Consider the following 144,179-nt stretch of genomic DNA (forward strand, 5'->3'; position numbering starts at 1 on the left):
TGTCGCTGTAGCCGTGATTGACTATTACACGTCTACAAATCATATGATGTGGGTTAAAGCCCAACGGGTGATACTTGTCTTCCGACAAATTTTGAAATCCTTCACTTAGGTGTCAAAATATAAAAAATAGTTCCGTCTATTCCAAGTTTACCTTATTGAAATATGGTTTCAACATAATGTAGGCGTTAATAACTGACAACGACGTAGTTCTTTTCTGAAAAAAAATGGATCGATTAAACATTGAAGTGACGTCACAGATGTGTTTAATTGTATTGATCAACAAACTAAACGCATGCTGTCTGTGCCTAGGTCGACATTCATTGAATATTACCAAGTTGTATTTGCAATAAACTAAAGTGAGGAGCAAAAGAAACTATTCCTCTAAGTTGATTTTATTACACAGTTGATTTTCAATGGAAAATATCTTACTTCAGCGATATCATATCAAAAGACTTAACTGCACCGGCGCTGAGGCAGCACTCAAATCATACTTTTGCATGGTACTATTTTTAAAAATATAATTTGATTTAAAACTTAAAAAAACAACAACAAAAACAAACAATTTGCATAATATACAACTGCTGGTGTGTATTTTATACATTTTATCTATGTAAATCAACGAATTTTCTATTTGCACTAACTTATAACATTTCAAACATGGAAGGGGTCATGTGATTGCAAATTCATTTCTTACCCAGTCTTCATTGAACCAATTTATTTTTATACAAAATTACCCAGCCGCAGATTACATTTTTACAAACTTTTGCAGGAAGGAGGGCGGTTAAATAGATATAATCAAATTTAACAGTTCTTTCAATTTTCAATTATATAAAAAAATATTCGGTATGCTGTCTTTTGCCCCGCAGTTTAACACCCGGAGTTTAAAATCCATGAAGTTACTCAATCCAAGCTCGGCCCGCAGACAGGAAGATGTTTTAATGTGCAGCGTTCAGGGTCATAACCATCACTGAATAAACAACGTGATTAAGCCAATCAACAATGTTTATCCATCATTCCTTAATTAGACTAACTTTAAAACAACATCTGGACAAATCTACTAATTTTCTAAGGCTCTCCTGCATTTCTTTCTGTACACACAACTCAAGACATGCCACTCAGTGTGTGCCATCCATCACGTGGCCGTCTAGCCACGAGTCATCTGGTTCTAGCTTCTGATTGGTAGAATCAGAGTATATAGCAAGACATCACTTCGCGACAGTACAATCGATCTGAGCTTTGCAAACTAACAACTCACGATGAAGGGAGGAAATACTATGAAGAATCTCGATAAGAAATTCCTGTACTGTGCCATCATGGGAGACGGGATGGTCGGAAAGACCAGCATCTCCGAGAGCTATGCTGAGAAATCCTTCAAGGAGAATTATGAAGCCACAGTGTTTGACAACTATGTCGTTCCCCTGCAAGTTGCCGGAGAGGAGTTTGTCATCAGCATGTTCGACAACTCAGCCGAGGTATGTAGCAAGTTAGATTTTAGCGTAACGGGATGAGACCCCCGATTTACTAAATGTTTATTGATTTTATAGATTTCCATCTATTTCCTGTTTGAATTATGCTTTTCTTAATGCAAAAAATGTGTTTGTGATTAATTACCCTTTCATAGAACTGATATTTTCTTCTTTCTATATCCATAGTTAGATCTAACAGTTTCTATTAATCATTTTGATTGTCTATTTTTTCTGCATTGTTTATGAACAATTTTAAGATTTACATTTTTTCTGCATTTTTCTTCATTACAAAGTAGTTATGGTTCCTTCTTTCCCTTTCCAGAAACGTTTTGAGAGTCTAAGAGCATTCTCCTATCAGGAAAGTGAAGTCCTGGTCCTCTGTTTCTCCACCTGTGACCGGGAAACGTTGGCCAGCATCAATGACGTGTGGATGCCTGAACTGAAGAGACACTCCAAACACACCAAACAGAAGAGACCGGTCATCCTCGTGGGCACCAAGATAGACCTCCGAGTCGGGAATGAAGACAGCGAGGTTTCCACGGACGAGGGTTTCCAGTTGGCCAAGGACATTGGTGCTGACTGCTATGTGGAGTGCTCGGCTCGCGACCACAAGGGTTTGAAGGAGGTTTTTCAGCATGTCGTCTTCTCCGCTCTCAAGTTCAGGAAAAAGAACACAAACATTATCAAGAAGATATTCAGACGCAAAAGTGGCTCATTTTCAAATAATTAACGGTTCGTGAGTCAACACTAGATGAATTCAGTTTCCATTCAATGCAAGGTGACAAAGGGACAGAATTGAAATTGAATGAATTGCAATTCCCCAAACTGTGATACTGCTTGCAGCTGATACCCTTAGTGCTATAAGAAGTGTTTAACTTCCGAGCTCGTGCCTTTATAAATTTTATCTGTGATTTATTTCAGCTGAGATAAACCGAGAAATGACTTTGGTTTACCTCATGTTTCCCTATGCATCGAATGTATGCTTCGATCTGTCTTTATTGAACATACTTCTGTGGCAAAAGATCCTTATTTGTTGTGTTTTCCATTGTGATTTGTTCTTGTTGAGGTTTGAATAAATGTGGTGACTGTCAATTTCACGTTTGTCATGAGTTTTTGACTTGTACCATATGTTCCCGTGTTTCTTTAGAACAATTGATTTGCCTGTGCATGTGTGTGTGACGTATGCTGCCGGTGGGGCAATATATGCCCACCTTCTCGCGAACATCTGGTATCATCACTATTTGATAGTGGTTCATAAACACATGCATCAACACATACGAGGGTTGATTAAGTTCTGGGACACACATAGAACTAGACCAAGAACTTGGAGAAAAATGGCGTAAAACAAAACAACACCGATGAAGATTTGAGTGCAACATTTGGGAAGGATGCCCCCTTCTTATGTCAGCGTAACGAGGCAAGCAGCAGAGTTTAAGCGTGGCAAGGAATCCTTGAAGATGACCCCAACACATGACGACCTTATATAAATATAGCATTTATCCATTCTATAATTCACATTGTGAGGTTGTTCCCGGTATTGGACAGCTAACATTTATATATGGGATGACTATGACTCCGAATTCTTCATAGGCACTTAGAAGCTAGTAAACGATAAAGGCATGAAACTTGTATGGATAACGCCTCTTTTACTGTCTCTAACGTCGTTAGACAAATGGTGGTCGATAGCATAAACAACCATCCACGTTGTCAGGGTGCAATGACACGCAATCAGCCCGGTCACACATACTAACATCCCGATTCTCATTAGTCGGCTAAGGCGCCGCAATTCGCTGTGCAGAGTTACATCCCCTGGGTGCACCAGAAACCAGCAATATTCAAGCTATATGACAGCGGTCTGTAATTAATCGAGTCTGGACCAGACAATCCAGTGATTAATATCATGAGCATCGATCCACGCAATTGGGACCGATGACATGCATCAACCTAGTCAGCGAGCCTGACCACCCGATCCCGTTAGTCGCCTTTTACGGCAAGCATAGTCTCCTTTTACGGCAAGCATTGGTTACTGAAGACCTATTCTACCCCGGATCTTCGCGGGCCCTTGCTTTTCTGAGAGTCACTTTTCGTAAGCAGATAACCCATGAAATTCATTTTGTTTTTAAAAGAGCTAAAAATGTTTAGGGTAAATATGTATCCGGTATATATTAAGCGTAGTATAGAGCTTTATCACGCACTGGCCTGCAATGCTGTACATCGTATCTTATCCAAGCTGTATCACTGAGCGTGAGTGATTACCCGAACAGCTCTATTGCGCACTACCTTTGCAATGTATCGTATGTTATTCAGGCAGCAATCGAGAAAGGTTCCAGGAATTCAAGTCAAGCCTGTCACGCGCACTCAATCGTTCGACTTCACACTGCTTTTGCAACATTTTATTCAACACGATTAAATACCGGGCTTCTATAAAGTATGACTTTGTTCAATAAACAACATATGTAAAACAGCTGGTTTGATTTGAGAAATTTGTAATGAGTTGTCGTCATAATCACATGTATGGCGCTTGCTGTGCATAGTTGAGCACAGTATTGTTTCAAATAGTTCACTGTATGTAATGTATGATTCATACCGTTTCATGCGGCAGTTTACGGTTCTGCATGGTTTTTTGCCTTGACATTTTTTTTAACTTCCGGCAGAGATTATACACCCGTATATGTTCTTTGCTTCTGGATACATAGGAAATCAACAGGTTGGTCTGTAGTTGGCAATTATTTTCCAAAAAGATAATATGGTTGCATGATATCTTCACGATGTTTGGTTGAACATAGTAACATTCTTCTAAACATACTTCAAATCTAAACCGGAAGCAATCATAACACAAACCCAGTTAACCAAACGTAACCGTACACAAGAGTGAGTGAGTGAGTTGGGTTTAACGCCGTTTTGAATAGTATTCCGTGTTAGTAGATTGATGTGGGAGGAAAGTCCGAAGTAATGTAGGTCTTAAAAGGTCACCACTTTGGTGAAACCAACGAGCACGGGTTTTGTGCTGACAACAAAACCGAGATTCAAACACACTGTCATAGGTTTCTGGCGTGCCCAAGAGACACAACTCTGCATAGCGAATTGCAGAGCCTTCGGCGACTGGGCCAACCGTGCCCCCGTACGCAACTGTAAGAAACTATCATACAACAAAGATGTTTTAGATGAGATATGTATTGCAGAACATTCCATGCAGAAACAGTGGCAATATAACACTATCACAAACGACAAAATACATGCACAATAAACGACAATTAAAAAACACAGGAACTTTCAACATACAAAGGAGGTACATTATAACAAATTTTTTCAAGACAAGTGTATTATAATGATATGGAAACAATATGAGAATGGAGCAAAACTATGGTAATGTTGTACATAAAGGAATTTGTTTGTAATTATTGATATGATAAGAGACCTTGGAAGTTGTTTCTGGATAACTGTTGGTAAAATTATTAAGAACTGTTCCTTTTAACAGAGTCAACCATTTTTTTTATCATGACTGAGGATTATTTGTGATTCTCTTTCTTGGTTGTATCACGTAAGACAGGGCGTAATGTTGTTCATCTTCTGAGACATCACGTTTCATAGAGACGTTGTTCCAATGGGGTTGGTGTTTTTGTATATCTACCAATTTTCAATTTTTAGTTTGTGATTACTTAAACGAAGTTTTGAGAAAAATGACCCATGACCTTTGTTTTTACAATATGTAAGATAAATATTTATTACGTCACAGGGTAAGTGATGTGTCAGTCGGACAGTGGCCAATATAGTTCCAACTGAAATCTGTTTCTAAGACAGTGGCGAAGCAATATATACGCAAAACAGCAATTGTATTTACTTGCCTCTCGCGGCAATCCATCGGTCTGTCCGCTAGAGTAACTGCCCTTTGTCAAAGGAAAGCTACTCTAGCCCTAACTTCTTTGATAAGTTGGAGTACTAAGAAAGGAATATATGGACAACTTCTTTTTTACAATTAAGAGCGACATTTCAGTGCAGGTTCTAACACCGTTATCAAAGTGATATACAGAGTGTGGTTGACATGTATATACACAAGTAGGAGGCAATGTTTATACAGTAGAGTAGATATTGTTATGCTGGAGTAGAGAAGCCTGTTATGTATACACAAGGGTAGTGTATATAAGTATATAAACTTGTCAACCACACTCTGTATATCACTTGCTTGATACTGGTCGTCGGAGTACAACTGTGTACAATTTGTATTGCCTGTTCAGTGTGTGTCATCTTCTCGCTTATTTCACCTGTTATCGCCTTACTGAAAACTGTTTCCAAAATTTCACGCACAATGAATCTGACTCACATATTTCTAACAGTTTGTATTGTCTTCCCTTTCAAGTGTTACATGTCTGACACATAAAACCATATGTCATCGTCTGAAATTAACGTCACCTATTTCTGATGATCCCCGGGACTTGATATCTTAAAGGTTATACTGTACATGACACATATAGCACGAAAACGGTGCATTCACCAGGTGACTGTGTACGGTATTACTCATGAACGGGTAAACAGTTTCAATCGGATTTCAATACAGACATCTTGGTAAAACATAGTAATATCTGGTTAACTCGAACCTATATACTTGTATTCTACTTGTATGTACCATTCGGAAACACACGACGGTAATAATCTCTGTATCATAAAATGTTATTCTTACTATATTCTTACGATGTCTTCGATATATGGAGATAAAAAATAGTTTTGCTTCGTGGCCATATTTGCATATCGGATCGTGGGACGAAGTGTAACGGATTGGTGTATTACATTGATTACACTGATAATTATATGACAACTACATATGTCGCCTAAAGCATTGTACTTCAATATTGCCCTAAGCTAAATTAAGGAATGCCAATGAGTATAAAAAATATTTAGGTTCATAAAGATTTGTTGTTTTTATGGGATTTTTTGGTGGTGTTGGATAGTTGGCTTATTTCCCCCATAAGTAATACATTCTGATTTCTCTTTTAAAATATCTAACATTATACATGACAAAAACATAATACGTTTAATGTTGAAATGTTGATATTGCGCAAATATAACCTTTTGACACGGACATCCAATTATACGGCCACGACTAGAACGAGTGCGTCTGGTCAGACGAAGCCCAGGCGATGCTGCCTCGTCGTTATACATGTCAGCATTGCCTGGGTGTGAGTCGGTCAGTGGATGAGCGGGTGAGTGATTGCAGTAAAATGTCCGCTAGCCCGTTGTGCACAGTTGCGTCCCTCGGGCGCGTCAGGAACCTGTGATCGGGGGTAAGATCCAGTTCGCCCTGATTATGTTTCAAGGTTTCATCAAAAGGGGTAAACATCTTAGACCTGCATCACTTTGGGATTTCCTCCCACATGAAGCTGACAGGCCGTGATATAACGGAAATACTGTTCAAAGCTCTCTTCAGATATACACCTGGAGACACAAACAACATCAGAGAATGCACCCTTCCGCCTTCCACTGACGGAAGAGTGTTATAAGGTCAAAGTCCCCATCATCAGCGACAGTAAATACTAGGGGTGTCGAAATATCGATATATTGCTATTAGTAAGCACTTAAAGTCAATAAATCGATTGTTTCTGATTAATAATATCGATTTCAGTTAGAAATATCGATAGTTTCGATTGTATTTACCATATCATACGATTGAGTCACGCTTACAGTAAAAAAACTAAATTCTTAAATTATTAGGGTAAAGAAAAACCAAATAGTAATACTTCAACTTTTCTTTTTATTTGTTGTTATGGTTATCACATTCAAAGGAAACTTCAGTTCCAAGGTTTAATCCAACTAAAAAATCTAAAATGATACACTGAAAACTATCTAAATTTATTGCAACAGTGGCTTTCAATATCAATAGTTATCGCATTAGAGATTTCCAGACCAATAGTCACCCCTAGTTAATATACTCACACGCAAAAGAAACGCAAGTGTTTTTAAGCAAATAGGTAACAAACACGGAACCATAAATTGATACGAGTTTTAGCATGTTGTGAAGCCTGATGGTGTTATCAATATTTTGGGTTGCATTTTGGAAGCCCCGAGTAAAAACGCAACATAAAAAACGAATCGCCAAAAACGCACCATTTCAATGAATATGTTGGTATCATGCACCCATTTCTCGCGAAATCGAAAATGCACGAACTGTCACGAACTGTAGTGGGTATAAAACTGTGGCCGATTCTTGGCCCTACCACTCCTTGGTCAACAATGCCACGCCTAACTCAAATTCAGAGAAACCAGGCTATCGGACGTTTGGAAGCTGGAGAGTCTGTCCAAGATGTTGCCCGTCATTTCAACGTTAACATAACCACAATTTATCGTCTCCTGCATCGATACAATGCTACACAGACCACAGATGACTTTCCTCGGAGCGCTCGTCCTTGGGTCACCACACCTCGACAAGATCGGCAGATTACCCGTCAACACCAGCGACATCCGTTCCTATCTGGAAGTGAAACGTTCGACAGACCATAGGCACACATAATCGACACATTAGCCGGGACACTGTGATCCGACGTCTCCTTTCCAACAACCGCAGATGTCGCCTACCAGCACGTCGTCCTGTTCTCCAACCACGGCATCGACAAGCACGACTTCAGTGGGCACATGGTCATCACAATTGGCGTCATCGTGAGTGGAGGCGTGTCATCTTCTCTGATGAAAGTCGCTTTTGGGTCTCCCATGCAGACGGAAGAGTCAGAATTTGGCGGCGTCGAGGTGATCGTTTCGCTGACAGAAACGTTGTGGAAAGGGATCCATGGGTCGGACCTAGCGTCATGATATGGGCAGGGATTGGACTTAAAGCGAGACTTGGACCCAAGAGTGCTCTCTAATGTTGGTCAAGGTCGGGGACACGGCGTCACTGCTCAGCGGTATATCGACCAAGTGATCAGACCCCACGTTGTTCCATTTTTTGCAAAACATCAACAACACATTTTCCAGCAGGACAACGCTCGTTCCCATGTTGCCAGAACTACCATGGCCTTTCTGCAACAACACAACATCCGTGTTCTACCGTGGCCAGCCCTCAACCATGATCTGAACCCCATCGAACACTTGTTGGATGAGGTTAAAAGGCGTCTGCACAATGTGCGCCCAGTCCCTACAACTGCCGATGAACTACGCACAGCTGCTCTGGATGTGTGCAGGAGGATCCCTACGGCCTTCACAAATCGTCTGATCCACTCAATGTACAGGAGATGTGTGGCAGTGACCAATACTAATGGTGGTCACACCAGGTATTGACTGACATTTTGGGTATTGACCCGAAACTGTGTAAGCCCTTAACATTTGAAAAAAAAACAATCATGTCATTTGCCTTTTAAGCCATTAAACTGTCTTCAGTCAAATTTTTGTCAATCTTGCCCTATTAGTATTTCTTGTCTTTACTGTTGAAAATAAATAACATGTACACTGCATACTCGACTTGCGTTTCTTTTGCGTGTGAGTATACATGCGACTACTAGCCCGCGTTGGTGGGGAACCTTTTATCTTACATTCTAATACTCTGGTTGGAGTGTGAAGCCCATTTTAAACTTAACGGGGGGCAGTGTCATTTAACCGTCACTCATTCCTGCAACAGTTTGTGAAAATTAATCTGTGGCTGGGTAAGTTGATGTAAAATTAAACTGGTTCAATGAAGACTGGGATAAAAAATGAATTTGCTTACACATGAATCCTACCATGTTTGAAATGAAACTTTGCACCGAAAAAAGCAACTTTATTAATTTTCATACTTTGAGTGCTGACTCAGAGACAGTACAATTTTAGGATATAATATCGTTGGGTTAAGATATTTTTAACAAAATCAAACATATGATAAAATCAACTGATAGGTATAAGCTCCTCGGTTTATATGACGAGGATAGAAGAATTATCAGACCAGATGGTTGGTTGGTTGGTTTGTTGTTAAACGCCGCACTCAGCGATATTCCAGATATATGACGACGGTCTGTAAATAATCGAGTCTGGAGCAGACAATCCACTGATTGATTTCATGCGCATAAATCCACGCAATTGGGATCGATGTCATGCATCAACCAAGTTAGCGAGCCTGACCACCCGATTCCGTTAGTCGCCTTTTACGACAAGCATAGTCGCCTTTTACTGCAAGTATGAGTTGCTGTAGACCTATTCTACCCTGGATCTTTAAGGGTCCAGACAAGATGGCCTGGATCCTTGATCCAAGGGGTCCATCTTCGTGGCCAAGTGGCTCGTGCGTCTGCCAGGAGAGCGGAATGTCGGTGGTTCGATCCCCGCCCGCGTCATACTCAAAAGATTTTAAGAGATGATACCTATTGTTTCCCTGTCTGGCGATTATTACCCTGCCTGGCGATTGTTACCCTGCCTGGCGATTGTTACCCTGCCTGGCGCTCGGCATTAAGAGACTAAAACAAGGACTGGTCGGCTTGTAGTCAGTATACTGTGTCTGAGTGGGGTATTCATGTTAAACTGTGCCATCGTATCTCAGTGGCCTAGCACTATAAAATTGTCATTAGTCCCGAGTTGTAAAACCTTGTGAGAAATATGCATTATGTCGGAAAGTGCACGCTAAATCCCCAACAGTAAGCGAGTAGTATAAGCTGCCACACACTCACGTGCATGCAATAATCTTGAACGCGAATTTAAACCCCATTTCACCTCATGTCACTTTTGTAAACAAACGTACCTATTCTGAAATAAGAAGATACGAATCCAATTTAAGCCTCTCGGTGCACTTTACATACTGTTTAGCATAATTATGTAGATTTCTTCCTACCACGGCGACAGTGACGTGCATGACAATACAGCGCTACACAGCACGTGGAGCCGTACACCCAATGAAAACAAAGGATAAGTACGCAAGTGGAAATATTTTCAATGAAAGTTATACATTTCATGACATATGTTTATCTAAATATGTAGATGACAAACATGTATTATCTTGAATGGACTGTGTAAACAATGTGGCAGAGAGGTACAAGGCTGACCGAAAGGAACTCTGGGTAGTTGGTAGGTGAATGATTCCATAGCTTCATACGACCGAGGCATTTATATTGTAATCCTTGCTTTGATAAACACTGCCTTCTAATCCAATAAAGCTGGCAATTATTATTTTGTAACACTTCCGTATAAAAAAATCACGACTTTTTCTTCAGTTTGCCTCAAATGAATGGCTTGGGTTGTCGACTTCGCTGTGCGGAGCTCTGTTGTTTTGGTTTCAGTGAGTGAGTGAGTTGGGTTTAAGGACGCTTTTAACAGTATTCCAGTTATATCGCGGCGTGTCAGCTTAATGTGGGAGGAAAGCCCGAAGTGATGCAGGTCTAAGACGTCTACCACTTCGGTGAAACCCACGAGCACGGGTATGGTGCTGACAAACCTAGAAACATAATCGAGGCGAACATGGATTCGAACCCACAATAATAGGTTTCTGGCGTGCCCAAGGGACAAAATTCTGCACAGCGAATCGCGGCGCCTTAGACGACCGGGGCACCCGTGCCCCCGTTTTGGTTTCAGAATTGAATCGTGCATGAACTAAAGGTGTGACGTCACTCTCGGAAATTATTTCATGCATGTTTTAAAAGCACACGGACCGTCCCTAACCGTCACGTACTGTCCCTTTGACCAACGAACCGTCATGAAAACAACTTAAATTATGTTCTCACCTAGCTTCTTACGAGAATTCTGAGATTCTCAGTTGAGTCTTTTTTTTACAAAATTGTTCATTTATTCTGGATTTGTCCCAAACATGGCCGGTTTGCAGAGAGTTGACTTTGTTACAGAGAGACGTACGCCCCAGTACACGTTCAACATCACCTCTACAGCAGGAACACGATTGGTGGCGCCAACAAAAGTGGCAATATTGACACATGCTTTCATCACAAATCGAGGAAATATATTTATTTCTTTTGGCACATTTTTTGTAACCTACGTTCCTTTACGTTTATTTAAATAAAAATGCTCAGCCACGAAGTTTGCACGATATTAATGAATAAAAAAGTGTGAAAAACTTAAGAAATCCACATCAATTGTCATCCGCACATACATTATCTTAATTAGTTACAATTAATCACATAATTAGTTCACCTGTAAGTTGCAGTCTGGTTATTTAACATTTGCTGATTTAGAGCTTGATTATATACTGAAAAACAAAAGTTCCTGTGACATTGAATAAGGTTTAATGCAAAGTTATGTTTTTTTATCAAATCTGAAACAATTTCGGTTTGCAACATATAAAAGACTCCTGTAAGTGTTCAAATGGTTTAATTTGCCATACTGACTTCAGAAAATGCGTGTTTTCATATATAAAAAACATGAATATGCCAAAATGTCGATTTACAAATCAATAGCGTGGGTGTCCACCTCTGGCTGCGATGCAAGCAACACATTTTCGTCTCATGGAATGGACCAGGCGTTGCACAAAGTCCCGTGGGATATCTGTCCATATTTGCTGGAGCATGTTTCAAAGTTCAGGGAGTGTCTGTGTAACACGTGGTTGACGTCGATGGCGCCGATCCATCTCATCCTACATGTGCTCGATTGGTGAGAGGTCAGGGGTGCGAGCCGGCGAGGGGATGACATTCACGTTGTTTTGTTGAAGAAAATCCTGAACAAGTCGAGCAATATGAAGCCGGGCGTTGTCATGTTGAAAGGTATTGCCTGGGCCAAACGGTAGTACAACAGGGCCGATGATCTCGTCGAGGTAGTGCTGTCCATTGAGATTTCCCTGTACCACTATCAAACGGGTCCTCTGTCTTGCTGTAATCCCACACCATACCATAACGCTGCCGCCCCCGAAACGATCTTCTTCCATGACACAATGAATCCGTCCATCGCTGTGGCTGAGGTGAAAACGAGACTCGTCAGTGAATAGAACTTGTCCCCACTGCATGGCCGTCTGCACCACTGTAGACGTGCTTGGCGGTGCTTTCCTGTCAAAATGCGACGTCTGGCGGGTCTTCTGGCGACAATCCCTGCACATCTGAGGCGACGACGTACGGTTTGTGAAGATATTCGTCGAAGGCCAGGGATACTTCTTGGAGTCACTGTTGCTGGCTGGAATCGATTCCGTAGGTGTGTTGTTCGAACCCAGTTGTCTTGTCGATTATTGGTTACGCGTGGCCTGCCACTCCAGGGATGGTCTCTGACTGCATTCTGTTTGCCAACTCTGCCATAAACACCAAATGGTGTTTCTGTGGACCTTAAATTTTCTTGCAACATCACGTTGACTCGATCCTGCTTCAAGCATACCAATGGCTCGCAGACGCACATTTTCGGACTGTTGACTAATTGCGTAATTTTGTTGATTTTCTGAGTGGTTGTTGTCAGTACGATGCTAAATAATGCATATGGAATCCCGTTAACGCACATGTTTTTATACCCATAACTGGGTAGTGAAATGCATGGGGCTTGCATAAAAGTCAACTTTTGCATGGAATATGTATGCTTTACTGTAGCAGTTGCGTTTTTGTTACTTTATTTAATACATGTACTACAATTTGAAAACCAAACTTTACTTGTTTGAAAAATACACTAAAATATTGGGTCACAGAAACTTTTGTTGTTGTGTATATATTTAATGCGAAAGGGCATACCAAGGTGATTACGTTACAAAATGTGTTAAGTACAGATATCTAAAGTGTTTTGTTTTATATGAAATATAATTTAAAATGTGTTTAATCCAAAAATGAACATCGAACTAATAACATCCAAAATTAGAAGCAGGATTAACATGAAGAAAAATGTGTTTTTGTGGTTAAATATATCATATTGACAGCATGTTTTAGTCACTGACAATAATTATAAGTCTTATTTTCTCATGAAGTGTATGACTTTATACTCTACAAAACAAGCTACCTAAATTACGGATTGATGATTCAAAATCATTTTGGACATTGTTATAAAAGATACCAAAGATTTGGATATTCCCTCACTTGAAGAACTATTTTCACACTTCACATCCTTAAATAATACTACTCTTAGTGAAGACCCTTATGATGTCGCGGATCAGTCCGACATAGACACTGGCGATTGTGATGACATTTTGAACAGTGTAATTACACGTGGGGAAATACATGTATTTCTAAATCTGAAAAACTGTAAGGCTCGCTGCCCTGATCTTATAATTAATGAAAACATCACAACCACTAGGGACATTATGTTAAGTTATTTAACAAAATTTTAGATGGTGGTATATACCCAGAGTCGTGGCTTAATGGTATTATTCTTCCTATATACAAGGATAAAGGGGATTAACACAATCCAGAATATTTTAGAACAATAAGTTTGATGAGCTGTTTTTGAAAGTGATTTACCAGAATTCTTAGCAACAGAATTCAACGTTTTTAGCACATGCTGGATTTCGTAAGACATATTCTAATAATGACCATATATCTACCCTATATTGTTTAGTAGACCTCTTTAAATCTTGAACGAAAGAACTGTTTGTTGTTTCATCAACTTTAAAAAAGCTTTCAATAGTGTCTTGAGGGCTTCATTGTGGACAAAACTATTTGAGCAAGGTATAGGGGGTAAATGTTTACGAATTATCAAGTTAACGTATAAGTGTTACTGTTACGTGTTGGCTTCCATTGTCTATTGCTAATCACCTATCAGCGCCAATCATCTGTTGGCTTCCTTTGTTAGTTTCTACCCTTTGTTATTTTCCACCGTGTGTTGTCTCATTATTTTGTTGCCCTAACATGTACATATATATGCTCTCTGACTCATGGCATTCATTCACCTTATGAAGGAGTAAGCATTTACTCCGAAATGTTGTGTTCTTCATAATAAAGAAGTTGACATCCATATATTCTCTTCTGTATGTGTATCACTTCTAAATGCCTTTCCAAGACCTTAATGTATACAGGTATAAAATTTTGAGTTTCTCCGTACGGGGAATTGACTCAGAATTCTTCCTATGCCTCGTCGGTGTCCGTCAAGTAGAGAATTTATCAGCAGTTTTATTTTCTCTATTTAAAAATGATTTAAAAGCTTCTCAATATCTAAAGATTGTTTAAGACTATCAATTAATTCCGATACACTCAACTCTATGCCAGAACTTTCAATATCACGGTTTGGTCTGTTGCATACCGATGACACGGTCTTATTAGCCACATCAAGTTTAAATCTCCAAAAAGCAATAACGAATCTGTTGGTATCTATAAACTACAAAAAAAAAAATTACATGTACTTGTATTTGGTGGTAATAAAAATGATAGGAGAAAAGATATACACTCTTCAATAAAAAAGAAACGCACAGGTAGTATGTTGTTCATTGAAGCAGACTATACAAAAAAACGGTATATAAATTGGATATATGTTATTGCAAAATGTTGGCGGCTATTATTCGACAAACGGTGCGTCAAAACGCAGTCATTGTCGATTTGCAATGTCTAAAACAGCATAGTTTTCACACTTGTTCAAAAATGTCATGGAGGAAAACAGTAAAGCAAAATACACGTGCAAGTTATGGCATTCGTAACTCGTAGTTGTGGCTATAAAAAGGCAAGCATAAGCAAATAATTTGTCATTCAATTGTCAACATTTTCCAAGTTCGAAAATGCCGAGACTCGGCGCTGCCGATCGGAACATTGCCATAGTACGTATCCAAAGAGGGGAAACACAGTCTTCTGTTGCACGCCACTTCACCGCCTTTGGGACCGATACACACAGTTCAATTCCACTGCAGACCGTCCGAGAACCGTCCGACCAAGAGTTACCATCCCTGCACAGGATCGCCACATTCGACTGTTCCACCTACGTCATCGTAATGCCACAGCTACGGAGACTGTGGGATCATCCCTGGTTTGAGGAGGATATCGGACCAGTCTGTCAGGAACCATCTTCGCGAGGCTGGAATCCGACCCTGAAGACCAGTTATCGTCGCTGTTTTGCAACAGAGATGGAAGACAACGTGTTTATCGTTGTCGAAATGAATGGTGGCAGTAGTGTCGTGGTGTGTGTGTGTGTGTTGGGGGGGGGGGGCATATCTTACACAACGAGATCTCACTTGGTTGTGGTTCAAGATAATTTGACAGCAAATCGCTACATGAAGGAAATTCTTCAACCTCACCTTCTTCCAATCATTGACCGCCAGGGGGAGCTGTTTCAACAAGACAATGCTCCACCGCACACAGCTGTCACGGTAGATTACCTTCATAATGCCAACATCAACGACTTGCCCTGACCGTCGAGATCTCCAGGTCTCAACCCAATTGAACACCTCTGGGATGAACTCGATCGACGTTTACGTCAACGTCAGAACACGCCGCAGACATTCCCACAACTGGCCAACGCCTTACAAGCAGACTGGCGCAGAATTCCGCAGGACAGAATTCGTACACTTATCCAGTCAATGCCGAGGAGATGCAGAGCCGTGATTGCTGACCGGGGTGGTCACACGAGATACTGAGTTAAGCGCCACCTTGTGGCCTTATGTGACATGACAATGAACAGTTTTCAATGCCTTGTACAACGACAACATGTGACTATCGAGCTCCAAAATTTCATATTTGTATTAATGATATTACATCAAATATATCGACTTTATTAGGTACAATAAATTTACTAAAAATCTACCTGTGCGTCTCTTGTTTTTGAAGAGTGTAGTCCCGAATAACATCCCCTACAATATGTTGGATATAAATATCGTGGTATGTTTTGTTATTTAGAAAATCTCATATAAACACGTAGTTGTAATCTTTCCCTACACTGTACGTCTGCAATGATGTATAGCTTTGTGTATAGACTTCACTGTACAAATCCTGGTTTTCCTTTATTCACAACGTGTTGAATCATCCTTGACAGGCTTTTTATGGCTTACGCAGTCTCCTACAGCATCTTCATGGCTTAACATAACAACAATGCCCGTCGCACCCTAACTGATAATGCTGACAAAATTGGAGTTTAGATGTTGCAAATTCAAGTAAGGGTATAACCTATTCCCTTATGAAACCAGAGTTTAAACCTGAAAACTATCTGAAGTCCTTACCATTAAACATAGCAATACAATTACTCCGTTTGCTATCGTTTACCTATTGAAGATGAAATATCTCACTTCTATGATAGAAAATGTTAATTGTGTTGTACAGATGATATTGGGGATGAATTTCATTACATTTTTAAATGTACATATTTTACATAAGAAAGAAAATTGTATATACCGAATTCATATTTATTAAGACCGAATATTTTTACAATTTCAAGCCCCTTTTTTCATGTACAAAATTATCTGTAATGAAGAACCTATGTAAATTATGTTGCCTAATAATGAAAGTTGTACAATCTCCCGGCTAAACTCATATCCGCCATCACTAACTATATGTGTGTATGCCGAAGGTTTCGGCCTGGGCGAAAACAGTTCTGTATTGTTCTGACAAATGGGGTATGATCGGGACTAATCCAGTTTACCACTTGGGTGACAAGCACTTGACTGGCAGAGTAAGTATGGTTTTACGTCGCTATTAGCAATGTTCCAGCAATATCACGGCGAGGGACACCAGAAATTGGCGTCACCCATGTGACGAATCGAACCCGGGTCTTCGGCGCATGGACGAGCCACTAGGCTACCCCACCGCCCCTACAACAAGCATTGGATAGTGGGTGAACTCAACTGTCTGACAAATGGGGTGAGACCGCATTAACCATATTATCGGCAAATAGCAAAGTCGAAAAGGTTTCCAATAATTCCCCATCAAAGATTCAACTGCACTCAGATTTTTTCATCATGTCAATATATTCATTCAAAAATAAAACAAATAATGTTGCGCTGATCGTGCAGCCAACTGTACAATTTAAATACTCGCATAGCCAACTGTATGTATTCACAGCCGATCTAAGTTTGGAATACATAGATTTAAGTGCAATAAACGTTCTTTTTGTTGACCCATTCTTCGTAAGCACATACAATTCAAGAAAATGCTAGACAGAGTCAATCGTTTCGGCAAAATATATTAATACTGCATACATTCTTCCGTTACGCTTCGATAAATATTTCTGGATAATGACTGTAGCATAAATATATTATCGGCCTTGGAATACCCACTTCTGCAACCTTCTTGTTCTTCATGTAATTTGCTGTAAAACAAAGGATAAATTCTTCATGGAGTGTTTCAGTATTTCACTAACAATCCCACCAGGGCCTGGTGCTTTCTGGATCTTGAAATCTAGAAGTGATGATAGGATCTCTTCTTTAGTGACCACTGAATCAAGTTCCTCCATATTTGCCATATCCTGCTCCTCTATTTCATGTTTTACAAATCTTTGAATATCTTCATCTATGTCTTTTTGACTGCTAACTAATATTTCCTGGAAATGTTAAACCCATGTCACTGATTTTATGTTATTATTCTTATTCTCCAAAACGATTGTCAAAACGATCACATTGATAGCCCAGTTAAGAAATTCAGTCCTAAGATTCACTGTCTCGGGAGTTTTATGTATGGTTAAATAGAAAAACATGGGAACTTATGCATAAATCTTTCATATTACCGACATTTGATGATTGTTGCCATATATGGCACAAGTGCAGCAAAAGAACGGGCGTTACTACTTGAAAAACTGATTCTAGATACACTCAGAACTATTTGTGGGTTTGTTCGTGGCACAAGTCACGGCAAACGTTATAAAGAAACAAATCTTACGTCATAAGAAGAAAGAAGGCATTTTCAAGAGTTAAATATCTTTTATAAAATGGTTAACAATCTGGTACCGGATTATTTCCCATCCTTAGTTCTAAACAGAGTGTCGGATGCAAGTGACTATAATTTGAGAAACTGCTCACAGCTGCAAAACATAAGATGTAAAACAAATAATGATGTCAAATCATTTATTTCAGATACAGCTAATATTTGGAACTCACTACCTACTGAATACACTACTGCAAGTAGTTTATGGAGTTTTAAATGTTTTATAAAAAGCTATGATAAGAATGGTATATACTTTGATGTAAATTATGGATCAAGATTCTGTCAGGTTATACATTCCCGTCTCAGGCTTGGCTGCAGCCATATTAACGCCGACAAATTTGCCAGATTTATATCCGACAGCCGGAGATATTGTTGTGGCTATCACACGGAAGATGCAGTTTATTTCTATCTTACCTGTCCCATAAACAGTACATCAGGGCAAAATATGTATTATTTCGTAAAAGGCTACGATTTAAATTCATACTTTAATGGTAATTCACATTTAACGTCTATAACAAATTTTGAAAATCAGTGCTTAGTTATATTCTGTCTTCTTGCCGATTTAGATATTTTGTCTGAGAATTTTTTCAAAAACAATGTTGGCCCAGCCATGTGATACTAGGAAAATGTTGTGTTGGATGTAAATAATAACGTGGCTGTAGTTACGAAAGAAACAATAATTATCAAGTTACTTGAATATAAATTATATAATGTATGCTATTTCTCATGTCACTTTCAATACATTGTAATGTGGATATGTATCATATTTGGGAGAGGCATTCAGATAAGCAACATTTGCTTGTTTGCCAATCCCCTCACTTTATGAAATTAAATATGTTTACATCATGTTAGGTGTATTAGTGGATGCTTTAACAAAACTCTTTCTTCCATAATTCCTTATTGGAATGTCTACTTTCAGATACGTTTTTTACGACACTATATCTTTTTTCCCATCTTTTTCTTTTGTCTTGACAACGGTATAAGGATCTATACGGAAACGTTGCCTTTACAGTATTAAAGAATTTGTTATCCACACATTGTGTTTACCTTGTCATCCGTCAACTTCTAAGTAATGCCTATCAACTTACTTACTTACTTTGGAGATTTAACGTGCGCTTTCCGACTGATGCGTATTTCGCACACGGGCCCGGCCAGGCCATTTAATGTGTTTCCGAAAGGGGCGAAAGTGGTCTGTGCAACCCAAGAGGGGGGTTTTAGGGGTTGCTTATATAGAATTTGGGAATTTTGAGATTTGGAATAGATGCCGATGGGATTGGGGAGGAGAACTAAGGGAGCTGGGTATGGTGGATGTTTGTTTGTTTATGTGATTTTGATTTGGTAGGTTATTGTGTTTATAGATGCGTTTTATTAGTTCCGTTTTTATTAAGAATACGCCTAAGGCCTTGAAGTTTTCTAGTTTATTTTTTGGGTTTAGTATTGCTTCTAGAGTTAGAGCCTTGTTTAGATTGAGGGTGGTTTGTAATGCGGTTCGATGTGTTAGGTAGTGTGTGCAGTGGATGAGTGCGTGTTCTGGGGTTTCTGGTTGTTTGCAGTATGGGCAGTTACCTGTAGTGTGTTTTTTAAAAAAATTTAGGTGGTTATTTAGGTTGGTGTGTCCTGTTTGGAGTTTAGTGATTACTCTGTCGATTTTTTGGGATGGATGGAGAATTTTTGGTTTGGTTAGTGGTTTGCTGAGCACTTTTTTGATTTGGCTATTTGAGTTTAGATATAGGTTATACCATTTATTTGTGATTTTTTGCTTGTTTACACTTTTAATTTCTGATTTTGAGATGGGTAAGTTTAAGCTTATTTCTGGGATTTTGAGGGATAGTTTAGCTGCTTTATCGGCGTTTTCATTACCGTATATTCCTACGTGGGCGGGTATCCACAAGAAGGTTATTTGTTAGCCTGCCTTAGTTAGGTCGTTGGAGCTTTTAAGTATTTGATTTATTAATTTAGGTCGGTTTTTGGTATTTTTGTTTTGGAGGGCTTGCAGTCCACTTAGGGAGTCGGTAAGTATTAGGATTTTTTTTGTGTTTTTTGGATTCTTGATTATGGAGGGCTGAGGCCATGCCCATTAGTTCTGCCGTGAATATTGATTGGTTGTTTGGGAGTCGGAAGGATTGTGTGGTTTTAGTTGGTTGTGTGGTATGGACTCCGAAACCTGTGTGTTTGGAGGTCGGATCTGAGGATCCGTCCGTGTAAATGTGACACCAATTTGGCCAATTTTCGTGTCCGTATGCTAGTGTGGTAGTTTTAGCTATGTTTGGGTCGGTTTGTTTATTTATTTGGCTAGCTAGTGTTGTGTCTATTTTGGGTATTTTAAGTTTAGGGGTGAAGATATTTGATTGTTTGCAGTTTTGTTTAAGATTTTTAATTTGGTGTTCATTTAGGTAGTTTGTTATTCTTTGGGATATTGGGGTAAGTAAGGGGTGTTTACGAGCTAGAGCTTGGTTTTTGCGGCTGATGTTTTGGTTTATTAAGTTTTCGATGAGAGGGTTTGATTGGGACGCAGCCCAGAAATTTAAGCTTAGCTGTTCCCTGCGTAGACTTAGTGGCATTTCTCCTGTTAAGGCCTGAAGTGAGGTGTAGGAGGTGCCATGTTGGGTGCGTGTAATTAGTTTGAGAGCCTGATATTGTATTGAGTCAAGTTTTTTAGATAGAGAGTTGTCTAGGGTGTTGTATATGGCGCAGCCGTAGTCTAGTTTTGATCTAATTAGTGATATGTAGAGAGAGAGGAGGGTATCTTTGGATGCTCCCCAGTTAGAGCCAGTTAGGCATCTTAGGGTGTTTAGGTCTTTACTGCATTTAGTTGTTAGGTTTTGGATGTGAGCATCCCAGGTGAGATGTTCATCGAAAATAAGTCCTAAGAATTTGGCTTGTTTTTGAAATTTGATTGTTTGGTTGTTTAGCTGGAGGATTGGGGAGGCGGGTTTCATGTTTTTTTATGTTTGAATACTATTCCTGTTGTTTTTTTCTGAGTTAAGGGAGAAGCCCCATTTGTCAGCCCATTGTTGTATTTTGTTAAGAGATTTTTGGAGTAAATTTTGGACCATGTTCATGCTTTTAGTGCGGATCCAGATGGCTCCATCATCCGCGAATTTTAATGTGTTTACTTTAGGGGATAGGCCCTCGAATAGATCGTTTATCATTATATTGAAGAGGGTGGGGCTGAGGATACTGCCCTGTGGAGTACCATTTTCTAGGGGACATTGGTCCGATAGAGTTTGGTCTATACCCACGGTTATTTTACGATTGTTTAGGAAGTCCTGGATGTAGTTTATTATCTGACCTTTGAGTCCTATTTTTTTAAGTTTTTGTTGCCTATCAAACAATTCAACCCGCTTATATTACAGGCTGATTCGTAGTCCCCATCACTGACACACAGGAAGTGATAGACGTTGAACGGATGTGGGGATCTGCATCTATGTGGACATGGTGCACTGTTTATTTATATACATTTCGGCTACAAACACAATGCACATGCATCTTTGTATTGTGTTTTAAAGATTCCCATAAAAGGAATATGAAAGGAATATCTCGGACTTTACCCATAGATGGCCATAAACTTCGTGATAGAACAAAATAAACCGCCGTTATTTTCTATTTCGAACCCGAAATTCAGACAAATACGGGTAACAGGAGACGGATGTGTATTTCAGTATCTGGCAGTTGATTGACAGCTATGTACAGATCATGTGTCTCTCTGATCGCTGATTGTCGCTTTGTTAAGGAACATAATCTACGTGATAGGCGGGCAATTCAAGCTAATTACGCTATACAGTGTCAATTACTGACCGGCTTGGTACGTGTGATAAACTGGAGCACAAACCTTTCCGTGTCGTCTTATTTGTTATCTTGGGGCATTTTATGCAAAGGAGAGGTACATCATTTTATGACCACAAGCTGACAACCAAATGCTGGATGAAATGAAATAACCATCGAGGCAGTTTGTGTTTGGTTGTGATGTGGAAATATATTAACTAAAGATTTAGTTATAAGGTTACATTCCCTTTACATTTAGTATAGATCCGATCAACAACACGCATTATTATTCATAATACTTTGAAAATGATGTGAGTGGGGGCGATACCCTGCCTCACCCTACACACTCGAAATAAGCGTTAATGAAAACTGATTCCTGTACATATGGGAACAATAATATGCTATTGTTATATGCTTTTAGACGTTCAGTATGGTACGTATTGTTGGCCCTCGGCTATATGGTGATAAAATAAGGACTGGTCGGTTCGGAGTCAAAATACTTTGTCTAAATATCGGTACGTCGTAGGGCTAGCACTATGAAACCGGCATTAGTCATATATATAGACATTTTAGACATATATATATATAAGGATCAAATAACAATCTTTCCTTTCCTTGCAAACCGGACAGTAACATTGATATCGTCCTGATTAACATGATTAACGATTAACATGGATATTGCACAATAATGAATCATATATGATACATATAGACGTTTCGTAAAGTAAACGTCAGGAAAGTTTGGTTTACAATCTAACCTGGTTTCGCTCTTCACCAATTTCAGTATCGCAAAAGTGGCTAAATCTTTAACAAGAAAGCGGCTATATATGTTATTGCTTCTTACTTCTTTTGTTGCCGTTATGTGACAACCGAGGTGCTGTATTATCTGCTATAGTCATGTTTTGGCAAAGATATTAGCACCAAATTGTAAATACTGTTATTTCTTCGTCTTAAGTTTCATTTTTAACAAGCGCTTTCACTGGAGCCGACGCCGTGACCAGGGTGTCTGACACACATGACTATCCAAAGAAGCTGATTCAATTGTCTGTGTAAACGCGCAAGAATAATAAACATTAATTTGATTTCGTCCTGGCAGCGACATCGCGTGTTATAACATTATAATTAGATCTCATGACTACTTAATCTGTGGGTAATTGCTATGATAGAGTGAGAAAAACAAACAACTCACACCGTGTCACAATCAACTGACCATGACAGCTATCACCCAACCTTGACCCCACCAGCTCACACCTGATTGGTGTGTCTCCGCTTACCTCTTTATAAGGAGGGGCGCAAATCTACCTTCGTACCTACAATACATCTTCCAACGCCAACCTTTGCAGTTTGATCTCACTGAATCAGAAAACAAGCATGAAGCATGATGTAATTGACAAACATGTTTATTGTGCCGTTATGGGGGACAGTCACATCGGAAAGAGTAGCATCTCTCGCAGTTACGAAAGAGGATCCATTGATGCTCAGCATCAACCGACATTGTTTGAGAATTACGTTGTACGCCATAACATGGTTGGGAGGGAATTCCTCATCAGCATGTTTGACACTGCCGCGCAGGTAACTTACAGTTTGAATTGTTTCATGAGTGTGAGAAGGAGACACTTCAAAGAATTTGTCGGTCATATTTTATATGTGTAAGCATGTTGTATATGTTTATCACTTCTAGAAAACGCATAAGTACGAATATAGTGCCGACAAGACAAATTTAGGGAGAATCTCACATTCTAACCCAAGATCAGCGCTGGGCCATCTATTTTTATTATCATGGTGAACTTTATGTACATGATAATTATTACACATGATTAAAACGATTTCTCCCTTCTTGTGCAGAATACCTGATAAAAATGAACTGCTGGGAAAGTATTCATTTATACGGCACCATATCCACTGTCCCACTTTGTATCCATGTGGAGATTAAACCCTATTTTCCCTAACATGCTAAACTGACGGGCATAAGGAAGTGTACACCCACGTGTGATGGACGTTAAACATTCAGCAATGATGTATTTGACACGAAACGCTAGTTTTGGATCTTAGATTTGGAGTGTTGCGGCGACCAAGTAATATTTCGATAAATGTTCCATGTATACTTTCTTTTGAAACTTAACTAGAACTATAACGTCGAGATCAACGGGGTAATATTATCATCTCAATGCCAACTATTTCCGTGACACGGTAACGATTTGAAGGCATCGCTGACATTAATGTTTATTTTTCAGAAAAACTTTGAGAATCTCCGTTCCTTCACATACCGTGAGAGTGAAGTCCTGGTCCTCTGTTTCTCCACCTGTGACCGGGAAACGTTGGTCAGCATCAATGACGTGTGGATGCCTGAACTGAAGAGACACTCCAAACACACCAAACAGAAGAGACCGGTCATCCTCGTGGGCACCAAGATAGACCTCCGAGTCGGGAATGAAGACAGCGAGGTTTCCACGGACGAGGGTTTCCAGTTGGCCAAGGACATTGGTGCTGACTGCTATGTGGAGTGCTCGGCTCGCGACCACAAGGGCTTAAAGGAGGTCTTTCAGCATGTCGTCTTCTCCGCTCTTAAGTTCAGGAAAAAGAAAACCAACATTATCAAGAAGATCTTCAGACGCAGAAGCACGATTTAAATGTACCACTAGCTTATCTCCAGAATACGTAGGAACTGCTTGTCACAATATTCAGCTTCGTTGTGAATATATGCATGCAAAGAAAATCGTCGAAGTAGTGGTTTTGAGATAAGTGCTACCGTAGCGTGCTTGATGACTTGTTTGTATCCAGAGTACCAGGATACGCTTCTTGAAAGTTACTTTTAGGAAAGTATTCATACAGATTCATAGTGACAATTTCCTTACAGATGATTTGTTAATCATAGTAGACTATTTTACTCGACACCGTCCTGACCTCGTCTCACTGGCCAAAGAACATTTCATGGATGTAAAACGCTCCAGACCGTTTTGGAAATACGACTCGAGTAATATTGGCGTATTACTGTCACATGAAATAAGTGCTTCAAAATGCTGGCTCAGCGAGGCCAGTCACTGCTGAGATTTTTATGTGAAGTTTTACAGTTGTGTGCAATAAGAGTTTATTTACATTGTTGAATAAAAAATGGAATTTAAAATAGTTATTTTGGGGCAAGTGTGAGTACCAACTGTGGCTGGATGCCGTATGCGATGATCACGGTGTTTCTACATGGGGCATTGAAAAAGACACAGAAATATTTAACTGTACTAGAGCATATCTATATGATCTTAGCGTTAAGTTAATCGTAACTCCCATACTTTAACATAGGCTTACGATCATCGATCCCTATGTGGATCGGGCCCTGGACTTTATCCCAGGACTGTCTATGTTAAACTAGTTACAACATTCATAGCGATACTTTACCTTTGTGAAATCAATCTAAGACGAATGTTTTAACCGAGTTGCCCTGTGACCGTTTTTAAGGGGTTGAAGTGTGCAAACGTCTTGGCTGGTACATTTGTCGCATCAACGTTGGATCACGAATGCCCTTCAGTGCTTATATCGAATTGCGACACATGCAAACCACAGCACTGCCATAGAAATTCCTACTAAACTATTTTACTTTGCGTAAGTTTCGATGGCTAGTTCACGTTTGCATTGAGACGTTCTTGTTGAAAAAGGTTGGGTACTCTACCGTCAAATGACGAAGGGGTTCGACCCCTGGTGTGTGGCGTGATTAACCCTACGTGTCATTGTGTATGAGTAAAATTGACTCCGACAGAGCAAGAGCTTATTTCCAAATATTGCATTTGACGAGTAACGGACATTTCTCTCAACCATGACGAAAACCTTTGCACATACGTCTTGGAGGGAGTGAGTTGGGTTGAACGCCGCTTTTCACAGTATGTCACGGGAAAAGCCCAAAGTGATGCATGTCTCACGTCTACCACTTTGGTAGGGGTATGGTATGGTGCTGACAAACAAGAAGAATCGGTGCGATCCGGGATTCAAACCCACGGTCATAGGTTTCTTGCGCTCCAAGGTTCGCAACTCTGCACAGCGAATTTCAGCGGCCAACCGTGGCCTCCCTCTAGGAGTTGGAGGGGCTTGAAGGCATGGAATGTTGTAACGACGTTTCCGTGCTACTTCTTGCAACAAGTAGCGCAATACTTAAATAAATCAAACTGCTTTCCCGGAAACCAACAAAGAGTAATCTAGTGATTCCTTGTAATGATTTGAGAAGAAATAAATACTCTTTAATTTGTTCGCATAACAAGGGCAGTAGCTTTCGTGAACTGTTGTTCTGTTTCTTTCAGCCAACTTAATTTGCTTCCGGATAAAAATAGAATGGGGGGAACAATCGATCTTAAGCATATTTGTTTGCAATAACAGGCCCTGCAATTTCAATCTGTATGGCTTCTTAAGGTACACAGTCAAGGAAACAAAGTTCATTCCTCGCTTTACAGCTGATTATCTGACGTAGATGTCACACTGGCATTTTCACAGTTTCTATTTATGACCCGCTAGGAACAAACAAACAAAGTTTAATTTTGGCTCGCCTCTTGTGTTCTAATGTCAAAGCCCGTGCACGGGACGACAACAACCATTAATGACAAACGGTCGTCCTTGGAGAAGTCCGTGACCCACCGACAGTATGTCCATATGTCCCCTCGGGCACAGTCACAATTTACAATGACGTCATTCGACAGCTTGTGGCGTCACAAATCGTTTGAGGCATTTCATCCAACTGTGCCTCAGAAGCACGTGCCATTCCGCCGCTGGCGCCACGCTGCCTGGACAGTACCACGCACCGGATCAGGTATATCAGAAGGTACAGTCTCTTGTTTTTTAATGATAAACTGTATATGGCACATGCAAGGATTGTAGACAATATATATATATATGACATTTCTCATTAAAATATATTTAGAGACTAGCTTGTTAAAAGAGACATTCTCCGGGGTGACTTATTCCAGTCTACAATTTGCTTTCTGCCATTTCAATTAGATGTGCAAAGATCTGTGGATGCACCTCATCTGTCCATGTTCCCATAGCAACACAGTTATGACAAGTACAATCAGCACTAGTTATTACACTACACTGTCGACAGATCCGACAGATGTAACGGAATTCAAAACGTCTGCGCCAGATAATAATCAGTCACGCCTGCCGGAACATTCCACTGGGCGTACACGGCAAAACAGTGATGCAAATATTCCAAAAATATGGATCACGGAAAATCGGTTATGACACCAGGTGTTCGAGAAATAAATAAATAATGGTAATGACATCATTCACTTTTATCATGTCATTTGAATAGGCGTATGGGCATGCATGACACCAGGTGTTCGAGAAATAAATAAATAATGGTAATGACATCATTCACTTTTATCATGTCATTTGAATAGGCGTATGGGCATGCATTCGATTGTATATACTTGTATATCATAGCTATAGCCTAGACACACTCCATGGCAATCGGATGATTAAAATATCATTTTGAAGAGTGCTAGGAAATCTACAATGTGGGAAGGTTACGGTACTTCAGCACACCGTGGAAATACCACTGCAATTGTTTGTTTATGATAATCGCAATAGTTGTAAAATAATTCCAATAGTTTTGCAACATGTTTATTACAACTATTGCATAGTCACGCTGTTACCTCGGGCATTGGTCGACACGAATGCCAGTCGCGACCACACTGAATACTATTTCTTCCTTATTGTATTTCACGATAATTAAATATACAAACAGTTGTATTTGGGGGCAAATATATCACAACAAATACATCCTCTGCTTCTGACCAGAACACAGAAAGTAGGGAAGTCATAAAAAAATGCTGTGTTTACTGTTCTAAATTACAGTCCTTAAAAAGCCTCCATGACCTACATAAATAAAGTAGGAATCTCGGTACACCTAGACTCCTTCAATCAAATGCCTCTCACACAATTATGTTGTGTCGCTAATGACATTGTCAGCTGATTCTCCGTAGTAATTGTAGCGGTAGTTGTAATGTTCCTCAATGAATAGTTTCACAATAATTAAGGTGCAGCATCCATACCATTGCACTGAATGGCGATGACCCAAGGCCACGGAGAAAAGAGGTCACACGAGCACTGAGATGTAGGTCTACGCAGACCCTTGAGCTGGCATCACAGACACTGCCGCGGGGATTCCAGGGAGCTCTACTGGTTCTCGAGGACTCTTCACTGCCAGGCTATCCACGGAGGAAGGAGGACCAAATACTTGACATAGAAATGGTATTTGGGATTTCAAAGTTTAATAAATCATATTTTGAACATGAGAATGTTTATCGATGTTATTAGCCGTTTTCTATTTTCGGTCATATAAAGGACAGTATATCGCATATGCATCGGCTCTTTGTTATCCCCCTTCTTTATTTCTCAACCGTAATAGTCCAAGTTTCAAAATGTAAGTAGCCAAACCAAGGAGAAACCACTTAGCGGAGTGGCATTTCTAGCAGACACGTGTTGTCAATTTTATCTATGTAGTAGCTTTTAGAATACAAAGACAATGTAAATGTTTCATAAACCTTGCGCTTCAGTGTGGTTAACGAGGCATCTTGTTGGCTTACTGTCGAAAAGAACTTTTATCTACTCTCGATTCTGCATGAAATATCCAGGAAAGAAATAAGTTAAAATTGAAAATATAAAAGACAGCGCGATAAACGTGTTTCAACAAGTCGATTATTATTTAGTTAACCATGTTTGACATTAAGACTGACATTCATGTATGACGGTCTGTTTTCGGTACTCCACTCGCCGCTTTTCTCCGTGGGCACAGTTCCCCGAGGCTGGAGGTAACCTTTCTACAACAGAGGGTACACTACTATTCAGAACTGACCACCTGCCTCCGTGGTCTAGTCGATGGAAAGTCTTCCCGTAGGGCGGCGGGTCGGCGGTTCCAACCCCGGCCGCGTCATAGCAAAATACGTTAAAAGATGGTATTTGTTGTTACACTGCCTGACGTCCGACATTAAGGGGCTAAGACAATATCTAGCCGGGTCAATATACTGTATCAGAGTGAGTTGTCTGTGTCAGCATGGGGCATGGTTGTCTCAGTGGGCAAGCACTATACAACCGACATTAGGTCTGACAAGCAGCCACAATAAGAGACACGTGCATGCACGTCGCCACATAAGTGCAATAATCTTGAATGCGACAGTAAACTTCATTTCCCCTCCCCTCATTATTCAAAACTAACGTTCTTTAACCAACTATCGAGTAATGAGGGGCGGTCGGGTAGCCTAGTGGTTGAAGCGTTCGCTCGTCACGCCGAAAACCCGGGTTCGATTCCCGACATGGGTAAAATGTGTGAAGCCCATTTCTGGTGTCCCCCGCCGTGATATTGCTGGAATATTGCTAAAAGCGGCGTAAAACCATACTCACTCACTCACTCGAGTAATGGGGTTCGTGTTTCGTTTGGATCCAAACCGCATTCCGATTACCTGTGCGTTAGCACTGTCATTTGTCTGCGTTTGGCATTGCGACCTGGCATTGTCATGTGTTCCGTTAGCATTGTGATCGAGGGGCAGTTAGTTTTGGTGTGTAGTGTACGCTTTGTACTTGAACTGAAGTACCAGTAAACGCCGACGGTCGAAATTCTCTTGGTTTCTTGGTGGTGAAAGTCTACATCTATAGTTTTATTTAGTACTCAACCCGTTTAGTCCTTACTTTCACCCCCTTAAAGACATCAATACCTTGACTACCCCGATTACCCCAGTTGGCATCCCAGTAGAACGATTTGTCAAGTGCGGCACAACACGTGGCCATCGAGCACGTTTCCGTCTTGGTTTAATGGGCCGTCTCTGTAATAAAAAGCAAAAAACACTTTCGATTTTCAAAAAAGTTATCTGCTGTAAGCACAATCGATTATACGAATCCTCTTCTATCACAAGCAGGTGTTTATGAATCACTATCAACATGCTATTTGTTATTTGCTTTATGCTGTAAAATTAGAAGTGCTAATTATACAAAGAGATAAGTGTTAGAAAAAAAACATTACTCGTTTGAGGATGTCCATCGACAATCAGACTAGATTTTATCATTGAAAAAAAACAAGCATGTAATATTTCAGTTTCATAAGTAAAGTTGTTTGAGAGAAGATGCTTTGAGGAAAAAATATATTTTAAAAACGTATGGGCATGTCGTATAGTATAGGCCAAACCTCAACATCAACCTGATCTGATCGGGGCACACCTCCAGCCTATCAACACAGTGTGATCACCTGATCCTCATCATTAGGTTTTTAAGACAAGCACGGGGTGCAGGGGACCAAAACATTTACAATGCACCTCTCCACAAAGTTATATTAGCGTTACGATTTACGTATGGTTTAGAATTACGTCAATCGTATCCTACGACCGCTTTGAGGAACTGGATCTCAAACAAATAGTCCCAATTAACCCCTAAAGTACATAAGATTGCGTGGCATGTGGTCTGAAGTGAAAACAGCGACTGATATCAAACACAATGTGACCCTGGGCGACATCATCACAGCTGAACGACCACAGAAGACAACATCATCAACAAAGTGAAACACACTGAAAACAGCGGCTCACCCGACTCCGATGATGAATTTAAGACTGAACCACCAATCGAATCTGAACTTCTCACACCATCTGAAACAGCTACGCAACTAGAAGCCATTCGACGGTTCTTTCCGAGTCGCCCTGGTGTATCACCGAAACTGTTTGATAACATTGATGACATTGTGACAACACTCGACCACATCCATCGTTCAAAGAATGGTCAAAGCAAAATCACAGATTTCCCGAAAGAAGGCAAGTGCCTCTTGTGTCTGTGTGTCATTGAAACCTGATTTTACTTATGTTATGTATGATGACTAAACATAGTACATGTGCAGTGCACACTTTGTCATTCATCGAGTAAAGTGATGTCACGTTACTTGACCCAGGGCGTCGGAGAGTCAAAATGCTTTTAACAAACTACGGTTATAACGAAATAAATTTAGTGGTCCATTTGAGTTCGTTATAACCATAATATATTTTATGAAAATATATGACGTCAACGCCAGAGAATAGCCAGTCTCGATTATCCGCCGGAACAGAATCCTTTAGGCGTAAAGGCGTAGTGGTGAAAATTATTTGAATAGATCTCTGAAAATCAGGGATGACACAGGTTTTTACGAAAATGGATGAGCATATCCTGCCATACCGGTAGCACTCGCCACTCGCACAAGTTGCATAAAAAAAGTAAATGTTTATTTGTTGTCCACCGTTGCACAGCAGTACTCCTGTCGTACGTCGGCAGCTCGTGAACAAGCCAGTGTCAGTCCAGAACAGCCACTGCCACGATAGCGTGTACTGATTTTGTTAAAACTAAATACGATATGTTAATTTCGAATTACGCCTACTGTTTACAAGAGCAGAGATGCCGTTTCTAATTAGTAAAGAAAGAACGTGAATAAAACTTGGGCAAGGCATGGGGCTATATGAGATTCTGTAAGCTATTAGGCAACTACCATAAATTGTGTAAATGGGTCACGTCATGCGTTAGCCAAATCGTGACTGAGGTTTTTGCGATTCTCGTCAAGTGATTTTTTTATTAAAGTTGATAATATAGGGTCTTTTATTAACACAGAATAATATCGATTTTGCAATTAAGGATTTCACATTCGTCAGAGAATCAGCTTGCTTGGTGGGTTTTTATTTCTCCTGGACTCAAAGGCAGCTTGAAGTTCCATGACCCGCCTTGGTGGTTTAGTGGGTAGAGCGCCTGTCTGCTGTCTGTCAGTCCGTCAAAGCACTAGACGTTATAAGCAAGCGTCCTCGTGCTTTAACAATAGTAGTTCAGGCAAAACTAGACTTTATTACACTACACATGGAGGTAGAGTAAACTTTATTTCTTAATTAGATAAGCTTGCTGTTGACACTGGCAGATATGAAATATTTATAATGAAATATATTGTGTGTGATGCAGGCTGAAGCTAGTTTTCCGTTGAAGATGAATTGCGCATCTTCAGATATCTTCTGTGTATGTGACTCTTACTCTGAATTGAGGAACATATTTTAGTAAATATCCCACAATGAATAATTATATTTCTATCCCGCAGAGAACTGATATAATCAGAAATGTCTCTGTATTTCTACATCATCTAAAGAGAACAAGAAAAAAGAAACACCAAATTGTAAATCTGATGTAAAATATGCATGCATGCATGCTCATGTGTGTGTATTTTGAGCCAGTGGCCATTTGCTGAATAAAACTGTCTGTCTATCACACACGGTCTTCCATGGGTGTATCCAGCCTAAAAAATAACGTATTGTCTATTGGGTTCTCGTAACCGGTTACAGCGTCTGCCTCTGGGTTTGTCTGGAGTAATTTTGCCAGTGTCTGGAGTTGCCAAGGTACCACGTTGTAAGCAGTGACTAGTAGGCTTTGTTCGATTCGGCCACTAACATGCAATTGACAAAACACTTTCAACATTTATTTAACTAATATATGTCCATATATGTTCAGTCATGTTGATGTTTTAACAGTTATGGATGGATGGATGGATGGGGTGAGGGGCGTGGGGGGTGGAGGGAAAGGGGTGGGGGTGGGGTAAAGGGGGTGGGGGGGGGGGGGGGGGGGGGTGGAGAGGGATAAGGGCTTTAAGGGGGTTTGGGCGCAATTAGCAGAGATGCCGTTTCTAATTAGTAAATAAAGAACTTGAATAAAACTTGGGCAAGGCATGGGGCTTTATGAGATGCAGTAACCTATTACGACCGCTGCCTTTTAATCGTATAACTGGGTCACGTCATACGTTTGCCAAATCCTGACTGAATGCGTTTCTAGTTGCTTTACCATAGGCAACTTGGAACATATCTATTATATTGGTGTGAATATTATTAATTGTCTGAGAATACTCTCTCGAGTATTGCTTACAAACTGATTCATTTATTCAATGTAAATCAGACCCGTGAAGATCTGTGGTAGAATAGGTCTTCAGCAACCCATGCTTGCCATAAAAGGCTACTATGCTTGTCGTAAGAGGCGACTAACGGGATCGGGTGGTCAGGCTCGCTGACTTGGTTGGTGCATGTCATCGATCCCAACTGCGTGGATCCATTGTCATGATATCAATCACTGGACTGGTCCAGACTCGATTATTTACAGACCGCCGTCATATAGCTGGAATATTGCTGAGTGCGGCGTTAAACAAGAAACCAAATAACCAATGTAAATCAAGACCACACGTTTCCAACTTCTGAATGATATCCAAACTGTTCTGCCAGATACGAAGTTCCTTTTGTTGTGATCCAGGTTGTTTAATTTGTCACAATCTCATTAATGATATTGAATTTGACTTGGTTGAAAGGATAAAAGAGTCCTGGTTCAGTATTGTTCCTCATTGGAGATATTCCAAAGCAAATTCAGCAATATTATAATATATAATATTATAATGTATAATATGTAAGAAATACCTTCCCTGGAGCCAACCTACCTAGTTGTTTTACTCGCTTTAGAACTTCTCAACGTCAGGCGCTCTGCCTTAGTGGAAATAAAATCGGTAATGAGATGCATTTTTGATTGGAATGTCCTAATTATGATAACTACTGTAAATGTCCTATCACTGGTTAAGTTTCTTTTTTAATGTCATGTGATTTCAAACCGATACTAGTTAATTAAACTGACAAACTATGTTAAAAAGGGTATGCGCATGCTCCGCCAGAAGGTGTAACTAGTGTACACCTTTCTTTGTATCACTGTTGTGATTTAAGAGGATAACTCTTCTTCTGTAAGCCAGATCACAGATCACTGGAATAACAGATTCGCATTGCAGTACTGTATCTTCATGGATGGCTTTTGGTGTTAAACCTGCGCACCACCCGATTCCTATTTCAGTCACATTCACCCTACCCTGATCACCTGATTCCTATTTCAGTCATATTCAGCCTACCCTGACCCTCCAATTCCTATTTCAGTCACATTCACCCTACCCTGACCACCCGATTCCTATTTCAGTCATATTCACCCTACCCTGACCACCCGATTCCTATTTCAGTCATATTCAGCCTACCCTGACCACCCGATTCCTATTTCAGTCATATTCACCCTACCCTGACCACCCGATTCCTATTTCAGTCATATTCAGCCTACCCTGACCACCCGATTCCTATTTCTGGCACATTCACCCTACCCTGACCACCTGATTCCTATTTCAGTCACATTCACCCTACCCTGACCACCCGATTCCTATTTCAGTCACATTCAGCCTACCCTGACCACCCGATTCCTATTTCATTACAATACATCTAACATGTGATATAAGGTAAACAAACAGTCTACAGAACCATCTGGATTGTCATCACGAATGAACTTTGAGGCAAAAGGTATTTGAGAAAAACATCGACAATTTCAATAAATATATCTATCAGTACTAAACAGAAATTTCGCAGCTGAAATAGTACTTGCACTGCCAAGGTAACAATATACAAATGACAGTGAGCACGTACGACAGCAAGCAAGTGGGGTAAGTGCTACTTTGAACAGTATTCCAGCAATAACACGGCGTATCAGCTTCATGTAGGAGGAAAGCCCAAAGTGATGCAGGTCTCTGACGTCCAATCAATGACTGAATCAGACAAACCCAAAGAACATAATATGATTTATTATAATGAAAGAGCGACATCAATGAAGAACATGACTTGGGTTCAAAAATACATGTTCCAGTTACACATAGATTCAATCATTCTCAAAATAATAATCAGGGTTGACAAGTTATACGGGCACCCTACTGTTAATACCAATGTTTTTCAGAGCAGGTAGAAATACCCAACAATAACATTCTCTTTTTCACAACATTTTTAACTTAGATGTGAAATTTACAAAGTATCAGTAACTATTTAATGGACAGATTTGTACTAACTTATTGTAACACAACATTGGTCTTAAACGAACAGATATCCATATGAATTTTTGATATTTACAAATGTTTTGTACATAATACAAACTAAAGCAAATGGAAACCTCGGGTAAAAACGTCACACTCAATTTTCTCCTCACAGTGCTGGTCCTCAGCTGTATGTAATATCAGGGTGTATATTACCCAGCTGTAATGCATCAAGAATGTATTTCTGAAGAATGAAACTGGTGACTTAATGTAGAATACTGGAAAAGACTGATAATTCATAAATATGGAATTTGCAAAAAATGCATCAAGGAACAATACTTTAGGCTGTGCATTTAAACAATTTGAAGAAGTTGCTGACATAATGGATAGCTTGGACAAAATACTGAGCATCTATCACAGTCTGTTGTAGGGGTGTTGGAGACAGGTTGTTGATCCAGGTTGTGTTCATCAATCCTCCTCTCCTCCCTCCTCGTTCCGGATCACAGGAACACCTACAACAGATGGTTCCAAATATAGTTTTGATTACCCCACATCCAAGATTAACTACATATTAGGGCAGGGCCATCATGTTATGGTGCAAGGAAAATAACTCAAACATCATCTGACTTTGACAGCAAATCATGACATTTGTTTTTGTCCAAACATAGTTTTTGTCAAGTGTGTCACAGTGCACACACAAGGGTAGAAAAGGTCTTCAGCAACCAATGCTTGCCGTAAGAGGCGACTAACGGGATCGAGTGATTGATATTGTCACTGAGTCAGACCACCCAACCCATTAAGTCACCTCTTCTGACCAGCATAGGTTGTTACCAACAAATTCTAACCCGCCCTCCCCACTGGGTCCGAAGAGAGAGTGAGCATACATGGCAGTGTGATGCGATTTGATACACACTAATGTTGATATATACTTAAAAAACATACATGTTAATATTTAGTGACATGTTTGCAAATTGTTTGATGAGCTATTTCTGTTATATTTTAAGTGCAGCCCAACTCTGCAAAATACTCTTTCCCAACATCTGTATCCACATTTGTGAGTGAGTTGGCGTCAACGCCATTGTTATCAGTGTTTCAGTTAATGTGGGAGGTAAGTGATCCTTGAACCTGTTCCACAAAGTGATCTCAGCACCACGACTGTCAGAAGTCAATACCAAAGTATGGGAGTTATGATCATCATGGCACATATGAGGATGCAACTCTGCACCGTAAATTCGGTTGCCCCAAAGATTGGGTCACCTGTGACCCTTCCTATAAAGCAAGGACTACTAACCATCCAGTTTCCTAAGCTTGGGCAGTCTCTTTGATGCTTGGTCTCTCCAGTCTCCCTCAGCAGTATGTTTCTCTTCCAGTGGATTCCCTAAAATGGTAAAGATTCTCAAGTTAGAACTTGACAGTAAGTATGCTAACCTTCTAAGATGGAGAGATGGAGAGATTTATTCAGTAAATGGATGACTGACCCTTTATACAGATTTCTGTTTAAGAAAATGTAGGAGTGGTCAAATGTTTATTACAAAAGCGCATCTAAAGATATTAAGCACCTATGACATTTTTTGTTCAGTTTGCTTCCCACCCCTTTGCATATATAGAACGAAATTCAATAAAAAAAAAAATAGAGAATTTTTTACATTGATATAGATACATGTATGACCAACACAACAGTTTTAACAATTCCATATGTAATTCAAATAATACCCCAATTCTGAGAGGCAATTTAAAGGCTTAATATTCATACAAAACAGCCAAGTTTGAGAACCACAAGCCCAGCGCACTAAGCATCAATGTTGTCGTATATGGCATGATAAGCTCTACTTGGCATTGTTGAGTGAGTATGGTACAATGCCGCTTTTAGCAATATTCCAGCAATATCACAGCAGGGGATACTAGAAATGGCTTCACACATTGTACCCACATGAGAATAGAACCCAGGCCTTTGACGACTGAATGCTCTAACCACTTAGCTACCCTACCGCCCCTAGCACTATTGAAGAACTATTTATCATGTTCAGATATTTCAAAAGCTATACAAAGAAGTAACCAGTTAACATCTTGACTACTTATCAACTTATTCTAACCAGTAAATGTATTAAGTTAGGTATCAGATATATGTAAAGTCCCCAGTCTTGTGGGACATTAGAAATATATTGTAGCAAGGATCAAATTGTACCAGCATTGGTCTAGTTGTCCAGCGTATGTGTTGACCCCTGGGCATATAAAATGTTTTACTCACCAACCATCAAGAGATCCTCGAGACAAGGGAGGTCACCCTGAAATAAATATAATCACTCTGCAATTACATAATCAAACAAAACTAAACAGCAGGACTTAGAAACACCTAGTCTTTTTAACTCCAACAACCCACTGCTCACATATCACAACAGCTGGAACTCCTCAGACCCCAACTATTCCAAAGTTCCCATGTTATTTCTTAAATAAACACTCCTTCATAGGACGTGTTCATAAATCTCCAACATCATCATCATCATCAAAAAGATTAACCAGCTACAAGCTTTAAAGCATTGTTCATTATCTGTTACTGTATCTACATTTGTTGATAAGGGGAAGATAATCTCTTAAAAGTTTTGGTGACGTCCTATGATCTTTTCAGATTCAACTTTGAAAATCATTACCAGGCCCATGAGCAAGTACCAGTTCTGACATTCGGCCTTTCAACCATTGTATGTAATATGATGTTTTCATGTGGTGGTGTTGTATTGACGCAAACAATCAATACAGTTGGTTGGTTGGTTTGTTGTTGAACGCCGCACTCAGCAATATTCCAGCTATATGGCGGCGGTCTGTAAATAAACGAGCCTGGACCAGACAATCCAGTGACTGATATCATGCGCATCGATCCAAGCAATTGGGATCGATGACATGCATCTACCAAGTCAGCGAGCCTGACCACCCGATCCTGTTAGACGTCTCCCACGACAAGCATAGTCACAATCAATACAGATCAATACTGAGATGACTCAGCCATAGGCCATAACTTTCTGTCAGTATGAATTCTGTCAATTCTGGCAGTCTCAGGTGTAAGACAAGCAAATATATTTTATCCTGAATTTGGAAATTACTCGATGTTGATTTGTCAATCAGAGACATCAAATCACAACATCCACCTCTATAACAGCTGATTTGATAGACGCATCACCGCAGAAGCTACTGTTTATACAAAAGTTCTTCTTTCTCAGTCATTGTTAATAGGTATTTCTAAATAATTATATGTACAAATATAGGTCCCAAAATGCAGTGTAGTGGTTACAATTATATACAAAGTATGAGATGCAACACATTTTGTGCAGAAAACATGAGAGAAATACACAAAGAGAAGGTATTTCTAGTTTTGGTGACAATAGTAAGCTTTAAAATTTGGCAATTTTTTAATGTTGACATCATATATTTTGCATCATAATAAGCAGTGTGGCATTATCATGGTGAAGTGCGATGAAGAATAAAACCTTGCAAGGCTTGCTTAGTTTTCTTAAAGGGTGCCCACTGTCCTGTTGACCACAAAGTTACTATGCTAAGTGGTTTCAATGCCTGTCGTATGTTCAAGTGAAGTATTACAGTGTAAAGAAAAGGCTTTACATTTCATAACACCATATTTTGTTCAAAGCCTGTAGTCAGTGATTCCGAAATCGACAACCTAGGTACTCAAAACAATGGACTCAACCCATGCCACTTCAATCAATATATTTACCAAAGATTCTGTGTTTTATAAAGTCAGTTCCAAATAATACCAAAAGAGTGTTTTTCAATCTACAGGTAACTTAGCGTAACATTGAAAACAGTATGTTTATCTAAAAAATAATCAAGATCACAACTGACTGAAAACAGATGATTAATGAACAAGTTTAATTCTCCTGATTGCCTCTGAAAGCACTCACACATTATTCATACTTACCAATTTTCCAAATTCACCCCAATCTTTCACATAATTGTTGGAAAGATACAAAACCTGAAATCAAAAGAAAACAATAACCAGCATTATAGTGAGTGAGTGAGTTGGGTTTAAGGACACTTTTAACAGTATTACAGTTATATCGCGGCATGTCAGCTTAACGTGGGAGGAAACCCAGAAGTGATGCAGGTCTCAGACGTTTACCACGGTGAAACCCACGAGCACAGGTATGGTGCTGACTAACCTAGAAACATTTGGGGAGAAACAGGAATCGAACTAACAATCATAAGTTTCTGGCATGCCAAAGGGACACAACTCTACACAGTGATTTGCAGTTCCCTTCAACCACCTGGACCACCTATTCCCCATTTTATTCAGGAGACATAACTTGGTTCCAGTCATAAGAATCCTCATTCTACGGGACGCAACACTGCACAGCAAATCGCCTCGCCTTAAACGAATGGGCCACCCGTGCCCCCAACCAGTATTTTAAGGACACAACAGATAAATTCACTGTCCCTTAGGTTAACAACTACCTTCAGTATTGGTGGTGATTACATTGACTCATATTAACATTTTTAGCTAAGGGACTCTTGTTATTTATTTATAGGGAAGACAGGGATAGAAATTAGCACTAGCCTGCTAGCCCTGGCCAGGTTTGTTAATGTTAAGTTATCACTACTAGGGCTGGAAGATTTTCTTGGTTAATTTCTGTCTACCCCCAGTCCCTAAAGGGCTACCTTCAGTTGGCCCTTGACTTCAATCCTATATTTAAATCAAGAAGAACTAATTGTTTGGAAGGTGGGGCTTCATTATATTTAACCACACAGTCTGTTAGACCAAGTTAAATGATATGAAAAAGTTGCATGCAGCATAAAAAAATCCTATAATAACAAACTAACATACATACAGCACCAACAGTCATGAATCATGTCGAGATGTATGTCTCATAACGGGTGGATAGAGTGCTTTACAAACCTTCAATTTTTTCAAAACGTTGATGCCCTTGAGTTTCTCAATGAGGTTGTAAGATATCCAGAGCTCTTCAAGCGTGTCTCCCACAGCCTCCTGTTAGTGGGAAATAAGCATCACTTTACTGACATACATGTAGTAGCAGCTGATGGTATCCCAGAAACCCAGGGTTTGATGACTTCATATGACATTGTGAAATGCAAAATTAAATATTGAACAAACTTAATATAAAATTATGCAGAATCAATTTCGTCAAACCAAATACCACATTTATTCAAATTTTGGATTGAGAAAAAAAAGCAGTGAAAAGTCCAGAAGATTGCCAGGGGATCCAAATCCAATCACATTTAATGTTATTCTGATTGAAGGATGCACACCTATTCATTATACAACTCTAAATTAAACATTTCAGAGACAACTCATATTCTGACTGACCCAAAAAATCACCCCCCCCCCCCCCCCCCCCCCTTTATGTGAAATGACATAAAATCTGTGACTTCAGCCACTTCTCAGAAGCCTGAGTCTACTAAACTAGTCCAGTAAGATCAGCTTACCATTTTCCATATACTACATATAAAATCTACTGAAAATACTGTCCCAATACAAGTTAGGGAGAGTAGACATGTTAACAATTTAATGAGATTGAAAGCCATCAATCATACACATACCAAACCTGTCAAGCTTTTGATATTATTTCTCCCAAGTGATAAAATCCTCAGGTTTTCTAAAAGAAAAAGAAGAAAATTGTTGAAAATATGTAAGAGCAATCTGTGCCAACATTTGCAGCAAGACTAACGTACTATCCTATACACACCATACCAGCTCCTCTGACAACAATGTCAGAGAATGCAATGTTTTTCAAGACTTTTCGTGTTATTCATTTATTATTTTACACTGCAGTGACATTGTATATCTCATAGGCATTGTCAACTTACTCAGTCCATTAAGATTTGCAATCTTCTCAATACAATTCGTCGATAGGCTGAGTTTCCTGCAAAACATGAAAGGTCATTGTAAAAAAAACATGTTCATCTTCAACTGAACTAAAAAACATGAATTATTCTGGACTGATGTTGGATTTATGGTGCTAATCCACTGAGATACCATGTCACAGTTTCCCATGGATACCCCACTCAGACACAGCATACAGAGCTCTTTATTCTCTTAATGCTGAGTGCTTGACAGGGTAGCAACAGGTGCCATCTTTTGGTTTAACGCGGCTGGGGATGGAACCACCAACCATCCACACCATGCACTCTATCAGCTAAACCAAGAAGTCAGTCCCTATGTTTTTCAATTTTTCACTCTTCCAGCAGCCTTTATCTACATTATGTACATAGATGGGTTAAGTACACCAGTGGTAAAAGGATTATTCTTATATGCTTCTGACACCTGGGAAAAAGTAAACTTTTTGAGTTACATCATAATGTACTGACATCATGATGCTGTACAAATAACATTGGATCTGTGACCTATTCAAACAGAGAATCATCACGGGGGTATAATATAAGTCTTTGAATATCCTCTGCCACCTTTTCATATATATAACCACTGGGAAGACAAGGCTCATATGACACCTATCAGGACAGTCAGATCAGTGCATCTGCCCCGATTCATAAGTAAAACTCTATTCTGTCACACACACACGCATGCACACGCTTGCTATGAAGGCAACCAACAGGATCGGATGGTCAGGCTTGATAATGTTGTTGATGCATGTCAATGAATTCCAATTGCATGGATTGATGCTCAGGGTGTCAATCACTGGACTGTCTGGTCCAAGCTTGATTGTAGATATTTTGCCGTCATAAAGCTGAGTGAGGCTGTTTAACAACACACAAGACATTCCTTGCCACCTTTAATATACCAGGCCACGGCATAACGGACAGGTAGCTATTGTGAACACTGTTTGCTACTCACTCGCAACAGGAAAGAGTTGACAGGGAGGCATCCATCTTCTCAATGGGAGGTAGCTGTCCATACAGCTTCACCTCCTTTGACTCTGAAGCCTTGCTCTCTGTCTTCTCCTCCTGAAAGAACCAACAGCAAACTTTGATAACCACAAGGATGTGTACCGATAATGAAAACCTAAAATGTCCATTAAAATTTTTGAAAAATTTTTTTTCAGCATTATGACAAAACTGAAAAGAGATCATGCATATACTGTAGAATATAGACTGTAAATCATGAAATTAATGCATCTCCAAAAGAATGCGACCACTGGCTCCTAGCCAAAAAAATGTAACTCAATATGAATGTGACATCTCCTCCTCTGACTGACTGACTGATATAGAAGATTTAACGTGCGCTTTCCGACTGCAGCGTATTTCACACAGGGGCCTGGCCGGACCATTTAGTGTATTCCGAGAAGGGTGAAAGTGGTGTGTGCAACACAAGAGGGGGTTTTTAGGGGGTGCTTATATTGATTTTTTTGAAAATTTTGAAAAAAAAAACCCCTCCTCTCAAGCATAAGTGTATTTATATCTACAGAAAATGTCCTCTGTCAGGGTTTACAGGAGAATCCTCACCTTAATCCAACCTTACATTAATCCAATCACACACCAATTAGCCCTGCTTATAAGCGCTGAGTAGAGTACTTCCACTAAAACAATACATGCGTGCTGGCTCGTGTCTGCCTTTGACGCAGTCGCAAAGAACCAAGACACTGTGTTGGATGGGTGGCGTCTGTCTGGACTTGCAGGTGTGATCAGTGATGACATAAGTGAGTAGAATGCTTGTCTTGACCCTAGCAGTGACAATTCACAGGATGTAATTAGTGTTTGAATGACATTGTTTATATACTTGTAACAAGTGCTGCTCAATAAACAGTGGAGGGGCGGTCTGGTAGCCTAGTGGTTAAAGCGTTCGCTCGTCACGCCGAAGACACGGATTCGAATCCTGACATGGATACAATGTGTGAAGCCCATTTCTGGTGTCCCCCGCCGTGATATTGCTGGAAAATTGCTAAAAGCGGCGTAAAACCAAACTCACTCACTCAGTAAACAGTGGTGTGGAATACATAGTTGTTTGTTTTCAGTGTATGTCTCAGTTGGTATTTCTGCTATCCAAAATGTCAAAACGTGTTGATATAATAGTGATGTTTAATAATGCGAGCAAAGACCACTTGCATTATTCGCATTTAATTCACGCTCGCCTTAATTTCAAGATTTACAGCACATAAAGCAAGACGTGTCACTGCTAGGGTGAGTCACTGGAGAACAAATTTGGAATTTTGGCATATTTCAAAATTAAGTAAGCAACCCGAAAAGCCCCACCTAGGTTGCCTCACCTTTTCGGACATACCCTTTTCGACCAAACACTAAATGGCCTGGCGGGCCCGTGCGCGAAATACGCATACAAATGTATGTCGGAAAGTGCACGTTAAATTCCTAATTTAAGTAAGTAAGTACTGCTAGGGTTTAACAGAGCTTAGATAACATTTCATTTATATAATCTTAACTGTTAATGGAAAGTAATACGTATCAGCTGCATAGTTATTGCAATTGAAATAAATTATCCTTTGAAATGCCTGTATTTACTTAATTAATCAACAGCAAAAAACGTGGAGAGCAAACCTACCTACTAAATAGCAGTGGAAGAAACTGCTAGTCTTCCACTAGTCTTTATAATGATAACAGCAAAACCCTATATAATGGCAAATTTCTACTAGTCCTTATGATACCTTAACTATTGGGCAGTTTAACAAGGACTATAGAACTAGTGCCATTTTCGAACGCTGAGTAGCACCTGAAAAACGTACACTGTTACCAAGGGTTTTTTGTGAACTCTGAAAAATGGTGTTCAGGTGTGACAGAAAAGTGTGGCAGGGAAAATTAAACGTAGTAATGCAGGATAAGTATAAAAATGTAAACAATACTTAGATTTGACTAAAAAAAATTCAAATATTTATCAAATAACTATTAATATATGCACAAGTTACAGCACTAGTCTTGAAATTGTATCTTAATGGAAATTGTACTTGAATTTGGTTACCTGTGACTTGAAACAATGATGCAAATTATGTTACTAGATTATATAGGTATATCCTCGCTTATCCAATGAGCATTGTCAACTAAAATAAAGTACTAATTGCATTAATTTTCATGTATGTTGGTTCATTGTCGACTTAAGAAGGAATTAATTGTGAGTACAATTATTAGCAGACGTGTTTTCCAATATCAGCAAATAGAATTTAGTCACCACAAGAATTTGTCAAGGTAGTCATTTGGCTACCTCTGAATTTTAGACAGTAGACAAACTGAAATTTAGGTCGCATTGGCTACTGTTTTAGTCGCAACTTTGAGGCTTGATGTCAAGTGCTATTATTTGTGTAGCATCAAACAAACGTGGTGTAGAGGTATTCAATATTCTCAAGGCGTACCTTGATATAATAATAATCACACTGCAACATCAAATGTATACAGCTGTTGGTTTGAAAGTTTAAGCAATGAAATGAAAAAGTTTCACTCACCCATTTACCAAGAGCCTCCTTAATTGTTGTGCCTTTAGCCTGAATAATGAAATACACATCCTTACAGATATCTATAATGTTTACATCGTAAGAGAGATCGCAAGGTTGATAATCACTGCATGAATTGCATCCCCTTACAATTAGTTTCAAACTCTTTATGTAACATCAAGTCACTTGTTTGGGACATACTTAGAAATAAGTAAATCAAATGTGATTAAAAACGAAAAATACTCTTTGAGCAACTGTGATATAAAAGAAGGACAAATATTCTAAAGTGACTACATATTTAAGGATAAAAGTGGGAGCTGAGATCCACACGTCCACCTACCGCCATTGCTTTGATATAAATGAAAGTCAATTATTCATAAGTGACCCTATATTTAAGGATAAAATTTAGAGCCAAAGTATACACATCCACCTACCGCCATTGCTGCGAGTCAAGTTGCTACGCAACAATGTCTGCGAGACTACATTTTAGAAGATGGGGCGATAAATGTAATATTTGACTATTATATGTTTCTGCAATATATTTTTTGCGGTTGATAATTCCGTAATTTGGGAAGTCCTGTCGCCAAAATTTTAAATCTTCATTTATATTCACATAACACATTCGCAGCAACTCAACATTCAACAAAATGGCTGCCAAAGTCATAGGAAGTTTGAATGTGATGGCCCAACTTTTAAATAAGCATGTAAGCACATCGTTTATGCTGTAACAATCAGTATATCGTCGACGCATTTTTATACGGGCATTGTTTTATACTGTCAAGTAGATGATTTGGTAATCATGTCTTGAGTCAGGTGTCATTGACTGTATTCTGGTTTCAGATTTTACCAAGTTTTTGTATTCGATGTGCACAGAGAGTCACACAGTTCAACACTCTACTCCGTGTTATAAGGTACAGTCAGTATTGTTTGTAAAGAGAAAAGACACTCTGATTATCTTAAGATGATGAGTAATGTTCTACCAGCTACCATACTAATAAGTTGTTTTTGATCGCAAAAGACAACTGAACAAAAAGGGTCGATTAGGTCATGGACACTTACGAAGTTTACGGGTGGGCAAGGTATCTCATGACTTTAGTTTGTGGACACGTATGAGTGATCCAGGATCCACTTGCACAGAACAATCTTAGCGCTACAATCGCAGTGTAAGATACAATTAAAACTTACAATTGGTCCGGACCACTGTTATGTAGCTAAGATCATTGTAGTCCCTGAATAAACATGACAAAATAGCATGCAAGACTTGTTCTTTTTCACAAGGTTCAAACATTGCCTCTTTATTTTGTTAAACTTAATGATTCGAATCTAGACTTCAACAACATGAAGAACGCACCACAGATTTAACGTCAGATATATTGTTAATTGCGATAGTTAACCACATAACTATCAAGTCGATAGTACCATTCCCTACCGACTCAATGCTGAAAGAAGTGTAAAACAACATACCTTTTCGCTAATCAAGGGAAGGATTAAAAGCGATTTGTAATGTTCGTGCCCTTTTGGATAAATCAAGGGCAGCTAACCTTGGTTTATACTCAAGATGGGAGTGGTTTCCTTTTGTCATGTTTGTATAAGCCCGTAGAGTACAATCTACCTTACCCAGTGTATTAATGTTATAGAATCGCTGAAATGCCACTATATTTCTTTTGGGTCACATTTGTGTCAGTGTCAGTCTTTCGGTTATCATTAAATTAATCTACAAATAAATACAAGTTGAAGAGCAAAATCATACAGGTTTAAAGGGGCACTGATCTAACGCAATTCCCCGGACTGGTTGTTGCCTTTGTTATTGTTTTTTCCCCCGTGAGTACCCGGATGATACGCAACGCAACTGAGCGTGACCAGAGACTGGGCTACCGTCTGCAAGGACAGCTAAATAAACTTTGAGGCTGGAGGCAATATTTGTTTTACGCGTTTTTGCATAAACACTGATTGGTTAACTGTGATCTATAAAGATTTCGACAAAGGGCGCATGTTAATTAATTTCTTCAGCCTAAACAAACAGACAAAAAGAACAGCGGAGCTCATCGGATGTCGTCATTTGGAAATACCCCAGATGGTTATAGTTTAATACTAAAAAAAGTATCCATGCAGTGAAAGCATTTTCGGATTTCGGCTTGCGTCGATAATACGATTACTACTCCCTTGTTGTCATCCACGTTTTCTCGTATAACCCTACACTTGTGTATTTGTCGTCATTCACTTGATGCTCAGTTAATGAATTTATTACAGGTACAATTAGTGGTAGCACCACTTAGATTACCTGACAAAGGTTCCCATTTGGCATTTATTGTGTCTGGGGTAATTATTCAATCTAAATCCAGGTTTGAAGTGAGGTGAAATGTGTGTTATGTAATATGCACGTGGCAGCCCAGCAAGAGATGAATGATCAGTTGATTTACTTTTTTTTGTAAATCAACGGATCGTTCCTAGTCATTAAAGGATTAACAGACAATACGTTGATTGATTAATCACTGTTATCTTGCACAGTGGATATGTCAAGAGTGAGTGTTTACATGTCTAGGTTTACTAAAACAAAGGGAATACACTCATATCATGGCGTGAAGTGCCGATGTAAAAACAAGATACTTTGTTCAAAGGGTTAACTGTTAATACGTTGATTGATTGATCATTGTTATCCATCACTCAATGGATTTTTTAGGAACCGTGGACGTTATGAAAATAGTTGTCACGTGGGCTTTCTCAGCTGACCCTTGAGACTTGACGCCTATATGAAACACCTGAAACAATCCAGGTGATCAGTTGAGAAACAAACACGGGTTATAATATCCCGAAACGATATATATCTTTTAAAATATTTGATTGTTACTGAGACACGTGACATCGAATATTTTTCTTTGTACAGCTGCAGACGAGTGGGATATTGTTCCTTTATGTGGATATTCACGGATACATTCCTCGAACAAGGAAGCTGCCTAAAATTTATACACATAAATTTGGTAGGTTGTAATTATGATATTTGCATTTTGTTTTCCTTCATTTGAACCGATTCGTTCTTGTTTCTCTACGTCTTGGTTGGGAAATTCTTCAATGAGCGATAGATGTTGTTTTCACAGGTCTATTCCTTTGTAACCGTGTATATATTACCGTCAATTTGTAAAATGTGATTCTCTCAGGCAATTTATAAAATGTGTAAATATTTCAGTCATTTTGACTAAAAAATCTGTCCAGATTGATTAAGACGATCAAAAGGGCCTACAAACATCACAACAGATTATTATGTAGGATTAGAAGCCAAACAACATGGAAATGTACTTTTCAACGTAACATTTTCAGTCTCTTGGTGATGACATTAAACATCAAAATTTTTGGAATTCGTTATCATAATAATACAGATGGAAATGTTTTTCAGTCACTTTGTAAAATAACTGAATATTTAGACGTTTAATAAATTTGTTACACATTTGACAGTAACAAATATACACACTATAAAAAAAGCAATGCTCAGGTGAAATATTTACTTTGTGTAGCAAGTCAAAATAGTGTAAACGAAAATCGCAAAATTACCAAGCAAGTGACTTATCAAAACTTCGTCACCATTACCGATGCTACCCACAAAGATACCTACATTTCCTTATTATCTCGAAAACTGTATTTCATTTTGATGATCAGTGTGACCATACGCCCTTATTACTACCCATAAAAGTGACATGCGTTTAGGAATGGCGCAGCGGAGGTCGCGAACTAGTCTAGATTTCTGCTATACATCCGGGTACTCACTGGGAAAAAACAATAACAAAGGCAACAACCAGTCCCGGGGAATTGCGTTAGATCAGTGCCCCTTTAAATCTAAAATAAAGTTGGACAGGGACGAGCAGTTTGAACATTCTGGAACGTAGTACTTCCCAAGGGCTATACAATTCTCTTCCATTTAAGTGTTTATCCTATTGAAGTGAGAGAAAGACAATGATTTTGACAGATTCAGGTATAAAACCCACAGTCATAAGTTTCTGCAGTGCGGAACATTAGTTGACTGGGCCACCTGGGCCCTGCTAGGGCTTTTTTAAGCAAGTGCAATGATAAAGCATCAGTAAAATGTGCGGAATGTGCCACATGTTTCCAGCCTGAGATCCCCATGTAGATGTAGCTCTAGACTAGATAGACTCAGGTACATTCCTGGTAATAACAAATGCCTATACCCTTATGTAATTTTGTTTTTTTTCACTTTCAGAATGCCTCATGTATCATTATCAGTGAAACACTTCAGCTCAGAGGTGAACAACTTCAAGACCAAAATAACAGAGGTGACATATTTATTGCAATATATTTCATTATTTTTTTTATGGTGCCAGGATTTGGGGGCAGAGTGGACAAGGGGTCAAAAGCGCCAGGCTAGTGAGTACCAGGTGCTGAGATCGTATTCCGCTAGTGACTGGGTTGTTATTCAGCCTTGGGACCAACAATATTTTACAGGTCTTTACAGTGTTGTCACTTCCCCTAGTGTACAGTACATAGTCATCATAATAATAATAATAATAATTAATAATAATAAATAATAATAATAATGTATTGTATTGCATTAATGATATTATATTTCAGTGTTTCATATCCATGGGGTCTATTCTGAAAATATAATGTGACCAATATCATGATTATTGTCAGTAGGGTATTAGTTGTTGTTTTTTAAAAATTCTGCTTTAATCATTTTTTTAAAATGTTGAACGCTTTGAATTACAAATAATGAATGGTACATTCTTCCCCATATCAATATTTATCTTATTACATCATAACAGTTTCGTAGTGTAACAGCAAGTGATGATATAAGTTAGCATGGCATACATTTATTAAATATTTGAACTTATTCTGCATTATCCTGCATTATCCTGCATTACCTAATAAATCGCTTGCTTCGGATCTATAATTATATGAAAATTTAAGTAAAATCCTATATATCTTTTATACTTGTATACTTATCCTGCATTACTCCTTAATGCATCTACTGCTTGTTCTAGACAGAGAGAAAGAGCTGTGCGAGGTCTTGCTGAAGAAGAAGTTGTTTCAACTAGCTGAGTGGCTAACCAACCCTTTGACACAGCTCCCATGTGACCATGGAAGGGGTGATGTCACAGATCAGCACATTACTACTGTCACCCAAAGAAGGAAGACCTTTGTGTTGAATTTTCAATGTTTTTCATAGAATCCTTCACGTGTTGATAAACTCTAGTGGTTTTTTTGTGTACTATATTGTGGCTATGGTTTGTGTTTTCATATTTTTCAAATGATTTATGCTATTGTGTATTCACTACAGTAATGATGGGCGTGTTGTTGTTTCAAGCAGCCATCTTGAATAGTGTCACGCTTTCTCATGTCATGCATTCTGTATTCTTTGTATTGCCTGGTACTACATTTATTGTTTTATCTTTGCACTAATATTGTTTATTAAAATGGTGGATTTGCGTAAACTTGTTTATCGGAAACCCACATGGCTGGGACAAACGATTATAGCACACATAACCGGGCGGGACACATTTTGATTACACTCAGCTATTATTGCAGATACATGTACATGCCATGTTGTAGCCAGTGTCACCGTTGTCGCTACCTTGCACATCCACCATACTTCCGGCTCAAGCTACTCAGGTCCATGTTTCAGGTCCATGACTCACTGATCATCCTGGATATCCAGGACGAATATTTACATGTGCCGATCCATCCAAGCAACAGGAAATTTCTCCGCTTCATCTTCGATGGAATCCACTATCAATGGGTGGTGCTCCCATTTGGAATTTCCTTGGCCCTGTTGCTATTAACATGCATCATTGATATCCACCTTCCTCCACCTGAGGGGTGTCCAGTTCAAGGCGTATATAGAAGACTGCCTTCTGAACCATCAAGACACGGCCACGCTCCTACGCCACAGGGACTTCACTCGACTACATCAACTAGGATGTATCCTCCAAATGTGGAAGTCAGAGTGCCAATTCATCAGAGGCCTATTTCAAACCAACCAAGACCTCCTCTTCTTCTTCCAAGACTTCCTGCACTCTACCAACCCTGCACCAGTGGCAGCCGCCTCACACCAGCTCAGGACCTGACCTCCAGAGGCAGGCTCCAACTGCACCCCATACAGATGTTCCTTGCTCCCTACATCAGGCGCCAAGATCCACCTCTGATGGTGGACGACGGAATCGTTCACTTAGGCGGTGTCTCCTTGACAGAGCTTACGACCTTGTTACACCTATTAGTCAAGGATGGGGGTCAAGTCGCCTCGGGGGCTGTGGTCCGCCGTTTAACAGTGGCACATCAACAACCTAGAACTAGATGCACTCATACTGGCTCTCTCTCACTGGAAACAGACACTCAAGCGCACACTCGGATCACCATATCAAGGGACAACATCACTGATTGTATGGTGCCTCTGCAATCAGGAAACAACCCACTCCCACTCACTCCTAAAACAAACATTCCGATTCTTCCACCTAGTCAATCAATTGGAACTCCAGTTTTGGGTCCAACACATCCCGCGCTGTCCTTGCAGACGCCCTTTCCAGACTGGACATGGTAGCTCCCACGGAATGGAAACTCCATACAAACACCTTCCGCCTCCTCAACAAAGACCAGCCAGAACTACCAGGTCTGAACCGTCATATCGCCAATACCGGACCCATAGGCTTAGCCTTAGGCTCTGGGAATGACTAAAAGCGTATACTTTTCCGCTGCCAGTACTCCTTCCCAGGGTTCTTCAGAAGATCAGATCAACACGGAGCCTCGATCTGACTTTGATTGCCCCCTGATGGCTAGCGAGAGGTTGGTTTGTCAGTCTCAGGGAGATATCTGCCACCGACCCTCTCGAACTCCCTGACTGGCTGAATCTGGCAAAAGGCCCAATCAGGCTCCAGACAGGTTACATCTGCACATCTGACTCATTTACAAAGTGCCAAGGGCTGTTCAGTTTGAGCGGTAAGGGCAATTACCCTCACACATAGACCACTCACACATAGACCATCTACCAGGGGTCTGTATGACGACAAGTGGCGCTCCTTCCAAGATTTTTGCAAGGCAAAACACCAAGACCCAACCTCTGCGTCTCCCCAATTCTTGGCTGAATTTCTACTATACTTGCACCACAAGCATCGTCTGAAGGGCAGCACAATCACAACCTACCTTGTGGCCCTCAACTCTGTTTTGGATGTTTCGGAAGATCGGAAAATGATGAAGGTCCCGGAACTCCAAGCTTTACTTCGCTCGTTCCGGCTAGAAGACCAGAAGGCCAAGTTTCAACACCCAGCATGTGACCTGAATGTGGTCCTTGCACTACTAAGAGACACGCCCAAAGAGCGGAAGGTCCGGGGTTTGATCCCCGGCCGCGTCATACCAAAAGACGTTAAAAGATGGTACTTGTTGCTACCCTGTCTGGCGCTCGGCATTAAGGGGTTAAAGCAAGGACTGGTCGGCTCGGAGTCCATATACTGTGTCTGAGTGGGGTATTCATGTTAAACTGCGGCATGGTATCTCAGTGGGCTAGCACTAGTCCGGTCCGGTCCGGTCTAGTACAAGCAGCCACACACACACACACACACGTGCATGCACGTCACTGTATAATTGCAATAATTCTGGACGCGACGTTAAACCCAATGTCAACTCACCTCACCTCAGACTGTGCTGGGACTTCACAGCCAAGAATCAACTCAAAGAGAGCCCTTCCTTCTTCTGCACCTATCTTCGATAGTGGGGGCCAAGGATCATTGTGGACAACGCCGCTGCCTCTTCACACTAGTATCGATGACATCACAGGTTGAAGTCAGCCATGATCTTCCTCTGGCTTTGCGCCATCATTCATCAGGCCAATGAGGCTGCAGGACTGGATTCTCCAAGATCCGGGCAGTCCACTCCACCATGGCAACTGCTCCATATGGCTGCTTCTGGCTTTCAGACAACGTCTTCGTCAGCCACTACCTGTGAGATGTCACCTTAGAAGATGTAGAAGGCGTACACAGCTTTGGCCCTTTGTTGGTTGCATTGTAGGTCACCGTCCCTAGATGCCATTGATGCTTCCTCTCTGGTGCGTGTCACCCCAGACTAAGAGGCTACATGCTAGTTGCATGATGCTCGGTACATCAGTTCTAGACTTTAATTTAATTTAACTTCTATGACTGTATCCATACCTGGACTTCATGCACACCTAACTTTCTCCCTCCTTGTTAGCAGGAATGGTCGCTTGATGCTGGACATCGCCTTTGCTGATTGGCTGAAGTTTTGGAGAATATTATTGAAGGTCACTTCTGAAGATGATAAAGATGCATTATAAGTAATGCAGGATAAGTTAAAAAATCTAGTAAAATCCTAGATATTTTTTATATTTGTATACTTATCCTGCATTACTATGTCTAAAGTGGCCCACCTGTTGCAGAGCTGCCACCCGACGATGCCTTCAGATGTTCCGGTTTAGCAGAAATATGCTGATCTGTGATGTCACCCCTTCTGTGGTCATATGGTAGTTGTGTCATAGGGTTGGCTACTCATCTAGTTGAAACAACTTCTTCTTCAGCAAGACCTCACACAGCTCTTTCTCTCTGTAAATGCATTAAGGAGCAATGCAGGATAAGTTTACAAGTATAAAAGATACATAGGATTTTACTTAAATTTTCGTATAGTTATCATGATTATAGATAAGAAGCAAGTGATTTATTAGGATTCAGGGAAAATGCATATATAAAATATTATTGTCAGTTATAGCTTATAGATAAATAACAGACATTCCTAATTACTGGTGGCAGAAGAGAAAACATGGTTATATTTCTGCACGACTCATTTACATATATAAACATATATGTTTTCCAATTGGTGCAAAAATGTCAAATACTGAAACTAACCTGAGACATGTTTATTTTACAAGGCTGATGATGCAGATGAGATTGATGATCTTTACAAGCGAATCATCATTGAGGTCAAAGGCCACGATCCTGAGATCATCAAAAGTTACACCAATTTTTTTGCGATGACTGCAAGGGAACTCGATATACCCATTCACAATGTGTGAGTATACACAGTGATGGTCTGATCATATTGTTTTGTTGAGGTACGATTATTTGTTTCCAACCAAGAAGTGAAGTTAAAAATCAATTTACTAATTATCATGATCATATTCAAGGGGGAAAAACGTGAATGTTGTGTGCTCATTGTGAGGCATGTAAAATGGAACTGTTTTAAGTGTGGTTTTTCATGTGACCAATGCTGGTGATTTTTCAAATTCCTACTACGCAAAGATTATTGACATAAGATCAATGCCCATGAGTACTTTTCGCTGAACTTCTTCCAAATGGGAATTCTTTTGGTAGATGTTGTTAAAAAATCAAAGGTCAAGGTCACAAGATGGAAAACAGTTGCAGAAACATTGTGGTTACATTTTCTCATGAGGTATTCATCATGTTTATGCATTTATCATTAAACTACTTGTGTTCCACATTTAGCGCCTAAATATATTGCCATAAGGCTCGTGACATTGGAGATCATATGTAGACTCTTCGTCTTCAGACACACCCCTGATAAAGACATTGAGAGGCTAACTCTACTCAAGTCGGTCCATATTTACAAGAAACACCGAGTTCAGTATGAAGCAAGAACACACTACAAACAGTTTGAGGTAAGTGCTCAGTGTGCAGGTCACTGGGTTCAACATCTTCTTAGGAAACAAGGGGGGCACGGGTGGCCCAGTCGTCTAAGGCGCTGCGATTCGCTGTGCAGAGTTGCGTCCCTTGGGCACGCCAGAAACCTATGATTGTGGTTTCTAGGTTTGTCAGCATCATACCCGTGCTCGTGGTTTTCACCAAAGTGGTAAACGTCTAAGACCTGCATCACTTCGGGCTTTCCTCCCACATTAAGCTGACACGCCGCGATATAACTGGAATACTGTTAAAAGCAGTGTTAAATCCAACTCACTCACTCTTAGGAAACAATATAAAATTGTGTCCGTCACAATAGACTGAACATGAAGATAAGTGTACAAAGAGACAGCTTAACACTGTACACATGTCAACATATTCATATCATTTTTGAAAGAACAAACACTGTTTCCCACTTACTGACCAGAATTTTCACAAAAGAAACCTGTGAAAAGAAAAGAACCAATATAATCTGGTCTGAGTGAGTGAACGTCAAAATATACAAGTAGATTCAGTTCAACACTTGAAACAGTCGGCCCAAGTGGGGAACAAGGTTAGAAGAGGTCCACACTTCTGGCTTTATGGCAAGACTGAAAAGATAAACTTGATCAGGTGGTCAGTCTCTGTGACAAGACTGATTGCATGTTGTTGTGCCTCAAGGCCATGCGACTGCTCCCAATCACTGGTTGGCCAGTTGCAGTCTTAACTATACGGGCTGCAATGAATAACTGCAAGTTTATTAAGTTCATTAAAGATCTATTTGTCAAAGAGCAGACTAAACTGAGTTTTGAGGGTTCCAATGTGTGAACTGGCTTATTGCTTCCTTGTACACTGATGGTGTACACTGATGGTGTGGTTCGTTACACCAGTTTGCCTGGCTCGGTCTCTCATCTTTGCATCCTGCTGTTGTTTGGCTATATTTATTATGATATTAAGATGACAGTAACTATATACTATTATACTATGGCCAAGATCACATGGGTTTTATGTATCTGTTAAATCTAAACTGTACTATGGCCTTGCATACTGAATAAACTGTCTGTCTGACAGTAACAGAGCTCCAGATAAGCTGCGTATCTACGTAAAATATGCATCAGAAATGCAGGAAAATAAATTTCAAGCGTATCAAATACGCAAGGAACATTACAGATACGCTACAAAAATATAACTTGTGCGTATCATTAAAATATTGTGAAGTAACCCTGCGTATTCGATTGGTAAATCAGCAACTTATTTTGAAATTTTAAACGGGCATTCCGTCAACCTTACCAAACTCCACGATGACAGTTACATCATGATCATTTGCCATCACACTTTCTTGTGGAAGTATCGTGGTATTTTTGAGCTATAAAGCTCTCGAACTCACACGAAACCAGTTTGCAGGGCCTAGATGAATAGTGTTTTTAAATATTTAACTTAAATACCCACGTGTAAAAACTAGTGGGTAACAGAAATTTGAATACCAAGATGGAATTACTGATACCCAATGATTTTAAAATGCATGGGTAAAATACCCACAACACCAAAAGCTTATCTGGAGCTCTGCAGTAATGTTAAGTTTTACCATTTCAGTATTGAGTGATATAATTGGTGTGTCAGCAAGGTGTGTAATAATATGAACCATGAAAATCATTGTTGGCAGATGAAGATAATACGTTTGTGTATGATTTAGTGATATTCTAGGAACCTATGCTGGCAGTAAGAGGTGACTAAATCGGTGGTCAGACTCATTGTAGCCTGATGGTGTTGAATGTTGCTCACAATATAAATCACTTGATTGTCTGGCTCACACTTGGCTATTTTGAACCGGGCAAAATATTTCTGTATTATTGATGAGCATACTGAGTGAGTTGTAAACTTTGAACAAAACAAAAATAATTATTCTACAGTGAAACCTAGTTAGTCTGGGTTAATATAGGTCTTCAGCAACCCATGCTTGCCGAAAAAGGCGACTTTGCTTTGCTTATTGTAAGAGGCATCGAGCGGTCAGGCTCACTGACTTGGTTTGATGCATGTCATTGCATCCCATTTGCGTAGATGAATGCCCATGAGTCCATCACTGGATTGTCTGGTCCAGACTCCAGTGTATACAGACAGACGTTAGATAGCTGGAATATTGCTGGGGCCGGCTTTAAACAACAAACAAGCAAAACAGTAATCTTGAAATCCTTCTTTTCACAGGATTGTGGTTTTAATCTTTTCTTGTCAATTTAGCACGATTTCACTGTGAATTGCACTTGTTTTTTGTTTGTTTCATTGTTGTTTAACACTGGACTCGCAATCAGCCAAGTCACAGAGCCTGATCACCTGATCCATTTGGTTGCCTCTTATGGTCAGGCCACAGGCTTTCAATAAAGATGTCCAATTCTTTACTAAACAGCTTCTGAAGCTGACTGGTTCCACTGCTGACACTCTCCTGGAATACACTCAGAGGAACCTTCCAGAAGGAATGGCCATGAAAGTCACCAAAGTAAGCATTGCATACTTTGGCCGTGTTCCAATTTCAAGTTCACATCAATTCTTTGTTTAATCTGTACTTCATCATCCAGTGCATTATGCCTCCACTGTAAAACATCGCTGCTCCTGCTTCATGTTATATTTGATGTGAGTGATTTAGTGCCTAAAATAGCTGTTCCATCAATTTAATCATGATTACAGTTCCATCTTTGTGGAAACAATTTATGCTGTCGCTGGTATTGGACATGTCTTGTAACCATGGTTACTATTTGGTACACAATAAAACGAAGACTCTTTCCCCCTTCTCCCTCAAACTTTCATTTATGAGGCTCTTGCTTTGTAGTAAACACCATCATTTAATTTAAATACACTGGAGGCGATGAAGAATAGTCAGATGTTACATATAGTCGGGAACATAATATGGCAAACTATCGTGTAGATAGCGAGTTAGTCAGTGCAGAATAGATCTTGAAAAGTTGCCTCCCTTGTCAAAGGATCTGGCCTTTTGACTCATGTATTATGATTATCCTGATTATGATCCTTGCTCTGTCAGCACCATGCCTGTACCTGGTTGTCACGAATCACGCCAAGGTGGTAAACATCACTTTGGCCATCCTCCCACTCCCCATGATGTGGTGAACACCACTGTCATCAGCTGCAGTTGCAATGTCTGCATACATTTGTCCTTGGTTTGCAGGAACGCCTTGAGAGGTTGCCTGATCATCTTCAACACCCAATAGAAGGTTCCACATCATCAACAGAAAGTACAGACTTACCACCAGAAGCAAGTTGATGTGTGATAGTGCGTGATAAACTAGGGAATAAAATGCATTTATCATTCAGTCTTGTTCTTTATGATAGAGCCGTAGACAGTGCCCACAATGAATGATGGGCTGTCTGGAAAGGATGGAAATCCTGGAGCAAACAACTAGAAACATTGATATCATCACAATGTTCCCAATGTACACCGGACAACTGAAGCTGTAATTTGTAAATGTCCTGTACTTTGAGCAAGTGAGAAAAGGAAATAATGTGTGACGCTTTTGATAGGCAGAAGGTTTGATGAGAAACGTTTGTGTTATCTGAGTGAGTTACCATGTGACACAATTTCACTGCTTGTTGGCAGATAAAATGCTTGTTGGTTTCCACCAAGTGGTACAATACAGCAGCTGGATTTCCTCACATTTTCACCTGTTGGATCATGGTATGTCACGGACCGTGTGTTTGTGGGTGTTATTTAGGAGATAAACACTGTGTTTTCAATGTAGAGCTAGGTTACCTGTAAATTTAACCCCGCTAAATTGAATTTGGAACCGAACGCGCAAATGTTAAATTTAGCACGGTTAAATCTACAGGTAACCTAGCTCTACATTGAAAACACAGTATGTTTATCTCCATTCTACCATGACTAAATAAAACGCGAACTCTTTGGTGTTAGCAAATATACTGAGTGAAGCGGCATGGGTTGAGTTCAGTGTTTTGAGTGGGTTATCGATCTGAATTACGGAATCACCGAACAAAATATGGCGCTGTATATACTCAAGCAGTTTGTTTACACCGTAATACTTCACTCGAACATATTACAGGAATTGTAAGCATATAAGCACGGTAACTTGGTAAGCTTACATGAGGTGGGCATCCCTAAAGAAAACAAAGCAAGCTTTGCAAGGCTTTCGCTCTTCATCGCGCGTCACCATTATGACGTCATATCGCTCATTATGACGCAAAAGATATGACGTCACAGTCGTATATAGAAAAGCGCCAAAATTCCAAGCACTCTCCAAAATGTAAATACATTCCCTTTCTATCGTGTTTTCTGCACGAAATGTATTGCCGCACATCGTTTGAATATTGTAGTAACCACAAATGTGCATTTTGTAACCTGTCATTGTAGATAAAAATATTGAAATATGCCTACCGACAATGACTGAAAATAGTACTATCCTATAAATGTTAGCTTCCGCGGTGATGTGGCCATCAAACCGGCTGTTTCAATCAGAGGGGGTTTATTGTGATTTAATAGCCTCTGATCGACCAATCATATATATACTAGCCACATAAAGAAACTGTGCACGGAGAAAAAATATAGATATAAGGGCACACCGTCCATATATGAAATATAGGTTTGAACACAGCAATTATTGAAGACATTCAAACGCTCATGCACGTGCCATGCGATATGACGTCATTGATGGGGGCCTATGGACGTGCAATGTGTTACTGCACGTGCATCCTGTGCAGCTGTACACAGCATGTGCAACTCAAAATTCGCTGTCACTTTGGAAAGCATGATCTGTGGTCATTCAAAAATTCAAAACTTCTCAGGCGCAGACACAAGCATATCACAAGCAAATCATGCCAAGATTGACAGCTGCACAGCGTCATGAAGCAATTGGAATGATCCGAGCGGGAATGAGGCAACAACAGGTGGCAACACATTTCCAATGCCATCGTAACACGATATCGGCAGTGGTGAGGCGTTATCAGAACACAAATGACGTTACCGACCACCCACGTTCAGGACGTCCCCGAGTAACGACGCCAAGACAGGACAGATGGATTCGAGTGACACATCTCTGACATAGGTTCCAAACGGCAGTAACGACGTCCCAGACAATTCCTGGACTGTGCCGTATCCATCCCAACACTGTCAGGAATCGTCTACGTCAGTACGGGATTCAACCACGACGCCCTGCTATTCGTCCCATCCTGACACACTGTCATCGAGTCAACCGTCTAAGATGGTGTCCAAATCATGTTCTCCAACCTCGAATATTATGGAGAAATGTTGTCTTTACAGATGGAATCGAGGTTCAACATTTCCCACAGTGATGGGCGCCAACGTGTCTACCGGCGTTTGGGATAACGTTATGCACGCAACTGTATTGTGGAGAGGAATTGTTTTGGAGGTGGCTCTGTGATGATTTGGGGTGGGATAACAGCACCCCTTTGGTGGTTGTTTCAGGGCAATCTCACTGGTGTTGGCTAGAGAGATCAGATTCTGAGGCCTGTGGTCATTCCTTTCCTGCAATGTCATGGCCCGGGATTGACATTTCAACAGGACAACGCTCGTCCTCACACGGCTAGGGTCGCAATGGATTTCCTTCACCATAACAATGTCATGTTACTGCCATGGCCTGCAGTTTCTCCAGATCTCTCCCCAATAGAGCATGTGTGGTATGAAATGGAGCGCCGTCTGCGTCATCTTCCACATCCTCCAGATAACGTCCATGACTTGGCACAGGATTTGAGGAGGATATGGCAGGCCATTCTCCAGGCCTTCCATGCCCATTTGATGGACTCCATGCGTTGCCGATGCACTTCTGTGATTCACGCACAGGGTGGTCATACCCGTTTTTGACTTTGTGACTGTCATTTGACCCCCTACTCCATTTTGATCTTCTGACGTCATCATAACAGGTGTTGTTCAGGTCCCGTTGACATTTTCTTATGGTCCGATCATTCAGCTGCTACAGCGTCTGCATCATTTTGTTCTTGCTGTGTTGTATTTCAATCCAGAATATATTTTCTCCATGCACTGTTTCTTTATGTGGCTATTATATTTTTCGAACAGCATTGAAAACGCACCAGCAATAAATCTTGAAATATTACAAAAACAACTTGAGCAATGACCGATTTTGATTAGAACAGACAAAGACGGATTAAGAATTACGACAAAGGAAACAGGAATACCACACAGTAATTACAATTACATCATCAGTGTAAGACACATAGGGTTAAAATGAAAAGTCAATATCTGGTATGTCCGCCATTGACAGCAACACAGGCCATGCAACGTCTTCTCATTGATCGAATAAGTCTGCAAATAGAGTTCTGGGGCATTCCACTCTTGACGTAGTGTATCTTCAAGTTCTCTCAGGTTCTGTACTTGCGGTAACGTTCTCCACGTCGAAGCCACACTCACAGTCGACCGTCAGCATTCCGTAAATGAAAACAGGACTCATCAGAGAACAGCACACCATGCCACTGCTGCAATCTCCAATGACGATGCCTTTTGGCCCAACGCAGACGTTCATTTCGATGTCGATCAGTGAGTATGGGTCCAACATATGGACGTCGAGCACGTAGCCCTGCTGAGCGGAGACGTCGACGTACGGTGTCAGCACTGATCAATTCCGTCTGCCTTGTACGGTTGCTGCAGTCCTGGTAGCCGGAAGTGTACGATCACGAAGATGCCGACGAACAATATGGCGATCCTGAAATGGTGTAGTTACACGACGTTGACTCGGACGTGGTCGATCTCTAGTGGTTCTTGTCTGCTGGTATCTGCTCAGTAGCCCGAGGACTGTTGAATGATGGCATTGAAACCATTGTGCAACGACTCCACTTGACGTACCAACTTGAAGCATGCCCAAGGCACGTTCACGTTCCTCTGCTGTTAATCTTGGCATTTCTTGTGTCAGTACCCTTTACGTCTGCAGCAACAAGTGATGTGGCTTTTAAAAGTCTGTCTTTTATAGCCCTATTCGGCATGCTTCCCGTGAAACAAAACACGTTTTCCATGATGTGCACGCAATTTGTTGTGTTTTGGTGTTTCGCTAACAAAAAATTTGGGAATGTGTTTTGACGAGCTGTTCTTCATTATAATTCGTCCAGAGCGTCGTATATTACTCATTCACTTATATATTTTCATATGACTTAAGCCCTGATTAAAATACATCCATGTCCATGGTGGTGCGTTTTCAATGCTGGTCAGTAAATATATATATATTATGATTGGTACCAAGATAATGTAGTGTGAGACACAAACACACACGTCTCACACTACATTATCGTGGTACTAGAAAATCTCGTTATCCACACCCACTGGCGGCTGTTCACACGCCTGTACACACACACACACACACACACACACACACAATCGTGGTACCAGAAAATCTCCTTATCCACCCCCACTGGCGGCTCTTTACTTACCCAGTAAGCAAATCTCACCATATTTTATTGCATGGAGCAAGAGTAAAAGTGAATTAATTTAAGACACCAATTTTTGAACTCATTTAAGATCATGACCAGTAATATCATTTCTCGAACTTAAATACTTTTTATTCAAGTTTGTCCCCTTTGAGAAGCGGACAGAAAGACGGAAGGATGGACAGAAACTCTGTTCCTGTATCCTCCAGCCCACTTCGTGGCGGGGGATACCAGAAAAAAGATTCTGTAGAAAGGGGTCGGCTTTTCCAAGATACACTTTCATGATAGTATTTTTCAGATCTTGATCTGTCAGAAACATCGCCCAAATGACGGTCCAATAGATTACAACCTCCCAAAAGTTTGGAAGTTGCCACGACTACCTGTTCACTTCCTGGTTCGGCTTATCTATGGGTCATATCATGTTCTTTCATATTTCAATGGCCAAGTTAATACCTCGGTTTATCTACGGGGTCGGCTTATGTGTGGTCATATACGGTAATTAACTCCCACGATAACATAGCATACAATGTATTGTTTATATCTTTTTAAGCTAAATTCCAATGAAGAAAATACAGAAATTGCCAGTCAAGAACACTTAGTTTGGAATCCTAGATAAATCCGAAGGTTCCTCCTTGACTTTACAAATGTAATGGTGTGGACCTCCAGATGTAGGACAGATCTAGATCTCATCACTCTTATTGGCTGAGCTCATAAGTTGCTTGCGTACAAATACACATGAAAAAACGTCAAAACCCAAATAGTACCGGTACAACACTTTCCCAAAATGGCTTCAAATTGCATACCTATAATATCTTTGCACATCTTTATCATGTTTATTAACTGAATGAATGCAGGCATCACCTATTAATAAACTCTATTGCTGTTGCGCTTTTTAATGGGTGACACTTGGGGCCGCACATGAACAGATTAAGCAGAATTGTTTTAAGTATGTATCCTCATTTGTAAAATTCTCAAATTATCTGGAGCCCTGTATTGGGTTCCATCCTCAACATACACTCCCTATGTCACATACTTGATGTTTCAACGCTATGGTGGTGGAGTATCCTAGTGGTCAAAGGGTATGCTTGTCAGGCTGAAGGCCCAGGTTCGATTCCATGCATGAGTACATTGAGTGAAGCCAATATTGCTAAAAGCCGTGTAAACCTCACTCACTCACACTCTCTCTCGCACTCAGCTGTTAGACATGACCATTGAGTTTCAATTTTTCCACAAGTGTAGACTGACTTTGTTGAGGCTTGTGGTCCCAAAGAAACTTGCATCTGTCGGATATGAAAAAACAGAATATTTCTATTTCTTATACCAGCAACTTTATTTAAGAGAAAGTGTTTGTTTGCATAATGTAATTGATGAATTTATTATTTACACTGGAAATTCAGTGGCATCAAATGTCAAGTAGTTTTCAATTCTTCATTCAAGAAGATATTCAAATAGAAGACTGGTTCATCGTTCTGTGGCCTGGATGAGTGTCTGTGTTGCTCCAAACTGATCCGTCTGCAATGTACAAGTATCGGTAATGAAAGATTCGTCACCTAGGATAGACACAGCCACTGGTTCAGAAGTCCGAGACTACCGACAATCTAGAGGGACTAGTTGCTGTATCTCTAAATCTAGTTACTGTACATAAGCCAGAAGTCTGAAATGAGCTGTTCTCTAGTTGGTGTCTACCACGGTAAATATGAAACAACTTCGGAAAGTGTAACTATTGACCAAAGATGCATATATACTTCTCAGAAGAAATTGTCATGTAAGATTAACTAGTCACATTAAAGAATCTGGTGTATAATGATATAAGCAAAGACAAAAAAAACCTGAATATATGAATTGATTATTTATTAAGTGTGAAAGACTGAGTTTTCTGATGTTAAGAAAAGTGATATTTTCATTGCAGTGAACTTAACTTTGATGGAACTATAACATACAAGAGTTACCGCCCCTTAAATTGTCTCCCTTTTTGAACGTGTCTAGCCCGTACACTATATGACTGTTAACGTCCATTTTAAATTAGTTCCACATTGACAAGGCAAAATAATGACATATGATTATTTATGGAGTTAATATCACTTCTTGACGTTTGTAATTCTCTCGATAATGTTTCGTTATAAACTGTAAATTTCTCATTTAACTCGTCAATCAAGACTATTTGCCATTTTTGTTACTTGACCAGCATGGATTCTTTCGATTCCAACAGCGGTCTCCTAGTTTTCAAGTTTTTGTTAAAGTTGTTTTTGTATATTATCATATCTTAATGTATGATAAATAGTTTTTGGGACCCTAAATATTTTTGGATGCTTTTGCAAACACAAAACTACTTTTTAAGTCGCAAATACAACTGATGGTGAACAGTCAGTGTGTTAGGTAGGAAGAATCTACGTTTCAAGCTTTTACATTTGTAATGAAATAATTCATTTTCCGGTAGATATCTACAGAAAAAGTGTATAATAAATAGGATATTCCATATGTTTCATTTTATTGAGTGATGGGGACTTCCTTCATTACAGTACTGCATAGAAAGAACAAGTTTTAAACATTTGCATTGTACAATCAGAAGTTTTCAATGATACTCACTGATGACAGTGTAAAATATTCTGTATTAAGGGGAAATTACCATTTCAGGACAATGTATGGAACTAAACTGGAGTCACGGGATTGCCTCCTGCCGGGAACTTCATGGAATGTCCGGTTCATCATCTTCAGTGTTCGTGTTCATTTATTCCACGGCATCCTCAACAGCTGAAGCACAATTCAACAACACATTGTTAGGCTTCATGCATTGTGGACCAATCTGAGTCAGCCGTTTACTTAAAAGCACAAAGTTTCTTGGCCATTTTCGCTATCTGTAGAGTTATAATTTGTGAGCAAATTAATTTTGGAGGAAAATCCAAAGTGTTTTCACTTTCAACAAGAGGAAACCATCAACTAAAAAAGTCGCCAGCAGTGAAGCATTAAATTGGATCTTGTAGTCTGACTTGTCTGTCTTTCTAGACCAACAGCATGGAACGTTGCTCACACAGATCACTGTATGTCTGTCCTGAGCTTGATTACTAGTATCTACAGGCAGCTGTGACAGCTGGAATATTGCTGTACATCAACAAACAATAAAGTGTGTGGAAGAAAAGAATCTCAAAACAAAATAACTTAAACTTGCCATACCATTCATCTTCTCTGTGTAATGTCCGCTGTATTCTTCAGGAATTAAGTTGTTTTCAGCTACAAAACAAAGTCATAGTTTTGTAACAATTAAGCATTTCTGACTCACCACTTTCCATTATAACACTGATGCAAATGTAATTTAGGGATCTAAAACAAATTTACATTTATGTATACATCAATGTTATTGTTTAGGAAAATGAAACTGGTACAGTGAAACCATCTTACTCTGGGTGGTTCTATTCCCAGTAATATCAGTCGAAGGACAAAGTATGAAAATGTCCTTTTTGGTCTACAGAATGAGCACCATTTAATAATAGATAAAAATCTTCAGTTATCAGATAATTCAAATGATTTTTAGGTTTTCAGGTGGTACATTTTGCTAATATTTGACCCAAGTTGATTTTCTATTGAAATGTACATAAAGACAGCACAATCATAAGGAAATAGATCCATGAATGACAGACTTTCTTATGATTAAATTATATCGTCAAGACAGAGATTTTCGTAACTTGAAAATGTCACATTTAAATTGGGCCAAAAAGGACCCTTATCCTCCACTTTTGTCTAATTTTGACAAAGGTGAGTTTTTGTTGAAAAACTGGGTTGGTCAAACAACTTTCGCACTGAAGCTTGAGTGGTAATATTTCAAACAGGTATAGATCAACACAAGGTCAAAAGACCATAAGCCACTATACAACTATATCTGAATCACCTCCTGTTTCAATGCTCATATCTGAGAGAAATGTTATGCTTGTCAGCTGGCAACATCTGACCGATACCATGACAAGGTCAAGGTGAGCTCAAACTCTGAAAACCATTAAATACGAAAAATGATGCCAAAATCTTCAAAGATTGCCCTGAACAGTTTTCTGTACGACCTGCAGTTCTCATCACTGTTAGAAACCCTTTCAAAGCATGGAAACAAACATGAGAAACAACAAAGAAGTGCCAATGGATCACTTGCTAGTCTTCACAGTAAAAATTGGTACCCACCTAGGAATGTAAAGCTTGTCATCTTCGAACACTAACATCTCCTTAGGTCAATAGAACTTACCAACGTTGCTGAAATCTATCTTCTAGTCCGATGTGCTTTGTTTGCTGTTTAACGCCAAACTCAGCAATATTCCAGCTAAATGACGGTAGTCTGTAAATAACTGTGCCAGGACCAGATAATCCAGTGATTGACATCATGAGCATCAATCCACACTACCCAATCCCTGTAGTTGCTTCTTGTGACAAGCATAGGTTGCCAAGGACCTATATTCATACCCCAAATCCCCACATGGAGAAAAGCACAGGTTACTGGGGACCTATATTCCTAGCCAAAATCCCCACGTGGAGACAAGCATAGGTTGCTGGGGACCTATATTCCTACCCATTTTTATGACTTGATTTTCTTAAATTTCTCAAATAAAACTACAATTCTAATTTTTTCTTCATTGATAAATTTCATTTACACTACAGTAAACAATCTGAACCATGACCAAAATTACTCAGAGTTTATCAATTTCAAAAGAAAACAACTAAAGAGATAAAACTTTCAGTTTATTTGACGGTTCAACTCTTCCAACAGATTATTTCAGATTGACACACCAAATAACTTGTTTCCTGTTTGATTGGCATTCTAGAAGTTGGAGAGTAAATAACCAAACGTACAACTTTATGGATAACAACTTCTGATTTATTGCATAGAGCAATGTATTGATGTGGACTTTTACAATGTCATCAAATTAGGGTGACTACAACCAAGTGAAGAGATTCACTTTAACTTGATAATGGTGTAAGAATCTACACTGAAAAGTTGCTATATGCAATAAATTTAATCGCTGTTATCCATAAAGTTGTACATATTTTTATTAACTTGTTTCCAAATTAACAGTGCTAATAGACTTGCTAGGTAAACACAAACACTGTTTAGAGCTTGTTACAGTAATCCTCTGAGCTAGGATGATCTGTCAGAAAACAATGCCTGTATATAGAGAGGAATTTGGAGATTGAAATCTGACATCTGAAACAGACAGATGCTGGAAAACTCAAGACTTTAGTAATGATGTTTTAACTAAGTTAGGCCGGGACTGGGAATATATGCTGGTGTATAGACTGCCAGTGTACTCAGATGCCTGTTTAGACAGAGTCCCCTTTATAACATCCTCTGCATTGTTCCAACTCACTCCCGTAGGGAGGAGTTAATCTAGTGACAGACAAACATTGTAATGGATGACTTGTCTGGAAACACACCAACATGGAAACTCATTTGGACCTTGGGTCCAGGTGAGAGAAAAATCTATATCGCTATACAAAGACTTTTGGTAATTTAGACACTTGGTTTGACAAAGAAAATGTCCTACTACTAGCCTTCTGTTGCCCTTTAAGCAATAGTTTAAACAGATTTGACTATTTTACGTTGGCAATCTTACATTTACTACAAAAAAAAACCCAACAAACATCAAGGCTTCTTCTATCAAAAGGAGTTTTAATTAGTAAACAAGTTTGAGTATAAAGAAACTGATAGAAACTTGAACAAGATTGTCAAAAAGTAATAACCACATTTACTTTATCAAGCCACAGAAAATTTTAATGAGGCTGACTCCGAATCAGAGTCAAGCATGGCAGCAATTTTGGAAACAGATTTTATTCTTTCGTCAGCAAAATGATGCAATATTTCTCCTCTCATCAATCTAGACAGCGTTGAATGATGACGATTATTTCTGTCTTTTAGAATGTAATGAAGTACCACATTTGACTCCAAAGGAATATGGACACATTTACTACTAATTCGGACGGCATTGTTTAGCGATTTGAAACGTGCCCTTGAAATAGGTCCGTGCAAGAAGCAAACGTATGCTTAAATATTACAGATCACACACACAACAATCGCAATATTATTAAACATCACTGATGACCGATTTATTACAGTAAAACGCAGCGTGATTAACACATAACTATTAACAGAAATTAACACGATTGATATGAAATATATAATTATAATGAGGAAAAGACTGGCGATTTGTAACAACATGATTCACATTTAAATTCAGTAATGAAAGGCGAGTTAAGGAATCCATCGAAATTGTTACCACGACCGCCACTGTAAAAAGCATGAAGTAATAATTGTTCATGGATACTGGTGTGAAGGGCTAGCTGTGCGAGACGCAATAAGTCCGTTATGAAGAGTTCATGTATTTAAACACTCGGTGCTCCTTTCCGCAAACTCCTGGTGTATTCATCGCAAATTCTTCCTCACGTTAAATCTTTGCACCCGACTATGTCAGTATGGACCAGGCACGCGACTTCTCGGAGGAGACGACCGACTCGCTTCTGACAGATGATGTGGTGGAGGGTAACTGTTCGTGCAAACCAAGAAAAGACAATTGGAACGCTCGTATGATAGTATCAAAGGCTTCATACAGATTTGGGCCCAAGAATTTCAAGGACCTTTTAAAGCAAATTTTCTTTTAACAACAATATTAACACAACTTCTACATTGGTTAACTGCTCAGTTGTTGAGATGACTTTTCATTCTATTCCTCAAGGTAAGTAAAATTATAAAACTTGAAATTGGACCAGTGCCACAAATTTACCAAACATCTTCAATGTTGAAGACAATTAATCATCAATGACCACTCAACTTGGCAACAAGGAGGTTTTTTTTATTTCCAAGCCTAAATGTGACATTTAAATGTTCTTCAAAGTAAAAGTCAAGGGCCATTTTTTGTATTTCTAAGCATGACTTTTAAGCGTCCTTCAAATTAAAAATTCAAGGACCATTTTTTGTATTTCCAAGCCTAAACTTGACACTTAAATATCCCCAGTAAAACTGAAGGGTGTTTTCAAGCCCTGTGTGCACCCTGTATCATTTATCTTAATGCAAAATCGCAGGCTAATCTATCACCATCAGTAGTAAATATTCCCAAATTTATACACACTTGACATACCTTGCACAGGTGTGATTTTATCAAGTTTCATATGATGTGAATATATTTTTCGACAATAAAGAGACTTTGGGATTTGAATTTGAAAAATCTTTGTAAGCCATCAAATGTCATCTTATGATTTCTTACCTTTACATTCTATCTTTGGATTTGTCCTTACCTATGTTTCAGTGAACAGTATGCTGGTAATGACTCAGATAATCTGGGTTCATTGACACACTGGTTAGGATGCCAACAACTTAGAAACAAATTTGCAAATCAATCATCAACAAATAGTAAGCATTTGAAGAACTTGCATGCATACCGAACAAACAGTCTAGAGATGCCTACCTTCAATTTTTAACCAAAGCAAGTTTGTCATTTGAACAATTCAGTGAATAAAGAAACTATTAAATATGGCAGCCTAAGCCAAATCAAAGATTAAGTCAATCTGGCTTAACGCAGCTTTGAACAGTATCTCAGGTATATCGCGACATGTCAGCTTGATGTTAGGGAAAGAGTGATACAGGTTTTAGACACATATGCAACTTGGCAGAACCCCAGCATAGGTTGGCTGCCAGACTACGTAAAATAAATTGGGGGATCTGGATTTTGAATCAGCAGATTCTGGCAAAGCTAAGGGACACAACCCTGAACAGCCAAAAGCAGCATCTTAAACCATTGTGCCCCCAAAAGTCCAACATACCCGATAAGCATGTTTATTGTGAAGTTTTAGACTGGTTTTATAAATAATATACAAGATTGCTTCACATTGACAAAATTTGACCAAGGTTACTATCGATTTAGAATCAATGATCTTTGGACCTTTCGCAATATTTATTTCTATGGTCCAGAAACTTGAAAGTGTTAGTGTCCATCTTTGGAAGACCTCTTGTCAAATTCAGAAAGGTTGCCAGCTCTGCCAAACTTTTGGAGAAAGGTTCATTTCCTTTGGCAAACAATTGCTTGCATAAAATAACATGAAAAAAGCCCACTTTTAAGAAATTTCAGAAATTGTAACTGTCATAAAATAATTCAAGGCAAAATAAAATAAAATATAAAAAATGAAATTAACAATCCAGAAAGTAACAAATGCTTATCATGTTTTCGTCATGTCATTATATTCTATTGTAGTCTTTTAGTTGTTTAAAAAAGTCCAATTTTTCTTGAATTCAGGGGTATGATAACATCGCACTAATGTCAAACCGAAGAGAAAACCTCTATTCTCATTATTGTTCCTGTTATAAGTCACATACAAGTAGCCTTAGACATTTACCTAACATGTTAACTAGCCTGTGTAGTGACATCCCCAGGTCCAAGCCTGACATTCAAATATATCTCAGGATACTGTTAACATATGACAAACTACCTCAGACTAGTGGTAATTTCTATCTCTGTTCCCTTCATCCTTGCTCAACCCAAACATACGGAACTTCTTTTATTCCAATTTGAGAATTTTTGCCAATATTTGCTGAAGAAATGGACTCTTAAAACGTCTACATTAATCCCTGCCTTTCATTTCACAGCCAGTGCAGCTTTGCTGTAAATTGATTGGTAATGCTTTCATTTGATTTGATTACATAATTCCAGCATTTTACAGAAACTTCAAATATTGATATTTCTTTATCATTTATGAAAATTCACATTTACCAGAGCCAAGGCAACTTTTTAGCTGCCAAAATTCATAAGAGAGTGCTTATTTTCCCACATTGCCTGGGCAAATGTTTTATTCTATTTCTTATATTCTCCAGGTGACAGTTTCGGCAGAAACCAGAACTTCCCTAATTTCATCCTTCCTAATTCCCTGACTTGGAAACCATGAACAGCAATTCCACGACTACCAGAGCAGGTGAAGCAAGACTTTAGAAGACTCAAACTGAAGCAACAACTCAACAAAAACATCTCAAGCATAACAAACACCTTGAAAAAGTCACACTTACTTATGGGATTTACCAATTTTGGAAACATTCCTACCAAAATATCAAAACAAATTATTGAGGATACGACACAGGAATTAATAATTTGTTGAGAGTCAGCATCCGATTCTGGCTGGACAGGCAATACTTAGAATGTTGGTACACATCTGCTCCAATTAACACAAAGGAACTTAACGGCTCCAGGAACAATCCAGGAAGGACTTACCGACTACGGGCATAGTAGCTGTCGTAATAAGCATCCCTGAAACATAACAATGATGACATACAAAACTTTGGTGAACAGGAGTGAAGGAGGTAGGGGAGTGAGATAATCATATCCCAGTGAGGTGAAATGGGGTTTAACGTCGCGTTGCATTTATATACATAATAATGTGCGTGCATGCCTGCATGCCTTGTACCTGCATGTGTCACATCATCATCTCCTCCTACTGAGCTAACCATTAACTGCTGGGTGAACAGAGGCATATTTTGAACAGTCACTTGCCTGAGGCAACACCACATGTGCTTCAGCGTGGGGCAAGACCCAAGCTTGATCTTCTAAACTGCCAAGATAACCTCTTTAACATGCATAAGGAAGAACTTAACAACATCATTGATTCTGCCATCTTTATCACCAAGATGTATCGAGGCTTACCTTGGGGGTGGTGACCTTCTCCCATAGTACTCCGGAGGCGGTCTCTCGTACGGGTCCCTCTCTCTGTAGTATGGATCCCTTGGTGGTGGGGGAAGGGGGCGTCGATCATAGGGGTCAGCATAAGGCCTGTATCTGTCTATGGGTGGAGGTGGCGGTAGGTAACGGTCACGATAGTAAGGATCAGCATAGGGATCCCTGTAGGGCCTGTCATAGGGGTCATATCCTCTCCTTGGTCCACCAGGACTTCTTCCACGACCTCGAACACTGAAACCAACACTCAAGTTCAGAGGGGAATGGCCACACAGCTGGTAATAAGGGCTGTCATGGATTGGAAAGATTAGTATTGATATACTGACTCTGAAGTATTATGATATATCACTGATATAACAATATATCAATTAATAACAAAATGAGTTATTTTGTACGTGTGTAGATAAAAATTCCTATCTTGACCTGCAATTGATCGACTTACTGTTAAAAAGGATCTAAGCTGATTCGCTAAATGTTTCAAATTTAATTTTTTGCCTTCTAATTACCCATCTTAACCATGGTAATCTTAAACTTTGGTGGAAGTGAAGTATTAATTTAGGATCAATATTCATAATTTGTACTGATACAGTATCGAAAACAAACATTTATCAATACATCAATATAGCGAGAAACAATGACATCCCGAATGGTAACAGATCGTTTTAACTAGATACTTCTTTGGTGAAACCCATAAGCAGGGTAACAACTTCTGGAATTCTACCCTCAACCTGCTGATCCTCAGATAGCTGGAGTGAAGTAACTCTGAATAACAGAGCCCATGGAGGCAAGATCATTTAAAGACTATTAATGGTCTTTGTTGCAGAACTAAACAGAACAGGGACTTTATCAATGGATAGAATATCAAATAACAAAAAGTCTTTACAATTTTGTGTTTGGACATTTAGAAGACTATAATTTCGAAATAATATCAATAAAAGTATCTGTTAGTACTTACGGTCCCCTTGGACAGTCTTTGGACCTGAGAAGCAAAAGAATTCAGAGGCATAATTTGATGTGAGAATTACCACTTTGACCAATGGAATATTAAAACTACACATACACCCACAGAAACTGAAAATTAATAACCATGTTATATGATTATGATTATCATGATCACCATCACCATCAAATTATTCTGGCAGGACCATGGGAGGAAACTCTGCACAGCAAACTATGGCACCAAGACCTCGGACCCCTTCATGCACAATCTTTCTCAATTTTCTCTCTTCTTCACTCACCCACTAGGTGGGGTGACCCAGACAGCCCAACCTTAAATTGACAGTGCATGTGTTATGTGCAATACGAGCCTTCACGCTGGTGTATGAACAGTATATCTTTTTTTCGCCTAAACAATGGGCTGTCTATTGTCATGTCCTGATTTATATGTTCCGTGATTCAATGATACAACAGGAATGACCATGACTGCTTATATTGTATAGATAACTCCTTGATAGACGTTCGAAGCAGGGTGGTGCGATCAGCTGATCGTTCATTCCAGGTCGCTTTGTTGATGTTTTGCAATCGGTACTAAAAGTATTGTCCTTGATGTTTGAATGTCACATTTTTATATATAAAGAATATTGTAATTGTATACTGCTCCAGATAACTTTTTGAGCAATTGAGTTTTTACTCTAGGGTTTCTATTTTAATTGGGTTATCAGATTTTTCATTGGGTAACCAAAATCTTTTCACTCATCTATTCAACACTCTATTGGGTTTTTCCCAAATTAGTGAACATTTTAAGATTTAAAAAACAATGAAATAATGTTTTAGATGTATATAATTATTCTGAACATAGGAGAGTAAATTAGCTCATAATTGTGTCTGGGAAATTAGCTCCTTCGTATGCTTGCTGAAAAAGCTTCATTGGGGTATTCACGCAAGCTGTTTTTACACATTTGAATATTTCATTTAATGCGTGCCTTTCTGTACGCAAGTTAATTTAAAGTAATTGGGTTTTGAGTATATTTTTTTGGGGGGGGGGGATATACCCATGAGAGGTGAGAACTTTTGTTCAAGAACTGAAAGAAACAGGCACTGACAAATTCTGTCATCCACTACATCATGTGTACATATTACAATACAATGTTCAAAATACAGAACTGGAAATCACCGAAATCCATTTTGATATTTGTTTTAAAGGGTTAATTACCATGATAACTTTTCAATAATAAATAAAAGAAAGACTATATTATTATGGCATTATAAAAATTTTGACACAGAAAAGCCTATATCATTGGTTCATATACATATTCAAAGGTACTAATATCATATACAATTTTCATCTTATGAATTACAATAATATATTCAAACTAATTTTAAAACTACAAGGATGATTGTATTAACATTGCAGTGTCTACATCCAGTCTGCTTTGACAATATTCAGATGACTGTAGTTGATAAAGCTCATTCATAATTTCATTAGCGTTAGACCTTACTTTTTATGTTTCCTTATTCTAAACTTTTGTTTGTTTTTTATTCCCCCACAAACAAATTAATAATATTATTCATTTTTCATCTATACATCAATAGATCTCTGCATATCACAATGTTTTAATGTTATTTAATACCATTGTATACTTGTGCAAGTGTGCTAGTAATAGTAGTATTAGATAACACATGCATGACATTTTAGCAGTCATTATATGAAGTATAATTTGTTGTATGTAGAAACAAATACATGTATAACAAAAACAAATGCATTTTTAGACATATCTACATGGAATAATGGTGGGGTTAACATTTGCATTTTTGTCATGATATAAATATTTGACTTAACTATATAAAAGCATATTTGCTATATCAAAAAAGTATTAAATAAATAGACTACAGGTGTCTTGAAGTACTGTTAACTGAAAATCAGGATATATAGCCGTAGCATGATAGTGCATGCGTGGTAAGGGAAGTAATGTAAAATATCATTCACATCTATTCATGTATCTTGTGGGGTAGTCAGTTTGTCTGTAATTTACTATTTTCAGAGCATGAGTATCAGGATTCTGTAAGAAATGGACAAATAAATAAACACCTGTGATGACGCCAAGCCCGAAATGGAAGGACACATTTTATAAGAGGCAGACTAATATGGGTAAATCTTTATTTCAAACCATGATGACAGGTTATGAATTCTCTGATGAAATCCTCCTTGGGGCACTTATTGCATTTTCCTTGCTCAAGAAAATCTACATGACATAGTTGTAACCATTTTTCCTTAATAAAAAATGTTACCACACAAAAAACTTCCGATTTTGTATGATATATGACCAGTGCCTCACCCTCCACGGCGCCCCGCACCAAGGGGAGTAGCTCTCACCCAAATCACTTTCCATATGTCAAATGCTGACGGAATGTGGGGAGGTGGGTGGCCGTGCCCCAAGGAGGATTTCATCAGAGAATTCATAACCTCCACAGGTTTGTAAAATTCTCTTTCGGATTAAATCCTCCTTGGGGCACTTATTGCATCAAGACAGACTCCTAAAGATAATCTAGGAAGTGGCATCCGTCAGCAACAAGCGTAAATAAATACATTGTATTCCGATTATTCAATGAATAAAAAAAAGTTCAATAAATGGAACCAACCTTATTGTGAGGCACCACCTTCGAGAGGCAGGGGCTAGAGACAGGGCGTGGTCGACCATATATTATGAAATAGCCAGTAATGTGTGGCTTATCATAATTCGAGAACTCGAACACCCCCACACTTTTTTTTAACGAGTGAGATGGGGCGTAGAGGTTCCAAGAGGATTGAAGGAGTGCGTGTGCAGATACGAGTAATTATCGAGTAGTAAGGACTGATATTTATCGACCGAAGAAGATAAAATCCGGACCATTACTGAGCAGTATAACGAGAGGACTGTCTAAAATCTTGAAGGCTCAATCAGCTTGAGATGTAGAACTTGGAGTGTTTGTCGAGTTGGTAATGTTTGATGAACGTGCTTGACTGGCTCAAACAGCGGAGCAGATCTCCTCAATGGGCAGAGCTGCGGCGTACGCTTGTGACGTAGCCACTGCTCTAACCGAATGAGCCTTCAACCTGGTAGGGGGGTCCCTGCCTTTAAGCGTATATGCTGTGCAAATGGTTGAATTCTCAGTGAACGATTAGGTTCTTTGAAAACTTTCTTGAAAAATCAGACGTCTTGTGTAGTCGAATGACATAAGGAAAGTGATTTGGGTGAGAGTTACTCCCCTTGGCGAAGGGTGCCGTGGAGGGTGAGGCACTGTAAAGGTGGTCATATTATCATACAAAAACAAAGTTTTTTGTGTGGTAACATTTTTTGTTAAGGAAAAATGGTTACAACTATGTCATGTAGATTTTCTTGAGCAAGGAAAATGCAATAAGTGCCCCAAGGAGGATTTAATCTGAAAGAGAATATTTATGTTTGTGTCTATGTATGTGAAGCAATAGAATTTAGATATTTTTCAAGGTAGCCTATTGGCGACCTCTGAATTTTAGTCAGTGGACAAATTGAAATTAAGGCCACATTGGCAACCGTTTCAGTCGCGACTTTGAGGCCTGACAGCCAATTGTCAGTGACACTTGACACTGAGTGAGATTTCTTAGTTTGCTTTACACGTCACTAATAAGTGGTAGATGGGCTTGTTGGTGATCAGATATCAGTTTGCTGTATCCATTAGTTTGCTGTAGAGAGTTTGTTATATACGTAAATTTTATATGATATTATATAGGAGATAAATCAGGGACTTTTTAACAGTTCGTTGTATCTGTTTGTTTGCTATATCTGTGTTCGTTATATCCTTGTTCTACTGTATTACAACTAAGAAACTGATTGATAGATGCATGGTAGATTTTCTTTTAGTATATTCCTCAACAATATTGTCAATAAAGGAAATCAGATGTTAGAGGAAATGTTGTCATGAAGTGGCATTTAAAATCAGTTGCTAATTTTGAACATTATTTCTTCTTTAACTATAAGTAAAGTCACAGTGGTATAATAATCATAGATCATAGGTAAAGGTCTGTCAAAGATGTCTGTGAGCTGTTGAGTGATTACATTGAAGTCCTTGTCAATATGAAAACTATTTGTTAAAATCTTAATGCAGCAATGGTTAAGAACTTCTCGTGGGAAATAACACAAAGGCTGATATAAATTTTTTGTGCATTATTTGACTTTTTCATCAATGCAATGTTACCCTGACAGAATCCATTGCTGTTTCCTGACATGGAAAATGACGTGGAATGATGCTGCTGTGTCAATTTGTGCTTTAAAGACTGCACAAAATTTAATTTTGTAAACTAATAATTACTACATAATATTTGCTAAAAATATACAGTAGTAAATGACTGTTTTTGAATGAATGTGCAATAGGATAACGTTTCAGTTTGGCTCAATCTTTACATGCCTCTAGTTGTCACAGCACATATTGACCTTGGAACCAGACAGGAAGCGACAAGTTGGACAGTCACTTATATCTTTCAAAAAGAGAGCCCATTGTGCAGGACAATATTGTTGCCTTGTCTTAATGGACATGACAAGGAAACAGTTTGCCGTACGTCAACAAGGTTTCATCATACATTGTCCAAAACGTGAGAAATGTCCTCACCAGTGTCCTTCCTTCCCACATCTGTAGCAGTCTCCTTTCCCTCCCATCCCAGGTCTCTGTCGGACCTTGCTATGTGACAGCTGAAACAAGGAGGAATGAATCCGTCAGTTTAAGTTTATGAGGTGCTCAACTTATCCTGGATTACAGGTGGATTGCATGAACAAATATCCCTGTGGTAGAATACATAAAAAAAACCATTGTGTCCTCGGTACAAAGAACTCCACATATAGCTAGTTATGACACATCTTCCCAAAGGTGAGGTGAGGTGAAATGGGGTTTAACGTCGCGTCCAAGATTATTGCACTTATATAGCGACGTGCATGCACGTGTATGTTATGGCTGCTTGTACTAGTCCGGACTGATGCCGATTTATAGTGCTAGCACACTGAGATACGATGCCGCAGTTTAACATGAATACCCCACTCAGACATAGTATACTGACTCCGAGCCGACCAGTCCTTGTTTTAGCCCCTTAACGTCTTTTGGTATGATGCAGTCGGGGATCGAACCCTGGACCTTCCGCTCTCCAGGCGGACACTCTACCACTAGACCACGGAGGCAGTCTCTTCCCAAAGGAAGGGAGTTAACTGACAGTATGGTCCAGGTTCCACAACTGCCGAACTAGGATGGAATTTCTGGACTTGATCGTAGCGCCACCAGTGGCTATTACGAGTTTTATGTCCTTTCTATGTCCCTCCCATTGAGCAATCAGATTCCGCTCTCATTTCACTTGTACTTGCTTCAAGCAAAATGGCTGGGCCCTGTCAAGGAGATCTGATTGATAAACTATTATTGACATAATACAGGTCTTACTTTGCAAAGTGCATCAAATCATGCGAGCAGATTCATAAAAAACAAGAGAAGATTTGGAAAATATCTGGTGGCACACATGCCTTGCAAATCCTGCAATAGACTGAAATCTGGATGACAGTTTAAGCACTGGATGTCGACTTCGTTAAGCGATTTTGATTGGACTATGCACAGACTTGTTAGTCGTTCCAAAACATAACTCCATAACTCCAGACCCATGAAGATCCGGGGTAGAATAGGTCTAAAGCAACCCATACTTACCGTAAAAGGCAAATACAGGATCGGAAGGTCAGGTTCACTGACTTGGTTGATGCATGTCATTGTATCCCAATTTGCATGGACCGATGCTTATGATGTCAATCACTGGTCAATTGTCTGGTCAAGACTCAATTATTTACAGACTGTCATCATATAGCTGGAATATTGCTGAATGCAGTGTTCAACAACAAACAAACAATCCATAATTCCAACGCTGTTCGGCAAGGGTTGAAACTGGACTTATAGTCAGTTATCTCCCTTGCCTTATGAGAGATGGTTACGACAAGAATGGAATTTTGATGACAAAGAGGTCACAACTAAATTATGCCAGAAGACACAAAGGAATGTGTGCTGGGTAGCATTTCAAATGTTCCACAATCTGTGGCTCGAAGAATATATAACCTACCTCAACTTTTAGGGCACTGCCACTTAAATCAATACCATTGGTCATCTCCACGGCCACTTTTGCATCATCTGCCTTTTCATAATGCTGAAACCAATGCACATACTACTTGTAGCATGTCAAATACAAAGCTCTTAGATCTTAATCTTCTTATTTCTAAACTAGAGGTGTTTGCACTGCCAAAATGAAGCAGCTCCATCAACAATCCAACATATCCTGAAAGCTTCCTCCAAGTCTTAACATGCTGTGAACTCCCAGTCCAAATACCTTACATCCAGATTCCTTAACCCCAAGGACAACTTCTTAACATGTTTAACTTAGACTAAGGTCCATCAACATGATCATTAACCCTAGTTTCAGGATTGTACAAATATAAGTGCTGGCAATGAATAAAACATCCATGTTCTACAATAAACTCCAAGATGACCTAGATCTTGGACAGACAATAACATTTCATGTGGAAGGAATCGTCTTGGAAGAAGGGAGTGGGCCTGCTAATAACTGATTGTTCCAGATATTTTTTTTGTCACTACCATGCATGTCTAAACTGAGATTGATAAGATGTCTTCGATTTTTGTATTTGCAGTACAGATTCTATGTCGTGCCCAGCACCCCTATTTGGCTGGTACACTACAAGTTCCAACAAATAATTAATCAAGCAGGGTCAACAAAGGAACCCTACCCATAGAAAAATATACAAGCAGAGTGATTAGTAGGGATGCAACGAATACACTATGAGGCGAATACAAATCGTATCACTAATATTGGGAAACGAATACGAATATTAATTCACGAATATAATAACAAGTAAGCAGTTGATGTATTGTTTGTTATGTTCGGTGAAGCAATAACAACAAAATATTTGATATGGTTTGTTAATTATTAATATATTATAAATTTCTACACTGCACTTATTCAAGTGCTAGTATCTGCTCAAATGCGACAATGACCAGTGACCACAATACTGTCAAATTAAATAGTATTAGAGTGTTGTCTTTTGAAGAAATCTATGCATATATATGTTCTTATGGATATTTTTATGTTAATGCGCATGATTGCATGATCATAAATATTCGATTCTAGTGGCCACGAATAACGAATTCAATTCAATTCACCGAATACCCGAGTGAATCGTCACAGCCCTAGTAATCACAAGTACCATCTTTGTTATATATTTTTTTTTATTCCGCTCTCCAGGCAGACAATCTATCCGCTAGACCACAGAGGAGGCCACTAACTGATAAAACTAGAAGTGACTGTAAATTCTGTTTAATTCAAGCTTTGTCATGGCAGCCTGCATCATGTAATAATGACTCTGGACCTGGCATGACCATGATGACATGCAATCCTCTTTAATCTGCCTTTACAACAAGCATGGGATACTACAACCTAGATGTACTTTGTCGTGGTCTAAAGGTAGGGACAGAAATTCTCACTAGCTCAAGTCAGTTCGTCTAATGCTAAATTTATCCTGAGAAAATTACAAGTCACAGGTCTGTTGTATCTTATCAGTATTTGGGCTGGTAAACATAGTCAACATTTTGGGATAATGTCTACCACTTTGAAAATAGAAGATCTTACCACAAAGGCAAAGTTCTGTACAATGTCACACTCCACAACGGTTCCATACTTTGCAAACACAGTCTCCAGATCTATCTTACGACAGGTCTCTGGCAGATTGCCAACATACAGCTTTGTACTCATTTTCAACAGGTCTGGAAAAAAAGTTTAAAAAGGCAAATTCAGATTCATGAACATGATGAAGGAACATAAATTTATATTTTGCTTAATAAAAATAATGTTCCAGTTACTCTTAATCTGCAACTCCAAACCCGAATCTAATAACATTATGTTTAGTCTTGTGAGCTCAGTCCATATTACAACACTAAAATCCACTGCAAATAATGCTTAGAAACCAAATTCGAGCAAGAAGAATCAAACGTTTCGTCACTGATTGGGTTTGCTGGTAGACTGTTCCTTACTTTTTACCAAAAATATAGAGAACCTAGCCCTATTGTAAAGCCTGTACAGTATCTTTATTTGTTCTCGGATTTGCTCTAATGCACAAGACCAATTCTAAAAAACTGAAGTTGTTCCTGGTCATCTGACAATTTTCATGAAAGGTCAGAAAAAGTAAGAATGATCATTCACACTGGCTTGGATTCATCTGCGAGTCTCGTTCGCCTTCTGCCTCGTCTGCGAGTTTGTAAGTTACATGGTCTTCTAATTAACAATGAGACAACGTTGCATCGAAAATATTCTAAATATGATTTGGTCAGCCTCTAATCTCTATTATACCAAACCTACACGAAAAACGTCTGTTGCTGCGTATTAGGTTTTCGGCCTCTTTCTTTTATTCTTCTTTCATACTGAAACCACGCTGAAATTAACTTTTAGCGCCACCTATCGTCTTCAAGGGAAAGAACTCCAGCTTTCCTTACATTGTGGTTTGGCGTCGATTTACAACTATCGTTCGGCAATGTTCAGCGGGCAGACGATTGGCTAGCAATAGCAACATGTGTACGCGAGATTGTCGCCCCGATTGTCTACTGTAATCATATGACTTTTCAAAAATAAAATCGGCAAACCAAACATTTTTTTCATAACATTTAGTAAGGTTATGTGGTAAATTTCGTTACATTAGTTAGCTCCCTTGCGAGCATCTGCTGCCAACAGGAGGCGCTACGAAACAGAAACAAAGCGTCAGTACATCGTGAAAACCAAGACCTAATGTAAATATTGTGTTTTTTCAACTCCTTTCAATAACAAATGCTTTATTTGTTTTATTGTAACATGCATGGTACTTATTTGAACAGTTCGACAATATATATGAAAGACTAAATGCTCGTTAATCTATGAACTATCAGAAGTTGGTCACATTCCGATTTCAAAATGGTGGCTTGTTCATATTGTTGCGGAAGCAGGAGTCTGCGGAGCGAAATACTATTATTAATACTAGTGAATGTTGAGGGACAACTAGGAAAAGAACGCTTGTCGATGAAAGTTCCAAACCTCGTCTTGTGGTAATAACATGCTTAACTGGCTTGTCAACACGGAAGAGCACGCATAGGCATAACTGGTAAATTTTGCGTCCAAAGCGTTGCAGAACTCCAATGAAGAAAGCCTCCAACGGTGCTTTATTTTTCACCCAGCTGTCCAATAATATTCAGGAAATGTAGAAATCCTTTTCAAAGAGTGCATCAGGCAATACTCATGATCCATAAGGGATGGTAGGCAGTCAGTATACTGTGTCTGAGTGGGGTATTCATGTTAAACTGCGGCATGGTATCTCAGTGAGCTAGCACTATAAATCGACATCAGTCTGGACTAGTACAAGCAGCCACACAAACACACACGTACATGCACGTCGCTATATAAGTGCAATAACCCGGGATGCCACGTTAAACCCCATTTCACCTCACCTCACCTCATGATCTTTATCATTTATGTAAGGAGAAATATTTAAGGAGTCATGGAACAAAACCAGTAAATGAGGCCAAAGCGGTTGTTGTCAGCACAGGTACTACCCCAGGTATGTTTCTATGTACAGAAATGTACCCTAGCCGAAATCAGGATACAGAAACTTACCCTAAACGTCAGATGAGTCCATGTTCCCAATCCGAAACCGGTTCATGTTGTAGTTCCAGTTCGCCTGATTACGAGTGCATGCATGCATTGCAGAATATTGCCGGAATATAAGATTAATATACATACATCACAAGGCATTTTACTTCCAAAATCAAAAAGTTCCTCCTGACGAACACGTATTGCCATGTTGAATTTGACCCCTGTTTGGCATACAGGAAGTGACGAATACCTAAAGAACAGGTTATGCGCATTGCACCCTGTGGCAGAATGGACTTGTTCAAGGGTACCTTTCCGTATTTTGATTTTGGCTAGGGTACCTTTCTGTATACAGACCGTATAGGCGTACACGTTATTTTCGACGTAAATAAGGAAAAAGAATTCAAGAAACTCTTGTTATTTCGCAAAGTGATGCTGAAACTGAGTAGAAGATTGTACATGCAGATATAGGCCAGGCTCACTGATTCTAGAGTGCATCAGCATCATTAATCCGTTCAATATAGCTTTTTTCATCCTTCATTAATTGCCATTCTGTTTCTTTTTTGAGCAAAAACCATGGTTTTAAAGGCCTATTGCTATTGCAATTTTTCCTTGTAGATGTATTTCTGTATATATATTTTCTAAATATTATGAAAGTGTTTTGTTTCTTAATTTATTGTTCTTATTCAACATGTTAAACAGATCCGGACTCAACATCAGATTTCAAGGTGTATGTCAATTTCAAAGCCACACTCAAATTACTGGGCGTCTGTCATATTTACCACTACTATCTTGTATCATTATGATTTGCCATATGCTTGAAACATAATCTCCATGTAACACCTTGTATATTTACAAAATACCACAAAGTTTTGTTTTCAGCAACTTTAGTTTTCAATTCATTGCAATATGAAATCAGAGGATCGAGATTAACCAATCAAATCATTACCTCGATAGTGAATCAGGCTGCTGTATTCAAACTTCGAGGTACGATCGATTTTTTTAAATTGGTGAAGTTTTAACGCAAGAGATAACATTAAAGATGTCTGTAGAACACTTTCTGTTTTTGCATTTGTAAAGTTTATTGCAGTTAACAGAGAAATACTGTTTCCATTTAGAAAATACACCATGGGTTGGTTACCTCCCTTGCCTTGTGATTAAGGTGTACAGTGATTTTAAGTGTACCTTGTAATTTGAAGGCATCACTAAAATATCAAAGCAAATGTGCATATAAAAAATGACATCACTTTCAGGAAGAGTTACTGTTCTTTTCGCACATGTCAAATAAACCTCAAAACACACTGTAATCTGAGTGCAGCATTGAAATTTGCATATGCCTTGAAATCTGGTGTTGCATCTGGACCTCTAGGAAGTGAAGGAAACTTTAGAAAGGCTTCCCTAAATGTATATTTTATTTCGCAATAATAATGTAACATGTACAGTTATAATGTTTATAAAAATAATAATAATAATAATAATAATAATAATAACAAAAATAAGACCACTTATAAAACACTATATCAACTGAGAGTATGCTAAACATCTCATACACCATTGACATTTCAAGTGAAAACATGGGCAAACAGTGTTAGAATTTGACACTAGTCCTATAGTACAGGTTCGCCTCTATTATGTTTCTGGGTTTGTCAGCACCATACCTATACTCATGGGTTTTCCCAAAGTGGTAAACGTCGGAAACCTGCATCACTTCAGGCTTTCCTCCAACATTCAGCTGACACGCCGTGATGTAACTGGAATATTGTTGAAAGTGGCGTTAAACCCAACTCACTCACTCCTATAGTCTTGCCAAACTACACAGTAGTAAAGATATGCAAAGAACTAGTAGAAATTTACCCTTTTTAAAGGTTTTGCTATATGTTATCATTATCTGGACTAGTGGACTAAAACTGTTAGTTTTTATCGCTGACTAATTACCAGTAGCCGATACCTGTAGATCTTTTAGGTTACATTTGCATTTGAATTTTTGGCCAGTTGACATGTTATCCCTTGGGTGTATGCTTTATGATCACTGGACCTTCCTTGTTACTTATTAATATTACTTAACATGTTTAAGACTGTATAAAACATGTTTCTCAAGTGCATTTTTCTGAAAGATTATTATACCCCTGACCTAAAAGGTCGGGGTTATATAGTTATACCAAGGCTCTGTCCGTCCGTCTGTCCGAAAACTTTGTCCTCGTGATTTCTCTTAAACTATTTGGTTGATTCATCTCAAACTTACTACATATAATCTGTGTCATATGGAGGGGTGCAGTCAAAAGAAAAAAAATTGTTTTTCTTAATTTTCCATTTTTTAATGAATTTTTCAAACCCTAACCCTATCCTAGCTATTTTAATTTGAAACAACTGACACACTAGGCGGGTCGGGGGTATTAGTGAGCCACGCTCACTTTTGTTCTTGTTATTATAAAAAACTGAATAAGGGAGGAACACTGTTTATGTTTTTCCAATCAAGAATCTCAACAAACGCAAGTGGGCACATATTGAACTTGTCTCTTTAATACATGTCTGTTGTCAAGCATATATTACAGTGTCTGTTTCATATGATGCGAGAAATTTTAAAATATTTGTTTGTCAACAATGACTAAAGTGCTGAATTTTAAGCATGTTAAGTGGAGTGTTAATCCCAAAGAAAAATGTTCTTTTATCCTTTAGGTCTGGCTGCTGTTCTTTACTATAAGCATAAGGAAACTTAAAAAAACATTACATGATCAGTTAAAATGAGCACTCTACAGTCCTTTCATCATGCTCATTGCCATATCCTATATATTATTAATGTCATTCATATTTTAGGTACCCCATGGGGATTCCTGGTTAGGTAGGGTTTCCAGCAACTTATGCTGGTTGCAAGAGGTGATCAAATGGATATGGTGGTTACTTGTTGATAGCATGTCATCATAGCCCTACAGCCTAAATCGTTCCCAATATCACGTGAATATCAATAACCGGATTATCTAGTCCAGACTCGATTGTTAACATGCTGCTGTCATACAGCTGGAATCTTTTTGAGTGTGGCATTAACACAAACAAACAAAACACATAAATTAAGATTTAAGTTGTTTATTTTAATTTTATTTCAGATGTCGAGCAAAGTACCCACAAAAGTGTTTGTGGGTAACCTTACAGAATCATGCTCCAAAATCCATTTACAGAGAATGTTCGAGGCATATGGAAGTATTGTAGAGTGTGATATCATCAGAAATTATGCATTTATTGTAAGTATTTTGATTCACAGCATTTACAGAATCACTTGAATCACTGATATCATACTGTTGTCTACAGTTTTTTGTCTAATGATTAATGTTACAGTTTGAAGAGTTACTATTGCTAACTGATTTATCTGCAGTTTTACTCAGTGTACACACAGGTTTGTATGTTTATATACCTCCATAAACTCAACAATATTGAAGTCAATTCTGAAACAATGAAACTTGCTAAATCAGGAACTGGTGCTACTGCTATAGTTTCATCCCATGTTTGTAGGTATCCACAGGATTAGTAGAAATTGCTAAAGTCAATAGTGTCTTGATTCATCAATGCACCACCGATTTACAACTGACGATACAATATGCCAGCTTTCCTGTGGTTTTACTGTATTATGTACATTTGATAATTTATGCAGTGTATATTGCTGTACACATACCATATTCTACGTAATAAGCACCCAGGGTGCTCTCAAAATTAGAAATAGGGGGCTCTTATTAGAATATTATTTTGGTGAGTTAAAAAATCGTTAATTTCGGGGTTATTGCTGACAGACTGAAATGTTTATATACGACAGATATATTTTGTATGTAGCACTTGTGTGTCTTTTGTAGCACTTTGCTGATGCAGATGAAGCTAAAACTGCTGTTGACAACCTAGATGGATCAAACTTTGAAGGATCTAACATTAAGGTTGAGGTAAGTTGATTGTTCTTGAAAAGTAATTTGACTACCATATTCTTCCATCCTGCTGAGGCAGAAAGGTACTCAACGATCTCATGCTTGTCAAAAGAGTTTATTGAGATCAGGTGGTAACAATGTATGACATATCAGTCGGCGACCTGAGTGTCATGTCCGAACAGCTTTTTGTGATCCACCATGACTGTGATGATTGGGTTGGGATATTGCAAGTTTGACACCAAGTTCAAAGTTTTTTAGATGAATTTATTCAATAATTAGCCCATCAGAGTCTATGCTAAACAAGTTTGTGTCAGGTAGCGTGATCTTGTCACTTAGCATCATATTTAGTAAATTTTGGTGTTGATGTGTTGACCATACCTGACTCAGATTTTGGACCAGTGGCAAAAGTTTCAGACTGCCAACAGAATACTTAAATATGTTTATGTGTAAAAGAGTTACCATGTGTTATTACTTTTTGTCATATTAGTTGTTTGATTAAGTATGTATGTTCACAGACAATGACTGTACATGTTTCAGCTGTCACATAGTAAGGTCAGACAGAAGCCAGGGATGGGCAGGAAAGGAGACTGTTACAGATGTGGGAAGGAAGGACACTGGTGTGTGAATTATTTCAGTATTCATGATTTCCATGTGCAACAGTAGTTTCACTTAATTGTGTTGCACCTAGGTATTCTATATCATGATGCATCAATGTTTCAGAATCGTCCTGTCGCTATTTCTCATACTTTGATGCTCTCAGCTATTTGTCTGTTGGATTCAGACCGATATATCATGATATATAGATATATATATATATATATATATATATATATATATATATATAATATCAAGAAAAACAGCGTAACGGTATAACTTTACTCTTGAACATCACATGCGTGAAACAGGTTGAGTAAATTATACAGCTCATCTTTGGACTTTTGTATTTCATCCATCCATCCATCCATCCATCCATCCATCCATACATCCATCCATCTATCTATCTGCCATATTGATAATGTATCAAAAATCCTGTTCATATTTGTTTCAGGTCAAAAGATTGCCCCAAAGGACCGTAAGTAGAATGTTTTGTTACAGTTAATAGTTGACGTAAATTTGTCCTTTGCCCAAAGATGTATATTCATTTACTCAGGAACCAACCATACTATTATTTGCATTCTGAACAAACATTCTGTCATTTACAGATATAGTTGTAATATAGCTGACTGGAATGTAAAACAAAATTCGCTTGCTTACTCCTTTCATGTGATTCAATTGAACTTTGTTTATGATAACGCTACAATTAGCTGTGCAGAATCAAGTTTCTTGGATGTGCCTCAATCCTATGATCGTAGGTTTGAATCCTACATTCATCCTGATTATGATTCTCAGTTTGTTGGGACTAACCGTGTCATCATGAGTCCCACCAAACTGATAGGACCTGCATCAAGACAGGCTTTCCTCCCAGAGTATGCTGACTCAACAATAACTAAACTTAAGTAAAATTAACTTGGTAAACATAGTGAATAATACCTAGATAATATTCAGTAACTGTCATGTCTCTTTTGATAATATCACTGGCATCATTTTCTGGATGCCTTTTCAGGTCCCGACCTCCTCGCAAACCTGGTCGCGATGATCCGTACAAGTCTCCATACAGGGATCCCAGAGATCTTAGAGATCCTTACTACAGAGACCCATATGATGATCCCTACTACAGAGACCGTTACCTGCCTCCTCCCCCTATGGACAGATACAGGCCATATGCTGACCCCTATGATCGACGCCCCCTTCCCCCACCCCCAAGGGATCCATACTACAGAGAGAGAGACCCCTATGCCAGGCCCCCACCGGAGTACTATGGCAGAAGGTCACCACCCCCAAGGTAAGCCTCTATACATATTGCTGGTCAAAACTGCAAGAAACTGTTTCATGTAGGTAGGGACTTAATGAGGTCATATTCAGAAACAAAGAAAGGTCATGGCTTTAAAGGTACTTTTTTTTATTGTCTGTTCCAGTTTTGCCTTTATTATCATGTCTCTTTTGCTGTCATGTTTTTAAAAACAGAAGAGTCATTCAGTTATGGTCACATGATTATCCTCTGGTGTCAATGACCCATTATCTTTTTAAACATGTTAACTGCCAAATCACACATCGTCTTTGCTCAAGTCAAATCAAATATATGTTTGTTTAGTTCTGCGTGTGTTTAGACTATGAATGTGAAATTTCTTTTTCAGAGATCCTTACTATGACTACTATGCAAGAGAGAGACCGTGAGAAGATTTCTAGTCTTTAATGTTCCTAATGAAACTAATGCAACTTTTAAAGGAATCTTACATTTAATAACTACACCAATTGAATGAATGACAGTATTGTATAAGTGTTTACTAAACAAATATGTGTCCATGGGTAGATGATATACAGCAAGAAGTAGAAAATTATTTTAACACAATCCTGACAGCTATTGCAGATGATACGAAGCATTTTCACTTGTTATTGTTAGCGACTAATGTGACTCAGCTTGCTTCCCATTTGTGTTAATGTGAAAGATAAAACAAGTTGCATTTTTTTGGGCAACTGCATATAATACATTTTTGATGTTATTCAATATAATGTAGAGAATTATACAATATACTGTAAAATATGTTTGAGATTTTGAAAGCTATTTTTATGAACTGCATCAAACAATTTTCGGTTACTGTGACATTAACAGCAAGAGAAACATGGGGCATCGTGTTACTGAAATCAACCACTTCAGCTTGTATAGAAGTTGTTGAAGAGGCAAATTGTTCAGCAATTTGGAAGTTTATGACCGGTTACGAAATTCTCGCTGTCCAAAAATATTGTCCAAAAGCCATATTGCTTTTAGAGCTCTATGGGTGTGCTGTAATATACAATGGAAGTATAAGTCATGTTTTTATTTGCATATACAGCTACCCGCCGCCGCCCCCAAAGGCAAATCGTGCTTCGCCAGCGGTTGCCCGCGTGCCTGCGCCCTACTGAATCGAGTGCGAGGATAAATGACGTGCGAGGGGGATGGTTTCGTCATGGAATCGAGCTTAACACAGCTTTTTTGTTGTCATACAAGAGTTTAAAGACTTTTTGTTTCTACATGGTCCTACAAATTATGAAATAATTCGCTGACGTCGTCTACCCCTGAAGCGTTGCAGCATTCTCGTGTGTCAGAGATTTTTAGTGTGTCATCAGTCTTCATTGTCTTTTAAGTTACATTCATGTACTTTGTATTCTCATATTTTATTGTCTCAGTATATTATTGTTATAAATAAATCGGTTGCGTCACAACAATTGCATCTTTGTAGAATACTTTCCTAGAAGACGGAAGACAGTGTAAGTTTTAAAGGAAACAGGATGATGATTGTTAGAAAATTTGGTGGCAATCCTTTTGGCCTGAAAAACTGTTCATAATTGTTATTTATTCAGCATTCTGTTTCCTTCTTGATGTTATTGCCGTGTAGATTTGACACACATTTGTGTATAGAATCGCGAACGGCATCTTTATGACTTTCCTCCGCTTTAAGCTTCTTGGAGTATTTACCGCAGTTTTCGCTGAGTATCCAATGGGGATTGCAATGGTTAATATCCACGATAACAGTAATATTGCTACATTGGAAGAAAATAAAACCAAACTTAGGATTTGTTTTGTCACATTCTAACACTTAGATCACTTTTCCAAATTTTCCATTATTTTGACCACTGTTGTAGCAATATGTTTCCTATCGTGAGAACGGAAACGCGATGCGTCGTGTTGCGTATCATCATTGCACCCTGGTGTTGCTTTATTTGCTCCTTTTTTATTTCACGGTTAATCTTGCAACAATTGGTAGTATTCTGCATCTATTCTCAGGACTTTCGATTGGGAGGGCAGGAAGAATGAAGTTGGAGACTTTGTTCATTTTGTATTGTGACTAGGTAACCTTGCTCATAAGAGTACAAGGTTGCAAATGTTCTGAATTTGGTACAGTATCAAGGTTTGAAATGTTATTCAACCAAAACTAGAATACACTCAAGACAAACTAACCCACCACTGACTGAAATCTTAATACTAACTGTTTCTTGAACATTTTGGAGTAGGGCTTTTATTGGCTACAAACATATAATACATGTTAAGTAAAGAGGGGAATGAAAGTTTCTCAATATCGCATCAGCAGTGTTTCAGCTCGTTTGCGAATAGGATCAGGTTAGCTTGTTAAGTGACTAAAGAGATTAAAAGCTAAATATCCTTGTGAACAATGCAAGGATAAAAGGTTAGTAACATGCTTAAGAAGATTTATTGAAGGTTGGTATAAACAGTTCATCAATCTTTTTTTTTATTTTGCACATAACTGTTCTTTTTAACAATTGCACCAGCAAAAAAACCCTGCTCAACCATGTGCATTGTGAGAGGCACTAAAATAAGATGCCATTTTTTCACAGTTTGTTTTTCTGTTGGTTAGGAGTACCGAGTTAAGATCACATGTGAATATTCTACATCATGTTCTTCATCATGCGGTTATAAATATTTGTTTTCTCTTTCTTCAGTTCTTGGGACTGAAATAGCATGTGTAACAAACTCACATGCCCTTTCATACAGCGTTGAATATCTCCTTACAGGATGAAACCGATCCAAGCTGTGTAAGTAAATTTAGGAAAGATGCATTGCTTAGTCATTCCCAGTTGATTATTAATTTCAGAATCAAAAGGTTCAATTGTCTTCAGGCAAGTATTCTGCTTGAGTATTTTGTGGTCATCTATACTAAATTTGGCTTTTGAATTGAGGTACCAGTTGCTCTACTAATCATAGCAGTAAATTGTACACCTTACAATTATCCGACAAAAGGCCTATGAATGATATGGACTAAGTATTAATAGTGTTTCATTATTGTGCCAATCAGTGGTACCTGAAGGGCATGCTTAGATATCCTGGGTTTTGTAAACAAAGGAATTTTTCAACACTTTTGCACTTTATATTCTAATTGGCACATCTGAATGAGTACCCTGTTGCACACTTGATAAAAGACAATTCTATTCATGTATTGTCACAATGTGTAAACTTCAGCAGTAAAATTTACCTAGTCCACAATATTTTGGGGCTTAGTTGATTGTGTAACATAACTACATGTACAGAGAAAGCTACTAGTTCTTAGATTGTCTCAGTATAGTGGTGTAAGGTGCTGGAATTGGCTGTGCAATGTGCAAATACAAAATGGCATTTTACAATTTTTGTTCATGCTGTTGTACATGTCGCCCCTATATATACTTGTATTGATTTGTATTACAGTTGGGGGCAGTCGGGTAGCCTAGTGGTTAAAGCGTTCGCTCATCATGCCGAAGACCCGGGTTCGATTCCCGACATGGGTACAGTGTGTGAAGCCCATTTCTGGTGTCCCCCGCCGTGATATTGCTGGAATATTGCTAAAAGCGGCGTAAAACCATACTCACTCACTCACTGTATTACAGTTGATGGTATGGTACAATTAGAGAGTGCAGAGAATTCTGCAATGCACCAATCTTTAGTGAATGGTTACTCCCTTAAGTTCCCGTTGGGGATTCCGGGCTAGAATTAGGCCATGTAAAAGGCATGGGTTGGTCAAACTTGGTTCTTGGCATGTCCTTGTTACCCGAAGGCATGGATGGTTGTTCACAATTTCGATCACTGGAATGTTTGGTCCAGACTCAATTATTTCAGGCTTCGATCATTCACAAACAAACACTCCTGGGCTTCTGTCTATATTATATGATACAACTGTTTAGTGAAGACCTAAGTTTTTTGGATGTCATCTTTATTGTGGTACCTTTACCAAGTGAATTGCTAAGAGGTTGTTTATCTTCGTATTGGACAGGTCAGCACAAGAGGATGTCTGTCTGAAGAGGGATTTGCTTGATACAAGTACAAGACAAGCATGAAACAAGCAAGCTTCACCTTCAGGGAGGAAGGGGATCGTAGAAGAATTACTGTTGCTGCATCCAAGTTTTCAAGTCCATCTGATCTTGAAAATTTGCCTCATTGTGGCACCATCAGCTTCCCATAGCAATTGTGAATCAGCAAGGTGTTGGGAATAAAATTCTGATCACTGGACTTAGATACATAACTGATGTCTTAACACAAGCAAGACTCTTATCTGTTTCACAATACTATTGCAGATCCTGATGATCTTGTGAAGGCTGTAATCAACTTTCACTACTTCACTAAAAAATGGAGGTTGTGAAAGTACTTGACTTGTTTTTGCAAGGTTAACAGGAACATACAAATTCAGACTGACATGTTTTTCAAAGAGGTTATTGAATCCTTGGGCTGCATATGTGAATACAGATGACTTCAAATTATGTCCAAGTCCTGAAAGTACATTTCATGTTTTGTAAATGTCATGAAAATAAAATCTGACACAAGAAGCCGCAATAAATATACTGACTCTGTTATTACTTTCCAGCTATTCAAATATTTGTTACGAGGCAAACATTTAACTTTATTCAAATTTGTGTAAGGTAATTGATTTGATTGAAAACAACTTAAAAGCTCATGTGACTCCTAATTCAGTGACTACCTGTAAATTCAAGCCAGTAAGGCGCAGTTTGTTTCATTCCTCACTCCGCAACATTCTATCTATATCACAGTTGCCTATAATTGTCTAGACCTAACAGTACATTCCTTGATATTAACAATGATCCACACTGTCCAGGTACAATTCCAGCATATGAACCAAGTCACAGCCATTATCAAGTCAACAGCCATTATCTATCCATTATCTCTATCCATTCTGTCGCCTCTTTCAAACAGCATATGCTGTGGACTAACCTGAAATTCCCACAGGATTTGGGTGAGATAAGGATCTTTATGAAGATTTATGCATGATCTGTGACGGTTACGGAATGGGTTAATTGGCGATGATTACATTGTTTCATATCCAGAAAAAGCATGTGCACAGCAAAGAATCTTTTCTTGTATGTATTTGAAACAAACTTAATAACTTATTTACAATCGAATGGGTCATCTGAGGTGCTGCAATTTGCTGTGTACAGTTGCATCACTCCGGCATACCAAAGTCTGATGATTCGATCAGAATTGGATTCTTGGTTTGTCTGCACCACACCCATAGACGTGGGTTTCACATTTGGGCATTCCTCCAATATGAAGCTGATATAACTGAAATACTGCTGAAAGCGTGGTTAAACCCAGCTCACTCGCTCCAGTGGAATTGACGTAATAGATAAACTTTATAGTTGGCCAGCATTACGTAAAATATTACGTCCAATGTCGGCGAACAGCCCTTCAGCTGATCGCAAAGTTTCAAAATTGCTCATCTCGAATGGTGGTTTTGGCCAGGTGCAGTGAACAGCAAATGTTTCTTTTTCCCAATCAAACTCGCTGCCGGGTAGATCGGGATTCAATGGCTTAATGTATTCTGGAAGCCAGCTTGGGTGACATTTTCCCAGCCAACATATCACCTGAAGATGGTGCTCTGTTTTGAGACTTGATGGATACTGCTCAAATGTTTTGTACGGGAGCCTCATCGCTAAATGATGCACAGTGTCATCGCGGTAATCTTTCATTTCGTTAAGCAAAGCCTTGAAAAAGAAAGCATTCGGTTTCCCCATCAGAACGCCCAGATTAAACACTTCTGGAAATTCTCCATGCTCTGGCCAATCAAAACTCACGACACCTTCATAGGCAAGAAGTTCATCGCTGATTCGCCGAGTCCAGAATACATCCGTATCCTGTGCAACACCTCCATACCTTGTCAATACGTACAGCTTGCCGATATCGGCATTGTGTGTTGTGTACTTAAGCTGGTGATTGTATATATGACGTAATTCAGGCATGATGACATGTGTCACATTTTCCTCCCGAATAAGTTTTTCAAACAGATAATGTTTCGGCCTTACTCCATGAAAATATATCTTCCCAAGCCCAGCAACATACAAGGCACTGAGTACACTCAGATAATTTCCATAAGAAAACGTTTTAGCACCAAACCAAAAGAAATGTCCGATTCTTGGGGCAAGTGTGTCATAGTCTTGACGAGGCGTGATAATCTGATTATACTGATAAGCGAGTTTCCTTGCTAACTTTCCAAACGGTGTGTCTAGAGTCCAAATGTCTTTGGGGGCAAGATCTGTGTCCAGTACAAGACAAATATCACCGTTGCTTGTGTCGAAGTTCTCTTTAGTCGCACAATTGGTGACGTCAGAGTGAGTGTATACTGAATCATTTTGTTGCCTTTTGATGTAAAGGAAGCCCTCGTCCTCTCCAGTATTTGCTGAGCCAATTGGCGAACTACTTTGACGCAGATATACTGGGAACTCCGCCATTATTGTGTTTAAACCAATAAAAATCGCAGATTGAATTTTGGTAAAGATGGCTTCCTTTATGTCTGCATTACATGAAAATTGAGCATCTACTTTCATTGTTGCCAAATTTGGTACCGTGTCGAATAACAGTTGAAGCCATGTGTTGTAGCGATGATTGTCTATTTCGAATTCGTGTGTATGAATTAAAATAATTTTTGTTGGCTTTACTACATAGATGGCGCTCAGTACACTTAAATAGTTCCGAAACCGAAACACGCGGGGGCCGCACAAAAGGAAGTAAGCGTCAATAGTTTCGCCAAAATACAGATCCATTCCTGACGTTGCGACATGGAGACCGGGATGAGAAATCATAGCTGGAACAGCCACAGGGATATGGTTCTGCTGAATGCTGTTCTGTGGTTGGTCGTCATCTCCAGACCTGGCGTGATTAAAGTTGCGATGATTGTCGCTTCGATCATTCTGGCAAGACGGGTTCCAACTGAGAAGGTAATATTGGACGACGAAAACAAGGACCATGAAGGGGAAACAACTCTTGATTGATCTAAATGATCCGCTTCTTAGCAGTCTGTAGGCCATTTTCTATTGTCTTGCGATGTCTATCCCTCTGCAACACAACACAAGCCATGTGTTAGTACAGCTTTACTTCAACCTGACATGTGCTTTTACTGTAACAGTGTTCAATAATATTATTGATATGGGGAAAATGGACAAAGTTTGACAAATATTTTATCACGTTAAATGCCACATATTAAGAATTGGAAATTGTGAAATAAGGGAACACTACAACTAACGACGACGTTCCATTATCTTTAGACTGCCAAGTGTCAACCCGATAACGCATATCAGCCAGGCCCCGCATCTCTCATGGTGCTGGTCAGATAAACAATCGGGGCGAACCGGGATTCGATCCCACAATCATAGGTTTCTTGCGTGCCCAAGGGACGTGATTCTGCACTGCGAATCGCGGCGCCTTAGACGTGTGTATCTCCTGCACCCATTCGGCATTAAAGGGATAAAACAAAGACTGGTCGCTTCGGAGTCGGTACAGTGTATCCGAATGAGGTACCAAGGTTAAACTGCGGCATGGTATCTCAGTGGGCAAGCATTATGAAGCCGACATTAGTCCTGACTAGTACAAACAGTCACATGCACATCGCCATAAGTGCAATAATCTTGAACGCGACGTTAAACCCCATGTCACCTCATCTCAGCATTGTTTCAAAATGTTCCTTTTATGTTCCTCTAAACTGCCTTATACTGGACCTTTAAATGAGGTTTGGAACATTGACAAATTGATTAAATCTGATATGCAACTGTGTACGTACTTGTTAAGACAGATCAGGGTAGATGTATGTGCATTTTAATTACCACTGAGGTAAACAAGAAGGACGCGCATCAAAGTTTATGAAAAAAAATCTGAAGGCAGAATATTTATTGAGTCCAATTAAAAACATCGGTACAATTTAAATCTTAATGCACTTGCTCATTTACAGACAGCCGCTATACAGCTGGAATGGTATGTCGTTAACGAACAAAGAGAGGTGTTTCGAGGAATGTGCTTCAAAATATGTTGAATAAAACCATAGTGACTGATCTTTGAGTGCGATATAGAAGGTGAAAATGTAACTGTGATGGCAGTAATGTTTGCTTTTGAGTATTAATATGTTCTTAAAAACATCTAGTTTCTATTATAAGCAGAACAAGCTCATACATACCTGTATATCAGCACTACCGTCAGTCCACGATCACTGCATCACGATCGTCTACTGAAGAAGTTCTGCTGGATTAAGAGCCTGACGAAATCTTACCATCTGTGGCCTGCTGTTCCGCTGATAGATAACATCAACCGCCAACGAATGCAGCGTTATGTGTAGCAGCACCAGCCCTTGGTGTTAACATTTCAAAGCTTTTGACCTCAAAGCGTGTCAACAAGTTGTTTGATTTGGATTATACCATTCAAGGTCTCAGCTAAGCTTCAAGATCTATGTTGTATATGTGGAGTCAGCATGTTTTCACATTTGACGCATCATTGACAAGAATGATGGCCGATGCAATTGCCTATTTTGACTTTTTGTACCAAATTAATGTTCCCGTGTGTTTTCAGGCGAACAGTTGCCTTTGCCTTTGCATGTGTTTGTGACGGGTGCTTCCCGTGGGACAGGATACGATCACCCTTTCGCGAACACCCAGTATCATCACTATTTGATGTTGATTCATAAACGACCCGTGAATATCCGGGGTAGAATAGGTCTTCAGCAACCTATGCTTGTCGTAAGGCCAGGTTCATACAGTGTCGATTATGGCTCCCGTTTGAGATCAGACAGCGTTACGACACGACAAATGAAAAAGTCGGATTACTATCCTCTTGGTCAGACCTTTGACAAATTTTAATCGGGAATGGTCCTATCAAGGACGGCAGTAAAATCCCTGAATGTGTGACTGAGCCCTAAGGTGCCACTAACAAGATCGGATTGTCAGGCTCGCTGACTTGGTTGATGCATGTCATCGGTCCCAATTGCGTTGATCGATGCTCATGATGTCAATCACTGGATTGTCTGGTCCAGACTCGATTATTTACAGACCGCCGTCATATAGCTGGAATATTGCTAAGTGTGAAGTTAAACAACAAATGAACATGTCGATGATGGTATCTCTTCATACACTGATGGTGTGGATCATCTACACGGCTCATGCTGACCAGAATAGACAGTCACTGTGAAATAGCTCGGATATTACTGTCTTCACTCACTCTCTCAATCTCTCACGGATTCATTCCTCCTTGTTTCAGCTGTCCCAATGTCGTGGATCGATGCTCATGATGTCAATCACTGGATTGTCTGGTCCAGACACGATTATTTACAGACCGCCGTCATATAGCTGGAATATTGCTGAGAGCGGTGTTAAACATAAAAAAGAAACAACACAAACTTGATTCATAAACACATGCTCATGATTTAGTCGAATCGTGTAGTTATTATGATTATGGAATGGGGTTTGTCGCTTTTATTTCAAATCGTGAAGAAGATAGTATGCAGAGCAAGGGTGTGACGTTTGATGAAACTGTTGCAATTGTCCATGACCGGATGGCACCCCATGGACAAGTTAAATTATCATTAGTTAACATCAGGACCTGCTATACCGTCGATAGGTGTAATCCGATTGTAAAATGAAAACATACCTCGGCTGTTGCTTTTATCCCAAAATATACTATATGATATATAGAGGTTATCCTGCATTAGGAATAAACATTGTATTTAGCGAGCCTTGGCGAGCTAAATACATAGTGTTTATTCCTAATACAGGATATTTACCATCCCCAAACACACAAGCGTGATATCCTCTTTATCATATAATGTCAGTCTTTAATTCTGTGCTTCAAAATCGCTTTCCCTCTCTCACAAACATTACCGAAACATTGCGAGTTTTCCTGGATTGCGCGCATTAATATTTATGACGTCACAGTTTAAGTGATGTGTCAGTCGGACATTGACAGTAGCCAATATAGTTCCAACTGAAATCTGTTTCTTATACAGTGGCGAAGCAACATATACGCAAAACAACAATTGTTTTCAATTGCCTTTCGCGGCCATCCATCGGTCTGTCCGCTAGAGTAACTGCCCTTTGTCAAAGGGAAGCTACTCTAACCCTAGTCTGTGAGACGTCACGGCCACGGTCAGACGTTGTTGACAGTCGGCCCCTCCTATCATAACGTTAAGAAGTGTAGTCAGATGTGCACACAGCGACAAAACGAAACAAGGTAACAATTCAAATATATTTCGGCCAAATCCAACTTTTTTAATTTGTGGATAAGTTTTCAAGCCGCAGAGGTCTACAAGCACAGATATGGCTACTGATCCCGTTTGGCTAGGCCTCGTGCCCTCGCAAAATTGTTTCGAAATTTATATCTCCAAAGTTGCCAAAACTTATAAAATGCCTTAGCTACGTCACAGTTAGACACTGATTTTCAGTATATTAGTCTGTTCTTTTGATAATGATAGCAATTATCCCTGTAGTTTATCCAGATTCCTGATGGTTAATTCTGACTCGATCGCCGAATGACGAGGGCGACGCCATGTTGTTTATAAACACTGAAAGTAGTCCCTACTTGACCTTTGAAATTTGCATCTCTATCCGCATATGACCCCAACGGATATCGTTTTTATCCGTTGGCTTTATCCTGCCGAGGACCTACCCATTATATGATAAAGTCTTATATGAGTGAGGATGTATGTATATTTATTCTACTATCAATTATTAGAGCTACAGAGCTCCTTCACAGCTCCCATCGCAATCTGCCGACTCAACGAGCGTTGCCGATTTAGCACTGAAGAGCATGTCGACATCTGCAGGCTTGGCCAAGGTACGCATCAGACTTTTCCAATGCTATGAGTAATTGTACCATTTTGTAATAATGTGTCATTATTGCTTTTGACGAGTGCAACACTGCTGCAATACTAGTATCGCTATATTACTGCAATAGCTGAAGTAACCCCCTAACGCTATGGCTAAAGTGTTCGGCGGCTATCGTAATGAGTCGAAAGGAATAAAAAGTACTTTATTTTTCTGAGGATTTATATTAATTCCATATTAATAGAGGCAGGTTATCATATTTGTTGACCACTTCCTTTTTCTGTTTTTTTTTAAACCGACTTTTAGCAATCTCGCACTGTAAAATACTGGTCTAATACATTTTTTAATCCCCATATGTAAAACGTATTTAATATCTCAAGGAATGTACGACTACTATGAACACTCTAATGCGAAGTACCATAATATGAAGGGCAATCGTAAAGCTGTCGTGTTTTCCGAAGTTCGAGAAAAGCGACTCTGACCAAACTCGCCCACGTGTCCGGCAACAGCTGTGACGCGGCAATTAATCTGTATAAGAAAGTATCGAATTAGGAATCTCCAAGATCGAGTTCTCTACTTCAGTCTGACACTACGATTAATCAGTTGACTATCTCTTCATCTGAGATCAGTCTTTGATAAGGAGTGATGAAGCACGTCCCTCGACATGAATATCCTATGGAGTAGCAGGTGTTGTCAAAGCAATCCCTACAATAAATAGTTTATTAAATACACGTGTATCCTTGCATTTACAATTTACACACGATATATAGTGAAACCTTAGTAATGCGAACCCCGTTATTCCGGAAACCTGCCTTACGGGCGATTACTGATTTGAACCTGTACATTATACAAGCAGATTTTCATTATTCCGGACAGTTTCACTTGGAACGATGACGCCAGAAGGTGTGGTCATTGGCACCAATTCCTTTGACTCACTGCTTGGAACGTTAATATATTTATAAAGCACATTACTTGGAACCGTTGATCGTAATCTGGATGGATTATTTTGAAGGTTACCGTCTGTAGTAGATGTTCCCATGCATTACAAATGATTAACTATTAGTCTTTTAAATAAACCTATTTTAAGGATTTGTTTGGTTAATTGTCCTTTAATGTATGATAAATAAGAGCCGAGATAATCTCTTTATTTTTCTTAAGAAATCTAGACTTGCCGAAGTATGTAGACATGCTTGGGATATTCAGCAATTTCCTGTTTGAGAGACTAGCAATGGATTTCGGAATTGGGATAAGATGAATCCCGGAAAGGGGTCAGTTAAAGCCCAGCTCACTCACTCACTCTTCACCCTTCGGGGACATGATTGTGGCCCTAGCCATTTCAGAAGACATCTTTATGTTTTAATCCACAGGTGGGAAGGTCCGTCATCATGGGAGTCAATCACTGGTTTGCATGGCCCAAACTCTCTATGTACAGTTGGATGGACATTGCAGTTTACACCAACATTCACTCTTTCATTAGATTTCTTTATGGCTTCCTGTTTAACGAGGCATATCTTTTGTGTCCGAACGGACAGACAGACAGACAGATATTTTATGTTCGTCTCATCGCTGTACATCATAAAAAAACATGCATAAAATAGATGTTTGTACATAAAAATAATAATACAGCGCCACTCATACAAAGTTAATAGAGACGATACACAGAACTTAATGATATATACAGATAAAAAAACGTTTTACCCATAAAGCAATAGCTTTCAGCGTTGTAATATTAAAAAGCAGGTTTTGGCAGTGACACATACCTCCTGTTTAAAAAGGACAAACAATTTCTCATTGTTTGATAGGTTTAAAAAGTTGGACATTTTAGCCGTTATACCCGTAAATAATGTAGATCTTAGATCATCGTATTGTGGACATTCGAATAAAACATGTTTTTCATCTTCAAGATGATCATTACAATTGAAGCACACTCCGTCTTCAACCTTTAAATTAATATATCTGCCTGCTTTGATCCTTAAAGGTGCAATACCACATCTAAATTTTGTAAAGGCAGATCTGTAGCTCCGGGGCATAAAGCTCTCGACATAGTTTTCACAGCAATAACAATCTTTGAACACCCTATACGTACGGAGTTTGCTTATACCAGTATGAACATTATCTTTCTATAGAAGTTTCTGCCAGCTTTTCAGATAATTTTGCTTGAGGACATCTTGTATTTTGCTTGAAATATCTTTCGTATTTAAACCAGTGGTGATGTTGAAAATATGCTTTTTGTTTAGGTCGGCCAATTTTGCCGAAAAACGTGAGTTCCAGTTCTTGTGATTGGCTGAAAGCCCTTCCGCCCATAAAAATCCACTAGACCACTGTCTAGCTATACATATCCACTGTCTGACAATTCGAGGTATCCACCCTGTATCCCCATTAAGAGCCAAATTAGGTGCATATCTACCCACCCCCAGAAACAAAGCTGATGGCACGGTGGTGTACTGCATTAACAGCAGATACATCACGGTTACCACATACAGATGCGCCGTAGCTAAGACAGACCACACCATAGTGTCAAAAAGTGCTAAAATGCATACCCCCGATTGTCTTAAACTTGGAAATAAGTAGGCATAACGCTCTGTTAGCTGATTTGGTCGCAGTCTTTGCCATTGTGTTATAATCAAGATGCTCAGTCAGCAATAAACACAGGTAGCTGTAAAAGTTAACAATGCTTAAAGCCGAACTACCAATACAAAACTGTTGTGTGGTTCTTCGGACGCTAGGATTTCTACAATGTGTTGTACATTGTAGAAATCCTAACGTCAGCAATAACATGCGTTAATAACAGTATCATTGGATTCACACCAGTTATTCAAAATGTGTAACAATTTGTTCAAGTCATCTTCAGATTCTTCAAATAAAACAATATTATCAGCATACGCTAAGGCAGAAATAATAGTATCATCAATATTAATGCCAAGTTTTGAATCAGTCATAACATTCAGCAAGTCATTGCTGAACAAATTAAACATTATAGGAGACAATAAACACCCTTGTTTCAAGCCACGATTAACATCAAACCAGGATATAAACATACCATTCTCTCTCACACTTCATTTAACATTGCGACAAAGTGACTGAAGCGCTACTAGCATGTTTCCATTTACACCAACATCCTGAAGTTTGTGCCATAGCAGATTTCTGTTAACACAATCATAGGCTTTTTAAAAATCTATAAAAGTAGTAAACGTTGATCTTTTCCTACTTTTTCTAGTTTCTGTAATTGAACATACTATGTACCTCTTTTTTTGTAAAACCATTTTGGGCATCATTCAAAACACCGGTAGATTCTGCCCAAGATTGTAATCTTTGGTTAAGGACACAACAGTACATCTTATAAATTGCATTTGTGAGGGTTAACCCTCTATACGATAAGGGACCTGTAGCGGTCAATGTACAGCTCTTTGGTAAAGGGTTAATTATTCCCATCGACCACTTCGTGGGACTATTACCAGTGCTAAAACAACATGTGCTGTCAGCAGCTTTTTATACCAGTTGTGCACGTGAATTTTGTTCTACGAGTGCAGACGACGTTTTCGTAAAATGCTTGATTTTCAAAAAAATTAACATTTTCTCACGATTTATTTCATCGAATACATTTGGTTGTATTTATGCGACATATTTCACACAGAAAGAGAGGGAGAGAGAGAGAGAGAGAGAGAGAGAGAGAGAGAGAGAGAGAGAGAGAGAATGGCCCATGGGCAGCCAAACATGCCCATATGGCTAGAACATTCGGTTGCACCCGTGTTTGCATAACAAGGTTGATGCGACGTTTACGACAGGTAACAGACAGGTACGCGGGGCGATAGTCTACATCCGTAGTCTTCATCTCCGCAACCGATTCATCCCTGCGAACGGCAACGGCGTCTACGGCACTCGGACATCGTGCCAGTCGACAGACAGTGTCACGGCGGCCGCGGGGGCATGGTTTCCGAGCACAACGACCCTGCCGTGGAATAGTATGGACCAGGTAGATATGGACCAGGAGGGTTCGGCTTTGGCAGGTTCGAGACTGGGGACGAGTCCTGTACTCTGATTTAGCCTGTTTGGAGTTGATGGTCGGCAGAATGTGTACAGACGTCAAGGTGAACGCCGAGGTGCGTCCAAGGAGTTCTGCCATTTGGAGCAGGTGGTGTCATGGTCTGGGGAGAATCTGTGGAGACTTTTAGTCGAGGCTTATTATCATTTAAGGAAACATTACTGCACAGAGGTATCGGGACGAAGTTTTGCGACCTGGTAGTGCTGCCATTTATCCAATAAAAGCCACGCGGTCTTCCACAATGATAACCTGGATGGGCTGCAAGGCTGACACGGGACTTCCGTTACTGTTTTGCCTTGGCTTGCATGTTCTCCTGACATGAACCCCATCGAACATTTATTTGACCATCTTGACAGGCGAGTCAGAAGGCGAACAGCACCATCAGTCAGCCGTCAGAACCGGGAGCGGATTCCCGCTCACGTTTGTTTGTTTGCCGCACTCTGCAATATTCCAGCTACGCCGCACTCAGCTATTTTCCTGCTATATGACGGCGGTCTGTAAATAATCGAGTCTGGACCAGACAATCCAGTGATTGACATCATGAGCATCGATCAACGACATTGGGACAGCTGAAACAAGGAGAAATGAATCCGTGAGAGATTGAGAGAGTGAGTGAAGACAGTAATATCCGAGCTATTTCACAGTGACTGTCTATTCTGGTCAGCATGAGCCGTGTAGATGATCCACACCATCAGTGTATGAAGAGATACCATCATCGACATGTTCATTTGTTGTTTAACTTCACACTTAGCAATATTCCAGCTATATGACGGCGGTCTGTAAATAATAGTCTAGACCAGATGATCCAGTGATTAATATCATGAGCATCGATCCACGCAATTGGCACAGGATGACATGCATCAACCAAGTCAGCGAGCCTGACCACCCGATCCCGTTAGTTGCCTCTTACGACATGCATCGTCGCCTTTTACAGCAAGCGTGCTCTTCATTGATGCACATGGACATGCAGTGGACAGCGATTTATGAATTTGCAGTGGCATAAAACATATGTTGTTACACGTGTGTTTTGCCAATGCCAACGTAGATGATCGCATTTTGGCCCCCTATATCTTTGTGTTAATGGTACTCGTGAAGATTCTGCTTTTATTGAGTGACATTTTGTTCACATGATGCTAACACGCCACTCTTTAAATATGCATACGAACAGAAAATATGTAGTTGCTTCATATAAAGTTCAATAAAAATAAAATTATTATGACATTAAATAATTCATCTTTCAATATATTTTCATGAAGATATCTCCTCCACTTTAAGGTCGTGATTCAGAATTTGCATTTTTTATAATGTGAACAGCACTCAATGATTGTTTAGCGACCAAGTGCTCATAAAAACGCATTTCTTTAACAGTAAATAACGCTTTCACAATGCCACGGCTTGCTGAAAATCAACCTCTCTAACCTGTGGGTATGCTACAAACAGGAATGGCGCAAGACGAAGTTTCCTCGCCTGTATTGACACAAAGTGCGGTTACACCCGGTATTTACATTGTTAATTGAGTTTTAGAGCGTGTATCTAGGTCTCCTGGTATGGGTCGTGCCAGTGATTTTGATTTGATAAAACATTGATCGAATAACCAAGTATTTTCCATACCACATTGATATGAAGCACCAATTACTTTTTTCTTTAGTGTATAATGTTCAGAAATTTTCGTCAAACAAAAATCATAGCTACCTCCTTTAACTCTCTGACAACTTCCACAGAATCTGTTTAAGAATTTTGTCAGGATTGAAATAGTTGCACCAGACTGTAACAGTATCGCTATCAACTTAGATATCGTGGCTGTGTTTCCATCTTTCAACAGATATCAAGCCTTGTAAGCATTCGTAAAATATATCAAAATAGTTTACAGCAACAAGCGTCAGAAGACACTCATCGAAGTTTTTGTCTAATATTGTACTCTGGGATATCCTGTCCTTATATATATGTGTAGAAAGTAACACGGGCGTGTGCGTCATACTGAGTTTACGAAACGAACCAGAACTGTAATCATTGACTTCTGTCTTCCTAATATCAGTATGATGCACGAGAAATGTTGTACTCTCAGTATTATCTTCAATCAATAAATAGCTGTTGAGAAGAAGCAGTCTCTGAAGAGAGAAACGTGACCAGAGGAAACCGACATGAAGTCAACAATCATGCAGCGTGATGTCGTATCTTCTGTGACGTCACTAATTCTGACGTCAACAATTCTTATTATGTCCTTGTTACGTGAAAAAACGTCGTCTCCGTAAGCGCGTGAAATCGTTATATGTTCTTCGTATGTATATTTCTTTAAAACCCTGTGATACTAAATAAAGTCTACGACATTAATTTTGTTTGCCTCTTTGGTCCGCTTGGTTTTTTCCTTTATGTATATTTGACCTCGCTAAGCGATGATGTGATAAATAGAGGATATTATATTCATGTTCATGTTGTATTATGTTTACGACACGATTCCGGAATTTAGGAACGGGTGTCGTAAACACAGTATGACATGAACACCAATATAATGTTCTATGTATTACCGAAGAAGATGTCTACATACAGAGACGAATTTTAGCGTTTACTTACAAATTGTCGAACGACGTCAACAATCTTCAGGTATGACCTCACGTCACAATAAGATTCGAATGACGTCAACAATGCCGTCCGGATGACGGAAACAATACACTGTTGTCTCGTGACGTGATATGACCCTAGGGCACACGTGATGTTTATGAATCCCGATATGTTTGCCCTCGTAGGTAATAATATTGCATAATATCACTTATCGCCAGGGTGTGTCATGTGATAGTGACCAGAACGAAACAAAACCCAACATGGATTCCTTCCTGGGATGATCGAAAAGAATAAATAGTCCCAGGAAATGCTTGATTGGTTTGTTGTTTAACCAGACAATCCAGTGATTAATATCGTGAGCATCGATCCACGCAATTGGGCTCGATGACATGCATCAACCAAGTCAGCCTGACCACCCGATCCCGTTAGTCGCCTCCTACGACAAGCATAGTCGCCCGTTACGGCAAGCATGGGTTGCTAAAGATCTATTCTACCCCGGATCTTCACGGGTCAGGAAATGCTTGAAAACAATATTTATGTCTTCCACAAAAATACATATATATTTTTTTTATTTAGGCTCCTTGTTTTATGAAAAGAAACATCTGGTGTGGCAGCTGCAGCTGAAACAATATCTAAACTCAATCCAGCCCCAACCCCAATGTTTTAAGCATACTAATCATTTGGGCGGTGGGGTGGCCTTGTGGTTACACCCGGGTTCCATTCCCATTATGGGTACAATGTGTGAAGTCCATTTCTAGTGTCCCCCACCGTGACATCGCTGGAACATTGCTAAAAGAGGCGTAAAACCCAACCCACTCATTTACTCACTGATCCTCTTAATGTATAGAAACATATAACTACACGTTTCCACCAAAAATAACAAATAATTGACTAATGTTTCACCTGCAAACCCATTATTTCCGAATGAAATATTTGCATTCCTCTAACATCTTTCTATATTTTATGTGAGCCTTCTTCATTTCCAATAAAATGTGCATCACCCTTTTCTAAAGACCCTAGGGTGGAGTTCCCCTTCAAATATACAAACTGATTGACACGATTCAAACATGGCTATGGAGATATTAACCCATCGCAGAACTTATCTTCGCTATGCAATGAATTATGTGTTCCCGCAGCCTGGGCAACATGAGTATAGCTTGTGTGTAATAGATCTGCAACAACTGCCGCTCCTGGCGCCACGAACATGTATTTTACACAAACATGGCATCAAGATAAAACCTTTTTTTGTGTACTGGAGGTCTCGCTTTATGTGAAATGAGTACCCCATATGAATGGGAAGGCCTTTCTAATTTCTAACAATTGTATAACAGTCTATCCGTAACTATCAATGTATAAATCACCCCTGGGTTAAACGATTACTTCAACATTGCTAATGTTTGCCTTTGAATAATCGTTTCAGAAATCTATTGGTGGGTGGTTCAGTCCCCGGCCGCGTCACGCCTAAAAACGTCAAAAAATCGTCTTTGTTGTTGCCTTGCCTGGCGCGTAACATAAAGGGGATAAAACAGGAACTGGTCAGCTCGGAGTCAGTATACTGTGAGTGGGGTATCCATGTTAAACTGCTGCATGCTATCTCAGTGTGCTGCCACTATAAAACCGGCATTTGTCTGGACCAGTAAGTTCCCCTAAACCAAGCTGACAGGCCGTCACATAACTGGAATGCTGTTCTTAGCGGCATTAAACTCAACTCGAGCGTGTGATGTGAACGTGTGTGAGTGGATGTTAGCGCGTGTAATGTTAACGTAAGTGAATGTGAGAATGTGTAAGTGAATGTGAGCGTGTGTGAGTGAATGTGAGCGTGTGTAATGTAGACGTAAGTGGATGTGAGCGCGTGTAATGTTAAGGTAAGTGAATGTGAGAATGTGTAAGTGAATGTGAGCGTGTGTGAGTGAATGTGAGCGTGTGTAATGAAAACGTAAGTGGATGTGAGCGAGTCTAATGTTAAGGTAAGTGAATGTGAGCGTGTGTAAGTGAATGTGAGCGCTGTGAGTGGATGATGCGTGAGTGAGTTTAATGGTGCGTGTCTGAGTTCTATGGTACGTGAGTGAGTTTAATGGTGCGTGAGTGAGTGTATGGTGCGTGAGTGAGTTTAATGGTGCGTGAGTGAGTGTATGGTGCGTGAGTGGGTTATGCGTGGGTGAGTTTAATGGTGCTTGAGTGAGTGGATGGTGCGTGAGTGAGTTTAATGGTGCGTGAGTGAGTGTATGGTGCGTGAGTGAGTGGATGGTGCATGAGTGAGTTTAATGGTGCGTGAGTGTGGGTGGTGCGTGAGTGAGTTTAATGGTGCGTAAGTGAGTGTATGGTGCATGAGTGAGTTTAATGGTGCGTGAGTGAGTGGATGGTGCGTGAGTGAGTGTATGGTGCGTGAGTGAGTGGATGGTGCGTGAGTGTGGATGGTGCGTGAGTGAGTGGGTTGTGCGTGGGTGAGTTTAATGGTGCGTGAGTGAATGTATTGGAGTCTCAGTGAGTGTGGGTGTAATGGCGACTGCACCTTGTCAGCCATATTCCGCCTATTTCCAGTGCTCTGGGTCAGACCCATGGCCACATCACTTCACTGTGTCTGGTCGACAGGTTCGTCAACAGCCTTCGTTTGGCGTTCTTTCAGATAAATATTTGTAATCTAAACGTGTAGTTGATGCGCACGCAGAGGTGTGTTTGTGATGAAACTGAAGACACCACGGGGAATATTCGACGGAGTCAACGAAATTAGGCCAGGATTAGAAAACCGGAATTGGCGACGCTGATGGTCCCACGGGGAAGCTAGAGTTTTCACTGTATATATAATATGAAAATGTAATTGGCTGAGTGGAAACGAGGCTGAATTGACAGAACATAAAACACACACACACACATATATATATATATATAAATGTGTGTGTGTGTGTGTGTGTGTGTGTGTGTTTGTGGCTGCTGGTACCAGCCCGGACTAATGGCGGTTTTACAGTGCCAGCTCTCTGTGACACCATGCTGCAGTTTAACATGGATACACCACACAGACACAGTATACTGGCCCCAAGGGGACCAGTCCTTGTTGTAACCCCTTAATACTGGCATATTGGTACAACAAGATCGTCTTTTAACGTCTATTGGTATGACGCGACGGGGAATCTGACAACAGCTTCTCCGTTCTCCGGGTAGAGGCTCTATCCACTGTTGAGACGATCTGCCTGTAAAACGAAACATGTTCTGCACTTGATAACGTGGACAATAATTTGGTAGTTGGGAGGGGCGTGTCCAAAATGCATTTCGGGCGATTGGGAAGAGCAAATCTTTGAAGTCTGTGTCTGTCTCCACGAAAAACATTGATTCACAGAAGTGGTCATAGCTGTAGCAGTAGGCTAGGACTTAGTAAATTGGTTTAACGCCACTTTGAACAAAAGTCCAGTAATATCACGGCGTGTCAGCTTGATGTGGGAGGAAATCCCAAAGTGATGCAGGTCACAGACGTTTACCACATTGGTGAAACCCACGAGCACGGGTATGGTGCTGACAAACCTAGAAACATAACCAGGGCGAACCTACGATAATAGATTTCTGGTGTGACCAAGGGACGCAACTCTGCACAGCGATCTTGTGAGCCGGTCTAGAGAGGAGCATCATATGGTGTTGAAACTATGATGAATTAATGTTCTTACCATTCTCCCCATACTTGCACTGGGTAGCACCGCTCAGTGTAATGAGGAACACCGTGCTCACGTCAACGACGTCAACACCACGGCACCACGTGGACACAGCATGGTCTGTGTTAACAGCGAACTATATCCTGAACATCATTAGATATACAGAAAACCCTCTTGATATCTGTCGAAACCATCCATGCTGCACTAGCAGTGTCATGGTTCTACATCCTTACATATTTCTATGACACCGGTGGTAACCATATATATATCATCCTGCTAATTTTGGCTTTACAAGACCCTGTGTGTTCCATAGCATCTGTCCACTGTCGCCAGGAAACCAGATGCATCGACTCGTCACACCGTACATGGTCAATTTAAGGAATTACAAATTCGTTTTTTGAAAAATCCTCACATTCAGGTGATATCTGATGAAATCCTAATTATGTGGTTACTACACGTGAAACAAAACTCATTTCTACTGTTTATTCACTCCTCACTGTCGCTGTATTATATAGTATCAACAAGTGCATAGGCAGCCAAGTGATATGCAAATTAGTTTGTCGTTTAAAGTCATCACTGCGCCGGTGCGTTGCATTAAACATCATGTTGTATTGTTCCAGTCATCACATTATCTATCAGAACTTCTGACATCCCAGTTTCACATAGTTTTAAAAAATCTATAAAATCATAAAAGAGCACAATCAAATCAGCCCCGTATATTAAACACTTCACGTTGCAAAGAACAAGCTCAAGACTCTCGAGATCGAAGAGCGAAATTGCTTCCCTCACAACTTTTGAATTGCAAATTGATAGCCTTGTGCCTTGCTAGGACAACCGTATCAGATTTATATTAGAATTGCTTGATGAGGATAATTACAAAACAAACCAAAGCGCTCATCATGGATTCGTTCAAGGTTACTGTCCTAAGACATTGTATTAGCCGAGGCGCTTGTTCATCACGCTATGTGTAGACGTGCATGTCGTCGGCGGGGTCGTGTCAAAAGCTGCGTGACTTTATTTTTATTGATCGACAGACAGTGCTTTGCTAATCAGGCGACGCCTTCAGTGGTAGCCTTCCAACTAACTGTTGGGGAATTTTGCAGTCTTTCCGGGATAAGCTGGGTACCGTAGTGTCTGAAAGATGTTCCGTTGGAAAATGTGTGCAAGGTAGATAAAAAACCCAACAACATTTGAACCTATACTCAAACACAAGTAACGTTCTCATGTACAGTCCTCACTTGTGATAATTGAGCTCAGGGTTGGGCTAGAGATGAAACCAATTAACACCTTTAGAAACTAATGTCTATTACATAAAGGAGATATAGCAGTTTGAAAGAGAAAGACAATTTGAGGTGTGATGAATGAAACGGCATCAATTACGTCTAAGACCTGCATCACTGCCGACACGCCGTGACATGTAACGTATATACGTTAAACAATGGTACTTGTTGTTACCCTGCCTGACGCTCGGCACCTAACCTTTGCCTGGCGCTCGTCACCTAACCTCACCTTGTATTCCAAACCACAATTATAAGAACTAGAATTAGAAGAGGTAAGGGGCACAACTCTGCGACAATTGGCAACTTCAGTCGGCTGCACAACTGTAGAGTAAATCCAGTCTTAAAAGGCGCCACAGTTCGCTGCACAGGGTTAATCCCCTTCGCCGATGGTAATGGGTTCGAATCCACCACACCCAGGCTCCCAGTTTTCACCTAAGTGGTAAACGTCTATGACCTGCGTCACTGATGCGGCGTTTTACAAACTCACTCTTTCTTCCTGACCACAATTAAAGGTTTATTCCCTATTGACGTGATTTAACCATACTCGCGTGACAGATTAGTGCAATACTCAGAATATTGAAATATTTACTAATTACACCACATTAATGTCAATATTCGTGCTCTGTCTGCCCCACAAAGCTTGATTTTAATCCCTTTTCAAATGACAGTTAATCAGTAGAAACCACATTAGCGACGTTTGAAGGATGAGAAAACAGAGCGCACCAAATGTCTTGATTAATACACTTAACGCACACTGAACGAATTCTATTGATTTTAAGCTCGTGGTATTTTTGTTACGGATGTTTACGTGATGCATGGTATTGTCAAGTCAACTGCGCTGTTGTAATCTGCAAAAGAATCACAACAAAGCTGTTTGTAGATTTCATGAGAGAATAGGCCTCTGTACCTAATACAGTAGGTCGACTACAGTGCTACACAGGCTAATATAGCGTGTAACCTGTCTGCTTGTGTGAAAGCGTGTCCCAGGGGCGTGGATCGTTCATTATGCTATCAACCCCTGGTTTACGTTCGATTATTTATAGATCACTGGACTATTGCTAAATACAACGTTGGACATCTCTCTCTCTCTCTCATTTATATACTCTTCAAAAAAGGAAACTTGACACTGACTTTCAAAATATAATATAATGCGATTGTTTCAAAATTGGATACAGAAACCATAATTGAAACACTGTTTGAAGATCAATGTACACAATGTTCAAAACATTAATCGTGTCTCCTAGACAGACACACGTACACGATACAGTTAATGTCACAGGTACAGAAAATGTCAGTATCGGTTGTGCCCACCACGTGCATCAATCACCGCTTGACACCGACGACCCATAGACGCAATCAAGTTGTCAATAACACGCTGTTGGATGTGCTGCCATTCATGCTGAAGTGCATCAAGAAGCGCCGGAAGTGTTTGGGGCGGTGGATTCCTTCTGCGAACGCGTCGCTCCAACTCGTCCCACAGATGCTCAATCGGGGACAAATCTGGTGACCGGGCTGGCCAAGGTAATGTCTGGATGTTGTTGTGCTGTAAGAAGCTGACAAACACGTGCAATATGCGGTCGAGCGTTGTCCTGCTGGAACTGTCCGCCATGAACGTTGACGTGAGGAAGAACGTAAGGCTGTAGGATCAAGTCTCTGTAACGCACACCTGTCAATGCCCTGCCACATGCACGAGAGGCGTCCTACCACCGTGATAAATTCCGGCCCATACCATGACACTCCCGCCGCCAAATGGGACAACCTGCTGCACACAGTTGGGGGCGTAACGTTCACCCCGACGTCTGTAGACACGTGCGCGCCCATCAGCACGTGTGAGTAGGAAACGAGACTCGTCAGTAAACAGTACATTTCTCCACCTTGCACGTGCCCATCTAACCCTCTGTTGGCACCAAAGCAGACGGTCCGCCAGATGACGTGGGGTCAATACATCACGTCGAACAGGTCTTCGTGCAAAAAGTCCAGCCTCCCTCAGTCTGTTGCGTACCGTTTGATCTGATATTCTGCGTACCCCAGGGATCTGTGTGGTTGTAGACGTGGCTGTGGTGGTGCGGTCTCGGAGGTGTTGCAGCCGGATGTATCGATCTTGTGCTTGGGTTGTCACCCTTGGTCTTCCTGACCTTGGTCTGTCGTCAACTCTGTTGGTGTTGTTGTATCGGGTCCACATTGCGGAGATTGTCTGCCTGGATACGCCAAAGTGCCTGGCTACTTCTTGCTGAGTTGCTCCAGCTTGTAATCTCCCAATGGCGTTGTTACGTTGAGCTGCACTCAGTCTTGGCATTCTGTCACCGCCTCTACTGCCGTTATAAGGACTGTATGAACAGCCGTTGATGTGGATTTTTATACCAATTCAGCAGGGGGGCCTGCATGCCTAAATGCAGGATCCTGTGCTGCACGTTTTTTACAGGCGGTTGCGTTTGGATGAAGCTGTAAAATTGATCCCCAAACGCTACGTTTATGTGCTTTGCATGTGTTTTCGCGAATTATAGACACGTCATCTTTCTTTTTGACTTATTTGGTTCTCATTTAATGTAATTATTTTAGATATTTGGCAAAAAGTGGTTTTACATCTGTCAAGTTTCTTTTTTTGAAGAGTATAGTTTATTTTTATAACATTTTATAGTTTATGTAACTTCCTCGGTGTCTGGGGCACGAGTGGCCCAGTCGTCTAAGAGGCCGCGATTCGTTGTGCGAGTTGCGTCCCTTGGACACGCCAGAAACCTATGATTGTGGGTTCGAATTCCGGTCGCCCCGATTATGTTTCTAGGTTTGTCAGCACCTTACCCGTGCTCCTGAGACCTGCATCACTTCGGGTTTTCCTCCCACATTAAGCTGGCACGCCGTGATATAACTGCAATACTATTAAAAGCGGCGTTAAACCCAATTCACTCATTCACACGCATACAAAAATATATAGAAGAATATACTCTTAAAAAAACCAAAACGCACAGGTAGTATGTAGTTCACTAAAAATGACAACACAAAATCCAGTATATAAATTGAATTTATGTTATTGGAAAATGTTGGTGGCCTGATATTCGACAAACGGTGCGTCAAAACGCAGCAATTGTAGATGTGCAATGTTTTAAACGGCATTGTCTTCACACTTGTTCAAAAATGTTATGGAGGAGAACAGTAAAGCAATATGCACGTGCAAGTTATGACATTCGTAACTCGTGGTAGTGGCTATAAAAAGGCAAGCATAAGACAATAATTTGTCATTCATTTGTCAACATATTTCAAGTTCGAAAATGCCGAGACTCAACGCTGCCGATCGAAACATCGCCATAGTACGTATCCAAAGAGGGGAATCGCAGTTTTCTGTTGCACGCCACTTCAACGTCCACCACAGCACCATTTGCCGCCCTTGGGACCGATACACACAGTTCAATTTCACCGCAGACCGTCCGAGAACCGACCGACCAAGAGTTACCATCCCTGCACAGGATCGCTACATTCGACTGTTCCACCTACGTCATCGCAATCTCACAGCTACGGAGACTGCAGGACACATCCCTGGTTTGAGGAGGATAACGGACCAGACTGTCAGGAACCGACCCAGAAGACCAGGTTAACGTCCTTGTTTTGCAACAGATCCATAGACAGCAACGCTTGGGTTGGTGCCATACCTTACAGCCTTGGAATTTGAGAAAATGGAGATGAGTGTGGTATAGCGATGAATCACAATTTCTTTTTCACCGGCGAGATTGAAGACAACGAGTTTATCGTCGTCGTCGTCGGGGACATATTCTACACCAGATCTGAGATCTGACTTGGTTGTTGTTCAAAGAGATTTGACAGCAAATTGCTACATGAATCAAATTCTTCAACCTCACCTTCTTCCAATCATTGACCACCAGAGGGAGCTGTTTCAACAGGATAACGCTCAACCGCACACAGCTCGTGTCACGGTAGACTACCTTCATAATGCCAACATCAACGCCTTGCCCTGGCCGCCGAGATCTCAAAATCTCTACCCAATCGAACACCTCTGGGATGAACTCGATCGACGTGTACGTCAACGTCAGAACACGCCGCAGACACTCCCACAACTGGCCAACGCATTACAAGCAGAATGGCGCCGAATTCCGCAGGACAGAATTCGTACACTTATCCAGTCAATGCCGAGGAGATGCAGAGCCGTGATTGCTGCACGGGGCGGTCACACGAGATACTGAGTTCAGCGCCACCTTGTGGCTTTATCTGACATGACAATGAACAGTTTTCAATGCCCTTGAACATCGACTATCGGTCTCCAAGATTTCATATTTGTATCAATGATATTAAATATATCGACTTTATTAGGTACAATAAATTTACTAAAAGTCTACCTGTGCGTTTCTTTTTTCGGAGAGTGTACATTTATACGAGGAACCATCCACGGTATTGAGCCAAAATGTTGTAGCGAAAGCTTGGTGATTGTAGTCATCTCAGTTTTCGGTTCATTGGAAAAGTCCAAGGTGAAGGTCAGCTACCATCAATGACGCATATGTCTCCCGTTGGAATCAAACCTGAGCTGACATCTCCTGCCCAAGGAAGAGACTAGTATGCGAATCACATCCTGGGGAATGGTAGCTCACTCGGCCTGCTACGCAAAAGTCAACTGCTGCAACGTCTGGGGTTGTGGTTGACGTCGGCGTAGCCGTCTATCCAATTCATCCCACATGTGCTCTATCGGGTTCAAATCCGGGGATCTGGAGGGCCAGGGGAGAACATAAACGTTGTTGTTGTGTAGACAGGCTCTTGTGATCCGTGCTGTATGCACGGATGCTGGAATATACAGTTGCCGTTGGCTGCAATTGGAAGGACGTATGGTAGGAGAATTTTCGTTGATGTATCGTTGAGCGATAAGATTGCCCTGGATATGGACCAAAGCTGTCCTGCCATGATGAGAGATAGCCGCCCATATACGCTCCCCCCACCAATCCCGTCGACTTCCTGTACAGTTTCAGACGTAACGTTCTCCCCGACGTCTGTAGACCCGTGCTCTTCCATCCCCTCGACTGAGGAGAAATCTTGATTCGTCACTGAACCAGACATCGTTGTTGACGATGTTGTCGACTCAATATGACGCGCCGAACAGGACGTCTTGCTCGTAGACCTGCTGCTCTTATACGATTTCGTACGGTCTGGTCGGTCTTGGGCGGGGATGGTTACTCTTGGTCGTCCCGACCTTGACCGGTCACGTGTTGACCTAAGCTGTTGAAACCTATCCCATAGCCTTGTGATAGTGCTGGGCGCTACATTGAAAACCCTGGTTACAGCTGATCGGGATTACCCTGCCTGCAAGCGGCCTATAACGTTGTTTCTTTGCACTTCTGTTAATCTTGGCATGTTGTTGAACTGTCAATGTTCGATTGACGCATATGCAAGCAAACAAAAACCCTTCACTTTAATACCGTTCATGGTAGTGCTGCCCGTGCAGTTCGTGCAGCTCCATGGCCCTTTTATTAACTCACTGGGTGCGCTTTCCCGAATCGTACGTGTTTCACGACGAATGGTTTGCATGTCCTTGTCGTGATCATTGATCGGGAAGTTTGTCAAAACCTCTTCATTTTGCACCTCTTGGTCGCTTATTTGGCTGTTGTGGCCAAACATATCCGTTTTGCGTTTCTTTTTTGAAGAGTATATTTCCCTGTCAGAATTTTCGAAAGAAACATGGCCCATAGAAAAAAAAAACATTTGCAAAGTTGATCTCTGATAGTCATCTGTAATCAAAGTGAATGCTAAACCGTGACAGCCGCCATGGATCACGTCCCACCAGGCAGGTCGGCTTGATCGCAACCAGGTCTCACGGGGCAGGTCGGGCAAATCGGGTCGCTCAACACATGATGACTGCGAAACAGATCCGTTTCTTTTTTATACGGGTCAGAAAAAAAAGATTGACAAACTACTTGGAGGATACTTTCCGATAAAATATCTACGTAGAAATGCCCAGTGGCAAATGTCACACGAAGGGTCTGAGTCACTTGTTTTTTAGAAATGATCAGAAATATGAAATATATTAAATCGATGACAGTGAGTCATCGTAGTTATAATATGAGTGTGCCCTGTGCCCTAAGATGTTTAGCAAAGGGTAACACACACTCCTTTAATTCATGTACATTCTATTCAGTCACATGTTCGTGTCAGTGTTTTCCTATCATTATTGATACATGAAGCAGTCCTTCATAACTGAACTACATTTATTTCACACCTCTTTTCTTCACACGTAGTGAACAGTACATTATGCGCATTGTGACGTTAGTGTGACCCGCCGTGTTCCCGGCTCTTCTGAATGTGTGTATGCGGGACGATGGTAATGCCCCGTGATTAGTTAATCCCTTAAGTGTCACTGGAAATGCTACCTTCCGAATTTTACTTTATATCACAACTGCAATTCTTTTTATTTTCCATTTCATATAATACTCTGATTGAGACACCACTATACGCGTATTCCATTAACAATGTGCGAGTAATTCAGCATTTTAACGTTTTTACAGTTGCGAAGCTGATCTGTCAGACAAGCTGGCTCTCTCAGCTCTTCATCAAATTGAGCAAACTTTGATTGGAAATAGATGGAGCCCAGTTATTCCGTCACATGTCACTGGTACGCACAGATAGGGCCCAAATACAACATTATGCCAGTATGAACGCTCCCCCAGTCAACCATCTGTTACAGAGAGACAGTGCTGCTACACACAGGTAATGTACACCAGTGATGTATCTCATCAATTTGCTCATAAGTAATTTAGTAGTCTCGTAAGGGGATGCTTCGTTTAGCACGTGTAACTCGATATGTTTACAGCACTTAGTGTACATTTTTCGCGACGTGTTTCATTATCACATGCAGAGTTTAATCATTTTATATTGCTGACTATCTGGACTGGGAGACTTAATTTCGCTTTAAGAAAGTTTAACTACACCAGCTTGTGTGACAAGGAATTACATTTACAAACAACCAATCTGTTATCTGTTTTCCGATTTTTTTAGTGGAAACGAGATATATATTTGGTCCTAAATGACAAATACAATTTGGCATTTCAGAGGGTTATTTGGGATACAAGGTCCCCGACTTCCAATCGTGTACCTTTCTTATCACCCCCCACGACCCCCCCCCCCCCCCCCCCCCCCCCAACACACACACTCTCCCAAGACCCCCCCCAATCTCACAACGACAACATGTAATGCAGTACCCCCCCACCCCCAATCTCTGTCAATTCTACCACACACCAACTACAGGAAATGCGGTATCGCCTTTCCAACCCCAGTGTTTGTCAACCTCTCCCTCGATACGGTATCCTTTCCCCAACCCCAGTGTTTGTCAACCTCTCCCTCACGCCAACTACAGGTAATGCGGTAACGTCGCCCTTCTTCATGCAGTCTGTAAACTATCCCTCACTCCAACTACAGGTAATGCAGTATCGCCTCCCCCATCCCAGTGTCTGTCAACTATCCCTCACTCCAACTACAGGTAATGCGGTATCGCCTCCCCCATCCCAGTGTCTGTCAACTATCCCTCACTCCAACTACAGGTAATGCGGTATCGCCTCCCCCATCCCAGTGTCTGTCAACTATCCCTCACTCCAACTACAGGTAATGCGGTATCGCCTCCCCCATCCCAGTGTCTGTCAACTATCCCTCACTCCAACTACAGGTAATGCGGTATCGCCTCCCCCATCCCAGTGTCTGTCAACTATCCCTCACTCCAACTACAGGTAATGCGGTACCGCCTCCCCCATCCCAGTGTCTGTCAACTATCCCTCACTCCAACTACAGGTAATGCGGTACCGCCTCTGCACGGCCGTGCTGCTTGCGAGGTTAGCACGCCACTCTGAGAAATTCCTTGCTAGTGCTTAATCAATGCCGATTGCTGTGCTACAGAAGGCCGTGTTGCGAGTGTCTTCAAGCATTGCCAGGCAGCAAACCTGAGATTATTCCCAAGCTTGTTTATATATTTGAGGTATTCAGCGTGATAGGAAGCGCTCCGTTCACCTCCACAGCGGTCTGATAAATGGATTACACACAGGGAAGAAATTCCTTCTAGACTAACCCAGGGTTCTCAAAGACTTAACTATACCATTTTTTCTTTTTGGGTAAACCTGTCATATATTTACCTGCACAGTGTAATACGCTTTATCCGAGTCTTTAATCACAGGATAACTATTTGATTATACCAGCGTACACACGATACAGGAGCTGTTTGTTAACAGAACAAGTAACAGCGGTATCCACGGTGTTATTGCCGGAGCTAGTAATCTCGGTGTTAGGAGTTCACAGTGATACTCAGCGGCCGAGAAGGACTGAACATAGCTGTGGAACGCTGCTGTGGAGTTTTTTGTTACCAGTTCCTCTTCGGTTGCAACTCAACATGGAGTAACCAGTCTACTTGTGTGAACGACATTTGGAAAAAGTTACTTTTACAGGTTTGGATTCTTCTATTACAATGGCTACACCGCAAGACGACGTAAAAACATCCCTTACCGGACCACAGAGGAAAAATGTGCATATAAGTGATGAGAAAGCCGAGATTATTGAAATAGCTGAAAAACACGGGCCTCTGTATAACGCAATACCGTGTATGCCATTGCCAGTGGCTGTTATGTGCTGCGTTCTCAACATCCTCATCCCAGGACTTGGTAAGTACTTTATGATGATGATGATGATGATGATGATCATCATCATCATCATCATCAGTATTTATAGAACTGTCATTGCATTCGCTATCATCATAGTATTATGTTTACAATTATCATTATAACCATTATAATCATCCTCACATCCTCATCATGATCTTAAACTACACACGAATCTCAAGGCGACACTGGTGATTTTGCGAGATTTGAACAAAGGAGATGTTTTTTCATGATAATTCTCATCATAGGTTGCAGTGGAATAAATACCCAAACTGAAATAATCTATGAAATATAATCACCAAAATATATGTTCAGGAGGTCAATACGTAAGTCAATTATACAAATATCAATTCAATTTTATTATCAAATTTCAATTTCCAAATCGATGCTTGAGCTGATTTTTCGGTCATTTACTTCTAGTAATCAAGAGTCTTTTTTTAAAATCCATACTAACCTAAAATCGCATTATGATACCAAATTGCTACATTTCCTTGACCCACGTGTAACTTGATAACGAACCGTTTAACGTTCACAATATATTGTATTGACGTTAAGCCAATACTTTCCAACCGAATTATTAAAAAGAAATACTAAAACATATTCAGTTAATATTTATATTTCAGCAGAACCAACACAGAATCGTCTCATTAGAGAGATGTAAACTGTAAACATTGACCGACGTCATTGCGTTAAATCCGCCTGTACCGATGTTTTCATTGCAAGGCTTTTCATGTCACTTTTAATCTTTGCCTCGGAGTCGGAACCGCTGGATGTTGTAAATAGCACAGCGATTTCCCTGTTTTATATACCATGATGCACTTGCTGTGAGCTTTAACCCTTTAAGCTGCTGGTCACAGTTTGTCTTCGCTGATATAGTTAAGACATTGATAAACAATTAGCATGAACATGGCTTAAAGAGGCAGCATGCTTCAGTTTGGTGCCATCTCCTGTTTAGGTCTAGCAGTTGTACTCAGTGACCTGCGTGAAACGGAACTATTGTATTTGTGTACATTTACGCATTAGGAGACATCATTAGGTAATCATTAAGTGGTGGGTTTATGTTGGTAAACAAAGTTGTATTTGAATGGCTTGGAACAAACTCGCTGGGACAGACAAGTTGTTGTCTAGTCTAACCCCCTCTAAACGTTCACCGAACACGTGATTTAGGCAAAAACACATTTATATTTATACTATGTATCATTTAATGTAAATAAACAATAATTACTTTTTTCATAAGTTAGAAAATAAACACGTCCCTGCATTTGTTATATACTAATGTAGTGTGGTATCGGCTAAAGATACCTGAGACAGAAATTCCATGGCGATTTGCTATGACGAAATCATGACAGGAGTTTCCATATTGTGCATGCGTTTAATCCTGTTGACGTCATTTCTCGCGTTCGTCGACATTCACCTCTCCCCGTAACCAGATAGAAGAATCGTTAGCACTCGCTTCTTCCCGTAAACTGATTGAAGACTCGACCGCATTCGCCCTCACTCGCCCCTTCCCGTAACCCGATAGAAGACTCGACCTACATCTCCACTCGCCCCTTCCCGTAACCCAAATGAAGATTCGACCACCCCCTCCATTTACCCCACCCCTTTATATACCCGATATAGATAACTCGATCCCCGTCTCCACTCGCCCCGTCCCAATATAGACTCGATTCCATTCGTCCCCACTCGCCCCGTTCCGTAACCGTATAAAAGATCCGACCTCCGTCTCCATTTGTCCCTTCCCGTACGAAGCCCAATAGGACCCGTGAAGATCTGGGTTAGAATAGGTCTTCAGCAACCCATGCTTGACGTAAGAGGCGACTAACGGTATCGGGTGGCCAGGCTTGATGCATTCATGCGTGCCAATTGCGTGGATCGATGCTAGCGATATCAATCACTAATAGGTATTCCTTCATGATACTTTCCAGACACAAAGACCAATATGTCAAATGGTACCTTTTGCTACTTCGGAGTGTTCAGAATATATATTTGTTTCGTTTCCATAGCAACAAGTTCGACACTGTCTCTGTTCATAGTGGTGTGTTTCTCCGGACCATATTTCTATTCTTATTTTAAACTGTGCACCAGGTTGTCAACTCGTACTCTTTGCTATTTAGGGATTTTTAGAATTTATATTTTTGCTGTTTCCATAGCAACAAGTTTGACAAAAAACAGTATGCCGACATAGAAGACTCGTCTCCACTCGCCCCTCTCCGTAACCCGACATATTTTTATAGAAGACTCGACCCCGTCTCAACTCGCCCCTTCCCGTAACCTCTATATAGACTCGACCACATTGTCCCGTCCAGTAGAAGATGTGATCCCTTCTGACTGAAGTTGTCGACGGGCGTGACGAGCAAAAGCTTCAAGCACGAGGCTACCTGGGATGATGGGGGTCACGGGTGCCCGTTCGCGGGAATACCGGTGATGAGTAGCAACTATGCAAATGTGTTGACATACTATATTACAAAGGGGGTCGATGTAACTGTTGTTAAGTGTTGTGAATTGTGATTGTACTGTAACTAATGAACTGTATCTATTAATGATTGCTTAATTAGTACACGTTATAATTGCATCAGGATAGAATTTAATTACTTCTACATTAATTATACAGTCCTGAACTGTTTCACTAAATGACCTTTACATTTGACATAAGACATTTTGTTAGACAGAAATATGGATTATTATCCGGGATTGTCTCGAATCTCAGAAATATTTGAATGTCACGACACCAATTTCTGCTATAATGATTGTTAAAACATACATTGCTATAGCTTCCCTGCACTGATTCTATAAATACTGCCTGATATTGTGAAAACTTATACAATATCACAGAAGGCGGCACGTCTGGCCATGAGTCATTCTGTTGACATATACGGAGTAAAACAAAAGTAAATTAGATTAGACCAAGCTTATGGTCTGTGCAAATTATTATATACTGCTTCTTGTATAGTTTTACAGTCTACTGAAATAGGAGCAGATAAGGGCAAGACCATGGGAGAAGGGACAGAGAGAGGGGTAGGCGGGGCAGAGAGAAAGGGGCACCTACAGAGGGGGCACATACAGAGAGAGAGAGAGAGAGAGAGACCCACCCAGTCGTTGAGATAGACATAATGAGATAGAGAGAGAGAGAGAGGTAGGCGGGGCAGAGAGAAAGGGGCACCTACAGAGGGGGCACATACAGAGAGAGAGAGAGAGAGAGAGAGAGAGAGAGAGAGACCCACCCAGTCGTTGAGATAGACATAATGAGATATGTTTTTGCTTCCGTTAAAAACTCAGGATCCCGGCTTTAAAAAACTCAAACAGATGAAACTGTTCGTTTATCTCCAGCTGCATATCAGTCTGTAACTCTGGCCATGGACATTTCCAAGTGATTATAACTGGTATGTCCTTGGTATTTCTGAAGCCTATCTGTCATTGTCAGATACAACATATTTTGGTCTCCTCTGCTTCAGAGTCTTTGTGCTCAATGCTTTCAAAAACTTTTTATGCGAATAAAAAGAGTAGTCGAGATCAGTTTCAGCATATTTTGTCGTCCGTCATGGTGACAATGCAAACAGCAAGTTATTAACTTGAACGGCGCTCGCCGGCCCCATGATCATCAGGTATTGGCACATCTCCATCTTCATGTATACTACTCAAAAGAAGTTAAAGAACACCCGATATTTGTCATGTGGCGTTTTTCTATGTGTCTACTGTTAATCTGCCATGACAGATGAACTATAGTCATAAGAAAGAAACAAAAATCGGGTGTTTCTTTACTTATGTTGATCTAGTTTATATCTATTCACGTCACACAAACGCCATGAGTTCGATTCTCACGAGGGTACTATATAATTGTCAAGCCCATGCCGTACGTTTCTGATACAGTACTTCAAACATTGGATGATTGATGATTGAGATGATTGGATGATTGGGCGATTGAGATGATTGGTGATTGATATGGTTGATGATTGAGATAATGTCTGATAAGATGATTGAGGTGATTGTATGTTGGAGATGGTATACGATTGAGATGATTGTATGATTGAGATGGTTGATGATTGAGATGGTCGATAATTGAGATGTTTGAGATGATTGTATGATTGAGATGGTTGATGATTGATTGAGATGATTGATGATTGGGTGGTTGATGATTGGACGATTGAGATCATTGATGGTTGATATGGTTGATGATTGATATGATTGCTGACAAGATGATTGAGATGATTATATCATTGAGTTGGTAGATAATTGAGATGATTGGATGATTGAGATGGTTGATGATTGAGATGGTCGATGATTGAGACGATTGTATGATTGATTGAAATGATTGTATGATTGAGATGGTTGATGATTGATTGAGATGATTGGATGATTGAGATGGTTGATGATTGATTGATATATTTGAGATGACTGTATGATTGCTGATTGATTGAGATGATTGAGATGATTGAAGAATCGGTGCAGGTCATCGTGTCAATGCGACTTGCATCACAGCCTTTTGAACGTGTGGTGTTTTGTTCTATTGTTTGAAGACGCCAATTAGTGTGTTATGTGGAAACGCCCAGTTATAGTTTAAGACTTTTACAAGTTGCCCGACATACAAATAGCGTTCGTTTATGATAGCTCATCAAGACATGGGGAAGTCATGAAAAGTAGCACACGTGTAGAGCGGGCGTGGGTGAGTCAGTTGAGTTTAATGCCGCCATGAAGAGTGTTTAAGTAATGCCAAGGCGCGTCAGTGTCATGTGGGAGGAAGCCCCAATTGAGACAGGTCTTATGTGTTTACTACTTTGGTGAAACCCACGAGCACGGACATAGATGACAAGTCTAGGAAAAGGATCATAATCACAATCACAGGACCTCGCCTCAGACGACTCTTCTCTTCGTGTCAAGATAAGCACATCGTAGTGGCAGGTAGTCAAAACCAAGTAATGTGTGATGGCAATGACTGTGGCGAAGTCCTCATTCGCTCACTCACTCATCACGAGAAACAACTAACATGAGGATTAGGAGCCCACAACATCGAGGCTAGTTGTTCATGCTACCAACCACTGGTTTCCCAAACACACTCGCGCACGTACAGGCCCATGTCATGGTATTCAGTATTTCCCCTGGTGACACAGTCACGCTTATGACATACTTCTTATGATTGTTGACATTGTTTTGTCGCTTTTATTGATATGACTAGATATGCTGTCTCACACACAGACACGTAGCGTGCAGCTGTTACTCTGAGATATATATATGGGGCATCACAACGTTTCGTTAGTACGGACATATGTCTAACCGGACATTACCTATTCCGGACGATTTCACCATGATTAACTGGGCAATGTACATATTAATGACTCTAACTGATTGAGTTTCGGCTCCAACTGACGAGGGAGATTATGCACCTAGTTAGGACAAAACCTATTAAACTGCAAAGCACACACCGCTTCCTCAATCAATGGATTGATGGTAATACGGGAGGCAGAACGGTCCTTCTGTTCGCCATTAACTTGTGTAGTAACATGATAACACAACACAACTCCTATAGTGTCTGGTTGATATCAGCTCCAATAACACCAGTACCAGCATCATTTATATCCCTTATTTCCCCTGACAGGAAACCAACAACTTGTTTCTGTCTTCAATACCGGAAGTAGCAAGACTAGATGGCCATTGATTTAAAGACCTCGGTCAGCAGTGAGGTCAGTGAACTTGTATCAACAATATTGATCAGACGAGGGGCATTATCTCGTGGAACGTGCTGGCCGGGTCGAGAAGATATTTAAATAAGGAACATATCTTGTTTGTTTAATTCATTTTTAAATATATTTTTTGAAACGGGTGCGAACTGTTGGACGGTATACGCTAACATCTTCGCCGAACACCTGGTATCATCACTATTTGATAGTGATTCATAAACACATGCTAAAGATATGGTCGGAAACGTACAGTGGACTCTGTTTTAAAGGAGATTTCTTATGATTTTGAAATCATGGCTCTTTCGCTGTATCTATTTGAAGTCTATAGGGCTAGGACGAGTTCAAATTTACTACCCGGGTACCCAACAAACTATTACCCCACCCTACCCGATTGGTACAAAATGTCCGACAGGGAATTGTTTGACCAGAGCACTGACAAAAAGTATTTATGTTCACTATAAAACAATCTGATCATGGATAACAGAAGTGACTGAAGCTTTATCTTTACTCAAAAATATATAAGTGAGAAGGAATGCGTGAATTGTGAACATTCGTGACAAGTTGTATATTCACGGAGTTCTAGTCCTTAAACAATACATCAAGTGACTAACCAGGGGTCCCGTACGTAGTCCTGTGGGTGCCCAGGTCCTACCCAGTACCCACCCGAGTGCACGACTACCCGAGTTACCAGTCCTGGCCCTACAAGTCTCATATAAAACTCAACTTACAGTCAAAGAGTGACAATGGTAGGCTTTAATGTTTTACTCTATCATTTCCGTTTATAAAGAGACACATGAACACAGCTCTTAAAGATGATATATCGAATTAACAGGATGTTAATTATGTTTAATACCGTCGTATAGAGGGTGGCCCAGTCGTCTAAGGCGTCGCAATTCCCTGTGCAGAGTTGCGTCCCTTGGGCGCACCAGAAACCTGTTTTTCGAATCCCGGTTTGCCGCGAATATGTTTCATTGTCTGTCAGCATCATACCCGTGGTCAAGGATTTAACTAAAGTGGTAAACATCACAAACCTGCCTCACTTCAGTCTTTCCTCCCATATAAAACTGACACGCCGTGATATAACTGGAATGCTGTTCAAAGCTGCGTTAAACCAAACTCACTCCTTGCCCAGATTACCTAATTTTCCTAAAAACAGCGATAACTAGTGGAAAGTGGGTATTGGGAATATGACTGCCCAGGAACAGGTACCAAAAAACACCTCACCCGAACGCGCCACCTTTGACGGCGCTCATGCGGTCCAAATTGCCAGAAGGTTTGGTTGTACACCTTTGACAGTAGCCAGGCTGATTCAACGGTACAGGCAGAAAGGGAGGACACAGGACAGGCCTAGAACCGGACGACCCCGAGTAACAACACCAATGGAAGACGGTCAGATACGGCTCATTCACCCGCGAAACAGATTCGTAACGGCAACGGCGACGGCAGCAACAGCGTTGGACATTCCATTAGCCAACGTACAGTACAACGACGACGGCAACTGTGTCGACAATGAACTTGTAGTGTGTCTGACAATTTTTTGGTGACATTTCAGACAACTTTTGAAAATGAAATATCTTACCCCACCATTGTTTTACCTTGAGCTTACATTACCTGTGATTACCCAATTTCATTCAAACTGTGGTTGATCAATCATTTGTTACCCCACCTAGATTATATAATAATTCATAAAAAAACGTCATCTGGTTATTTTTTTATCGATCATGGAACTCGACCTATACTTTCTTTTGCCGCCCAGTTTATTAGGATAGTGGCCGTTCTCGTAGTTACCACCCAAAAGATAAACGATTACCCTGTGTCAAGTTTGGCTTTCCTCCCACATTCAGGTGACACGTCCTGATGTAACTGAAATACGGTTCAACGTTTAAACCAAACACACTCATTTAACTGCGTCTACTTTCTGTATGCGTGTCAATCCTGAAGGCTTTAAGTACTGTTATTCAACATTAATGTGGCTCTGGAAATACAGGACCCTGAAAGGTTTTCACATGCATATTCACGATGCAGTAAACTCGTGTGCTATCGGTTGTTTTATGTATACTGAACAACAAAAGTTCCTGTGACATTGAATAAGATTTAATGCAAAGTTATGATCTTTACCAAATCTGAAACAATTTCGGTTTGCAAAAGATAAAAGACTCCTGTTAGTGTTCAAATGGTTTAATTTGCCATATTGTCTTAAGAAAAGGCGTGATTTCATTAAAAAAAAAGCATGAACATGCCAAATGTCAATTTACAAATCAGTAGCGTGTGTGTCCACCTCTGGTTGCGATGCAAGCAACACATCTTTGTCTCATGGAATGTACCAGGCGTCGCAGAAAGTCCTGTGGGATATCTGTCCATATCTGCTGGAGCATGATTCGAAGTTCCTTGAGTGTCTGTGGAAAAAACGGCAGAACAACAGGGCCGATGATCTCGTTGCGGTAGCGCTGTCCATTGAGATTTCCCTCTACCACTATCAAACGGGTCCTCTGTCTTGCTGTAATCCCCTCCCAAACAATAACGCTGCTGCCCCCGAACCGATCTTCTTCCATGACACAATGATTGATGTAACGTTCACCTCGACGTCGGTACACTCGAATCCGTCCATCGCTGTGGCTGAGGTGAAAACGAGACTCGTCAGTGAATAGAACTTGTCCCCACTGCATGGCCGTCAAGCGTAGACGTGCTTGACGGTGGTTTCCTGTCAAAATGGGACGTCTGGTGGATCTTCTGGCGACAATCCCTGCATATCTGAGGCGACGACATACGGTTTGTGAAGATATTCGTCGAAGGCCAGGGATGCTTCTTGCAGTCACTGTTGCTGGCTGGAATCGATTTCGTAGGTGTGTTGTTCGAATCCAGTTGTCTTGTCGATTATTGGTTACGCGTGGCCTGCCACTCCGAGGATGGTCTCTGACTGCATTCGTTTGTTGCCAACGTTGCCATAAACACCAAATGGTGTTTCTGGGGACGTTAAATTTTCTTGCAACATCCCGTTGACTCGATCCTGCTTCAAGCATACCAATGGCTCGCAGACGCTCATTTTCGGACAGGCGTGGCATTTCGTAATGTTGACTAATTGTGTAATTTTGTTGTTTTTCTGAGTGTTTGTTGTCAGCACGATGCTAAACAATGCATGTTGAATCTCGTTAACGCACATGTTTTTATACCCAATCTTGGGTAGTGAAATGCATGGGGCTTGCATAAAAGTAAACTTTTGCATGGAATGCATGCTTTACTGTAGCAGTTGCATTTTTGTGACTTGATTCCATACAGGTACTACAATATAGAAAACCAAACTTTACACTAAAATATTGGTGTCACAGGAACTTTTGTTGTTATCTGTTGAAAGTGTTGTGATTTGTTGTGTGCAGATGGGCATCATCTTGACAATGACGCTCTTCTTCTACTGTTACTGCTTTGGGACGTATCCAATAAAGGAAGCGTTTAATAAAATCCTTTTGGAAACATTCAAGACGGAATTTATCTAATTCAAATGCACATCTGTTTCATTTCAGTGAACGAATGCTACTTTCGAGCATATTTACGATCACACAGCACACAGCTTGATGTGTTTTCAATAAGTGTTTTTTTTTCCCCTTTACTACTACTACTACAACTACTACTACTACTATTGTTTTCAATTAAATTAATGAGACGACTTTGATCATGGTATTGCAATTTAAGTTAAAGTTTTGTCTTGTTTAACCCTACTACTACTACTACTACTACTACTACTACTACTACTACTACTACTATTGTTTTCAATTAAATTAATGAGACGACTTTGATCATGGTATTGCAATTTAAGTTAAAGTTTTGTCTTGTTTAACCCCCGTCCTGTAAGATCTGCATTTGTTTCAACACGAAGGTTGCACCGGTGATCTTTTCCTGTCTGGATTTGTCTCTTAGCCGTCCTTGATTAATGTGATCATGAATTCGAATCTCAGATTTGCCCTGAAAATGGCTCTTGGTTTGTCAACATCAGAACTCATCCGCGTGTGTTTCACGAAAGTGGTAAACGTCAAAGACCAACATCATTTCCAGCTTTCCTCATGTATTAATGTGACACGGCGTTATATGACTGAACTATTATTCAGAGTTAATCCCCACTCACTCATTCACATACTCACCCACCGGACATGTTAAGGGACAGTATAAGGATGTGACGTCACTCATGTTGTGTTGTGGGACCTGTCTTCTACTATAATTATTCTCGTTGACTATTTCTTGAAATCACTGACAACTAATCGCAGACGTCATTTTCTTACCGACATTTTTATTCTCTCAAACCTTCACCTCTGCCCAAGGGCAGATAATCCCAAACTTTTTTCATTGCAAACCACCAGAAATTAAATATAACATCCTTTTTCCCTATGTGAAATTTACATTGAAGTTTGCTTTAAAATGTACTCCGTTTTGCTACACTACAGTCATAATAAAGGGCTATTACTACAGTCAGGTATAGGGAGAGAGCTCACTGTCAGTGGCTGCTGGTGATTACTAGTGGGCATCGATAAATCCCTGAGGGGATGAAGATGTACAATGTCAGCCTGGCCACGGACTAGTCTTAGCGTACTTAGAACATTACCTTATTTACTTAGACACAAATCAATTGCATACTAAACCACAATATTATCACCAGTCTCAATGTAGAGACATGTTGGTGATTGTTGAAATAAAAGCGACGAAACCCTTTCAATGGCCACAGGAAATCTCGGCTGAAAGCAGATCACGCGGTGATAGTACTGGTCCCGTGAACATCCAGGGTAGAATAGGTCTTCAGCAACCCATGCTTCTTGTAAAAGGCAACTAACGGAATCGGGTGGTCAGGCTCGCTGACTTGGTTGATGCTTGTCATCGTAGACCAAATGCGTAGATCGATGCTCATGATATCAATTACTTGTTCTGGTCCAGATAGGAATATTTACAGACCGCCTTTCTATAGCTTGAATATTGCTGAGTGCAGCCATAAACATAGGTCAACAAACAAACGAACAAACTGAAACTCTGATCCAGACAGCGTTAAACCTCACTCACTCAAACGTTTTACTACACACTTAAAGTGTACGATTCTGAGTGTATCACGAACATGCGTTTATGATGATCACTATGAAAAAATGATGATACCAGGTGAGCATATCCTCCCCCACAGGTGACACCCGTCACAAACACATGCAAAGGAAAGTCAATTGTTGACTTGAAAAAACACAGGAACATAAGGCACACGTCCAAATAGGGAATGTCATCACCAATGCGTCGAACTTGGAAATGTCTTCCACATGTCCACCATTAAACGTAGGTCTTGTCCTAAAGTCCTTTCACGTTTTGCCTGTGGATTCCGAGACAGGGTTGATCTCAAGTTTCTCATGATTTTCGTAGAAGCCGACTTCAATGATAATCGGGAAGTCAGACTCGGAACTTGTCTTATTTCACGTCATCATACGTCTCGGACTTAGGTCTACGCTGCTCATGCTATCAACCACTGGTTTCTGTGGCCCATACTCGAATGTTAACAGGTCGACCTGACATAGATGGAATATTGCTGACTGCGGCGTTAAATAACATGCCCTTACTCACTCTTGGTAACATGATATATAACACTACTTCAGCAACGTCTAACCCACAATATGCCTCTATCTGTGAACTGAACGAATCTTTTACCAAATCAAAACGTGGGCGATCTAGCGGTTATCTTCACAAGGAGCTGATACACGTAACAAACGATATAATTGTTTTAAATCTTCACACTTTAAACCGAAGACGGGCATTAAAAACATAAATCGTGGTACAAATAATGCTAAGTTTCCTTGTCTAGACTTCCTCCTAACTAAAATATTGTTGCAATTGGTTTTCATTGTGAACCGTTGGATAAATATTTGTTCATTAAAAGAAACATGGTTGTATTCTTGCCCCAAAATTATTTACGTTCAGTATGACTATTAACTAGTGTTACGCATCTGACGATAAAGTGAACAAACAGTTTTATTTGCGAATTATCTTGTGGAGAATCTGTATACAGAGGGTCGGAGGCGTTACCATTGAAATCGTCTTGATCAACAAATTAATAAACCAATCATCATAAGTGTGTTGTTGTTGAACCCTGGACCCACAATATTCCAGCTGTATGAAGGCGGCCAGTAAATAATCCTCTATGGACCAGGCAATCCAGTGATTTACATCATGACGTCACCGGAGTAAGTTGACACGCCAAATCACCGAGCCTGACTATCCGATCACAACTTCCGATGGGACGTCGTGATGACAGCCCGTGAAAATCCGGGTTAGAATTGGTCTTCAGCAACCCATGCTTGTCGTTAGAGGCGACCAGCGGAATCGGGTGGTCAGGCTCTTTTGATGCAAGTCATCGTATCCGAGTTGCACAGATAGATAATCATGATAACAATCACAAGACTGTTTGGTCCAGATTCGATTATTTACAGACCTCCGCCATATACATTGCTGACTGACTGACCCACTCACTCACACATTCGCTCACGGCTATATCAGTAGTAGACATGATGTCGCGTTAGTGTTAAATATCCTCAATTGTCGCGCCAAATTACAGCTGTTTCAAATGCCATCAGTTTCGATCCATCACGAAAGGGTTATGTTTAATATACGATAGCAATTTCAAATATTCTATACGTACGAACGTTTTAGACAGTTTCAGTTTAAAGATTCTGGACTGATAAAATGCACTGGCAGGTTGTTTTCGGGAAAAACGTAGTCAATTATAAATACACGGATCTCGTTAAAATATTTGCTGATTAAAAATACGTAGTTGCATGAGCGTGGTGATGGGTTGATGAGAGTCGCGCACTAATTGGCACCTCTGGTGAGCCAGATGGAGCAACGCCCTAGTTCGTCAGATGTTTTGCAGTTCACTTTCAAAATCAGTATTTAAGCTCACCGTTCTGAGTTTTAAGAAACCTAATACCATATTATAACCGTCTTGTTGAACACATCCCAGGAATGTCTGAGGTTAAGGTACGAATCAGGTGTTTTTCTTGACATGGTTTCCACGTATGGTAATGAGCCCTCTCAAGTTCCCGTCAAGTAATCCATCAGACTAGACACCGCGATTCACCCACAGTTCCGGGCAGAGTGGTTGTCTAGTGATTAAAACATTCGTTACGCCCAAAGACCGAGTTCGAGACTGGTGTGCAGACTATAAGTTGTGGATATTCTGGAATATTGCTAATAGTTGCCTAAAACCACCCGTCCGTTACACCAAAGACGCATGTTTCAAGTTCCGACATGAACGAATCCCATCGTGGTACTGGGCTTGTATACCCGTGGCTTGTCTGAAAATAACTAGCATATACATAGCATACAAGCTTTGCTGACACGCCATGATATTACTGGTCCCGTGAACATCCAGGGTAGAATAGGTCTTCAGCAACCCATGCTTCTTGTAAAAGGCAACTAACGGAATCGGGTGGTCAGGCTCGCTGACTTGGTTGATGCTTGTCATCGTAGACCAAATGCGTAGATCGATGCTCATGATATCAATTACTTGTTCTGGTCCAGATAGGAATATTTACAGACCGCCTTTCTATAGCTTGAATATTGCTGAGTGCAGCCATAAACATAGGTCAACAAACAAACGAACAAACTGAAACTCTGATCCAGACAGCGTTAAACCTCACTCACTCAAACGTTTTACTACACACTTAAATAGTCATCATATTTCTTTATTGTTCCAAAGTTTTTAGATGACTACTTGATTTTAAAATTAAAGATAATATGTTGTTTTAACGAAAGTGCAAAATTTCAGTGTTACCTTTTCCTAAGAGCATTGTTTAGCATACCTGCACTTAAGTGCTCTTGTAATGACGTGGCCTTTCAATGCGCAGAAGTCAACGAGAAGGGAGGCATTTCAAGATAAAATGCACTTGCATAAACACGTGCTAATGTTTAGTTACAAATAGTGATAGCACAACAAGCCACGAAAGGTATTTTCGTCGGCACTCATCTACTTCCGTCAGATGGTCTCACGAGGCCTTCTCAGTCATGTTCTATTTACTTCGCGATACACATGTTCTGCCGACTGTACTGATTACACTGATTGACGAAGAGTGCATGTTTTACAGGTAAAGTTCCTTATCTTCACGTGACCAGGTATTCACGATGTAGATCGGAAAAACCCGAAAGTAGGCTGAAAAATACGAAGTGAATAACAGTGTACAGAATCTGTCACGCGCTTACTTTCGTCATAACCTTTTTGCTACCGATATGAAATGGGAAAATATAAACAACATTTGGTTATCTTAAGACGGGTTTCTTTTAACCTTGACATACATGTCGAATGTTTTGATAATGTGTAACAGATATGGAGCGTGCATATGGCTTTCCTGAAAACAAAATGTCAAGCACATGTCAGTCTATCGTGATACTACGGGCTAACAAAACAGAGATATCACTCTGGCATATGCATTTATGAAGGCACAGGTAAATGTGATCATATTTATATTTATGCTGTGATATTCTAGAAGCCCATATTCAAACAAAACTGCTCTCTTTCTCTTTGGGACATGCATGGGATACTGGGGTCTTGTTCTACCTAGGAATCTCCACGTGGAGACATGCATGGGATACTGGGGTCTTGTTCTACCTAGGAATCTCCACGGGGAGACATGCATGGGGTGTTGGGTTTGTTCTGCCTAGGAATCCCCACGGGGAGACATGCATGGGATACTGGGGTCTTGTTCTACCTAGGAATCTCCACGGGGAGACATGCATGGGGTGTTGGGTTTGTTCTGCCTAGGAATCCCCACGGGGAGACATGCACGGGGTTTTGGGGGGCCTGTTTGTCCGAGGAATCTCCACAGGGAGACATGCATGGGGTATTATGGACCTGTTTTGCCTAGGAATCTCCACGGGGAGACAAGTATTGGTATTGGGGACCTGTTTGTCCGAGGAATCTCCACGGGGAGACATGCATGGGATTTGGGGGACCTGTTTTTCCGAGGAATTTTCTACGGCGTGACAAGCATAGGGTATTGGGGGGCTGTTCTGCCTAGAAATGTCCACGGGGAGACAAGCATAGGGTATTGGGGGCCTGTTCTGCCTGGGAATCTCCACGTGGAGACAAGCATGGGGTATTGGGACCTGTTCATCTAAGGAATCTCCACGGGGAGACAAGCATAGGGGATTGGGGGCCTGTTCTGCCCGGGAATCTCCACGTGGAGACAAGCATGGGGTATTAGGGGCCTGTTCTGCCTGGGAATCTCCACTTGGAGTCAAGCATGGGGTACTGGGACCTGTCCATCCAAGAAATCTCCAGGGGGAGACAAGCATAGGGTATTGGGGGCCTGTTCTGCCTGGGAATCTCCAGGGGGAGACAAGCATGGGGTGTTCTGCGAAGGAATCTCCAGGGGGAGACAAGCATAGGGTGTTCTGCGAAGGAATCTCCAGGGGGAGACAAGCATAGGGTATTGGGGACCTGTTCATCCAAGGAATCTCCAGGGGGAGACAAGCATGGGGTATTGGGGGGCTGTTCTGCCGAGGAATCCCCAGGGGGGAGACACGCATGGGGTATTGGGGGCCTGTTCTGCCTGGGAATCTCAACGGGGAGACAAGCATGGGGTATTGGGGGCCTGTTCTGCCTGGGAATCTCCACGTGGAGACAAGCATGGGGGATTTGGGGCCTGTTCTCCCTGGGAATCTCCAGGGGGAGACAAGCATAGGGTGTTCTCCCTGGGAATCTCCAGGGGGAGACAAGCAGGGGGTGTTCTGCGAAGGAATCTCTTCGGGGAGACAAACCCGTTCTGACTCCAAACACCACTGGAATATTATTTCGAAGTATGAATTAATAAAACTGTAATCGTAGACACCAAGCAATAACGTCCCATGCCGCAAGATGTCTCATATCGATTTGAACACAAAGATCCAATTATGTATGTGTGCACGGTTTATGGAACTGAATCATGGACTAAAAAAAACAGGTGACCTGATCATCTATATCTGTTTGCAAACTACCCCGGCCTGTGTTTTACTCTCTACATGTGTTATGTAAGGTGCACCCAAGAACGGTTCAGTATTAATTACAATCAATGCGACATCGTGGATGCACTGAACCTGATGAGACAGCAAAGATCGAACTGGGACGTTTGAGTAGAAAGCCCTTGAAAATTCATCGCTTTACTGCATGATAACTGTTTTCCGTTGCGTGTTTTTAAAAATTCTTTTTAGATTGGGTCATGCTGCTCTAGTGTCATTGTGGTTGATCATAGTGATTTTTTATTTAAACATATTTTATTCAGATTGAAATGGATTGGGAACAAGTTATCCAACTTAGGACTCCCTCTCCATGGTATTTACAAAGCTTGTACAGTAAATCATATACAGGGAAAACAGAAAAGAAGATGAGTGTAAAGATAACAAGAAATGTACAAAAGAGAGAGACTAGTATATGTACATTAAAGTGTTACCCAAATCTCTTTGTATGACTTATAAACATTTGCACTGCTTTAAAGATGTGTTGATTTTCGATAATGGACAAACATTCATTTCCGTTTAACATCAAATTTAAATCTAATTTAGCATTTTTGTTCACGGCGTTCTGTAAAATGTCCCGAATTATTATTGACATAGTTTTTCTTTGGTGGACGTACAATGGACACTTTAATAAATAATGGTATGCGTTTTCACATGGATCACCACATTGACATACTGGATCACATTTTACCTCTATTCTGTATAAATCATAATTTAACTGGCTTTTCATGTATCTTAATCGAGTATGATAAATATTCAACTTTCTAACACCATAGGAAAAATATGGAGGTGCAATGACTTGCTCTTTTTGTATGTATGTCTTGAATTGGGATGTAGATGTACAATTTCTACCTGCTGCAGGAAAGTGTTCCATAACCTTACAGTTGATGGAATAAAAGAACACGATGAGTGTTTTAATCTAGTATATGGAATCTCAATATTGTCTGAATTTCTTAAATTATATGATATATTTGAACCTTCAGTGGTTGGTACAATGTCTTTAAGGTAAGCTGGGGCAATATTACTTTGTATTTTGTAGAACAAACATAGCTTGCGTTTCCTTCTTCGTTCTATTAACGTTTCCCATCCTGTTTCATAATACAGATGTGTGTGCGAATTATACTTTGGGAGCCCAGTAACTACTCTGGCAGCTTCTAGTTGGAGATTTTCTAACTGAGTTGATGATTCTATATTACACCCATCCCACACTTCACACGCATATTCGTAATGGGGTCTTATGAAGATTGTATATACTTTATTTAGTGTATTTCTGTTCAATATGAATTTTAATTTTCTCATTGAATTTATCATTTTTGATGTTGACTTAATTATGTTATCTACGTGACAGGACCATTTTCCGTTTGATGCAAACGTTATACCCAAATGTTTATGATTTTGAACATTCTTAACTTTACATTCATCAAAGTACAAGGTAATGAGGTCTGTTTCATCTTTTAAGGAAAATATAACCGCTTCTGTTTTATCTGGGTTGTATTTAATTAACCAGCGTTTTGCCCAGTTACACAGCTTGCTCAGATTTAAATTTAGAGTTGATTCAACAAGTTGATTGTCTGGTGAAGAAAAGCCGAGTGCTGTATTGTCAGCAAGGAGTATTGTTATGCAATCTAATTCATCAGCAATGTCGTTAACAAACACAATGAATAAAAAGGGACCTAACACCGACCCCTGTGGAACGCCAGCCTTCAAAATCCTTGGCTTGGATAGAGCCCCGCTTACAAACACTGATTGAGTACGATTGCTTATGTAACTGGACAGCCATTCCCTTTTATACCATACATTTCTAATTTGTACGTAAGCCCTCTATGCCAGACACGATCAAATGCTTTTGACACATCGCAGTGTAGCGAGAGGGCTAGCTGGGTTTGACGCCGATTTGATCAGTAGTCAGTTTTACAACGGCTTGTCATCTTAATGTTTGTGAGAGTTGGAATCACTCAGTTTGGGCCTGAAAACATTAAAAATAATGTTAAATGTTTAATAAATAATTTATCTGTGTATGTCAAGATTGTCCGGGCTTTAACGGAAGAGTTAAAGGTTTATGTCTGGTGACCTAAGAATATTCAAATTCAGTTAAATTTTTGCAGAAAATTCTTTTAATGGCTTTTCGCAGAGCCGACCTGTTAACAAAGATTGAGAAGGGGTGCCACAAGAATCCAATGTGGTCTCATTCGCTCTCAGACTTGACTAGGGCGTCAACCGTGGAAGCCATATACTTTAACATTAATAGTCGTGGTGCTACACCTCTCTGTTATATCTTCGTAGCTTGAAACATTGTATTTTTATCTCAAGGTGGCGTCCGAGGTTGAATCTGTCGCCAATACCCAGTTCTTGTCATAATATGGTGAATCAGGTGGTCACTGTGGGTCACCTGGTTCATGAATGTCAAGGTCGTGGATCGTTATAAAAAAAAGCGATAAAATCATAAAAAATATCTTAAATAGTAATATCCACGACTGTATCATAGGAGTAGTGTTCTCGAAAAGGTGAGCGTATCCTGACACCCGTCATTAACACCTGAAAAACACGGGAACATATGGCAACAGTCCAAACAGGCCATTACATCGGACATCAGGTTTTCTCAGTGATGGGTCAAGTTTAAAAATGCCCTCCACATGTCTACTATAAATTGTTTTGAAATCTTTACAAAGGCGTTGAATGTTGTAACCCTGATGAAACAGTGGCTGGATCTTCTGGAATATTAATCGACATAAAGTTGACAGTTGGTCATTCAGACTTGTGGACTTTTTTTAGTACTGGTCTACAATTGATTGTCACCTACAACAGCAAACAAAACTAACAATTGCATGTGTTGCAAACATGACGTAAATGTATGATATACAAACGATCTTCGTCAAGTATACTCTCCAGAATCACTTCTCTCCAAAGATCCCCACTTCTTGTAATGAATGCCATGATGTTTACCATACCTCATTCTACACGCCATAAGATTTATTGCTTACATTCAAGTATGCATACATTACACCGAAATGTGATATAGCATAAGAGCGTAGAGTTCATGATGCTAGCCATGACGTCACTAGCTGACTTTTAACAAGGCCCGATTCCCTGAGCTGATATTTCCGCTAAAATTCTTGTTTCTTAGGAAACAAACCCTTCATAAATACCCATGTGATGATCGTTATGTGATATCTTCGTGTAATCTTCTAAACACCCCATCTTGCATATTAACATTTCATTTCTGAAACAGCGGGAAATATTATTGCGGTTTCTTTTTCTCTTCTCTGGCGCACTGCCAATATCCTTTGTCTTATTGTTTAAATGTTATGTATATACTAATAACTGTATATTCCATTGCAATATGCAAACGCATGTGTAGGACATGTATGTTTCATTTCATTAACAAAACTTAATTATCTTATGATATTAGATTTAATTTAGAAGGAGGTTAAAGGTTTTTTTTCTTGTTTGTCGCAATAGATAAGGATTGGTAAGGGCATTTTGGCTTTCTAGAAATGACACATTTTATAAATGAAAGATTAAAATATTTTTTTGAAATTAGTAAGTATGAATTTCAAAAATTAGTTAAAAAAAGTACGATTTATCGAACGTCGAGGGTTATTGACACAGCATGAGTGTTTCACTGTATGTTTCATCCGTCTTTACCAACATGAACGTGTGTAAAACATCTTGTTTATGCTAAAAAGAAAACAAATATCCTCCCAAACTCTGAATTCTGTTATCCCTTTTCCATTTGTAATAGGAATAAAATCATATTTTGAAATATGACCACCCTTAGGTTACTTTGATTTAAAAAACCAACGCATCAACTTTTAAAAGACTTCGTTTTATTGTTTACAATAACTTTCGTTCCTGCCGATATGACCAGAGCTCCGCGTAGGGTCAAAATGTGAAGGGATATATTGGTGCCCTCGTCGTCTCAGGCGCCGTAATTCGCTGTTCGGAGTTCGCCGAACCGTGTTCGTGGGTTCGAATCCTAGATTCGTTCTGATCACGATCCTCGGTGTGTCGGCACCACACCTGTTTAAACAACATGGTTAACAACTGTCTCATTCTGTGTTGTCCTCAAATAAGCTGACACGTCGTGATATAATTGAGGTATACTTTACAGTGGATGTATCAAATACCATGACAACCCGTCACTGCTGCATTCTCACGCAAGGGCTTTCTCGTCGCGAAGGTCGTTTCAAATGAATACCTGTTGTCTTGACAGCGTGTTGAGATCTACTCGGTGATCTAGGCCAAACGTGTGCACTGTGTATGTATATTTCGGATGGCTACCTGGTGGCGATGTTGATTAGAATATGTCAATCAAACAGCAACAATGGGAGTATAATGCAGATAATGTGTAGAGATCTTGTTGCTGACTGGTGGCAGTGAATACTAATGACCCTGTCACACTACAACGTAAAGCAGTAATGTATGGCGACGTATGAGAATTTTTGCCAAAATTCCGGCAACGCTGAAAAACGCTATGGATCAATTAGGTTTAAGTTGTATACGTTAATTAGGTTGTATGTGATAATAGCAATATAGAGATTGTTCCACTTCATGCTGATCTGGGAGTGGGTTAAAAGCACGCTGGTATACGTTGTAGTACACCGAGACTTAAAAACATTTTTGTGCATGCTCTAAATTTTCGGCGTATGGGAACGTATGAAGGTATGAATTATACGTTAGGCATACGTTAGAGGTACGCTCTACATACGTTTACATACGCCAGATATACGTTACCCATATACTGAGGCACCTTTCCCCTACGCTTAGCGTACTAGTCATACGTTACTCATACGCTGGGCATACGCTGGCCATACGTTGAACACGCCAGACACACGCAGGCAATACGCTTTTATACGCTGTCATAAGTTGTGTATAAGTCAGTGACACGCTACTAATACGCTAGACATGCGTTAAATAAACGGTAAACTCTCGTTATGTATACGCTATGGATACGCCAAAATCATGGTTTTTCGATGAAAGCTCGACGTATGACAGACTGCTAACTGTCTGTTACACGCTAGGTACAAGTTACTCTAAAACGTTGTAGTGTGACAGTCTGCTAACTGTCTGTTACACGCTAGGTAAAAGTTACTCTAAAAACGTTGTAGTGTGACAGTCTGCTAACTGTCTGTTACACGCTAGGTACAAGTTACTCTAAAACGTTGTAGTGTGACAGGGCCATGACTGTGACATCCGTCCAATAGCTCTCCTCTGTTGGCTTACCATTGATAGTGTGAAGCAAGGCGGAGGTCTGTCATTGGGATGGATTGTTTTAAGTGGTTATTTCCCCCAAGGGTATTCAAACGGTGGTCGAAAAAACATGTAAAAATATATTTTAAAATTCTACCTCTTACAACTTTTGTCGGTCGGGGCAAATAGAAAAATAAAACAATATTAATAAATCATTTATCGATTTATTAAGTCTTAGGATTGGATACAAGTCATATACATGGTTACTGACAGGATGTTGTACAGCATTGTTCAATATATTGATATACTTAGCATATCAATTGGTTACAACTGAACAAGTCTAATGCAGTTTACGAAAGGAAGCTTAAAAATTGAATATTAATACTGTTGTTAAAATGTAAACATGTACAACGATAGCATTCTTTTCTTTGAAATAATTACTGATTTAGCCGTCTCTTTAATAGATTAGATGATGACAATGTATTAACTGATTCTTCTTCCGTTCTCCCTCTCGTCTTGAATAATTGTTTGTTTGTTTGTTTGTTTAACGCAGAACTGTGCAATAGTCCATCTCTATGATGGCCGTCTGTACATAATCAAGTCTGGACCAAACAATCCCATGATTGACATCATGAGCATCGACCCACGAATCGTATACGATGACTTGCATCAACCAAGTCAGCGAGCCTGAGTACCCGATCCGTTAGTCCCCTCTCACGCCAAGCATGGCTTGCTGATGACCTATTATAACCCGGATCTTCACAGGGTGAGGTGAGGTGAAATTGGGTTTAACGTCGCGTCCAAGATTATTGCACTTATATAAGCGACGTGTCACAGGGTGATGTTTGTTTGATTACTGAAACTAGTTAATGGGCTGTTCTCGGGCTGACAAACCGTGGGGTAACTGGAGATAAAGAACGACCGTAAATCCAAAACCACTCCTTGCTCGTTGATTTGCTTGTACTGTTAGATAGTCAAAAACGTGTATCTGCACACAAACAGTAAATGACAAATAAAATATAATCTCTTAAACTGTGAAGCATAAAAAACACAAATAATCACTTATTTAAAATCTTAACATGTTTCCATATCAAGATCTAAAATATTATCTATCAAAATAATCCCTCTGGTTTCCAAACCTATTCCAAGCACATCCGTTAGGTCTCAACGCTGTCAGGGGAAATATGTCTCATTGATTTATAAAACACATCTTCCAAGATCCTGGCCTTTTGCAGGAAGGTGAAATGAGATCGATGTATATATATTAAGTCCATCAGTCCAGAGGCTTCTTCCTGGTATATTAGGAACAGCTGGAGACATTGATTGATTGACAGGTGCGTGACAGTCCATTGGGAGTTAATTTCACGAGACAAAGCCAGTAAATCCCGCAGCCGTGCACGCAGACGGGATCTGCATCCGCCTTCCACCCACATCCGGAAATGCTCAGATCTTCAGACTTGCGCAGTGGCGTCATAACGTAACCGAGTGACTGCCCAACTATAATAGGACAATACGATATGTTTGATGTTGAATATAGGTCACACGGTCATGGGGTGTCGCTAAATTGAGAGGGAAATGCTTGAAGGAGTCAGTTTGTATTAATATCAGTGCCGTAGCCAGCCGGGGTACAGCGCCCAACCCCCCTTGATTTTTCATAGAAACACTTTTATTTGAATTAAGTTGGGGACAAGTGATACTTGTACAAATATTTGCCGTTAACTACGGCCTTAAATATATATTAATCATGATAAGGCCACGTGCAAGGTTCTGGACTCGATCTCTGGTAGGCACAATAAAAGCGCACGACGTTAATTTCCTGGTCAGAAGATAAGGTTGCATTAAAACTGTATTGAGTCTGCATCTCATCCTACCGGTTACCCATATGTTAATAACTTCCTTTTTCTTCAGTCATTAGGTTCTATACCAGTAATGACAATTGGATATTCTCGCTGTCAAGTGTTACGTGTCTTAGGCGTGCCAGGAACCCTTCATCATCGGTTCGAATCCCAGATTGGCCCTGATTATTTTTCTAGGGTTATCAGCCACACAGAATCTACAATAGTGTTCAAAACTCACCCGAGTTGTCAATTTAGCTTAGATATTTGCCCCGCCTTGCAGATCTCCTATAAGACAGATGTTGTTGTACAGGCCAGCCGAATCCTAGCTGAAACGTAAGGCACAAAGTGTGATAGACTTGCATTAAAGTACTGGCGCTTAGTCAGCACTCGAAGAATACTTCTATATGGTTTGAATTTTTTTAATCCAATTTGATTTAAAATTTCTAAAAATAATAGAAGAACATTTCGCAAAATGCATTAATAATGCTGATGGGTATCTTAGACACCTTAGCTTTAAAAATCAATAAAGTTGCTTTTTTTCTACATAAATATACATTTAAAACATGGTAGGGGCTATTTAGTTGCATTTCTGACCCCGATTTTCTTTGAACCAAATTATTTTCTATTTTAAAATTACCTTGCCGTAGATTACTTTTTGCAAAGTGTTGCATAAATGAGTGACGGTCAAATAGACATGATCAAATGTATAGCTCCTTCAATTTTCAATTACATAAAAACAGCAACTCGAAAAACGTATTTGTGCCCCTCAGTCTAAATTCCCATGCTATTCGATTTATTGATCACACGTAATCAGCCAGGTATTATGGGTCAATAAAATATGTTTTCACAAGTCGACCATGCTCATTTTACACCAAGCATTCGAACCCCGTTATCTCGAACCTAACACGGAACGTATTGTAACGTCGAGATATCCGGACAGTCGAGATAACGAGGCATGAACATCTGGCCAGATCATGTAACAGTATTATTGATGCATGTATGTATGTATGTATGTATGTATGTATGTATGTATGTATGTATGTATGTATGTATGTATGTATGAATGCATGCATGCATGCATGTATGTATGTATGTATGTATGTATGTATGTATGTATGTATGTATGTATGTATGTATGCATGCATGTATGTGTGTATGCATGCATGCATGCATGTATGTATGTATGTATGTATGTATGTATGTATGTATGTATGTATGTATGTATGTATGTATGTATGTATGTATGTATGCACAACAAATTAAGAACACAGCATGTATATGCGGTGACAGCTTACATTCGCCGAATAATAACAATTGTGGCAATTTATGTAAATTATGTACCTTATCAGTCATGTCAGCAATCACTATTTCGTCTCTCCTCTTGACGAAAACAACTACGTGCTACTCTTCTCTTGATACGTGCTATCAAACGACGAACTAGTGTCACGTTCACCGTGACATTGTAATCATGATTTACCTCTTTAAATATGCATGCCTCGTCCAATAAGACAATCTAAAGTGTAAATGAAATAAAGAGCGCTAAGTGCAAACTTCAAAGAGTTCGCGCGGATTTCCACAAGGTACTCACTCCTTGAGATCGTGTAAAGATGTCACTGGAGGTTGTGGATTTGGTTCACAGTTGGGGATATTTGAAAAACTCGAATCTGCATGGCTGACAAGTAATGTCACAGGTTTATTTTCAAAACATTTGACATTATAAAACGTGTTACCTGTGATGACTTGAGTGCCGATCTGTCACCGAAGTCTCTGCGTTGAGGCGTTGTCTGTGCATGTGAAGTGGAATTGTACGTGCAAGAGCAAGTGTCCTTATTGCCATTTATCACACCTGTGTTCTTAAGAATGGCCAGTGTTGTTCTGGATTTATCGTGATTTATTTCACCATTCAAATGACACCATGAGGAGTCATGCTTTAATCATGAAGTGAATCCTCGTTATAATGCCCCTCTCTCATACATAATAAGGAAAAAACGTTATAACGTAGTTGTGGTTGTCTTCGGGGTGTGTGTGTGTGTGTGTGTGTGTGTGTGTGGGTGGGGGGGGGGGGGGGGGGGGGAGTTCAATAGGTGTTGTTGGGGGGGGGGGGGGGGATTTCAATGGGTGTTGATAGTGATGTCAAAGACTTTGCTCGAAATACCTCAAGAATTGAATGTCGCAGTCTGACATGCACTCCAAGAAATGTAATTACTTGCCGTGGTGTATGACGGAGTAGAAAGGTCGATGAGAATTGATACTCTCCATCTGTGAAATGGGAACGGTTGTATTGTCATTTGCAAATGAAAGAGTAGATTGTTGAATCTTCATCAAAGGATGAAGTAAAAACATGACATGACAATAACATAAATCTTGCTATATCTCGTTCACGCGGGATTATAAAAAAGTCTAGTTTATGATTTTAGCCAAATAGGATTCTCGTAAGACAAACGATATTGCCTTTCTTTTTATCAGCGCCCCTCGGTCAAATGTTTCCAGTAGAGTGAACATGCTTAGATCCTAACGATATACCACGGAGACTGTCTATAATGTGTACGTGTATGGAGCAGACAAACCTGTGATCGATGATGTGAGCACCGATCAACACAAGCTGTGTACGATGTCAAACTACATGATCCAGCTTTAACTCGGTCTTATAGATTGTCCTTCCCAACAGTCACAGGGGTCAATTGTCCCCCATGTCTACACCTTAAAGGGGAGCTAAGCGCTGGCTTCTGGGAGTCCACTTAAACTTGTTTGTCTACAAGCTGATATTGTATGACGTATATTTAGCTGTTAATGATTCTAAAATTACACGGAGACAATGTTTCACACAAGGTATCATTCACAGTGTGCAGAACTAAGTGAGTGAGTGAGTATGACTTTTACGCCGCTATTAGTAGTATTCCAGCAATTTCACGGCGGGGGACATCGGAAATGGGCTTCACACATTCTATCAATGTGGGGAATCGAACCCGGGCCCTCGGTGTGACGAGCAATGGTTAAAACCAGTAGGCTACCCCCCCACACACACACACACACACACCCCACCCCTTCCTTTTTGAAGCCAATCATACGGCATCTTATTCCTGTTCAGAAAGGAGGACTCCCCATACATCAGAGACCAACGCAGACCGTATCAATACTATATAATGCACTGTTGACTTACATGTTCTTCACATCACCTTCAGCTATAGGCTACATCAATGTGTTTCGTGGGAACCAGATGGTGTATATTCACACGTATTATCTCTTTAAAATATCTGTATCTGAATGAACAGGCAGCTATACCTTTGGGACACAAATGATAAACGTAAGTACACACACATAAAGATACATTTATATAAACAGGCTATTTGTCATCATAAAA

The 144,179-nt window shown here is 40.0% G+C and overlaps 6 protein-coding genes and 2 long non-coding RNA genes across 14 annotated transcripts in view; 4 read left to right on the forward strand and 4 right to left on the reverse strand.

The window, feature by feature from the left end:
• Nucleotides 1-1,256: 1,256 nt before the first annotated feature.
• LOC124142004 (cell division control protein 42 homolog) lies at nt 1,257-2,196 on the forward strand. Its single transcript, XM_046510225.1, has 2 exons — nt 1,257-1,472; nt 1,789-2,196. The coding sequence occupies exons 1-2, from the start codon at nt 1,257-1,259 to the stop codon at nt 2,194-2,196; spliced, it is 624 nt and encodes a 207-aa protein (XP_046366181.1).
• Nucleotides 2,197-23,287: 21,091 nt separating this feature from the next.
• On the forward strand, nt 23,288-24,546 carry LOC124142003 (cell division control protein 42 homolog). The gene is made up of 2 exons (XM_046510224.1): nt 23,288-23,488; nt 24,151-24,546. Exons 1-2 carry the CDS (start codon nt 23,288-23,290, stop codon nt 24,544-24,546), a joined length of 597 nt encoding a protein of 198 aa, XP_046366180.1.
• A 9,956-nt stretch (nt 24,547-34,502) lies between these two features.
• LOC124141982 (dynein axonemal light chain 1-like) lies at nt 34,503-44,571 on the reverse strand. 2 transcript variants are annotated; one of them, XM_046510202.1, is made up of 10 exons: nt 44,530-44,571; nt 44,108-44,146; nt 41,557-41,666; nt 40,572-40,627; nt 40,305-40,360; nt 39,643-39,732; nt 38,668-38,721; nt 36,991-37,027; nt 36,034-36,120; nt 34,503-35,254 (listed from the first exon to the last, which is right to left on the reverse strand). In XM_046510202.1, exons 1-10 carry the CDS (start codon nt 44,533-44,535, stop codon nt 35,211-35,213), a joined length of 579 nt encoding a protein of 192 aa, XP_046366158.1. In that variant the 5' UTR covers nt 44,536-44,571; the 3' UTR covers nt 34,503-35,210. The 2 variants fall into 2 exon arrangements, with proteins under 2 accessions (XP_046366158.1, XP_046366159.1); XM_046510203.1 differs by lacking the exon at nt 44,530-44,571 and adding an exon at nt 44,436-44,456.
• Nucleotides 44,572-44,725: 154 nt separating this feature from the next.
• LOC124141981 (28S ribosomal protein S10, mitochondrial-like) lies at nt 44,726-57,035 on the forward strand. The gene is made up of 7 exons (XM_046510201.1): nt 44,726-44,799; nt 44,936-45,006; nt 48,306-48,378; nt 52,971-53,110; nt 53,609-53,717; nt 56,117-56,206; nt 56,891-57,035. Exons 1-7 carry the CDS (start codon nt 44,743-44,745, stop codon nt 56,984-56,986), a joined length of 636 nt encoding a protein of 211 aa, XP_046366157.1. The 5' UTR covers nt 44,726-44,742; the 3' UTR covers nt 56,987-57,035.
• Nucleotides 57,036-62,436: 5,401 nt separating this feature from the next.
• Nucleotides 62,437-80,301, reverse strand: LOC124141978 (RNA-binding protein lark-like). Of its 4 annotated transcripts, XM_046510197.2 has the most exons (11): nt 80,149-80,301; nt 79,423-79,556; nt 77,845-77,928; nt 76,371-76,450; nt 71,764-71,787; nt 70,779-71,042; nt 70,350-70,385; nt 70,148-70,177; nt 64,297-64,353; nt 63,752-63,876; nt 62,437-62,637 (listed from the first exon to the last, which is right to left on the reverse strand). In XM_046510197.2, the coding sequence occupies exons 2-9, from the start codon at nt 79,543-79,545 to the stop codon at nt 64,350-64,352; spliced, it is 645 nt and encodes a 214-aa protein (XP_046366153.1). In that variant the 5' UTR covers nt 79,546-79,556; nt 80,149-80,301; the 3' UTR covers nt 62,437-62,637; nt 63,752-63,876; nt 64,297-64,349. The 4 variants fall into 4 exon arrangements, with proteins under 4 accessions (XP_046366153.1, XP_046366154.1, XP_046366151.1 ...); XM_046510198.2 differs by lacking the exon at nt 70,148-70,177; XM_046510195.2 differs by lacking the exons at nt 62,437-62,637; nt 63,752-63,876; nt 64,297-64,353 and adding an exon at nt 67,177-67,640.
• A 121-nt stretch (nt 80,302-80,422) lies between these two features.
• On the forward strand, nt 80,423-91,708 carry LOC124141980 (RNA-binding protein lark-like). 2 transcript variants are annotated; one of them, XR_006862113.1, is made up of 9 exons: nt 80,423-80,573; nt 84,507-84,641; nt 85,245-85,328; nt 85,848-85,927; nt 86,359-86,382; nt 86,914-87,192; nt 87,545-87,580; nt 89,847-89,939; nt 91,148-91,708. XR_006862113.1 is itself a non-coding variant. In XM_046510199.2 (8 exons), exons 2-8 carry the CDS (start codon nt 84,507-84,509, stop codon nt 88,308-88,310), a joined length of 708 nt encoding a protein of 235 aa, XP_046366155.1. In that variant the 5' UTR covers nt 80,423-80,573; the 3' UTR covers nt 88,311-88,613. The 2 variants fall into 2 exon arrangements, 1 of the variants encoding a protein (XP_046366155.1); XM_046510199.2 differs by lacking the exons at nt 89,847-89,939; nt 91,148-91,708 and adding an exon at nt 88,241-88,613.
• A 48,010-nt stretch (nt 91,709-139,718) lies between these two features.
• On the reverse strand, nt 139,719-142,729 carry LOC124141976. 2 transcript variants are annotated; one of them, XR_006862110.2, is made up of 3 exons: nt 142,549-142,729; nt 141,057-141,144; nt 139,719-140,477 (listed from the first exon to the last, which is right to left on the reverse strand). It is a non-coding gene; the product is annotated as an uncharacterized LOC124141976 (long non-coding RNA). The 2 variants fall into 2 exon arrangements; XR_006862111.2 differs by lacking the exon at nt 142,549-142,729 and adding an exon at nt 142,160-142,538.
• A 303-nt stretch (nt 142,730-143,032) lies between these two features.
• The window catches only part of LOC124141977, a 2,289-nt gene continuing 1,142 nt past the window's right edge, over nt 143,033-144,179 (reverse strand). The window contains exon 3 of the long non-coding RNA XR_006862112.1: nt 143,033-143,077. This is a non-coding gene — a long non-coding RNA (uncharacterized LOC124141977). The remainder of the gene's footprint in view (nt 143,078-144,179) is intronic.

The sequence above is a fragment of the Haliotis rufescens genome, unplaced genomic scaffold (assembly GCF_023055435.1).
Source record: "Haliotis rufescens isolate VD_foot unplaced genomic scaffold, xgHalRufe1.0.p SCAF_3, whole genome shotgun sequence".
Lineage (NCBI taxonomy): Eukaryota > Metazoa > Mollusca > Gastropoda > Lepetellida > Haliotidae > Haliotis > Haliotis rufescens.

Bases quoted from the DNA above. Each gene is read 5' to 3' on its own strand.
- LOC124141982 (XM_046510202.1), bottom strand. The intron at 39,733-40,304 runs GTATGTGTATGA...TCCCACTAACAG, and splicing joins TCAAAAGCTTGACAGGTTTG to GAGGCTGTGGGAGACACGCT. The intron at 37,028-38,667 runs GTAAGTATGAAT...TATTTATTTCAG, and splicing joins GGGGTGAATTTGGAAAATTG to GGTGACCTCCCTTGTCTCGA.
- LOC124141981 (XM_046510201.1), top strand. From the start codon at position 44,743: ATGGCTGCCAAAGTCATAGGAAGTTTGAATGTGATGGCCCAACTTTTA. The intron at 48,379-52,970 runs GTGACATATTTA...TTATTTTACAAG, and splicing joins TCAAGACCAAAATAACAGAG to GCTGATGATGCAGATGAGAT. The intron at 56,207-56,890 runs GTAAGCATTGCA...CTTGGTTTGCAG, and splicing joins TGGCCATGAAAGTCACCAAA to GAACGCCTTGAGAGGTTGCC.
- LOC124141980 (XM_046510199.2), top strand. From the start codon at position 84,507: ATGTCGAGCAAAGTACCCACAAAAGTGTTTGTGGGTAACCTTACAGAA. The intron at 85,928-86,358 runs GTGTGTGAATTA...TATTTGTTTCAG, and splicing joins TGTGGGAAGGAAGGACACTG to GTCAAAAGATTGCCCCAAAG. The intron at 87,581-88,240 runs GTGAGAAGATTT...TTGCATATACAG, and splicing joins TACTATGCAAGAGAGAGACC to CTACCCGCCGCCGCCCCCAA.
- LOC124141978 (XM_046510195.2), bottom strand. From the start codon at position 79,545: ATGAGTACAAAGCTGTATGTTGGCAATCTGCCAGAGACCTGTCGTAAG. The intron at 76,451-77,844 runs GTAGGTTATATA...TCCTTGTTTCAG, and splicing joins GCAGTGCCCTAAAAGTTGAG to CTGTCACATAGCAAGGTCCG. The intron at 67,641-70,147 runs GTAAGTGTGACT...TTGCACGAACAG, and splicing joins AAAATTGGTAAATCCCATAA to TTACCCTCCACCACATCATC.
- LOC124142004 (XM_046510225.1), top strand. From the start codon at position 1,257: ATGAAGGGAGGAAATACTATGAAGAATCTCGATAAGAAATTCCTGTAC. The intron at 1,473-1,788 runs GTATGTAGCAAG...TTCCCTTTCCAG, and splicing joins TGTTCGACAACTCAGCCGAG to AAACGTTTTGAGAGTCTAAG.
- LOC124142003 (XM_046510224.1), top strand. From the start codon at position 23,288: ATGAAGCATGATGTAATTGACAAACATGTTTATTGTGCCGTTATGGGG. The intron at 23,489-24,150 runs GTAACTTACAGT...TTTATTTTTCAG, and splicing joins TGTTTGACACTGCCGCGCAG to AAAAACTTTGAGAATCTCCG.